Source organism: Mytilus californianus, unplaced genomic scaffold (genome assembly GCF_021869535.1).
Source record: "Mytilus californianus isolate M0D057914Y unplaced genomic scaffold, xbMytCali1.0.p SCAF_7, whole genome shotgun sequence".
In the NCBI taxonomy this organism is placed as follows: domain Eukaryota; kingdom Metazoa; phylum Mollusca; class Bivalvia; order Mytilida; family Mytilidae; genus Mytilus; species Mytilus californianus.
The window spans coordinates 68413538-68557716 of NW_026262723.1; the positions used below are offsets into that span (position 1 = coordinate 68413538).

General features: G+C 32.3%; 2 protein-coding genes and 1 long non-coding RNA gene across 3 annotated transcripts; 1 reads left to right on the plus strand and 2 right to left on the minus strand.

The window, feature by feature from the left end:
- Positions 1 to 26710: 26710 nt before the first annotated feature.
- Positions 26711 to 50161, minus strand: LOC127707885 (uncharacterized). Its single transcript, XR_007985068.1, has 3 exons — positions 49996 to 50161; positions 49410 to 49459; positions 26711 to 27808 (listed from the first exon to the last, which is right to left on the minus strand). It is a non-coding gene; the product is annotated as an uncharacterized LOC127707885 (long non-coding RNA).
- Positions 50162 to 59335: 9174 nt separating this feature from the next.
- On the plus strand, positions 59336 to 90803 carry LOC127709513 (heparan-sulfate 6-O-sulfotransferase 3-B-like). Its single transcript, XM_052215117.1, has 6 exons — positions 59336 to 59355; positions 61128 to 61400; positions 71485 to 72034; positions 81241 to 81295; positions 82912 to 83162; positions 90777 to 90803. The coding sequence occupies exons 1-6, from the start codon at positions 59336 to 59338 to the stop codon at positions 90801 to 90803; spliced, it is 1176 nt and encodes a 391-aa protein (XP_052071077.1).
- A 48675-nt stretch (positions 90804 to 139478) lies between these two features.
- Positions 139479 to 141601, minus strand: LOC127707569 (uncharacterized). The gene has a single exon (XM_052212168.1). It carries the CDS (start codon positions 141553 to 141555, stop codon positions 139849 to 139851), a length of 1707 nt encoding a protein of 568 aa, XP_052068128.1. The 5' UTR covers positions 141556 to 141601; the 3' UTR covers positions 139479 to 139848.
- Between the last annotated feature and the right edge of the window lie 2578 nt (positions 141602 to 144179).

Below are 144179 nucleotides of genomic sequence, written 5' to 3' on the forward strand. Positions count from 1 at the left end.
TTCCATTATACATGAGGGTGTGGATGGGGGTTTATAGAATAGAAAATTATTGACCAAAAAATAAAGAATTCAAAAAATAACCAGACAAATATATAGAAAGAAAATGATGAGGTACTAGAATATATGGAATAAAGAATGATCGACAAAAGGTATAACGATTAGAAAAAATTGCCTAACATGATAGAATACAGAAATAATGAATCCCTATTCAGACCCTCATAATCTGACGATGACATTTAGCTTTAGGACAATTATGGGCATGTGATACAGTTTTAGAACCACAGTGATTTTTTTTTACAAAAGTTCACATATAGCCTATACAAGCTAATTTTTACAAAATCAATTTGTATATGTAATAAAAATTGTATCTTCATGTGCTAAATTTAAAAGACAAATGGGTTTGAATTATTCGACATTAAAAAATTTTACTTATAACATTTCGGTTTCTTGGACATTTTTGTCCTTTGAACAGACAGCCTTAACTTTTTTGTTTCAAAAGATAAAGATATGCGGATTTCGGTAAAGAGATTAGGAATATCTTCGTTATAAAATTTGGCTCTACATTTGTGTAACAATTCTTTGTTAATGTTTAATTTTTGCGAAAAGAAATTGATACAAGAAGAAAAAACGGTATTTTTGTTGTATATTTATCTAGTTAAAAAAAAGTCGGTAATTTCTTCATAAAAGTTGCAACGAATAATCTTCATACAGTATCAAGCAAAATGTCATGTCTAAAATGAGGGGGCCATAACTGATAACACTTTTTCCTTAAAAAAATGAAAAAATAATTATTTGGATAAGAAAATAACCCAGATATTTAGATATATTAGAATAAAAATATTTTTTTATTTTTTTAAAAATCATTTAATATTCATCGGTTAATGATTAAATGAAAAATATAGAAAATTGTTAAGTTGATTTTAAGGAAGGAAAATAATGTTTGTCCCGAGAAAAAAGCCCCCCCCCCCCCCCCCCCTATAAATAATCATTAATTTATCTGAGTGGGGGCTTACATTTGGAGACCGATCGCGAGGCCTGACTGCCATAAACAACAGATAACGAACAGCAAACAGTGGATACACCAATTGATATGTATGAAAGACAACGGCGGACACAAAATGATTGCACTGAATAATTTCAACTACCATTGAGATCGTTTTTTTTTTCAAATCTCCTTATCAAATTAGAAATGCATTTTAAAAAACCTAGGGATATCTTTTACAGTTTGGAATTGGAATTGGAATTAAAAATAGCATTTCCCAAAGAGTTTCAGGTAAAACCCCGAGAATCTCACCTCCTAGAAATTTGAAGTGCCAGGATGTTTGAAAATATGTATGAATTTTATTACATACTTGAAATTGTATAAGGAATATAAAAAGATTCAGTATGTTTACTGTACAAACAAACAACAGACACCAAGTGATGGATACAATTGTGGCTTATATTGTTTAATTCATTTTAACTGAGAGCAAAATTTGATTGATTGATTATTCAGTGGTTGTTTAAACGTCCAGTGGCAAAAATTTCATGCATATTCAGGACGAAAAGTCGTTTCAGAAGTATATTATGAAGTATTTGGTATTACAAATGTTTAAATTTTCTCATTATTTGGTAAATTTCATTTTCTTAGCTATTTCTAATTAATTTGTACGAATCAGATTTTTCTGACAAATTATGTATTTTGCTCTAAATTAACTCATACGATTCTGATAATATAAGGAACATTGTAACTTAAGTAAAAAAAAAGAGATGATGATTGTTTAATCAGTTGTTATGTAAGTTCGCTCGTGTCAGTCGGATCACTGATTTTCGGCAATATCAAGGAAAAACCGGCACGTTCCAAATATTGTTCAACTACTCATTTAATGGTGATTCTTTTTCTTTAAAAATTGGAATTTATGTAATAAAAATCTATCTATCTCTACCATAGTATGAAAACAGAGTACAAGTAACACGTCCTTTCTAGTCCTTAGTGGCATATTATAGTCCTTAGCAGTGTTTAGACGTACAGGCAGAAAACAGTCGAAGGCAACCAATGGGTAGAAAATTCCGCACCGAAGGCGTTTTTCAGCTGGTCTCTAAACAAAAATGAATTTTAGTTCAGTGATAATGGACATCATACTAAACTTCGAAACATACAAATATTTCCTAAATTTCGGAACGTAAACATATGATAATTAATTAGTTAAGGTTACAAATTTAGGCTGATAAAAAGAAGGGGGGGGGGGGGGTCAATGCATTTGAATGGGGACATATGGTTAAAACCACCCCTTTTATCCTGGGTTGAGAACCCTTTTTTAAAAATGGCTGGAATCGCCACTCTTTAAAACGTAGCAATTTATAAATTATTTATATTAAGTAGAATTATAAAATCGATGAGTTTTATAATTTGACAACACTCATTGATATTGGAAATACTATACTACAATTAATTTATTTAATACATGGAGTGTTTAGTAAAACTGTCGACCAATCAACACAGAAAGCGAGATATCTAAAATTTGTATACCCTTGTAGATTTTAATTATCATACATCAATTTTAAATGCAATTCCAAATAAAATGGCTTTGAGAACCGTGTATTAAACGCTTATCGTTCATTCGTCAATGAATCATTCACCGTGCGTGTATCGTGCGTGTATCGTGTGTTCATCATTCATCGTGCATCGTGCGTGTATCGTGCGTTCATCAGTCATCATTCATTTTTCGTTAATCCTCCGTGTAACGCTCATCGCTCATCGTGCGTGTATCGTGTATCGTGCATTCACCGTGCGTGTATCGTGCATTCACCGTGCGTGTATCGTGCGTGCGTGTATCGTGCGTGTGGTCAGTTTGAATTTTAGAAGGTCTGTAGTTGAATATTTTTCTATATTTGAATTCTTCAATTAGTTATTCTATAATCAAATACGACTAAGAAGTTGCTGATTTCATTCGGAATAAAAATCTTTTATCTTATTATATTCGCTTGTTGAGCATGTAGCAACATCTTTCATGACATAGTGTATTTTGAGATGACCCACAGGTAAGTTTACCTGTAATTATCATCGTCAATTTAAAAGTTATTGTGAACTATAGAACAATAGACTGGTGAATATGGTTTATGTCGATGGTTGCTGTCTGCCATAATTATGTTTTTATTTTTTTGTTATTCGCTTAAATCGGGCCGTTGATTTTCTCTTCAGAATTGGTTCATATTTTTTACCCCCTATTCTTTCAAAGCTAACAATACGGTCTTCGACTATACTATCCCTGACTTTCAATAGTTTAGGTTTGAGCGATCCTGGTGAAGGTTAATATAGAAAAGTGTTTCGGACGCAAAAAATTTATTTAGTGTTTTTTTCATTTTCCAACCAACTAAAATATACCTAGCTTACCACACAGTATGGGTTTGCTTATTGTTGAAAGACGTTCGGTGACCTGTGGTTGTTTACTGAACCTTATTCATTGGTCTTTGGTGTTTAGCTGTCTCATTAGCAATTATAAACTACCTTCTTATTTGTAGGTACATTACGCTGCAAATATTTCTAAACAATACTTCACCGTCTCGACATTCAAATGAGGAGATCCTCGCTTTCATAAGTTGGATTATGTCTTTTTCTCTTCGGCTTGATATATATTTGCACACAGTACCAGATGTCTATTGGGGCAAGCCAGCACTAATTTTTCTTTATACGTACATGTCTTCGGCTGTGAAAATGTGTCGAGGTAATTAGATAATCAATAGTCTTATTGAATTCAAATTATGCAACAATAAATACCTGTCAAATGAACTTTGTATAAATAAGTATCTAGTGGACATGCCAACTTTAAGGTTCTTCAGCCAAATCAAATTAACATAATATGAGTGATTGTAATATAAAAAGTGAGATTTGATGTCCCCAGTCTTCATACTATGACAGGTCTATTGGGAACGCCAAGGATTGAATGGGGGTGGGGGTGAGAATATGGTCATCCATTGTCGTCGTCCGACCTACACCTTTTCTAAAGTGGGCGTCCGTTTGGTTTTGCGGCATGTATTTACATGTAAAAACGCAGCCACGTCCGGTCAGAATGGAGACGTCAAAACCGATGCCTTGTGTAGTATACCCTTACTTTTCAGTGGCAGTCTAAATTTACTACCCTTCAGCACTGTCGATCCCTCTTACCGGACCAACCAATTTTATGTATTGTTAATCTGTTTTCGACCTTAACATGCCTGGAATATTTGCGACTGGACTTTTTGCAAACAAGTAAAAGAAGTAATCAATCTATTTGGTCTTTGGGAACGAGCAGAGGGCATTTCTTAGTGTAATTTTCCTTCTTTAATCATATTTGTCAAATAATTAAACTCAACTTGAAAAAAATGTTGAAATCAAAGTAATTAGTATCATTAATTGAACGAAATGGTGTGATATTTACAAAGTTACAGAGCATTGTATTATAAAAAATGTTCTTAACTCAACATCTTGAATGTTCGAAAATCTTTTGTCAATATTTTGCAACACAAGCATTTTCTAACGATATTCCGAGGGCTAAAGAAAACTTAATTAATTTGTTGTCTTGTTTGTTTTAAGTGATTTGACAATGGAAGTCAAAATATGTCATATATTCCTGAAAAAATAACATTTGTTTCTAGGTGGACTACCACAAAGTTCTCTGTAAAGCTTCATTTAAATCAATCATAAAATTTGTTTGGACTGCAATTGGATGGACAGGTGTGAACAGCGACGGACAGGCATAGTGGTGTGGCTCCTTTATAACCTTTGTTCTGTAAAACATGGTGTTCCGTTCCGTTAAGTACAATTAGCTGGGGGCAATTTGTACTTTGCGGAACGCAACAGAACAAAGCGAACCTACTTTACCCGATTTCTTGTTTGCTCTACTTTGCTGTTTGTGTATGTGTGTTTGTTTTTATTTGACAGTAACAGTAAAAGTATTTCAAATATTTCTGGAAAAAAATGGTTCCTAAGTGTACCTCTACACAGTTCTCTGTAATTCTACATTAGAATCAATTAGACGGTTTGTGGGGACTGCTATTGACAGACAGGTTGGCAGAGAGACGGACAGGCAGGTGTGTCCCTTTATATCCTGAACCTATGTTAGATTAAAAACATGCTTTTCCCTTCCGTTCCATTAAAGGTCATTAGCAAGGGCCATATGACCTTTGCAAAAAAGAGCGGAACAAAGCAAACTTATTTTATTTGTTGTCTTTTTTGTTTTACTTTGCCTAATTAGCGGAACAAAGCAAACTTATTTTATTTGTTGTCTTTTTTGTTTTACTTTGCCTAATGTGTGTGTTTTTGTTATATTCTATTAGACAGTTGCAATAAAAGTATTTCATATACTCCTGGAAAGGAATGTTTCTGGTTTGAAGTCTATTGGGTACGGAAGCCGGTTAGTGTCAATGTTAAGTGCTTTTATCCATGTTTCGATTCTATCTATAGAAGTCTGTTATAGATTCTTCATTTTTTCTTCATACATATTTAAATCTATTGTTTCAAGTGGCAATTTCTTTGTCTTGTTAGTAGGCTCATTTAGTTTTGTTGGTTAACAACTGAATGGGTATTCTTCTCTTATCCATTTTATTTTATCTTTATTTCTTCTCGTATCCTTGATATATCTACGTAAATCTTAAGATTGTTTAAATATTGTTGGTCGCCTTTTTGTAATGTCATCACTACGTGCTCGGGTGGACAATTTGCAGTTTTCAGTAATGCACCTACTATACCGCGTAACTGTAGTTTGTAGATTGCTATTTGAGTATGAAAGTTCATTAATTACATCAGTTTGCTAGCTTTTAACCATATATATTCAGAGATATCATTCAATTTTCATCAGCGTAAATTTAGAAGCCATTTATTAAGGGGAGATAAGTATATGTACTAGAATTAACCTTCAGATGATGATGAATTTCTAACCAACGGCTAACAAAATGAATACCTACAAGATTCCATACTCTTAAACACAGTGTAGCAGGGTTAGCTGTCCTCAAACATATTTTTTTACAGTACATTGTATACTTTTATGAAACTTTGACCTTGTTACCAGATTTTATAGTTTATATAAAATGTAGTATTTTGCTAAAATTCTTATAATACATTTCATTGATGAGCGTCAGTGCAAAAAGTTCATAAAGTTAAGAGTACCAATTCCTACACAAGCGAAACAGTTCTGTAAGTTAAATATATTATCTGGGACATAATTTTCATTGTGACTGTAATTTAATGATTTGTTACTTTATAGTATGTGGTTTTGTTATTTATCTAGTGAGTACCTTTATTTTGATACGTTTGGTGGATTTTTTGCTCGACATATTGTGTAAAAAACTGTGTTGTTGGAGACCATATGTTGTCTTATAGATCATAGATGTCTTTTGCATGGTTGTTTTTCTTGTTTGCTTGCTGTCTCAGTAACTATCCCAACATCTCCTTTTATTCATATTTCTAAAATATAGCTGTTTTGTCCGGTTTTTCAATTTACTAAAAAAAAAAAAGGCCTTTTTGTCTGTTTTTTGTTTGTTTCGTTCTTTTATATCGAGTTGGGTAAAAATCATTGAATTTTACTTATATTTATATTTTAAGTTGTTCTAGGTTGTCCAAATTCAAGGAATGATTTATATCCCCTCCTTTCTTGGAAATGAGCAAGGTTTGATTTATATTGTGTGTCAGAACGTATCATTCATAATTTGCTTGTGTAGGCTTGGTTGTAAAACAGCAAATTTGCATCACCGTGTTTCAAGAAGTTGTTTCATAGAATCGTACCATTAAACACTCCAACTTCCAACAATGTGTTACTTGTTGTTCAATCACTGTACTGGTTTTGCTCAACTTCAAATAATACTCCCGGTTTTCTGTGGGGTTTGTGTTGCTCAGTCTAGTTGTCTGTGCATTGTTTTTTTTTTACTTGTTTCTCGTCGTTTATTGTTTTTGTTTTTTGCCATTACGTTGTCACTTTTTCTTCGACTTATGAGTTTTGAATGTCTCCTTGGTATCATCTGCAATTATTTTCTATCAGAAACTCGTTGTCTGTTTGATTTGATACCAACAATTTCATCGATATTTACATCACTAGACAGCTGTTCAAACGTTATTGGTTTATATGGTAATGTCGATATGCCAAGATCAACATCTAGCTCCATGTTTACAGAACTTCAGCAGACTATGTTTTCAGATGAACGTAGGGTCATGTGATTTTCGTATTTATATATTTTATCAAATTATATACGTTTGTTATTAAGAACTCTTGTTATATTGAATTTTTACAACCACAGAATATTTAATTTATACTGGAAATTTCATATTTATTACTAGTATGCGTTCACGATTTTTAGTCGCAAAGTGTTTACATTGGCAACACAGCTACTTTAGTAAAGCAATCTTTATTTGCATTAAGTAAGATGCATATAAACTGTTAACCGGTTAAGATGCATATTAACCGTATACCGGTTAAGATGCATATAAACTGTATACCGGTTAAGATGAATAAAAATATTAATATCTGTAAAGATGTATATATCTAGTTTATATATCTAGTTTATATATATCTTTACACATGTACAGTTTACATGGTACTTTACAGATGTATTTATTACATACATCTTACCAGATTTATAGCAAGTTTATATGCATCTCAACAGATTTACAGTTTATATGGATCTCAACACATGTACAGTACGTTTACATGGATCTCAACAGATGTACAGTTTATATGGATTTTAACAGAGGTACAGTTTATATGGATCTTAAGGTTCATCATAACAAACGGACAAATATGGCTGTATTTACATGCCAAAAACTACTCTTAGTACAGACTTACCTGTCCAGTTGGAAAAGTTTCTTTTGGATTTTGATGGACATTTTTTTTCCTTCATGCAGAAGGTGTAAAAATTAACTAAGTTGTGATACAACTTTGAGATGCTCCCTCTCAGGTAAAAACTGTATTGTATTGTATTGATTGTCCTTGATTGACATGGACAACACGTCAACAGGTATCTACAAAACTATAGGTGAGTTAAAGGGTTTAACTGAGTGGACAGTATCAAAGTAATTCAGGTGTTTGTTTATTTTTGCACCCTCTGCAGAAAGGAAAAAAAATGCCCATCAAAAACCAAAAAAGATTATATCTTTCTGAAACACAAAATGCATTTAACTTTTATATATCTAGTGGATGCCAGGCCTTAAAACTTTTCCAACTGGACAGGTAAGTCTGTACTCAGAGTAGTTTTTGACGTGTAAATACAGCCATATTTGTCCATTTGTTATGATGAACCTTAACAGATGTACATCAAGATTACTTGTACCAAAGTTGCTGTGTATGGTTTACCTGTTTAAGAGATGATGATGGGTGTCTAAAGACGGTGTTCTAAGATTGGGAAAATGAATATCAGTAATATCCCAATTTTATGACTGAAACTAGAAGGGCTATACATAGTCATGGATTTTGTTTTTTATTGTTTTGTTTGTTGTTTTTGTTGTTGCTTTCTTTTGAGTGAGTTAGTTGCTGGTACTTTGTGCAAATTGCGGTGTTGTTTAATACTTCTTGTGAATTTTAGAATATATATATAAGATAACAAAAAATGAACTTACCCCGTTTTGAGGAATTTCCAAACAGAAGTCTTTTGGTCTTTTCTATTTGATATTTCCTGCTAAGGTTATGTTAACTTTATGTTCTAACGCTTCACTGATTACACGTGAACTGGTTTAAACTACCTTAACTATATGCTAGAAGCCATATGTTGTTATTTTGTTGAATTGCAATGAAATAGAAAGGAAACAAAGTTAGCACCCTTTATTTCACCGCGATGAATATTTTTTAAGAAGACAAACTAAGACCAAATATAAAGCTAACTGAACTAGAAAAGTAATAGGATATTCAACAATCAAAGTGCCAACGGAAACAAAATAAAATGGATTCTTTATTTCAAAAAAAAATTGCCAAATATAACATGTTAAAATTCTACAAATTATCTACGTTTTAGTGTAATAAAACGTCTACTAAGTAAGTTTTATAGAACTTCGTACTCATACCTAATGAAGGCAACTGAAGGTATGCTTATCAATTTTTCCAGACAATGGTTGACGCTGGTGTCCTCCCCGATGGACGGTGGCACCCACAGCCCTGAAGGAGTAGAACTGCTGTCTTGTCGTAGCCATTAGGATTTTCTTTTATTACTAAGTAATTATAAAGTAATTAGAGAATCCAATGGGAATGGTGACGGGAAGTGAGCGAGTAAGTGGAAGATATTTACAGTGTGCGGGAGAAATGGAGACAGAGAGTGAACGAGATGAGCGAGAGAAAAAGTAACTGAGCAGAAGAGATAGAGAGTGAGAGAAAAAGTGAGTGAGCAGAAGAGATAGAGAGGGAGTGAAACAGAGAGAGAGGGTGAAGAGCGAGTGAGTGAGCAGAAGAGATAGAGATGGTGGTGAGTGCAAGAGATAGAGAATGGATGAATGAAACAGTGAGCGAGAGGGGGTGGAAGTGACAGAGTGAGAGAGCAGGGGAATGGAAGAGAGAGAGTGAGCAGAAGAGACAGAGAGTGAGCGAGGAAAACACTGAGAGAGAGAGAAAAGTGAGTGGAACAGATAGAGTGAGGGGAAGAGACAGCGATTGAGTGAGATAGAGAATGGATGAATGAAACAGTGAGCGAGAGGGGGTGGAAGAGACAGAGTGAGAGAGCAGGGGAATGGAAGAGAGAGAGTGAGCAGAAGAGACAGAGAGTGAGCGAGGAAAACACTGAGAGAGAGAGAAAAGTGAGTGGAACAGATAGAGTGAGAGGAAGAGACAGCGATTGAGTGAGTGGAAGAGACAGAGTGAATGATAGAAACAGTGAGTGAGAGCGAAAGAGAAAGTGAGTGAGTGGAAGAGAGAGAGATAGAGAGTGAGTGAAACAGACAGTGAGCACACTAGAGAGTAATTGTAGGAGACTGTTAATGAATGAGAAAGAGAGAGAGAGTTAATGAGAGAATTACTAAGTGAACGAGAGATATATATTAAAGATGCATATATGGTTCTCAGCCAGCATATTTAATATACAGCTTTACAGATGTACCGTATGTCTGAAACTTAAAAGGTATACTGTTTAAATGCATCTTACTGAAGTTACACCAAGAACGCTTGTACTAAAGTAGCTGTGTACGAAAGTAGATTCAGCAACATGGTATTTTGAAGTGTAATAACTCACCAAAGAGACCAGTCTCAATATTTATTATATCGTGTTCATTAGAATCACCAGTGGCGCTCAAATCAAAATAGTTAGAAGTCAAAATTGAAACGAAATTGAAGAGCGTTGAAACCGAAAATTCCAGAAAAGTTGTTCCAAATACGGCTACGGCAATCTTGTAGGGCGTAGACAAACAGTAGTATTTTGAATAAATTCAACAGTTTTTACGGACAATGAACATTACAATGATATTTCATGTCCATACAATGTCAATACCATCGGGGAAGAAACGTCCATCAACAGTGGTAACATCCCTGTAAACAAAGAATAAAAATTGTAACGGACCAATCACGACAAAAATTAAAGCTTCATTAAGCAGATATGCAAATCATAAAAAAAAAATATAATCAAATAATAAGGATAAAAACTATTCTTACAGTGAAACAAACATATGCCATTCGGAATGGATGTGTAATGATAGATGAGACGAGTACCACAATAGTGAATATCTAGTAGAAATACCAACACGTTTGGTAGCTCGAATTAAAGTCAAACATTAATTTAAAGACAAGTAAAATATATAATTTAAATAAATCAACTTATTAACATAATACCATGGACAAGGAATCAATGAAAAAGCTTTATTTACATGAAGTGATGCGTTAAGTACATGTACATGTGAACAAGCAATTTCATTGAAAATGCATTGTACCTTGAACTTGAATTCTTGCTAGAAAGTTTATTCAAATCGCTATGTTATAACTTTTGTGTTATATGTATCATATTGTAAAACTTTCGAAGGAATGACTTCAACTTTATCATTCGGAACCCTTGATGCAATATCTTCATTGTTAGCAGTAACCCTCTATCTAGGAAATTATGATAGGAAACGCAAATGTTGGAATATCGTATCAACTGGGAGATATATACTCCGTATGCAGGCGCTGCTGGAATGTTGCTCCATAGAAATGGAAAATTCACAATAATTGGAAATATGAAGTAATCTCTTTTGTTTTTAAGTTTAGTCTCAATCGACCCTCATTGTCAATTTCTAGATGTAAGTCAAGATATAAGGCAGACTTAACTGTATCTATTATCCTTTTTTGCAAATTCATTGGGATGTATGCAGTCAATATAGTCACCAAATTTGAATTATTCAGTGAAAGAACATCATCTTTATAGCTGAAAGAAGGTAACAAATTGACAAGCAGAGGGACAAAGTTGATTCCAATAGGAATGATGAAAAACATGTCCTAAAAATGTAACAAATATGTTGTCAAATAAAAATTCCAGCATTTTGGAGATATCAGTTTCAGTTCAATTTTCTACTTCAGTGACCTACAATTTATACACGGTCAGTACATTGTATATTGGACCTAGTTCGTATATATACCATATTATGTCTCTGGGGACAGTGTAATCATTAAATTCTACCGACTATCTGATACTTTCAATAGTGAATTACTATTACTTAAAAAAAACTTTGAACATTTAACGGGCGCCGTTTTATATTGGGCAATTGAACGGACGATAACTCTTGTTAACACCGTGTATTATAAATGGTCAACGCATTACGTCGCGTAACCATATTGAGTTCTCTGAAATCTGTAGAAGGTTTCCTGTGGCGTTTGTATTTATGCACCCAGAGGAATAAAATAAACCATTTTCCTGTTTGAAAAAGAATTGTATAGGAAAAGAATTATTGTATAAATAAAAAAACGGTGCTTGTACGTGAAGACCAAATTGATCACTGAGAAATGAAAAAAACTGACATATCTTATTAATTGTTACTGATGTTTGAGATTATATTTATACAAACACACCACCTGTAAGATATTCTTAAAAATGCTATTGTCGTAAAAGGTCTAAATAATCATTATTTCTGTTTATAGATCGAATAATTTTAGTGATCCAGAGACAACCAGCACGCTGACCATCAGACATTTTCCTGCATTGGTCATTAATTTTCGTGTGAAACTGTAGTGCCATGTCAATTTCATCATATCAAATATGATTATATATAAATTTTTAGTTTTCGATTCAGAAGTACATTCAATTATCGAAATAGAAAATAGAATATGTTTATATTTAATTTCCTATATATCACTGGTTTCTTATTCTTTCAAAGCACAGACATAAAGTTAAAAAGCACAACTAAATTCCGCCTACAAAGTTGGTAGAAATTAGCCACGTTGCAGTCAAGCCTTTTAATTCCTGTATTATTCTAACAAAAATAAAGTGTTTGTCAAGAACAATTAGCTAATTACGGTTAAAAAGTGATTTTGTGATCTGACACATTAGGATTTCTCGTCAACATTTTCTATTGATAATGACGATTTTTTCAGTTGGCAGACGATTTTTTCAGTTTGAATGAAGCTATTTGTCAAATCAGATAATATCTTAAAATAATGCAATAGTCATGTTTAATTTTGATTTGTTTTTGATGTGCAAGACTTTATTCTGGGAGAGAAATATAAAAGAAAATTATATTAATCGAAGATTTTATTTTCCGATTGCTAAATTTGAAATGCATTAACACTTTATGTTTTCTGCCAATTTGTATATCGGGGTTTTAACTCACTTTAATCTTATTCTTGTGTCTGTGTTTACAGTCGACGTCTTGTCAAGAAATCTTTGACAATTTCATTCATCTTTTGCAAAAAAAAATGTACTTTTGTGTAAGTACCATTGTAATTTTTTGGAAGTTTTTTTTTACTTTACATAGGTTTTGATTTCAGATTTATGGAGGAGTGTAAAAACGTGTTTTGCACAGATTTATTTGTGCTATTCTTAAATAGATCGAAGTAACAGTGCTGAGTTAAACAAATAAATCTGTGCAAAACTCGTTTCGTCAAATGTACGTTATTATTCCAATGTTTTAAATGTTTAAAATAATCTGAAAACATAGCTTTTTTGCTAATAATCGTCTTTTAAATAAAGCTACTAAAAGAGTTTTCACACATCAAGATCAACACAAATCGTCCAGTCCAAAATAAGTTGTATTATCAGATTATCAGCTTATCCATATCTGCATAAAATATCTTTGAAGGTACACACGTGATGCTACGGCGATTATCAACAACTCATAGCTCATTGTTCGTGATTGTTTAAAAAGCTGTCAGGTGATGAATGAAAATAACAGTTTATAAAGTTCGTGCGTCCACAGCGCTTTTCTAGATTTATCTTCATCAGGAACGCTCAAGCCCAAATATTTTAAAGCAAAGGATGTATAAATATGTAGAAATGTTTGGAGCCTGTAAATGTTCGCTTTCTCATAAATTCGTATTTGGTAGATACTTTTCTCATAGGCAATCTTATCACATGTTTGCTTTTTCCCTTGTAAAATCAAATAAGTATAACGACTGAAATTCGTTCAACAGGTCAAATTGTACAATCAACGGAATATTTAATCAACGGTTTTTAATATTTAAGTAGTAAGTATACCCCCAATGATGCTGTTTCAGGTGACATGGGTTGGAAGCCTCCATATGTTAAACAATGGTCTAACATTTTAAGACACTGGGCAAGATGTACAAAAATGGATAAAGACAGGATAACTGATTATAAAGTATTTATATGGTCAATTAGAAAAAGCAGTTATAAAATTAAAAATTGGAGTTATAAAGTTATAGATATGTTGAAATTTTACAATATGGACAGATTTTGTAATGTAGATGATTATATACTGGATAAAAATATAATTTATCAGTTAGAAGTTAATATTTTTGATAATTATAAAACTGAATGGAGTACAAGGCTTGATTCTTATGGTCAAGGAAATAAGTTGAGAACTTATAAATTGTTTAAATTTTCATACTCTACTGAACAATATTTGTTGCAAAATATACCTATTCGATATCGCAGTGCATATGCGAAATTTAGATGTGGAGTAGCACCTTTAAAAATTGAAACTGGTCGTTACAAAAGATTCGATTTAGATAAAAGATTATGTTTCAATTGTGATGATATAGAAGATGAAAAACATGTACTGTTAACTTGTCCATTATATGAAGATTTAAGGCAGTCTTTATTTATTGATATAATTCAACATAATAATATGTTTTTAACTTTGTCAGATGATGAAAAATTTATATTTTTGTTCAAAAATGAAAATGTTTGTAGTTCTGTTGCCAAAACCTGCCATAATATTTTATTGCGACGAAATAGTATCTTATACTGTTAAAAAATCATTGTTATTTTTTTATGTACATGTAACAGGTTTTATCCTTGAATGTGCATGGTGATATTGCACTTTTATGTTTTGTGTAAATAACAAAATTATGTTTTAATTCTGTTGTTTTATAATTGTATATAACAGTCTCTCATAGTTCTTTTAAGAATGGCACATGCATTCTAAATTTTTATATTGTGTACTTGATATTATAATGTGTTTATACTTGTATGTATGTGATGAGACTTTAATAAACTATTGAATCTTGAATCTACATTAAGTACATCTTAGAACATAGCAAACTATATAAATGATGTTTGTTTTGCAAGGTTTCAGCCTCGAAGACAACAACAAAATACCAGAATTTTAGCTGTATAAAAAACGCATAGAAACTGTACTACGCTAATTGATTGCTAGACCAGACTTTCTAACCTCAGATTTTTATAATGATATAAAGAATGTCCTTATTCTTCAATAGATTGATCAATGGTAATGCATGTTCGATTTAAGAATTAGGAAATAAAAAGATAAAACGATTTGAACATGGTAAAAGTTTAAAGAAAATAAGAAAATGGTTGATCACATAGCTGTTAAATATTTTTTTTTATTTTGTTGATACAATGAGCATTCTACGAAAAATCTGTAATTAATAAACAATTACTACATGAGTTCTAACGGGCAGAAAACGAATAATTTGAGCGGAGACGTAAAGGGTCAAACTCTTTTGTAAAATCTATCAGATTGGTGTTGAGTTGCATTTAAAGTTATGTATAGCGTTAACTATGGGAAACTAATTTGAGGATACCAAGGAGGCAATCACAAACCGATAGTCGAAGGAAAAGAGACAACACTGTGAAAAGTAAACAAATCTAACAAACAAACAACAGGCCACATAACAATACACGGAAAACAATAGACTGCAACATGTATCCACCAAAAACCGGGTTGAACTCTGGTGCTTCGGTAGAGTAAACAGTTTGTTTTTCACTAGAGGCAATCATCATGTCGCTCAGGGTAAGTTACAGTTTTAGGTACATGTAAAAATCCGTTGATATGTCGCATTCGTTGATGTCTTATATATGAAACGGATGCAGGATTGTGTTTTTCCAATACAAATAGAACATATCCGTGGTCAACTGTAACACAGATATTCCAAAACTGTCAACTAAGTCATTGGCTTGTGAAAAGATGACTTCAACTTTACGATTCAAATTCCTTGGTTAAAAGCTTCATGCTAAGCAGCAAAATACTATCCAAAAAACCGGCATAGGGAAACGCAAGCATGGAATATCGTATTTCCTGTGAGCTTTCAAATTATACTCCATATACATGTACTGCTGGAATGTTGGTACACAAAAGAAGAAATTGAAATTAATTTTGATTATTAAGTTTTGTTCTCAAATGATCCTTACTGTCAATTTTTAAATGTAGTTCAATAGGGTCATGGTATGATGTAGACCTAAATGTATCTGAGGTGTCCTATATTTCAAATTCAAAAGGATAGGTAAGATTAACATTAGCCATAAAGCGTTGAATAATTTAGTGAGAGAAATTTTGTAAATAGCTGAATAAAGATAATAGCTTCTTTTCTTCCTTGTGTTGTTTTTTAAGCAACTGCATGAAGACTGCCTCATACAAATGAAGGAACAAGTCGTTGAAAATAGAAGGGCTGTTGGTTCCCATAGGAGTATCCAAGTAAAAGAATGAAATGTGCCTTCATGCAGCATTTTTTGTTTTTGTTGAATCGGCAAACTTATAAACGATAAGGGGTATATCAAAGTTTTTATAACAAAAGGTAAGCTGTGTTAATTAAACTTTCGTCAGAGGTTCAAATATTAACAAAGCAAAATATTTGAATAAGAATGAAACCAAAATGAGCATAAAACTGTAACAATATTCAGTTTTACCTAAATACTGCATGTGTTAAATTATTTATTTGTTTGTTCACATTTATTTTCGTTCAATTTCAAATTATATAAAAATTGTACTTTTTAAGCTGTAGATAAAAAAAAGTATAAAAGTTTATTCATGCAAAATTTATCATAAAAACGAAATACAAGAGACAATGTTCCAAGTATCAGAAAACTTTCTTCTCTCTCTTTTTTTTTTTTTTTTGCAGTAAAATAATTTTCAAAAATATGTAGTGTATGAACAAATATGCACCTCAAGCCTTCTCATGATATGACCTCGATAATCGCTATCGAATTAATTGATCACCCACTATTCAATCACGGTTATAAGCTACCTAAACTGCTTTCCGAACTACATTGTATAATATTATAAATAAATGGATGATAATCAGGTCCATGCGTTACAAATGTTCATATACCCTTTTCCTAACGTCCGTCTACAGATTTAGACCAATAAAAGTTATAATTATGCAATACAATTAGTGATGTATGTAAATCAGAACATACATTGCCTTCTGAAGCACCTGATAGTACTTCAGTAGTTATTGGTGTATTAAGGTATTGCTGAAAGATTTGGTATTATGTGTTCGATTTTTGTCTCTGTTTTCTTGCGACTTTCCTTGTTTGCCCCTTCATTTGTCTCGCTGCTACTTTTCTGATTGCGTAGAGTGCTTTTGTGTCATTTTCTAGATTCTGGTCTTTCATTTTTTCCATTAATTTCTTATTATGCATTTCATTTAAAAATCTAGGAATATCTTTTTCCGCCCTTATTTGTTTTTTAAATGCTGGTATCTTTAAAACAAGCCACGGACCTATACTAATTTGGATGCAGTATTCATTATCTTTCGGAAAAGATTTCATTTATAGAAGTGTTGTTTTTTTTTTTTTAATTTCAGGTGCGAAAGTCTTTCCTCAATTAATAATTAAAACAGGAACATTACGAGACCTCCAGATGAAACGGGAACACTGCTAGAGACATCAAAGATAAACATTACTAAAGCCCTTTAAGATAAAATGAGAACATTACTAAAACCTTCAGGAGAAACCAGGAATATTACTAGAACATTCAAGAGAAAACGGAGAAATTACTAGAACATTCAAAATAATACGGGAATACAAGATAAAGAGACCTTAAAATTAAAACGGACAATTTATGGAGACATCCAAGACAAAACGAAAACATTACTACAATCCTTCAAATTAAAACAGAAACTTTACTGGAGACATCCAAGAGAAAACGAGAACATTACTGTAGACCTTCAAATTAAAACGGGAACAATACTGGAGACATCCAAGAGAAAACGAGAACATTACTATATACCTTCAAATTAAAACGGGAACAATACTGGAGACATCCAAGAGAAAACGAGAACATTACTGTAGACCTTCAAATTAAAACGGGAACAATACTGGAGACATCCAAGAGAAAACGAGAACATTACTGTAGACCTTCAAATTAAAACGGGAACAATACTGGAGACATCCAAGAGAAAACGAGAACATTACTATATACCTTCAAATTAAAACGGGAACAATACTGGAGACATCCAAGAGAAAACGAGAACATTACTGTAGACCTTCAAATTAAAACGGGAACAATACTGGAGACATCCAAGAGAAAACGAGAACATTACTGTAGACCTTCAAATTAAAACGGGAACAATACTGGAGACATCCAAGAGAAAACGAGAACATTACTGTAGACCTTCAAATTAAAACGGGAACAATACTGGAGACATCCAAGAGAAAACGAGAACATTACTGTAGACCTTCAAATTAAAACGGGAACAATACTGGAGACATCCAAGAGAAAACGAGAACATTACTGTAGACCTTCAAATTAAAACGGGAACAATACTGGAGACATCCAAGAGAAAACGAGAACATTACTATATACCTTCAAATTAAAACGGGAACAATACTGGAGACATCCAAACGAAATAGAGAATATTACTGTAGACCTTCAAATTAAAACGGGCAATTTATGGAGACATCCAAGACAAAACGAAAACATTACTACAATCCTTCAAATTAAAACGGGAACAATACTGGAGACATCCAAGAAAAAGCCAGAACATTACTGTAGATCTTCAAATTCAAACAGAAACATAACTGGAGACATCCAAGAGAAAGCGAGAACATTACTATATGTATAGAAACACTTATTTCGCCCAGTTAGAAAGAACATACAAGAAAGTAGTACACATTTAAAACAAAATAGTTTCTACGCATAGCTGTAACTTTGTCAATAAGTAAAATATTTGGGTAATTCTGGTATCAAATGAAATATACTTTGTAATCAAAAGGAAGATTCATTGACTTACAGTCCTTGAATTAGAACATAATTAACTTAGAAACTAGGTCATTCAAATTTTAACCCCAAAAAAATCAGTAAAAAATAAACTATTTCAGAAAATAAAGGGGAGTTGGTAAATATTCCACCATTCAAAAAAAAAAAAGAAAACCGGCTTAAAATAATTGTTCTATAAATGGAATTGGTCTATATCGCTTTGTAATATTATATTGCTATCTTCACGGTTAAGAAATGACGTTTCGTTACTAGCACGTAGTCTTCCACACGCTGTAAGTGGTGCCTTTATAATATTTATTTTTCAAGTTATATTATTGTTTAATATAAAGATACTTTACTAGTTTTAGCTACTGGGCCACGCAAATTATTGTTTGTCTATTCTGACTTTTTATAAGTTTTTCAAATGCAGGTAAAACGACTTAAAATATATTACATATGTTAAGTGCTAAAAACAGTTTTCGTGTTATTTGGGGTTTATTTTAAATGCACTTTTGATGACATTTAGTATACTAGTATACTACAACTAAATTTCATCACAGTTATTTGTAACAACTCGTTTTGACATATTGGGAATTGACGAATGAACGTCATTTTATGAACGTAAGGACTTGAGATCACTGTAGAACCCTTGTTAAAAGGTTCTTTTGAATAAAAAAAATACATGAAATTAAGGTAGGATGGCATATTTGCCCTGTTGCTCGGATCAGAAGTACCTTTTTGTACTACCCAACATCCGGGAACCAGTGCCCTCTAATATGCAATTAAAGGTATATTGATTTATTCAGCACCAGTCAGGATGAGGTATAGTTTTGACATGAAATGACTATCACTTTATTCAAACTTAATACAAAATAGCTACGAATGTCCGAAGCTGAAGAATTTAACATAGAAAGCAAGGGAGCTATGAATTAGTGGTGTTATTCCTATAGACATTCAAATTTAAACGGGAACATTACTAGGAGCCTGTAAGATCAAACGGCACACATTACTATATTTGTAGAAGCCTCCAAGATAAAAAGGAACATACTAGTAATAAGGAGCATCTATGACAATACAAAACAGTACTAAAACATTCAAGACAACAAGGGAATAGTACTTGCAGACATCAAAATTATACGTAAATTTCTCGAGTACTTCATTATAAAACGGATATACTAGTAATACCAGTAGCATCCAAGATAAAATCAAAAAATAGGATCGTTTCCATTCTATAGATTTATGATATTGTTGTGAATGCGTATTCCTAAAAGAATAGCGGTTTACACACATTAATGTTATACCAAGCCTTTATCGCGAAATGTGATGGAACTAAAATAAAAGTTGGTTTAATCCTGGCATAAATGATTCTGACTGTTCGTCGAGAGCCTTTATCATTTCATCAAACTTATTTTTTTCTGGCATACACCGTCGGTACTCGATGAAGCTTATTTTTGTTTGTTTACACAAATCTTTAATCTAATGCAGATTGATTACGATTCAAAGTAATTTATAAAGTATATACTTCTAACTTATAATAATAGTGCAATTCAATTAGCATTATTAATTCATTACTTCCAGTGTACGGTGCTAACATCGAAACGATTAATATGTGTACGTGAACCGATTAAACGGTTGATTGGTGTCCTCTAACTGTTGTTGTCGTTTGCTTAACGTTCAGTGGCAAATATCTCATATTCGTGCCGATAATATCCTTTGAGAACCAATAAAAAGATTGGTTGTTGTTCCTTGCACCATAAATAATTCACTTTTAACATCGTTATGCACTTTCTGAACATTGTCTTTCGAATTAGAATATTCGTAACATAATATTATAGGTTTATAGTGTGTTTAGAAAAAGTCCAGGCACGCCTGATACCAAAAGTTTGCAAAGCCATTAAAAAATTGATAGCATAAAAAAAACCAAAGAGTTTCATTGAAGAGCAGTTAAACTGCCCAAAGTCAATATTCAACTTTAATTCACGCAGTCCTAAGTGGACAAATATCTTCACAACAAGACGGGTCTCAATAAACCCATATGTCCAGTGTACATAATTTCGAACTATGAAATGAAAATTTCAGTGACAAATAAATTTTATACGTTCTCGAGTTTCCTATTTCTTTATTTCCTACATTTTTTTCTATTTTATTTTCTATATTTCCGTTTCCAGCATTTCTTAATGAAGCCAATGGTTTTATTTTAATTCAATTCGTATGTCCTATTCTTGATTAACTAGGACGTTTACGGTTTGTTTCCTTGATAAACATAATTATACTGTAGAAACTTACCCTAGGGAACTTACTTTAAATAGATCTAAAAAAAAAACAGAAATAATTGACCTTGTTTGATTTTGATATTTCAGTAACACAAGGGAAATTCTTTTAAACAATTACGACAAGTAAAGAGACGATTTTTTTTTTAATTTCCTATTGTTAATTTTCTGGACGGTGATGTTCATTTGGTCCCATTTTACGGTATTTCCCAACTCGTTCGCTATGCCGATGTCAGCAGTGGCGTTAATTTTAGATTTCAACGAACGCAGTCTATGTATTCCTGGAAAATTATAAAGTCGGGAATTTTGTCACAATAATTTACTTTAACTAAATTCTTTCAAAAATACAATGTTTGGTTTGTAAGTGTGGTTGGCCTGTATAGAATTTTTATTATTTATTGAAAACGGAGTATCACATCCTAATTTTAACGATGATGTTGTTTAAATAGCCGTTAAATTTATACTCGATCCATGTAAATTCAATGATCCTTAAATTCTTTAAGTATTCTTTTTCTTAAATGTTATCAATTTAGTACCGCAGAAAGGTCTTTGAATTATGTTTTTATCGATATTAACATTGATTTTGTTTTTGATAAATTAAAACATAACTAATATATTGTTGTTGTGCTATTTACCAAACTGTTGAGTTAAGCCATTTCCAACTGACTTTTACAGATTGTTTATTTGTTGTGCTGTTGCACTATTGCTGTTACCGCCACAATGTGCCTGTTTCAAGTCGGGATTCTGTAATTCAGTTGTTGTCGAGGGTTGTTTTTTTTTTTGTTAATTGTTTTGTCATAAATCAAGCTGTTCGTTTTCTCGTTTGAATTGTTTCATATTTTTATTAAGTCGGAGCCCTTAATAACTTACATTACTGTATGGTTTTGCTCATTGTTGAAGGTCGTATGGTGGCTTATAGTTCCTTACATCCACGTCAATTTAGAGTCTGGCAGATAGCTGTCTTATTGCCAATAATACTGCTTCTCTTTATTTTGATATAACTTTCAAATGAATCGAAAGTTTATAATTATCACGCGAAAATATTGAAAAAAATCAATATTGAAATGCGATACATATAGATGACAACTTCGATACAAAATTGACATGTTAAAGTGTATTTTGTTACCTTGGACAAACTTAACCCAAAAAATGTTAGATATGAAGTTCAACTTAAAAATGCAAGATTTGTTGTTTTTGGATTTGAATATATACCTCATTTTTTCGTTTTATTTTTTATTTTACTTTGTATTTTTTTGGGGGGAGTGGGAGAAGGGGGGTAAAATTTGGCTGACATCTATTAAAATTACAGTTTTGAGTCATCAATAAGTAGTTGGTTACATGTTCATGTGGTTAGAAAATAAAAGCTGTACTCTAATATTCAGAAATGTTTGAATAATTATTTTTTCTCTGATGTGAAATTAATTCATAGGAAATTGGCTTTACTTCTTTAATTGGTGTTTTATGGTCTTTGACATTTTATGGATATCTCAAAAGATTTAATAGAACTGCAAATATGATTAAAAGAAACAGCGAAATGGAAAATGAGAGAAGGGATGTTAGGTGCGATAGCGTATCTCTACTTGTCCTCCAGGGTTGGCAAAAAAACGAATTTTATGAGTATTGACCAACCCAGTTGGAAATACTGGGTAAACCCGGTTTTTGCTGGTTAATACTGCCGGGCATGACTGGGTAATATGAAGTACTGGTTTATATCTTTAAGAGGATTCTGTGATCAATTACAAATGCAATACATAAAAGATACATATAAAGTGCCTAAAAAATCAACCTAGCAATATTAGAGTAGATTAATTTCCTCCCTGACCGGGGATGGAACCTGTGCTTTTCCCTCTAACTTCTAGAGCAACACAACATAGCATTGCGCAGACGCCTTATTCTCTCCTCTAACTATAAATGATAAAAATCAGCTTTCGTTTCGGGAAGTGTTACCTTCTCGTAGGTATTGAACAAGGACGACTAATCACAATACACGGAGTATTTTTAAGTGTACAGGAATTATCATCTACTCATCTAAGTGGTATAATTACAGGATGCTATTTTAGCATACAATCGATATGAATTATATATTTAGATATGTCTGCCTATGTGTAGTAACAACTGCAAATTATACCTTGTCCATTGGATATCCTATGATTATATTTTTATATAACTTCCAAAAGAATGAAAATGCATTATTATCACGCAAAAAAAAAATTATAATCATATAAATACATATCAAAATGCGATAATGTTCTGATGAGAATTTCGATACATTACTAAAAATTAACATGTTAGGTTAATAGATATTTTTCCTAAAACGTACAATAGATATAGGAAGATGTGGTATGAGTGCCAATGAGACAACTCTCCATCCAAGTAACAATTTATAAAAGTAAACCATTATAGGTCAAGGTACGGCCTTCAACACGAAGCATTGGCTCACACCGAACAGCAAGCTATAAAGGGCCCCAAAAAATTACTAGTGTAAAACCATTCAAACGGAAAAACCAATGGTCTAATCTATATAAAAACGAGAAACGAGAAACACGTATGAACTACATAAACAGACGACAACTACTGTAATCAGATATCTGACTTAGGACAGGTGCAAACATTTGCAGCGGGATTAAACGTTTTAATGGTACCAAACCTTCTCCCTTTTCTGAAACAATAGTATAACATCACAACATAGAAAAACACACTATAAAATATCAGTTGGAAGGCTTAACTCAATCAAAAAGCGTAAATTAACACACAATGAACGAATAAATTTGACCTGAGACACCTGAATGCAAATACACAGTTAATAAAAAATTACAAGGGATAAATAATTAAAGTCAAAAGTAAATAAACAGGTTTAAACAAAGTTAAAGTATGATATCACTGTGAAATGTCAAACAATTTTTAGAAAATCATAACTTTTGAAGAAACCTGCGTCATATTATACACAGGTAAATGAAAATAATTTTGTTGTTAAGTATACTTCTTCTTCTGTGTGTATAAATCTATTAATTTTCTATTTTGTCCTAATTGATCAAACTTTTAACTTGGAGCCAAAGTATTCTATTTTGTTCATTTTATTTATAACTAAAATTTAGAGTAAACAATGTAAGGGAAATGACTAATCAACAGTTTGTATTGTAGTGTTGAAACAATTTTAGCATATTTACATAGACATCACTAATTAATAAGTAATAATTATTCAGATTATAACACGGACTTGTTTATATTGCAATAATTAGCCTTTTCATCTCTTTAAGTGTGGGTGAAATGTCCCCTCGGGGTGTATATTTAGCAAAAAGATTGAATAGCAATAAAATATTCCAATTCATTGTACACTAAAATGATATTTTTCCCTTCTTTAGATTGATTCAAACTGAGATTTAAGATAACTATAACTGTAGTCTCAGATTCAAACAAAGCTGCGATATAAACAAGGTATCCAAAAAATTTACAAAACATAACGGTATTCTGCCTATAAGAATTATTGAAGAAAAAGGAAAATTACTGTCAATGTTATCTGTTTAAAATGTATATATATTTGGCTATAATAATATTAAACTATGTAACAGTATTTTTTTATCATTTTGTGTAAAATATAAGCTTAAAAATGATAAATCCCAGTATTAACCATTCTATCAGAGAGTATTGCGCAGCCTGGGAAACTCCTGGAAAACCCGAGCCCGGGAAATACTTTGCCAACCCTGTTGTCCTCCTTTCATTTAATGTTAAACATTTCGATGAATTCAGTCAGGCAGGTACATGTACATACAAGGCCTATACAATATTTTAATTGGAATACACTTACAAACGGACAGTAGAAATGATAAAGAATTGTAAATCAAATGTAGTTCTTATTTTTCTTTCTGTTTGGAAAATATATGTTACTGTCATTTCGTACATGTACGAATTTTATTCCTAGAAACCTTATTTACGTTATTTACTTTATAATGAAGGACATTACATTTTTATATTTTATGGTGACGTTGCAGGACTTTTTCGTAACCAAATCTTATGGAAAGCAACTCCAGACACGATATTGGGAATGATGTCGTTTTTTGAAAGGTCTCAGTTGTTGCAGTTCCTGAAAATTTAAGATTTCAATTAAGAATCTGCCAAATCTCGTTATGGCAGAAATATTCCGTTCCGTTGATTATAGTGCTAGTGTTTCAACCCTTTTTTTCCTAGATTTTTTTCGCAAACACATTTTAGAATGCGTAAACCTTTTTTTCTTCGTTTTTTTTAAGGAAATTTGTATGTACCTCAACAGGTATTTTGTTTTATTTTCAGTGTTTGTTTATTTTTTAATTTTTGTACTTAAGGATGTACACCTCTGAGGAGCCAAAAATTTCTAGAATTAAACTTTTTATCTTAACATGCTTTTTGGGTTTATATGACTGCAAAAAAATAATTGATGAAGAAAAAAATCATATGGTGGTGCACTTCTTTTTTTTTTGCTACGGCCATTTGAAAGTGCCCAATTTCTGATGATTTTCCCATTTTTCATCAATTTTTACCCGTTTTGGGGCTTTTATCATGAATAAAATCACAGTTTCACAATTAATTTTTTTTTCATACTTTCAATAAAGATGAAGTGGACCAATCTGAATAAATTTAACTGTAAAAAAACTATAGGTAGGTGTTAATATAAGAAAGTCTTATAAATTTTTGTTGCATTTTTCGTGTCAAATTTACCATGCTGTCAATTATGTAAATTTTGGATTTTTCTCTTTTTTTTTGAACTAAAAGCATTTTATTTCAACTTCATTGTTATAAATGATTGAACAAATACATATCTAAGAAATTTGAAAAGAAAAAAATGATATGGGATGTACATGTTTCTGGTAAAATCATTTCTTGTATTTTGAAAATTTTATTACTCAAAACTACTTATCGTAAATACACAATTTTTTCATAGAGTTAAGTTTGATTAAGATATTTTTTTGAATTCATTGATATTTTCCACTTGTATCACATGTGGAAATAATTCCAGAACGAGATTTCAACGAGACTGAAACGTCAGAAGAATACATCCTTAAGTTATGTGCTCATCAGTAAAACCCTGATAAAGGAGTATAAACTTGGTTTGACATGTTTCTATGAAAATAAATTCCTAACGTACCTTCCTCAATTCAATTTTCTATTGGATGTATTTCACCGAAACATGCCAACTCTTATATGCAGCTAGACTAGTCTAAGAGAGTTGAAGGAAAACATAGCAATCGTATCGATTGCCGGATATGCAGCAAAGAATTATTCTTTAGATTTTATGGCACTAGGGCAAATTCAACCTATTCCGATATAAATATTTACTACAAATACATCGAGAAACCCGAAGCAAAGATTATCATTTTCAGTGAAAAGGCTTGTAACTAAACCAATTCTCTCGAAAAATTATGAAAATAAGACAATATGAAATTGTATGTATATTTCAGATCAGATATTTTGTTTTTTAAATTTACGATTGTGGTTTCGAAAAAACTTTAATTTAATCAGTGTTGTTATCGACATAATTATTAACAAACGATAGACTATGTCACGTATATAAATCATACATGTAGAAGAGTTACTATTCTATTGCTCCTACTTCACCAGTTTCACACATCTTATCCTAGTAAGATACCTTTGGAAACATTTCCACTTCTTCATAGCATGCTATTTTAACATCTTTATCACACAAAACGCATGAGATTGAAAGACGATGAGTAAATAAAAATGATTTAAGACTTAGTGTTTTAATTATACAACCTTTAAAACATTCTAATAGACACTTGATAAGAACCAATATTAATAATAATTACAGATGAAATAAACAAACAACAAACTAAATAATATTTGCATTTTACAGATTTTAAAAAACAATCAGAGTGTATAGTTCAATCGTTAAAATGATGTAAAAACAACAACATTTTAACAATAGAACTATACACTCTGATTAGTTTTAAAATCTGTAAGGTAATAAGGTAACTAAGGTAAAATGAACAAAAAGCACATTATAGTTATTGTTTGCAAACATTTACTTATATCGCTTAAAAGATATTTAACATGTGATACAAAGCACGTGATCATTTTGCTTTTTATCCAAGACTGATCTCAGGTCAATCGTGTCTTTCATAGACTATTTTCTGGTACTGGTACGTACCTGCCGTATTTTAAATACCAATATTAATTTTGTTTAATCATGTCCTTTAATTGGTAATTTTTGTTTCTTCCCGGTTATTTTGATCTCATATAATTACAAATTATATACTAAAGGTTTAATGTTCAGTCTTCTTGTGTTTCAGAAGAAGTCACCGTTTAAGGGAACACCGTTCTTTCTTATCAATGATGACGTTTATGATAAATCAAAAACTAATGCTCCTTCCTAGTCAGTTGACATATTCTTAATGAATTGCAAAATATGGATAGTAATGCTAATAGTAAAGCAAAATCAGTGAATTATATAATAAAATGTATAACAATGGTTTGATGACAATAAATATGTGACAACACCGTATATATCCTCAATTTGTAAGCATGTCACAATAACGACAGCATTCAGCGTCGTTTGAAGATGAACAACAACGACAAAATACGTTTAAAAAAGACGTGTATCCTTGTGCCGAGTTTTCGGTTTGTTGTCCCGAGTTTTCGGTTTGTTCTGATTCAGTTTCGCTAGTGCAAGATAAACAACAGAGTGGATCATTGTCATTTTTACAGCATACACAGCTGTTGGCTTCTTCTGACACAGGTTCCAAAATATTTTGACTTCGTTTACCTTGGTGCATTCTATATCGCCAATTTAACCCTTCCCATCCACGCTTTAATTGTTCCAAAGTACCTGGATACATAACTCTGCGACTAATTAAACCTATACCCTCCCACGCTCGTTTTGTTGGACGCACACTGGCTTTCATCCAAGGCATATCCCATGCTTCCCAGCCTCTTTTGACTGGTAAAATATTTGAGTTCACGTTACTTCTAGTGTTCTGTGAGGTGAGTAGTGCATCCAAGTAACTTGTAGCCTCATTTCGAAAGGACTCGACCAAGGTCACTGAAATATAAATTCAAAGAATATTTGAATTCATTTACAAAATTCAAATCGAATAAACAGTCTTTTTTTTTAAACTACAGTGTGATGAACGGTTCCTTATATTTGTTATAACATCTTCCTACACATTAGTCAGTCAATGAATATTTGTAACTTAAATCAAATCAAACCAATTTTAATGTAATTAAACATTTACAGCATATAAAATACCAAACTCCATAAAATTTGAAAGACTCGAATTCCGGAACGTTCGATTTATATTAACCGCAAATTCGGGTCTGCTAAATTTTACGGAGTTTGATATTTTATACTCTCCGGAAGTGAAGAATCTTGGGAAATCAGGAACCATTTTGAAATCGAAGTAGATCATTGCACACCTCAAATGGAATCGTAACTTATTTTATCATTACTTTGGGATATTTCTGGAAATATTTTGCACCAACAAACACACAAAAGGTAAAACTGTGTATCAATGCAAACATTTCTAGCAGTCAATAAAGATTTCATGGCAAAATTGGGTCTCAAAGTTCCGCCGTAAATTCTCTCTCCAAGTCCAGACGGAAAAAATGGCTTCAGCGTTATGATGTCGTAGGAAGGCGTCACAGAAAAAAAAGCCTTTCAAGACGTCATAATTGTTTGGACTAGGGGAATGCATTAGATGTTCATCTCAAAACCTGTAAAGTGATCGAATATGAATCTTATTTTATTCTGAATTGCAAGGTTAACAAGAATATTAGACAAAATCTATGTAATGATATATAATTAGATGCCATCTAATTGTATATCATCGGATAGATTTTGTCTGATATCTAATTGTATATCATTAAATAGATTTTGTCTGATATTCTGGTTAACCTTACAATTCAGAATAAAATGAGATTCATATTCGACAACTTTACAGGTTTTGCACAGTCTTTATTCTCGAGGAACTTTAATATAACGACAATTTTCAATTTCAAGACATTGGTCACTTATACGAAGTTTTGTAAAAATATTCCTGATAGAAATATCATTTAACAATATGTAAAAATTTTCTTTAAGTGAAGGTTTTAATTTTTTATACAGAAATTCTGATTTAAAAGCTTAACATCTGTAATATTCTTACAGTTGGCCACTTTGTCTTCAAGGTTATTGTCTGGTAAGACATTCTTAGCATATATGAATACAAGAATATACACCTTGTAAATCGAGGGATTTCGAAAGTTCAAAGGCCTTTCTCAATAATGGGTTAAATGATCCATATTTAGTCTAGCAAGATATAAATAGATTGGGTTGTAATTTAGTTTTTGGTATAATTGATGTGCTTCGATGCAAAGTTTGACAAAAACATGTAAAATTTGCAATTTGGTATAAAAATACCTTCAACAGCAACATGTAGCGCTGATAAACTTTTTGGTTTTATGGAAATATGTAAAATATGAAACACTATTTTAAGTATATGATATAGACTCTTTTATTTTCAATTTCTAGTAGTATTTCATAACTTTTGAGACATTCACTTTGTGAATGAAACAATTCATGAAATATTGGTGCTACTTAAAAAGATCACCTTTTTGTGAATAATATAAAGCTTAATATTAGCCGAAGGGCGAGCACTCGTTGGAAAAATTTCTAAAATTCATAATCTTAAGAACTTCGAAATATAAAGACATTTGAAAAACTGTATACATCTTGTATCGTGCCGATTTTAGATTATGACTCCTAAGTCTGGGGGTATAAAGACTATGCATGTGTTAATTTGGTGCAAAACATAGCCAACCGTTATTTCTTTGGTGTTCATAAATCTGCACCGGAAGTTGTTAAACATGGCGATGTTGGAGGGCTGCCATGTAAAGAAAGACACTGGTACAATATAATCAGACCTTGGAATAAGCTCATCGGAATGGACGATATACGCTTATGTAAACACGTTTTCAACTGGGACTTTGAACGTTGTTTGAACAATTGGTTATCAGATGTGAAACACATTTTGATACAAATTGACATGGAGGAATATTTCCACCAAACCCAGATTTGTGATCTTTCACTTGTAAAAGACAGACTTCATATGTTGTGTTCCACTGAATGAGAAAAATTCTATTACAAACTTTCCAAAATTGCGAACATATAAAACATTTAAATCAGAACATAAATGTGAAACCTATGTTGGATTGAACCTCACTCGTGCTGAACGTTCTATACTGGCACAATTTAGATGCGGCATACTTCCTTTGAGGACTGGAACAGGACGGTTCGTTTGAGAAGCAGAAGCTGGTCGTATTTACAAAATGGGTGACTCAAACTGTGTTGAAATTGAACGCCACTTTCTAATGGACTGTACTTTTTACCGAGATTTTAAAAATTTAACTTATACCGAATCTTTAACACTTTTTTGAAATTCTCTCTAAAGATGAAAATTTTCAATTTGCTTATCTGCAAATATCCTAGAAAAACTGCTATTTTTTTTAACAATGCGTTTAAGTAAAGATTTTTTTATATAAGAACGACCAAACTTAAATTCTTATTTTGTCCGCCGTTTTCTTTTTATATGTATAAATGTTTAAAGTGACCTATAGGTGCAAAGGGCAGGGTTTTGATACATGTAATAACAACCGTTTATTGATATATAATTGTTTAATATTGTAAAACACATGTCATCATAAAAACAAACGATTTGGTATTGGTATTATATTACAAGAAAAACATTGACTGTATGCTTTTAATATTCGTGTCTAAGTCTGTTATGAAACATTTCGTATAGAGAAGAACATGAGATCTGGAACTATCTAACCTAAATTAATAGTGGTAATGCGATAAAAAACATATAATAGGGAAAATAAATAACCTCCATCTATTTTATACCTCAGATTATTACCTTTCTGCGTCTGTTGTGTTTTATGTACTATTATTTGTCTGTTGGTCTTTTTCTTTTTTAGCCATGGCGTTCTCAGTTTATTTTTCGACTTATGAGTTTGAATGTGCATTTGGTATCTTTCGCCTCTCTTTTGGGAATGGGAACAAAATAAACGTTTTATACAAATTTCTGTGGACACGAAATGGTTCTTGAAAAACCTTCAATGGGTAGCCTCCCAAATTGTTGTGAGGTCATGGAAGTACTATATTGTAGTCAAATATACTAGTAGTACTACCATGATGAAGCCAAATATATAAAACTTTTCAGATATTCAAAACCAAAGAGGGCCGAAAAAGAAGTATTTCAACTTTGACTGAAGGAATGGGAACCATATTGTTTGTACAGCAACATACGTGTAATTTATAAATACATATTTATCGCCAAATATAAAATTCAAATATTACTAATTGTCAAGCACTGGTTTCTGAAGGGCGGAATGTAATATCAGGCCCTGACAGTCCACCAGCATTAGTAATATCAACCTGGTAAAGTAAAATGAACGGTAGGCGTTAGCAGGAATAACTTAACTATTAATTGATTTCCTTCTTTAGTCGGAATACTGTTTTGCATTTACATTAATATAGTATCATCGTATATGAAACAGAATGCAAGTCTGCACATAAAGAATGCATAAAAGATCCATAAGATGTACAGTATTTGCTTTTCTTTGGAAGCCATAATATTAACCATCATTGTCAGGTATTGGCAATAATTGTGTATAAGTTCAAGACCATTTGAATTCTTTGAACAAAGATGTAGGTAGACAATTCTCAACTTTATTTCGGGGGGTTGAAATTTCCCAATAATGCTTATAACAGACCTTCTTTAAAGGAGAAATTTATGTAAAAGAAAAGACAATATATGCGTTGACCTTCTCTTGTCCATACAGACACACTAGACTATAATCATGCCAGTTGTCAGAATATATATTCATGACAAATTCTTAGTTTTGAATAAATACTGACTAATGAACCGACTAATGAGATCATCTGTCATTTGAAATCAACTAATTATACGTCATCAAAACAGTTGACCAAAATATATCTGACCGCCACATGAAAATTCACAGATTTACTGAATGGTGTTAAAAATATGTCTACGATTCTTAAATGATTTTTCATAATTATTTTATCCAAAGTTATCTAATTTATTCATTCGTTGCATATTCTTCAGCTCCTATGATTATCTTTAAACCTAGAGACGCCTCTACAGTCTGAAGAGGGATAAATAATAAAACACAAAAGATCACGATAAGGATCTGTAAATATCCGACGGGAAAAATAAATAAATGTAATCTGAAGAAAATTGTTTGTCGTTGATAATTGGAGATATTATATTCATCGATAACAAAGTGGTGGTGAACTTTAGATTCGGGAAAATATTATATCAGATTTTATTTTCTTCATTACAATCCTGGAGTTTTTATTTTCTCGTTACAAGCCTCATTCAAACACCAAAATATGTAATTGAAAATATAATCTGGTATAAGAGATCAAGAAAACGCAAAACTCTAAGGAACGAATGTTTTAAAGCAAGACAATGAGGAGACGTTTCTTATAAATTCTGTATCTAAGTCGTTAAATGGGAGGCGAAAGATATCAAACGGATATTCAAACTCATAAATCGAAAACAAACTGACAATGCCATGGCAAACAACGAAAAACGATGAAAAGGAAAACAGTGCAAAAACACAACATAGAAAACTAAAGAATGAGCGACACGAACCCGACCAAAAACAGGGGGTGACCTCAGGTGCTTCGGAAGGGTAAGCAGATCCTGCTCCACGTGGGGCACCCGTTAAAATATGAATATGAAGCAAACAGTCTGTGCAGAATACGTCGATACTTTTGCTACAGGACCAGAATCAAAGTCAGACACTACAAATAATCCAAGATAACTACAATCTATATATAATGCAAAATCTTCATGAAAGAATTCGCCGTTTCAGAAACTATTGCATTCTAGGCAATATTTCCAAATGCGTTCACAAAAACGTTTTGATTGGCTTACAACGTCCAAAACATTGGGAATTCTACCGATGGCGTGACGTTATTTTCTTTACAATGAAATTACCAACAATTCCTTAGATTTCAAAAACGTTCCATCAACTGGCAGACTTTTTTTTGCACGAACGAAATAAGGAGATGTGATATAATAGCAAATGAGACAACTATCCTTTAAACCATAGCACAGAATTGTGAACAACATGTATATTTCAACGGTCATTACATGTGAACTGTTAACCATTTCATATTCTATTTTCGTATTTTGTATTTTGCCTCTTTGTATGATTTAGAAAAGTTTTGAATCAATTTAGTAGAGACGTCCAGAGATCTTCCATTTTTTATATACATGTACAGATCTGCACATGAGGTGAGACTTTAATTTAGTATTTGTATTTGTCTTGTCTTGTCTTATGCTGAAACATAAGCCATCTGAATTTATTTCACTATACTAAAAGATGCAAAAACAAACTATTTTTAACAGTACTTTAATTAAATGAAATGAATATCTCTTAATTATCGAAAAAAATTCTTTGAAGAGAATAGGGGGCTGCTATCAAATATTATACAGCTCATTGTTTTACATGATTCAACAAACTTTAAAATTTGTCATCTAAAATTATTTGGATTTTATAGCTTTAACTATAACATTTCATTTATTTCACATTAAAATTATGTTTCGTTATGTTAGTTTTATCAGTTTAATGGGATTCATTTTATAATGTTAAAATATCAAATGACAAAGTATACCATTTACATGTTGAATTTGCTTTCTTGGAGAAATTAAGTAGATTTTTTTTATTTGTTTAAATACCCTTTAGCTTCAGACGTAGTTTTTCCTTTTGGCTATGTAAATTCGTCGCATAGTTTTGTATATACATTTATATATTTGTAGCTTTAGGAAAATAGGTTTCCTTTAATGTATTAAAAAACAATAAAACTGAAACTGAAAAAGGATAAAACAAAAATAATTCTGTTTTTTATATACACGTTGTTGTTTACTAAAAAACAAATATGATTTACCGAAAAGAATGACATAAGTTTCGTGAAACAAAACTGCTTCTTTGAAAGAGTTTAAAATTCAATATATATAATTAAACTAGTCCGCCGTTCAATCTAAAATCTCCACTTCGAAGCGTTAAGCGAACACAACAGATGTCCGGTTAATATATATTACTTGAAAAAAACAAACTGAAAAATCCCTCTTGCTAAAGCCACTGCTGTGAAAAATTATTAACAAAAATACCGAACTCCAAGGTAAGTTCAAAAAGAGCGGAAGTCAATAAAACCTTACAAAGTCAAACGCTCGAATATGAAGTTCAATGTTAAAATATCCAAATCAAGAAAGTTTTTGAAATGTTATATACATTTTGTATCTAATAGTAACACTGTTTGTTAATCAGCATATTAGTTGCAAATGTATAAGGAAAAGTACAGGTGTAACGAGGGGAAACTCGGTAGCCGTGTGGTCTAAATAGTGCATCTACTGTATCACAAGCCTGTCAAAACTGAGATTGTAAGTTCGAACCCCGAACGTAGCAATGAGTTCGACTCCAAATATAGCTTATAGTCCTGATAGTTGAGTTAAACACCAACAATTAATCAATCAGATGTAATGGGATACTGCATGAGTGAATAATCCAAATAAATGAATTGATTTCACAAAAGGCCAGGACAGCAAAATCAAATTAAACCAGAAACAGTAAGGACACTTCAAGTAATTAGACTGTTGATTTGCCACGTGTGCACCCTCTATCAAACAAAACTCGAAACTTTCCGCCTTAGTGACCATCATAATGCATGAACTGTAGTGGGCCTCTGGTTTAAATAAAAAAAAATATTTAAAAAAAACAAGTTAACTAAGTACTGTCAACATGTTCAAATAAGAGGCGGAAGATACCAAGGGGACATTCAGAACTCATAAACCTAAAAGAAATGTCAAGGCGTGAAAACAAACGAACAGATATACGAGTCCACAAAACACTATAAGAAATTTATTATCAAGTTTCAATCTTTGAAATTTTCGGAGTTATTGACTCAATCATTTAAATTTCCCCTTCAGAGCCCATAAACAGTGCCAGTTGGCCTCTGGTTTAAATAGTAAACACTTGAGGATAACAGTTTATATAACACATTATCCATGGATTTATCACTCTTAGTATTGGAGACTAAGCCTGCATTAGGTTATTGTATCATGCAATATATCAATTGTATTTTTCTGAAAAGTGTAAATATAGATATAAAAAATCACCACACAAATCTTTGTATCCATCAGATAACAAACACTTGACCAATTTCTGTAAATAAAAAATATTGAAACCACAGCTAAGGATACTGATCCAACATCGTGCCAAATATAAAGTTATAATCCTTTATTGCTGCTAAGATAGTACGAGTTAAGAAGCAGGAAGTAAAAAAGAACAGAGCAATACCAATAAAATGTCCAAATATCGTTTTGGACACTAATTAACAAATGAAACACGGAAGACGTTGTCCAAATGTGCGAGTAAATTGGATGACAGTTAAACCTTGTAAATAATTTAGAAACATGAATAAAAGTTATAAAAACTTGTGTAATTACTGTCTAGTAAGTCTTTTGGTGTTTTTGTAAATTACATGGTCATGTTGTTAAAATACACATTGAGACATGATTTTGTGCTATTAAGGTTTCACTTTTGTTGATTAATTATTAAATTCAACATGTACTATTCAAAAATTTAGAAGATGAGAAAAGAAAATGTTCGTGGAAATTACGAGAATTATAACAATTATGCTTAAAAATTTACCATGCATAACTCAACGTATTGCACAATTGAAATGAAAGATTTTCATGCTGATAACATACATCTACGTATGAATAAATGCTTTTTTGTGCAAATGATAAAAGTGATAATATAAGCTCATCATGTATTACACAATCAAAGTCATGGGATTCTTTTTGATACTGAAAACACAAAAGTGTCTGGTCATAACAAATATTTCACTTTAATTTTCTCTTTCTATTTTTTTTTCTGTTCATTGAGTAGAAATTCAAAATGTCCCCTAGGCAATTTTAAAATTATCTGTGCCTTTATCATTATCTCTGTACCGATGTTATGCTTGGCTTTATGAGAATAAAGATATATATAACAAGTAGCATCCACGGTTTCATCACTTCGAGATTGCAATAATACTATGGTTGTAATTTCTTTATGTTGTATTTAAGATATCTCTGAACTATAATCCTGACAAGGTGATTTGTCTAAATATGGGGGAAAAATCGAAACCACAAATCAACTTATTTCGGTAGTAAATCAATTGTCTTTCAGACACGTGTAAATTCGTATTGGACAACGTTTGAAGACGATTCAAAGCAAAAGTGATAGAAACATGTTCAACTTTGCAATTTTGTGTAATAATTGTCTTCAACAACAAAGTGTAGTGTTTTTGAAGGGGAAAACACAATATAAAAATAAGGAGATGAGGTATGATTGCCATTAAGACAACTATCCACCAAAGTACAAATAAAGTGGATGTAAGCAATTATATGCAACCGTACAGCCTTCAACAATGAGAAAACCCATACCGTATATTCGGCTTTAAAAGGCTCCGACATGAAAAATATGAAACAATTCAATTTAGAAAACTAACGGCCTAATTTATAACAAAACAATTAACGAAAAACAAATATGACAGACATGAACCAACGACAACCACTGAACTACAGGCTCCTGACTTGGGACAGGCACGTAAAGAATGAGGCGGGGGTAAACATGTTTGTGAGTGCTCAACCCTCCCCTAACCTGGGACAGTGGTGTAACAGAACAATATAAGAACAAACTAAAAAAATCAGTTGAAAAAGGCTTAACTCATTAGATAGATATAAAGCAGAAAATTAAAAATAAACACAGTCAGGACGTGACGGGGTATTTATCCATCCCTCATCCTTAACAACAAAAAGAACACTAGGTACAGATCTGAGAGTACTCGCAGTTACTGACAGCTAGCTGACGTCCGAAATTAATTTACACATAACTTTAATAAATTTTAGATGTTGTTAAAATGTTAAGAGGTGTTAGTAATTTGAAACAAATGGTACGAAGCAATTAATCATATTTTTAATTTTGATCATTCAATGAACTTTATTTCGAACATAAACAGCCATTCTCATAAATGAGTTAATTGGTTTGTTAAGTGGAAAAAATTAATATGTCGAGAATTCAGAAATGCCTTTAAAATTTCCACTCTAGAAGATTAAACTCAATAAAGAAAAACAAACAAAATTGATAGTTTCGTGATATCGATACCAATGCATTATAACTGGTAAACTGTAATCAAAAATTCATAAAGAGTTGCAGAACAAATTGAAGCAATTATCATATTTCCGCCATGGTAGGCGTTGTCGGATTCATGAAAACCTTGGTTTTAATTTGTATCACATCGTCTAATATTCCTTTTGACAGTCAAATATATGTCAAGGAAAAACTAAATAGCGAAGAAGACATCAAGGCGAGTGTAAACTTTACTTACACGTCAACAATAAACAACCAAACAAAGGAAAAGGAGTAAAAGACTGTCATGAGCAGAACAACGGATGCAACTATTCGGGCATGAAATGGTTACCCATTCCCACTTTCATCTTGTTATATAGTTTTCTATGTTGTATGTTTCTCATAATTTTTTATCTAATATCTAATTCTGACTTGCTTATTTCGGTTATTGTCATGTCTATTGTTTGTTCATATCAACTATATATTTCCATCTTTATCGTACTTTTCGGATTTATATGTACCAGTGATTTTTAATTTGGTAATGAATTAGGAATAGGAAAAGGGCAGGAATCTGCATGATGTTCAGTAGTTGTCGTTTGTTGATGTGGTTCATGAGTGTTTCTCGTTTCTCGTTTTTTATATAGATTAGACCGTTGGTTTTCCCGTTTGAATGGTTTTACACTAGTAATTTTGGGGCCCTTTATAGCTTGCTGTTCTGTGTGAGCCAATGCTCCGTGTTGAAGACCGTACTTTGACCTATAATGGTTTACTTTTATAAATTTTGACTTGGATGGAGAGTTGTCTCATTGGCACATGTATCTTTTTACTATTCCACTGTAGTACTAGTTTGATGCCGTATAACAAATGAAAATAACACTTTTGTTAATTTTGTTTGTCATAAGCTCCTGTCTGGATTTACATTCATTTTGAACATTCAAACCTAAACATTTGAAAGCCAGGGTTATATAACTACTTTTATACGTAAGGACCTATATAATAGAAAAAGAAAATAGAATATAAAATAACTATTTAGAGAAAAAAAAACGCAAACTATAAATCATTTCCCATGTTCCGACGACAAGTTGTTGTAAGAACATGGTACCTTGTTTATATTTCTAAAAATAACCCGGTTTGGGAATTTACGCAAATATGAGTCACGCATTATGTGCATAAATAAACAATGAACATGTATTGTTATAAATATATTTAAGTTTTTTTTTTTGCATCTTCTTCTTTTATAAAAAATAATAAAAATGTATTTATTTCAATTACCTAAAATCTTTAATTTTGCATACTATGCAGAAAATAATATAGATCCGCAGATAATCATGTAACAATCTCAAACCCATATCATATAAAGGACCGGCTTAGTGCCGGCACATAACACAGGATATGGGGTATCTATCCATGACACAAAATTAGTACATGCTCAGCAAAAACACACAAAAGCAAAGGAACAGCGCTTTTATTGCTGTTCTTCATCTGCACTTTATGACTGAAAGGGACATATAAAGAAAGACAAAGTATGACATCAAATGATTAAAACAAAGACAGTAATTTTTAACATTCGTAACGGATGACCGTAGAGGAGAAATTTATCAAATGTATAATTTTAATGAGTCAAATGACTCTATTTAGAACATAACCATATATTCTCATGATTTGTGAATTGGTTTGTTGAGTGGAAAAATATTAATACATAGAGAATTCAGAAATGCCTAAAAAAGAAAAAAACAAACAAAATTTATACATTTTCGTGATATCGATGCCAATGCAATATAAAAACTGTAATAAAAAATTTAAAAAAAAGTTCAGAACACAATGAAGCGATTGTCATATTTCGCCGTGGTAGCGTTGTCTGATTCATGAAAATCTTGATTTTAATTTGTCTCGCATCGCCTAACATACCACTTGACAATCAAGAATATGTGAAGGAAAAACTAAATTACTAATGAGATACAAAACCGAGCGTAAAGTTTATACTTTATCACCAAATAACCAAAAAAAGGAAAATGACGAAAAGACAAACAACAGTCCACAGAGGTAAACTAACATAGGACTCAACAAATAAGCATACTATTAAAACAGACTTGCATTTTAGACTAACTAGTCTTTTCTTTTCGTATTTTTATTACTGCACGAATTTTGATTGTCTTTCACCGATTGTACCTAAAAAAGTTAAGAGATACAAAATCAATTCTCAGTTTTATATTCTGAACTGAATTCATCGAAGTATTTTGAAGAAGGAGTGTTTAAGTAAAGTACGTTGTAGTGTTTAGACTGATAATCGAAATCTTATCGTTCTCAAAACTGAAAATACAATGCATGTAGGATATGTTTACCCTTTCACAACACCTGATAACACTATCGACTCTTGTGGGAATAGAAATAACTTAAATATTTAATTTCTAAGTGTTCTCATAAATTACATCAATGTCATTGTGTCTTCTATCTGTTTCATTATTTTCTGCTTAATGATTGGTTTTAATTCACAAACAAGAATGCGTCCATAGTACACGGATGCCCCACTCGCACTATCATTTTCTATGTTCAGTGAAGCGTAAAATTGGGGGTAAACACTCTAATTTGGCATTAAAATGAGAAAGATTATATCATAGGAAACATGTGTACCAAGTTTCAAGTTGATGGGACTTCAACTTCATCAAAAACTATCTTGACCAAAATCTTTAACCTGAAGCGGGACAGACGGACGAACGGACGAACGGACGGACGAACGGACGGACGAACCAACGGACGCACAGACCAGAAAACATAACACCCCTACTACTATCGTAGGTGGGGCATAAAAACTTTTAATGTAAAAGGAACACGGATGGCACCAATTTATTACAGCTACAATATTCCTGACTTGTTTGAGACCCGGTAAAAAAGTTAGAAGAATCGATGTCAATTTAATACGACTATAATCTGAATTGTAATAGTCATGAGCAGTACGGTTACTCTTTCCCTCACACATTGTTGTCAATATAATGGAATTCTGTACGACTGTCATACAAGTGAGAGGTTTAGCTAGGTATAAAACCAGGTTTAATCCACCATTTTCTACATAAGGAAATGCCTGTTCCAAGTCAGGAATATGACAGTTGTTTTCCATTCGTTTGATGTATTTGAGCTTTTGATTTTGCCATTCGTAGAGGGACTTTCCGTTTTGAATTTTCCTTGGAGTTCGGTATTTTTGTTACTTTTCCCCACATTCATCTAATATGAATAGTTTACTAAATTGTTTTTTTTTTCTGATAATTTGTTGTTGAATGCTAACTGCTTCTTTCGGTTACTGTCCTGTCTATTATTTGTTCATATCAACTATTCACATTTTCATTATAAAACTTTCAGATTTGGTCGTGCTTTTAAGATTTATATGCACCGGAGATTTTTTTAATTGGGAATGAATTAGGGTTAGAAAAATTACATAGTTCTACCGTAATCCTTATTATATTGATGCTGTATAACAAATGAAAATAAAAATTTATAAAGTTAGTGTGTCCTAAGCTCTTTTCTGGATTAAGGATGTTCGCTCCTCTTGTTTATGACTTTTTGTCAGATATTCGAAATCCTCTGGATTTATCCATGAAGTGCCTATAAAAATATTGCCCAATAACCCCTACTTTTCATTTTATAATTTTATTACATATAGTTGAAAAAAGCCATATTTGAAAATCTTATAAAATTCTTGTTATTTTTTTTTATAGTTTTTGAAAGACAAAAGATGCCAATGTTAAATGTATGAAAAATCTACAGAGAATCAGTTCCCGCCAAATTTTCAATGGCTATAATCTCGAAAAAAAGGACACGGACCCTTCAATTTTTCTTCGCTTTTAGTTCCATTAAATATATGCTATCAATTTATAACAGCCTTTAAAAAAGCTTGTTATTTTTTAAAACAGAGTAGAGAACATCCTTAAGCTTCATTAGTAACACTCAAACCTCAACATTTGAAAGACAGGGATGTATAACTACTTGTATACATGAGGATCTATATGGATGAACAGGACTTTATGACATGAAATGATATCAACAATGATTTAACATTTATACATTCGTAACGGATCACCGTAGAAAAGCAATTAATCAAATTTATAAGTTTGAGTTCAATAACTTTATTTCGAACATAACCAGTCATTCTCATGATTGCTTAATTGGTTTGTTACGTGGCACAAATTAATACATCGAGAATCCAGAAATGCCGAAAACAATTTCCACTCTAGAAGTTAAAATTTAAAAAACAAAAAAACAAACAAAAATTATACAGTTTCATGATATCGATTCTAATGCATTATAACTTGTAGACACTGATATGAAAGTTCAAAAAAAAACTCCGGATCAAATTGAAGCAATTGTCATATTTTCGCCGTGGTTGTCTCATTCATAAAAACCTTGGTTTGAATTTGTATTGCATCGCCTAACGTTCCACTTGACAGTCGAATATATGTCAAGGAAAAACTAAATAACTAAGAAAATACCAATGCGGTTTTGAAATTTACACGTCAACACCATACAACAAACAACAAACCAAAGGAAAATGTAAAATAGCAAAAATACCGAACTCCAAGGAAAATTCAAAATGGAATGTCCTTTATCAAATGGCAAATTCAAAAAGCCCAAACACATCAAACGAATGGAAACAACTGCCATATTCCTGACTCGGTACAGGCATTTCCTTATGTAGAAAATGGTGGAATAAACCTGGTTCTACAGCTAGCTAAACCTCTCACTTGTATGACAGTCGCATAGAATTCTATTATATTGACAACAATAAGTGAGCAATACAAAAAGACATGATAGGTAAAATTGTCAAAAATTGGGGCACAGCAGTCAACATTGTGTTATAATCCTAATCACTATAAAACAAATAACTATTTCAAGAAAGAAAAAAGGACGATAAGACAAACAACAGTTCACAGATATAAACTATCGTAGGAAATCAACATATAAGAATGTTACTCAAACAGAGTTGCATTTGAGACTTACTAGTGAAACCTTACTTCTTTTTACTACATACTGATTTTAGTTGTTTTCGCAAAAAATTGAAAACAACACGTATACTAATTTCATGCGTCCGAAGCGCTTTTCTGGATTTACCTTCATCAGGAACGCTCAAAGCCAAACATTTGAAATCCGAGGATGTATAAGTACCGAAACAGTTGAAGAGCTATATGACAAAAATACCTAAAAAAAATATAGCCAAATTCATCTAAGGTCAACTTTGCCTGAGGGAGTTGAAACCTTAGTTTCTTTAGAATTTCGAAATTTCTGAACGGACAATTTTAGAAAGGTATGTTATAAATCATGTCAGTACCGAAGTACTGACTACTGAGCTGATGATACCCTCGGGGACTGATAGTCCACCAGCAGAGGTATCGACCCAGTGCTGTAAAAAATTGAAATTGTCCCCCCCCCCTAAAAAAACAACCAATTAACAGATACGAAATCAATTCTCGGTTTTATATACTGAACTGAATGTATCGGTGTATTAGAATTACTGACCTATTTTTACTTTTGAAAGTAAACGTCTAATATCCGACGATGACGTCAAAACTTAAATCAACACAGCGAGAAGGTACTGTGTATTTTTTTAGAATCTACTTGTACGTCAAACTTAAGCGTCCTGAAATCCCAATTGTGTACACGTCATAGCACTGCCATATCGAGATGAAGTGTTTAGGTAAACGTTGTAGTGTTTAAAGTGATAATCGAACATAGTCGTACTCAAAACTCAAAATACAATGCATCTGGGATATGTTTATCCTTCTGCAACATCTGATAATACTATCGATTCTTGTGGGAGTATGAATTGCTTAAAATTTCAATTTTCAGTGCTCTCATAAATTATACCAATATCGTTGTATCTTCTATCTGTTTCATTACTTTCTGATTTATGTTTTGTGTTCATTCAGATAAATTTTAAATGGGATAAGAACAGAGATGATACCGACTTATTACAGCTATAACATTCCTGACTTGTTTGAGACCCTGGTAAAACAATAAGGAGAAACGATGTTGTAGTTCAATGCTGAATTGCTTATTTTGGTCAATGTCCTGTCTAGTATTTTTTCATATCAACTATTCATATTGATGTACAGGTGATTTTTAATTTGGTTATGCATTGGAGTTATATAAAGAACATCGACTAGTGCACTGTAGTACTAGTGTGATACCGTAAAAGCAATCAAAATAACACACTATGAATGGTATGCCTCCAAAGCACTTTTATGGATTTACCTCCATTTGGAACTCTCAAAGCCAAGTGTTGCCCATTGCCCATATAAAAGCGATGATACAAAGTAAGATACCAAGGAGATAAGAAATAAGTCTAAGGAGGACAGGAAACACTCAAACAAAATACGAAATGACAAACGGTAGTATAAAAAGCATTTATAATAAAAACATTAAGCAATACGTAATTTTAAGAGGTGATCCGAGCTCTTAGTGCACTATATTAGCAAAGAAAAAGTACTTAGTGTATCGTTAAGTGGTTATACTAAAATTGAAAGTATAAAAATAAATAGGTCTAAACAAACTGTATGAATTTGTATTGATGACTAAATACATGATGACGTCATAAGTGTACGACGTAAGATACAACAATATCGTGTTACGATAACGTATTCTTCTGTGCGTGATTTCCAACATAGTGTATTTTATTTTTTTATTACAAAAACCTCAGTGTTTCCAAAATTCAAAATTTTGTAAACATCAAAACAGAAATTGACCGTATCATTGATATTTTATGTCAACACAGGGTGTGACTACTGGGCTTGATATACTCTTGGGAACAAAACGTCCACCAGCAGTGGCATCGACACAGTGGTTGTAAAAAGTCATCAAAGATACCAGACTTATATTTTTTTACGCGAGACCTTTCGTCTAAGTAAGATAAGTACAATACAATTGCTACCACATAATCGCATAATGTTATTACAACCTTGGATCGATGCCTTTCCTGTTGGACTATTAGTCCCCGATGGTATCTTTAGCCCAGCAGTTCAGTACTTAGGTACTGGCACTAAAATACGGATAGCGTTTTGCCGAAACTCGCTGTTATTAAATTTCGGGAAATCATTTAAGATTTAGGAACGTATCTGCCTCATGTATAGCTCTGATTCCTTGTTGAGGTTTGGGTATATTTTTGATCCTTTTCGTTTTCATCAATACTCACTAACATCTGTATGATATTTTTGATTTATTTTTAAATTATGGCATCGAAAAGATGAAAAGATATTAATTGTTGAATTGCGCTTCTGGTGTATGGTTTAATTATATTTCTACAACTTGAACGATACTTCTGCCGGTGGACAGTTAGTCCCCGAGGGTATAACCAGTCGAGTAGCCCATTGCTTCGATTCTGGAATGAAAATAAGGATATTGTTATATTCCTTGTCTGTCTTTGGCTATACGTTTGGCTCTTTTCGATTACATCTGCTCCTCAATGTTTGTATTTGGTTTTGATTTTTCAAACATTTTAACCTTGAGCACCGATTATAAAATCACTTTTCGAAATGTGCATCTGGTGTAGTAAAATTAATACCGTTTAATGTTAACACTAGCGGGGCTGAATCTATCTACTTTTAATGAACAATTGACCTAACCCTACGGGTTAAATGGGGTTTTATTTATTCAATTTGTATATTTCTATAAGGTTATATTAACTGTTGTTTTATTTCATTTCTTTTTATTCTCCGTTTTCTTATTGTCATTGTGATGTCTTTTTTTTTCTCTCTCCTGCTTTTGTTTGATTACCTCCTTATTCTCTTCTCACGTTTTAAACAGATTTACCTTAAATGATTGGTTGCTGTTGAAAATCATTTAAGACAAAATCATCATGAAGTTCAACGTGAATTAGAGGGAGCAGTAGTTTACCAATGTTCAAAACTCACAAATCCATTTTGAAAACATGAACATAGAAAAAAGACCGAGGAATTTGCATGAACTCAAAACTGAGCAACATCCAGTGCGCAAATGGAATACATGTGACCTGTTATGCATGCAAGACGCACTATGCGAATTCAGACTCGCCCAAAAATAGTATGATAGGAAATAGGTTTTCCCAAAAAATAAGATTATTTTTATATTGTAGCAAAATTGTAATGACTTAATGGAAGACCTTTGAGCAGATCTTTATTTTTTCACAATCTACATCTGACCGACACTGCTGGTTGAAAGTACATAATCCCAACGGCTTTGACAGCCAGAACACGGTTGCGTATGAACATTTGCGTTATTGTCGTTTGAATAATGGTTTGACTTCGAAATATCCAAATTGTTTTTTTTTTTCGAAAACAGAAAGTAATGCCTCTCAAACTACTCTGTGTCTTTGTTAACGTCATGTGTGAACCCTTTTATACAGGGGGACATTCTGCCTGAATTCTTGTCTGTCTGAATTCTTGTCTGTCTGTCTGTCTAACTTACTGTAGATGTAGGTTACTGTGGGTATAATATCCTCGGGGACAAATTATCCTCCAGTCGTGACATCGACCAATGGTATTAAAAATAATACAATACACCTTATCGCTATTTGTCCGCCATTACTAGACATCACAAAGATTTCCGTAAAATGTTTACGTCACAATAGGAAATGTCTGACGCCACAAACGAAAAGTGATTGTTGTATGATGTCAATAGTTAAAGTGTCGCAAATTCTCAGGTCAAGTATCGGAGATTCTAAAATGGCGATAAGGTATATACTCATGAGAATGAAAGAACCCAAGAACTCATTAAGAATATTGTTGTTTTAATATTTTCCAGCTTACAATAAATTCAGTGCCCTTTTAGCACGAAAAAATTGATTCGTGAACTCTGACTTGACAAGACTGCGTCTAACCAGGAACAGTCTTACAGGAGAAATTCAAATGAAATGTTAGGTACTTGTATATGTTATAAGGTTTAAATGACAGAATGGATAAGTCTAAAAGGAAAGCAACATAAAAATGCCAACGTGCTGTACGCGAAGAGTATGAATGAAAACGTACAGTTCCTAAGCTTGGGTAAATATATTTCAACACGCAGTTTGTGGTGTTATATTGACAAATGGGAATACAATTTTGTTTATCAATACCAAATTCTGTCTGTAACACACTGGTTTAATTTCGGAATTTTATCGAGAATATCGAAAAGAATGTTCATTTGTGACCGATGGCTAACATAACTTAATCGTCTAATTCGTGTTGAAATTTCAGTCTTTACTAGTTGCATATTAAATATTATTTTAGTAGGCAGAAAATACTAAAGATTTTTACTACGATATGTTGCACAATTATAGAGCATTGCAAATAGCGCTCTTAAATGGCAACTGAAAAGGACTTTCAACCTCAGTTGAGAACTTATTTGTATATCGTTATAAATCACCAAATCACTACGTCTGAATTTTTAGCTTTAATTACTCATAAGAAAAACGATCAGTATAATTTCAATCAGACTTCCAACCTAAAATTATAACCTTTGGTATGTACTTTGTGGAATTTGCGAATACAATGACTGTGACAAATGGCTAATATTGTGTCTAATATGTATTTATGAATGTGATTAACTTATGGTCAACGTACAAAGACATTATGCAAATAACAAATGGACAACCTAACGGACACATCGTCTCAATGACTACTAATATGTGTGTGGTTGGTAGAATAAATTTAAGAGAATGATTATATACTTCATCTCATAGTAGGTTTTACGTGATTTATACAAATGTCAGCATTGAAAAGACATTAATCTACATGTTGTGACCGTCATTTCATATTTATTAAGTACAAAGTAGATGATACTGACTCCATATGCAAGGGTGAAGAAGCTTTATTCTACCACATTAGCAACATTATTGCACAAAATGTATTCCTTTGTTGGCAATACAATGTTTTATCGCTTAACAGCATCATATTCAATTGAGAGCTTATACCGATAAAAGATTCCATACTCGGTTTTGCAATACATTGATCTTATTCAATTTATACAGTTTAGGGATTGAATTTGAGAAACCTGTATAATCTTCCTTTTTGCTGAGTTAATAAATGTGTGTCTTTCTATTTTAAGCATTTCTTCAGATAGTTTGATATATACTTCTCGTATGATATAAGCTCCTTTTGTGACGTTAAAATAGAAGCATGACTCAAAGTAACTAAATTCTTCTTATCAAAACAAAGCAAAAAAAAAAAAATTGGTGAATAACTGCAGAAAAAAACATGTATTACTAGAAAGACAAAGCCATTTACATTAAAACCTTAATAACATTAATATATAAAATGATTGGAAGTGATTCAATTTGTATTAAATCTACGAGTGAAGTTTCAACTCGGTACAATCAAATGTTTAACAGTCCTATTTAGTTAGTACTATATTTCTATTTATAATCTTTTTGACACAGTAAAAACATTCATTTATGTACATGGTTCCTTATGTACGTATTTGTTTAATACGGCCCTCTATACTTTCAGACATGTCTTTCCGTACTGGGTATGAGTCATCATGTACTTTGTTACAACCTTAGATAAAGCCGACGAGGAAAGGCATTACTCGACTAACGAAAGCTATATTTTATATAGCCTAGTTGGTCGAGTGGTCTAGGGCGCTGGACACAGTGCAGGCGGTGTTGCCACGATGTAACAGATGCAGGAGTTTGAATCCCACTGAGGGAAGAACAAAAATTTGCTAACACAAATTTGCAGAACTTACATTGCTGGGCTAAATATCTGAGACGAAGTAAATATATATAGACCATGTGATTTCAAAAAAAATAATATGACCCTCGTGATAAATTGACAAAGGTGTTAATCACAGTCATCGTTACTTCATTTTCATACCAGTATTATAAAATTTAGAGTTTTCTCTGAACTGGCTGGTTCTCGGGAAAACTATTTAAACCCCGTCACATCTTCATGTGCCTCTTCCACAAATAACGGACAGGTACCAGTCTACAAAATCAGGTAACTCGTTACTGGTTGTCTTCAAGTTTTGTCTTTTAGGGAAAAAAAGTGTTTACAAAATTACCGAACTCCAAGGTAATTTCAAATATGGGGAAAGTCCATTAAACCTGAGAAAATGAAACGTTAATTTATACCAATTTTGTGTTACATTTCCATCAATAGTATGTGATTTTATTCACCGCTTTTATATACTCGGGTCGATTAAGAGATTAAAATGTTACACAAGTTTATGTCTATTGTTGATTTTTTGAAGGTTTTTTTCATTATAAATTTCATTCTGAAACCAATTTCCTTGTATTTCTGACTTTGAGTTGCCTGATTTTGTGTTCAACAGGCATACAGTATTGATAAAAATGTTCAAGTGTCCAGTGTTTATGAACTTGCTAATTAGCTTAAATGCTATGGCAAATTTATCAAGAAGTTACAAATATCACTGTAAAAATACTAATATTTCTGTATTTCCTGTATATCTCCATTTTATTCATAATGCTCTCTTACTATGCTTACGGTTGGTCGTAAGCAGCTATTCAAAAGATTTAACGTTAATTTACAAATGTCTTTTCATCTTTAAAATTATTACGGTTTCATAACTCATTGCTTTGATGTGTTCTTATAAAAGATCGAGAGGTAATCATCTAAAAAGCAAAGTCATTTATTGAAATCAGCCTTCTATATTACTATATTTATCTTAAATCGAGTTCAATTAAATGTCAGCTATTTTTTTATTTTATTCAAAAGTTTGAAATCAAAATATTTTTCATAAAATCAGAGAATATAGTACAGTTTCCTTAGGAAAGGAAAATATCTTCAATTGATTTCTATTTATAGAATTCATTTTTTTTTCTGTAATGACCAGCAAAAATATTAACATGTACTGTCGCATTCTTAATTTCAGTGTTTAAGTTAGTACATTTTTTACAATGGCTTCAAGATTTAGCGACACGCAAAAGTTGATTTGAAGGCACAAGAGTTTTGATATTGTCTTATGATTTGTGTATAATGACACAACTAAGGATAATTGTGGCCCTTTTATCGTTGCAAGGATATATGGTTTTAAGACAGTCTCATACTTGAAGAAATTAGAAACAATTTTTTGTTTATATCATATTACTGTCAACATTAACTTTCCATGTCCGCATATATATACATGTGAACAAAGTTAAATTTGAAATTTGAGACTTTTCTTAAATGTCGATGATGCTTCTACGATAAGCGCTAACGAGATGATTGATGTATGGCATTATCATACTTTGTTTTATGAAACATTCCGATTTTTGTCTTTAAATTCGGTGTTTTCTTTAGCAACATTAGGATGATTTTTAGACACATAGTATTAATAAGGACGGGTCGCAAATAAATACCACTTTACCACTCGACTTTAGACTATTATTTATTAAAAGACCATACAAATTAACTAAAAATAATATAAGAATCTTCAGAAAAGGATTACAAAATGGGCTTGCATCATTCATAGTCCTATGACAGTTTTTCTTTTATATAGAGAGATAAATAAATCATACTTACTTGTATGGAATAGGTAAAGGCAAACCAAGAAAAACATTGCACCCTTTCTTCTGAAAACGGAAACAAAAACTTCAATTTATCTAATGAATTTCTATTAAAGTTGGCAAATGCACTTTAAATTAACTTTCAATGGCGTCCTTAAATTATTGTTTTCGGGCGATAATGGAACAGTCTACGATTATTTTTATCTGACGATGTTATGATGTTACATATCAAATAACAAAAGATTATATATGAAATAAACATCCATTAAAGATATCATTTCAAAAATCCATATGTAATTCCTTAGACAGTTTTATAAATAAATGTTTATGGCCAAAGATACTCGTACTTATGCTCACTTACAAAATCCCTTTGAAAGCAGTTAATATTCAGTGTGTGAAAATCTTTAAGTATATTTGTAAAACAAGTTAAAATTGGTAAAAATAATTTAATAAATAACTGAATATTACATTATGATTTATATAAATATTAAATTGAGTTTATTAACAATGACTTGCTGATCTCTTATAAAAAAAAATACTTTATAGTAGTAAAAAAATTTAAAAAAAAACAATATTTCAAACTTGAAAAATTTAGTATTTACCTGCTAAAAACGTAAGTCCACATCTTCATTAGCTGGATGTTTTTATAATGAATGCTTGGTTCATTACTATCCTCATGTGTGGGGGATACCTGCAATTAGGTTGTCATTCCTGTCTGTAACGTCAAAAGATTCTCGCGCGATATTTAGTAGTCCTCTGTTCTCTGATATTTTTCTATCTGATATTGCGTTCCTGATATAAATGAATAATTTAATAATATTGGAGGAGTGACAAACGCGCTCACACATAATAAATCTAAAAATACACTGAATTTCTACTAGTTCTTCCTTTCGCTTCACCAGCTTTTTTCTATAATTTGATAAATGCGAAAGAAATGTAGGCAATTAATGGAATATTTAGTTTCGTATTAAATCAGTTAATATTTCATATTGAATAATGCTTTGTTTTATATCATTTTATTTCTAAAAGATGGAAAAGTTATCGATACCATACCTAGCCTTTTTGTGAACATATTTTAAGTTAATGTTTGCCTACGATTGTTGTCGTGACAATTGTTTTCCCATAGCCTGAATTATGTGTTTGCTTATAACACCTTATTGAAAGATTTTACCTTTATTAGAATTCGAAACGCAAATATTAAAGGTCGACATTGAAAAAATGTTTCAGAATTACTCTTGGAAAATGATAGTAAAACTCATTTCATAAATAAAGAATTCAATTAATGGCTAAACAATGAGATGAAGGCGATAAAAACACTGTTTAATATGATTTATTTGATTTTTATATCTTAATTTCCTTGTGGTACCTTCTATTGTAATTACTTTATTACAGGTTTTAATTCACTTTTCGTTCTTAGTTTTCCTTAGAACATATGTTTCTTGTTTTTTGTACGTTAACTGACATAGTAAAATTATGAGTGAATAAAAGAAATTAATAAAACTCGTCATATTTATTTTCTCCATTCAAATTATATATCTATTACAGTATTGGTTTACACATGATTTTTTAGAGTTAATTAAAGGTGTGTCTTTTCCTTTATAATCTTTCATATATACAAAATAACTATACATTGTCTCAAAATTAAAGATTGCAAACCACAGTTGATTTCTCCATAGGCGACAAAGGTAGCCTTTTTGAGATACTGACTTTAGAAAGTCGATTTTTAGAACGAAAACTTGCTAGAATTAAAGAAAAATTATTTGGACAGTATTTTTAAGTCAAAGAAATATAGATTCCCGTTGCTTTTTTGACGCAATTTGTACTTATCTCCCTTGCCTATCAATTCTGCAATTAAAAATACTTGTCTCGTCACAGCGTAAAAAGACTTCTCAGGTCTTCAGAGCTAAGCAAAATATATTAGTTTGCCTTTGGTATAATGCAGAGTGCACGAAGTATCTTGTGATAAAAAAAATATCGGCTGCACACGACAACCAATCAGGATTAGCCATACTCTTTATTCTGAATACCATATCTTCATAAAATGGCAGCGCCATAAAATATAATGGTTTATTGTAACCTATAAAACTATTTGTACAAGGCTTAGAAACAGGTATAATGCGAGGCTTTGTTTCGAGCCGAGTACTAGGCAAAAAACATTCTCTTCATACATGTCTTGATACTGCAACTCTTACAGCTGTTCAATTTTTCCCTTTCTTTGATTCAAACTGTTGCTGTTACGTAGGTCTATTAAGTAGCCATGGTTTCTATTTCTAGGCTTCTTGAATCGGTTGCTGAAATAGTCACAAAATCATATTCGATTGTTCTCCTTCTGCACCCAGTGTTATTTAGTTAGAATTGACTTATTTACTAATTTCTGTTCACAAATTGATAAGTTGAAACACCTTTTTTTGGCAATTTATATTTGCCGTCACTAGGTATCGAACCCCTTGCTCAAAGTCTGTGAAGTTTGACAAATACCGTACACAATCTAGGATGTAGATTAAACAATATCCCATCCTATACATACCTAATGGAAAGAGTATGTTTTGATTTTTTATTTATAAATTTTTCATTGCGTAATCATCTGTTATGCAATCTCATTTTCACTATGAATGTGTAATGCACTTACAACGTCTAAATTAATGTCATAATCGGCACAATAAAGCATTTTCATCCCAATTGCTTTGTAGTGGTAGTGATACAGTTTGTCCTACGTAGCAGATGTTTCTTTGAAAATGAAACTAACATTGGAATCGAAGTCGGTAACTGGAAAATGGACTATTGGTTGAAATTAAAATGTCAGATTTATATTCATCAATATAATCATTGTGTGTTATATAAAGATTCCATTTTTTTATCATTTCAGGTAAAATAGTGCTTTGTATTTCATACATTGAATCAGAGCGGTTTATTTTTTACAAAAGATGATTTATACCTTCCTTAAACAAAATATGTGTATTAACGTTGGCCATTCTGTCTATGAAACAAAGTTTAACTAATTCCTTCAATCTGTCTTTGCGTTTAGAATAAGAACTACCAGTGTATATGGTAGATAAGTCAAATATTTTATACTATTTCAAGAGCAAAGAAACCGAGATGCCCACTTTGGATTGTTCCTGTATCCACATTTGATTCACGCCATCCGTAGAGTAGGTTGTTTCTCTGAAACTGACATCATCAAGATGCTAAATTGTTTTATTGACAACATATTTGATACGTTTGGATGACGTGTTTTTCAACAGACAATCAACATTCCTATGTGAACCAACTGTCCTCCTCTTCTTGCAGACTTGTTCAGTTAGACTTCATACAGGAAATTATCAAGAAAATGAAAAGAAGCTAGATAAAGGCAACAGTAGTATACCGCTGTTCGAAACTCATAAATCGATAGAGATAAAAACAAATCCGGGTTACAAACTAAAACTGAGGGAAACGCATCAAATATAAGAGGAGAACAACGACACAACAAAAACACAACATTAAAATGTAACACACACAGAAACGAACTATAATATAACAATGGCCATTTTCCTGACTTGGTACAGGACATTTTAAGAAAAAAATGGTGGGTTGAACCTGGTTTTGTGGCATGCCAAACCTCCCGCTTTTATGTCAATGTTAAATATAACATTAAAATGACAACATTACATGACATGACTACAATACAAATAAATGGGAGAACATATAGGACAAAGAAACACACGAATAATAGCTAACAAAAGGTACTAGGTTTAGAATTTAATACGCGAGACGTGCGTCTCGTCCACACAAGACTTACCAGTGACGCTCAGATGAAAAAAGTTTGAAAGCCAAAACAAGTACAAAGCTGAAGAGCACCGAGGACCAAAACTTCCAAAAAGATGCGCCTAACACGGCCAGGTTTTTCTTCCTGGGACAAGAACATCCTTATTATTTAGAATAATATATACTTTTGCAAACTTAAAATTTCATAAAATAGCATTTTCCTTTAACTTCACGTTCCGTTATATAGATGATCTAATCACTGTTAACATTTCACAGCTTGGTAAAATATTAAACGGATCCATAGAACTTGAAATATTGAATGCCTAAGATTCAGTTTCGCGTGCTTCATATCTTGACTGTCATCTAGAAATTGACAATGAGTATCGGTTTAAAAAATAAGTTTACATCAAAAGAGATGATTTCAGCTATCATATTGTGAACTTTTCTTACACGGAAGCTATTGACCTTAGGGTTCTTAGTGATAACCCCCCGTTTTTTGTGGGGTTCGTGTTTCTCTGTATTTAATATTGTGTGTAGCGTTTTGTAGACTGTTGTTTGTCTTTTCGTCGTTTTCCGTTTTTTGCCATGGAATTGTCGGTATTTTGTCGACTTTTTATTGTTCCACTGGTGTTCTGTTTCTTTTTTTTAAAGATCCTAGTAAAAGTAACATTTGCCTCTTGGCTCATGGTATCTATTTTGACAAAGCAACTCTCACCCATTGTATCTAATTTATGTAATACACCACAACATATGCCTAAATATGACACTTGTTGACAATGATAACATGGTTATGTGTCTTTGGGGATGATTGTGACACAATATTCTTTTGATATAACTTTTGTAATGTTAATATATTTTGTCGACTCAAGCGCTATTTGTTTACGGTCCCGAAAACGAATTAAAATTTCCATGTTTTCATTTCATTTTGGTTGAACATTTAACAGATTTGGCTAATTTTGACGACATAAAAAAACACTGATTAGTATATTTTCAAACAAAAATACCTATGTCCTATCTAGTCATTTTTAAAACTGTGCTAGAAATAGGGGCCATATTGGGGCCTTATCGAACATACTCCATTAAAATTCAACTATTTAAAATATGGAAAATAATATGTTAAAGTACAGGGGATTTTTGCTAAATCTGAAATATTCTTGATTATATTGCGATGTTTGAATTTGAATTTCAAAGAAACCATCCCTATAATATTATATCATTTAAATTGGCATTTGTTAATTGCATGTTAGTTTTCAATTTATCCTCTTGCATCTTTCATTTTAACGATGATACGATATCCTGAACAAAGACCAATATATTTAAGCTTATATCGGTATATCTTTCAGATCAAATTTTATAACTGAAACTAATTCCCTAATTTCATTAATTTTGCTATAACAAATGCTTGATAATCGTATTTGTATTTGACCACATGAAGCATTTAAAGTCTATGGTTCAGCAGGAATTCTATAATAGCATGTCTAGCAGTAATATTAGAAAAGATAGAGCATTGGTAGTCACCAACCTCTTAATTGAACTATTTCATTAAAATTTGTAATCTTTTTTTTTCATTCATTCATTGAAGTCTTATTCTTTTTCTTTTGTTATCCATGTTGAATCACGAAATGTGAACATGTTTGTGTGTACAAGATGTTTTATTTACCCGAATGAGTTATATATAATATATATAATTATGTGTAAATATTTTATATTTTATATTTTAAAACAACTGATGAATTTTTCTAAGAAAAGTACATATTTTCTTATATACCTGTATATTACAATATAGAAAAGTGCATATTTTCTTATATACCTGTATGTTACAATATGAAAGTAAACCAATCAATTTTTGTCTTGAAGGATAGTTTAAGTAGTAAGACGGTTTGAAATCTTGCCTTTAAAGTGACATCATAGGGCGTGAACAAACAAACAGATAATGGTATTAATTGTCAGTATCTTGTTTACAAACTTAAGATGAAATATCCTACCTTTCATTCAAATCTCCATCATTCTCCCTTTTCAGTTGGGAATTTAAGATTTGCACATCTAAATTTGGTCATATATAATCTATCAGCATTACCTAATCTTAAAAAATAGTGTTCTTATTGAAACATAGTTTTAAAATTAATGTATCATAAAATTATCCTCTTGAGGAGTTTTTAATTGCAGAAGACCAGTGTTGTATATGTTGATCAAGAGGTTTATGTTTGACAAGAGATTTCAATAATTCTCTTATAATATGTATCTGATCATTCCATCTATAGGTAGGAGGACTACATTCGGCAAGAATTGATTTAATGAATACAACCAATTTAAAATGTGAAAGTTTACTTTGGTGAAGTTGTACCATTAGTCTAAATAAAACGTTAGGTATTTTATTTTCATTTGAAAGAGCATCATTGCAAACCTGCAAGTGAATCCTTTCTAATATCTGTTTATTTTCAAATCTTCACTAGAGTAAATCATTACAGGTAATATAAGAGAATCAAATAATTTTATCTGTATATCAACTGGAATTGCAATTTTTCTATTTTTTCTGTATGAAGCTAACAATGCTTTATTTGTCGTAACTACAATCCCGTTCCCTTTTCCCCGAATGTGACCTACCGAATTAGACTTATCACCGGGTATGTACTTACATGAGCAACACGACGGTTGCCACATGTGGAGCAGGATCTGCTTACCTATCCGGAGCACCCGAGTCCCCACCCCCCTCCTTTTTTTGGTGGGGTTCGTGTTGCTCAGTCTTTAATTTTCTATGTTGTGTTTTTGGGTACTGTTGTTTGTCTGTTGGTCTTTTTCTTGTTTAGCCATGGCGTTGTCAGTTTATTTTCGACTTTTGAGTTTGAATTACCCTTTTAGGGTATTCCCTTCTCTTTTCCAGCATTTTTTTTTTCTAACTGAACAAAAAGTGCCATTATAGTTAAACAGAATACACAAATAAGATTATGAATCTAAGACATCTATTTTTTCACCATCAATTTTAAAATCTTAATTAACCAAATATTTCTTTTTACTAAAACTACCAATTTTGTCTTATTTGTATGAACTGTAAGTTTCAACATATTGCAATATTGTTCAAAAACTGACAATGCATGCTGTAGCTCAGCTTTTGAATCTGATAATATAAGCGTGTCATCTGCATGTGATATTATAAAAATGTTCACATAACAAATTAACATTTCTTCGCATTTTGCAGTATTATTTCCAAAAGATCATTAACATTAGTAACTTATACAGGTTCTCCGGGTCATTCAAAAAGAGAGAGAAAAAAGAGGGAGATCAATTCTTCTCCTGTTTTACCCCAATACTCAGCTGAAAAAGCAGAATAATAAAACAATTGTGTATATCCCAATACAATGAAAATAACGCTGTATGACGTTCGTGCGTCCAACAAGCTTTTCTGGATAAACCTTCATCAGGGACGCTAAAACGTTTAGAACTAATTACATTAAAGATGTTCATATTCAAGTCAAAGTCCTTAATTCTAGAGTGTACCTATATATGGAATGACAGTGCGTTATTCTCTATGTAAAATAATCAACAGATAATTAATAAATAAACTTCACATGAATTTTTTTAAATCAAGCATTGCAATGCACTAGGTTATACAACGTACTCACAGAAAGGAAATGCCTGTACCAAGTGAGGAATATGATAGTTGTTTTCCATTCGTTTGATGTGTTTGAGCTTTTGATTTTGCCATTTGTTAAGGGACTTTCCGTTTTGAATTTTCCTTAGAGTTCGGTATTTTTGTTATTTTACTTTTCACTACCCAATAGACTCAATTCCCCAACCCCAGTTGAACGTTATGAAAATATGAATTTAAACTGCAAAGTGAAATAAAAAGCCCATTGGTATTGTAATAGGGCATCTCCTCTAGGTAAAGTACAGTAAATTCAGATTTATATATTTTGCCAAGTCGCAAAATATTTGTTAATTCCTTATATTTCTTTCCTCAAGATTTTATTATTGACTTCTATTATCGTCTTCCCCTTTAAACGGGATGACATTGATATAATCCTGACATAATATGAGAAATCTGTTAAATGCGTTGCATAATTAATTCAATGTCAACTGTACAGACTTATATAATGTTTGCAAAAAGATTTAGATCGTGAGACTATCGAGACGCTTAAATGTAAAAAAATCAATACTGTTAGTTTGTGAACAAATTATTAAACAACTCTTACAGCAGAAATGCACGTCGACCCCCTCCCCCTCTTCCCATGTCCCCTATTTTTTGCATGACCGCTCAATGTTTAAATCCAATACACTGAATCTGTTTATATGGCTTTCATACAAAAGAGAGGCAAAAGATACCAAAGGAATATTCAAACTCATAAGTCGAAAACATATTGACAATGCCATGGCAAAATACGAAAAAACGACAAAAAGACTTTGTACGGCTAGAACAGTTTAAAACAGTTCTGCTGACAGTTCTACGGTTAGAACTGATTTAGTCAGTTCTGCCGACAGTTCTACGGTTAGAACTGATTTGGACAGTTCTACCTAGAACAGTTTTAGACAGTTCTACCCTAGTACTGATCCTGACAGTTCTACCTAGTACTGATTTGGTCAGTTCTACCTAGAACTGATTCTGACAGTTTTACTTAGAACAGTTCTAGGGTAAAACTGTTCTAGGTAGAACTGTTCTAGGACAGTTTAGAACAGTTCTATGACAGATTATTCTGACAGTTCTAATGAGAGGTTAGAAGTGATTTCCACTGTAGATGGCAATCTTTGTGTGTGTAGATTTGATACAAACAATCTGTCTGGTATGCCTTTACCTGGTATTGAATGTGCATTCAACGAAGGAATCAAGTGTTGAAAGCCTATATTAAAACACGCCATTGTTAGTGTTGAAACACAAAACTTAGTAACTGGATCATTCGTATCAATCTCAAAATCGTCTGACATTTTCCTCAAAACACACTTTAAAGGATAATTGATTCTTGAATATACTTCAACCCATTTTCTTTCAGGGGCATGATTTTGTCGAGACATCGTTTGAATATATTCTGGTCTCTTAGTATTTGTCCTGTATTGCTTTACATTTTCCTGGTGGTACAAACAAAGATAAAACTCTTTTCCGAAATCAACTCGTATTTGATCAAATAAACAATACTTCAAGCATGTTGATTTGTATACATTATCATATATCAAGAGATTGTTCTTGAATTGCATAAGAGCAAATGCGGTAATTTTCCCTCTAAATCCATTGCTTGCCAAAACCTCTGTGACTCCAAATTCTGTAAGTTTTTCATTTTGATCCATGTGTAACTTATGTCCGCCGAACTCTGCATAATATGCAGATGGGTTGGTATTTCTTTCAACGGCAGCTCTACGCTGTGCTACATAAAATGGAGAAATCTCGAGTAATGAAGTTCTCACACTTCTTTCACCAAGACTTTAACCGTTCGATCTCAGAAAACAAGTCACGAGTTTTCGTCCATAAGTTGGCCCGGTAATTTGTACAGCTGACGTAGTTATGTTTTTTATTTCCGACTTCGACAATCTCCCGTAATCATATTTGTGGATATTTTTGTCTAGACAGAATTTGTATATGCTTCACTGACTTGAACCTATAAAAATAAAAGAACGTACACAAGTATTCAATATGAAATTCATAATTATATATCTTATACAAGAGCAGACACGCTAAAATTTCTCGCCTGTCTGGTAATTGAAACTGTCCATTTTATCACTAGAGTGTGAAAATGAGATCAAGGACAGGTGACATCTGTCTGGCTGACATGTACACCTTACAATGTATTCATAGTTTACATCTTGTTTACAATGAAACTTAGGTCAAGGACATTCGACATATGACGGGGAGAAACCTTGCAACATGGGATATTTAACCTTTGAGTTATACAGTTTTCTCCAACTTGTTCACGCCACCAACGACTTGTTACGTTGATAAATATATACATGTCTCGCCTTGTCTTTTCGAGGGAAAGATAATTGCGTATTTTGCTCTTGTGAAGACCGCCATGTTGTGAATAGTCTTGTTATATAATATTTACATGGTACATGATATTGTACGGAGGCAATGTTCACAACAATTAAAGTACAATTGTTCATTCTTTGTCTTAACTTTAAATATCGTTTTCACTTCTTGTCTTCCCTACTAACGCATTAAAACATATAAATCAAAGATTGCGTTACTACGAAAGTGAAATTATTTCAGGTATAAAAATGTATGTTTCTGGGCTGACGTTAGTCAAAAAGTTAGTTATATTCATAGAAATAAACTCATTCATTAAACAATTGGTTGCTTTGGCAGTCAGACTTTTCTGGGTAAATGTAAATGAAACTAACCCATTATATATTCTAAGACACATCTTAAAACGCAAATTCAGATGGGAACTTTCTTACACAAAGGTTTTTATTAGTAATAAAAAAGTTTGCATCTCCACGTCACATATGCATGTACGTACAGTTCTATAAAGAAATCGTTTTGTGTCCAATATATATATATATATATATATATTTAAATAAATTGAATACAAACCTTTTGTTAATATATTTAAACTGGTCTTTAATGTACTGGACACTTCTGCACAAGTATATCCTTGCTGCTTGATCATATTTCGAATGGAATCTTCATGATCTTCTAATGCAGACATCTTGAACTGTTAAGTATTTAAATCCCGCGGAAAATCAGGCAAGCGCTATTGGGATACAGATTTAACGTTTTAGGCTTTTTTTTTTTTACATTTTTAATCAAAAATAATAAAATTCATACTTTCAAAAAGCGAAATGATCAAATCTGTACGTTCAGTTTAGTATTTTTAAAGTTTGCTTAAACATCTAAACTTTTAAATTTTAAAACGAAGTTTATAATTTTAAAATTTTGAATATTTGGTGAAATTTTCAAAATTTAAAAAAACAATAAAAAATTTAGAAGTCTGATATTTTGAAAGTTTGATCAAAAATCCAAAAATGTAAAATTGGAAAACTTTTTAAAATTTTGAATTGATAAGTGTTACACGGAATGTGAAGGGATGGGTAGTACAGAATTTTAGTTATAAGTTTATCTCTGAGAAGTTCGAGGCATATAAATATTGAAAATATGCCGCACAGCCCTATGTTTTGAACTTTGAAAAAATGAGTTGTGCATATAAACTTTCCATTCTAGGATATAATATTTTACGAAACTTCATAGTGAAAGATGCACAGTTTTAGTCGTAAAAGGAGTTCCTATGGAAAATTGAATTGTCCATATTTAAAGACAAAGAAGTGCAACCTACAACGTCGACAATTATTGTAATTTTAGCAAAATAGCCAATACACATGATAAAATTACGCGCGTAATATATGGTGGTATATCTATATTCAATTTTATGACAGTATGCTTGTAAGATTTAGGTATTAGATACACCTTGAGAGCGTTACAATGTAGCCCGAATGGGTGTATTTAATTTACACTAAGATAATTATTGACAATACATAATGATAGTTTTCAATAACTTAGGAGGGTGGTCTTTCAGCTATTTGATTACATGGTTATGAAAAGCATGATAAATGGGGCGATATCTTTTTGCGCCAAAAGTGAACTCATCTTCGCCACAACCCGATAAATGCAGGGTATCCCAGTTCATTTTAACGACATCTTGGTGCAAATATCAGATACAATTTATAATTTGTCAATGCGAAAAATAGACAATAGGCCATGCACAAATACAAGAGAATAAATCTGTACGTATTTAACGATATATCATAAATATAATGAATTGATTATAAATTTAAGCTATTACAATGTACGCCATCTGGTGCACACACATGGAAGGTTGGTAAAGGTTAGTAAATGTAATAATGATAAGATGAATTCAACCTGCATGTACTATACATGTTTTTTCTCCTGTTTAACATTCTACTTTGTCTACATTTTCATAGTTTTTAAATACGGAAAATTAATTACTGTTCGGACAACTTATACAAAAGCATTAGTTGGAAAGCGAAAGTATCATTTAGATTTTAAAAAAAGAGATGTACTTGTGTTTCTCCATATTCAAAAAACAGGAGGTTCTCATTTTGGAGGCAACTTAGTAACTAACCTGAATATTACTCCGCCATGCATATGTCCTAATACCGGTCCTAAAGTTGGTGCATGCAGCTGCATAACATCAAATAAAAAAAAATGGTTATTTAGTCGATATTCTACAGGATGGCCATGTGGTGTACATGCTGATTGGACCGAGTTACAAAACTGTGTCGGAAAGGAAATGGACAGACTAGAAGGTTTACATCGAAAGAGGAGGTTTGTGCCAGCTAAACATTGAGAACTAAACAAAATGGGTGAAACAGACATGTTTGTACGGTACAAAAAGTAGGGGGAGCGCTCACACAATGTTTAATCACATTACACACAGCTGTATGTTCCTGTTTCGTATTGATAAAATTGCACAGTCTTAAAACAGTTAAAAACTATATACGATCCAGATACTGTTTTTATGAAAAAATTGTCGATGAAAGTAAATTACATTTATAAAACCCAGAAAATAGAAATTTATCATTTCATTATTCATAAATGTTTGTTTGAATTTCTTTTATATTATGTAATTGGTAGAATAGTAACGAATCTCGAATATAAATTTTCTATACATTTTCAGTTAACAAGTTTTTATTTGCACACTGTACAAATATGTCAATATAAATCACCAAAATATAAACCATTAAACAAAATGTGTACAATTAACATGTAATTGGATTAACTTGTTAAGTGTGAAACGGGTATGGGTTTACTGATAACGGAAAGGCACGTGTATGCCTAATGAACCATATAATTCTGATATATTAAGTCAATCTGTATAGCTGGGTATTTATTATCTTAAATACTGTATATGATTTGTTTTACGTGTATATTATTAAGCTGTATCTAATCAATACGTAACATATGTTAGTTCTAGGTTCAACAAACTGTCATAAAATTAAAAAAAAAAACGAGTTGCTTTCTTTAAAAAAAAAAGATAAGCAATACGTGAACCCAAGACCGCTGACTGGTCACCAAACAAATGTTGCTGAATTTTTGTTTGCTTTTGAATTGAAATAATTGACTGTGAATAGAATAAGATGATGATGATGTTAAAACACCTTTATTAAACATATGCAATTGTGTGTAGATTCTTGCACAAGTCAGTTGAAAGCAATGTTGGATAGTTGTGAATAGAAAAATGTATATATATATACAGCTACTATTTGAATATACATTTTAAGGCTCGAATATTTTATTTATTACTTGGGAGTGTACATCATTTTTTCATAACCCTTTTGCAAATCCAAGTTTCTACAAACCGGATGTCTAATGCAAATTGCACAAACCAATCGCAATATAAATTTAAGCACTCGGTTTGCTTTATAATCTGGATGCATTTATTTTATCTATCGTATCTTCATATTTTGTTTCCTGGATGCTTTCAATTATTCTCAAATCGTTATTGAAGCTGTCTGTACTCATACTAGATGTTGTATAGATATATTTAAAGTCCAATTTCCATGTGAAGTGAAACCCTGTGGCATGCAACTTATAAGAAGGTTCGTATATTTTTCTTGAGAGTAACGCACCAACTTCATTGATACCTCTCATACAGAGACTTATTTTGGTCTCATAAAACATCTCAAATTTCAAGGATTTCCTGATTTCACTTACATCAATCCAAATATTCTACAGGAAAACATGGTTTTGAAGAATATCTTGTTTTCAGACGTTTTATGAATACCTGAACATACTCTCAAAAGAACCAATTTATATAAAAAGATATGTAGATATAAAAAGTTACCAGGATTAAAATGTTACACATACGCCAGACGAGAGTTAAGTCTACAAAAAATCATCAGTGACGCTCAAATATAAAAAGTAAAAAAGGCCAAATAAAGTACGAAGTTGAAAGGAATTCAGGACCCAAAATTTCGAAACAAAGATTTTGCCGAATACATCTAAAGTAATCTATTCCTCGGGTAGAAAATCCTTAGTATTTCGAAAATGTCAAAGTTTATAATAGGACAGTGACTCAAAAAAGAAAAAAAAAAGAAAAACAGCTAGAGGTCAGAATACCGTAAGTAATGATGACCGTGCGTGAAAGTCACATGTCAAGGTCTTACTGCCATGTCCTGAATTTAGATTAGAAAAGCGAAAATTCGCATTCACGAGTGAAATTAATATTTATGCATGCACGTGGTATTTTTGCGCAAGAAATTGTAAACAGAAAGCATACGCACTAATACTCTGGATAAGAATACACATTTGCGTCATCACATATATTAATCTAATAGTTGAATTCGGATGTCACACTACCTACCTCAAGTGTTTTGACTCCGGATTCATTGCCATTTAATCCGGAATTTGTGTGAACGCAAACCGATAGTGTGCGTGTGTACAGGGTGATGTATAATGTGAATGAACCAAGACGTGTAGGATAGCTGGTCAACACAATGAATACAATTTTCAAAAATCGTACCATAGTGCAAATATTTAGATGCTATCAGGTTGAACTATTAAAACAAACAAACAAATATAATGAAATTTTATAATTAACATACATTCCTGTTAATGAATTTTTTCCGAAAATTAAGAATACAATATCAATAAACACTAACGTCAAGTATTTACGGATGGACATTTTATCTATCAAATCAATCTCCTCTTAAAGTCTAACATTCCAATATATGAATATATTGCTATACAAAATATAAGCAGACTTATAAATTCATACTAAAACAGTATAAAATAATTTACATAGTAATTAAATTTTGTTATGATTATTGTAAAATATTAATTACGTTTTTTAGCTCACCTGGTCCTAAGGGCCAAGTGAGCTTTTCTCATTACTTGTCGTCCGTCGTTGTCGTCGTTAACTTCTTACATTTTGAACTTCTAGAGACCCACTGAATGGAATGAAACCAAACATGGCATAGATGTTTCTTATGAGGTGCTGATCAAGTGTTGTTACTTTATAGCCGATCCATCATCCAAGATGGCCGCCAGCGGGGGACTTCGTTTAACATTGGACCCTATGGACAATACATACAAATGTCTTCTTCTAGAGAACCACTGAATGGAATGACACCAAGCATGGCATGAATGTTTCTAATGAGGTGCTGACAAAGTGTTGTTACTTTGTAGCCAATCAATCATCCAAGATGGCTGCCAGCGAGGAACTTAGTTTAACAAAGGACACTATGTGAAATACATACAAAATTCTTCTTTTGAGGAACCACTGAACGGAATGAAACCAAACTTTGCATGAATATTCCTTATGAGGTGCTGACCAAGTGTTGTTACTTTGTAGCTGATTCATCATTCAAGATGGCCGCCAGCGGGGGACTTCGTTTAACATAGGACCTATGGACAATACATACAAATGTCTTCTTTTAGAGAACCACTAAATAGAATGAAATAAAACATGGTATGAATGTTCCTTATGAGGTGTTGACCAAGTCTTGTAACTTTGTAGGCGATCAATCATCCAAGATGGCCGCCAGCGGGGAATTTACTTTAACAAAGGACCCTATGTGAAATACATACAAAAGTCTTCTTTTGAAGAACCACTAAATGGATTGAAACCAAACATGGTATAAATGTTCCTTATGAGGTGTTGACCAAGTGTTGTTACTTTGTAGCAAATCCATCAACCAAGATGCCTGCCAATGGGGGACTTAGTTTAACAAAGGACCCTATTGGAAATATATACACATATTTTTTTTCTAGAAAACCGCTTAATGGATTGAAACCAAACATGGTATGAATGTTTTTTTTAGGTGCTGACCAAGTGTTGTTACTTTGTAGCTGATTTTTCATTGTCCTTATAAAGTCATTTTCTACAATTTCAATGAATTCATTGGTAATTTCTGTAAACTTTACAAAAGTCTTCTGCTTTTGATTATATTACGGGGACAATATTAAACCAAATTTGGCCTCAATCATTATAAGGGTACCTGTTATGATTTTAATCTATTTTTACATGATTTCCTAAACCAAAGTAGAATCAGGTGAGCGACACAGGCTCTCAACTTGAGAGCATCTAGTTGTGAGATGCAAGGATTTAAAATCCTTGTGAATTGAAACCATGCAAGTTTTTTTTTTCATTCACGACCGTTTAAAATTTAGATATTTAGCTAACTTTGGGTATGCATCCCTGCTCATTGGTGCTCATACGTTGCATGTGCTTTTTATAAATGTAATGACTGTTCAAACCTGTGAGACATATTGCACGTATATATGACAATTTTAATTATATTCTATTAAGAATAAATTCAGTCTCAGTTTAAACTTAATATTGGATATTCTCTTGGTCTGGTAGTATCTATTAATGAAATTATATATTTTTGACAGAAAAATCCTTTTATTTAATTATCTTTCTGCTTTCCGACCACTGTGTTTCCGACCTAAGATCAATATTTATAACAAACATATCGTTTTCTTAATTTTCTTCATGCTTTCCGACATTTTCCCATGCAATGATTGAAATACAAAATATCAAATGATAAACGTTCAAAAATAATCAGTTTATTCTGGGACATTATATATCAATAAACTATTCCAAGGTTTATTGTCACAATGCACAACAGCACGCTGTATTAAATACTACACACACAACGCGTACAGGGACCGTCTCAAAGCATGGAATATATAATTGCGTTATCATTATACTTGATATTTAATAAACATTCGCATTATTAAAACACGTATGTTTTGTCAAAAGGCAAATAGGTTCTAACATATAAATGATTTTTTGACTGCAACCTAGTCTTTATTGTTTTACTTTCCAATCTACAAATAAACTTTGATTGTTGAAATATACAATGCGGCTTTGCCACGTGGTAGCCTATCCATAGAGGGACCGTATCAAAGACATAGATAACTTCCTGTTTAAATGATTGAAAATTTTCGAAATGTTCCGAGAATCTTGGATTCCGAGGATATCGAATGGCCCATAAACACTTCCAAAACTCACCAATATATAGGTTTGAACCCCTCAGGGGGTTCACGCAATTAATAAACTAAAGAAACTTATTTTAAAAGTCTATTATTATCTAACATAGGCTTTCGTACCACAAATATCTCACAACATTTACTTAATTCTTTCATAGATACAAAGATTTGGTTTGTAAGTTTGGCTGTACCTTATTACAAACGGGATAGCACTTTCTTCTTACCGAGCCGGTCAGTTAAGATACGATCCGGGAAAACTTATCGACCCTTTGAATAAACTTATTCTAAAAGGTTACAAATTCAACACTGTAATTAGATCTTTGAATATTGTTTTTATAGATTTAAATATTAATTTGTATCATCAATAAGTTAAAACCCAACTAAATATTACTGTTGTTGTACTTATATGTACATTACAATCTATCGATACCTATATTTTGGCATTGCACAAGGTCATAATTTTTTCTGACTGTTTATGAAACTAAATCCATTGGATGTTGGATATGTACTGATTGATATTTTAGTCTTAGATTCATGATTCTTTTTATTAGTTGTTATAGTGTTTGAGATACATTTCAGTAACTTCGAGTACTCTCAGATCTGTACTTTGTGGCTTTTGTGTCTTTTTTAGTTTTTTGTGCTTTGTATCGATCTGATGAGATAAGCCCTGTTTGACAACTGATTTTGTTCTTTTGTTTTACTATAACATCACTGTTTCAGGTAAGGAAAGGGGGGGTGGGGGTTGGCGCGAGCAAACATGTTTAATCCCGCCACATTATGTATATGCCTATCCAAAATCAGAACCCTGTAGTTCAGTGGTTGTTGTTTGTTGCTTTATATCATTTTTTTTTCGTTTGATGTTTTTTACATAAATCAGGCCGTGGTTTTTCTCGTTTGAATTTTTTACATTTGACATTTCGGGGCCTTTTATAGCTGACTATGTTGTATGGGTTTTGCTCATTTTTGAAGGCCGTACGGTGATCTATAGTTGTTAATTTCTATGTCATTTGGTCTCTAGTAAAGATCAAGCATACCACATCTTTTTATTTTTCTATTTGCAGCATGCAACGTAAATGTAATAAGCTTATTTTTAATGTTTTTGTATGGTTGAACACTGTTTCCCTAATCTCCCTGAAGTTGGAACGAATTGACAAAATAACTTTGGACGAATTGATTGGTTCGAATTTGAGTTTGTCGACATTACACATATTCACCTTTGCAGATTTCTTTTCAACCTTTTCTAGAATAACAAGCTCGTCAAACTTTTTTGAACTGTACACAAACCTACTTAAAATCTACAAACTGACAGGTCTGGTGCGCGTTGACTCCATTTTCAGACCTTTACACAAAAGACCTCTTAAAACCGGTGATCGGATGTCGGTGCGGAAAGATTCCGACACGTTTCTAAAATACTCGTAAACTTCGTTGGTAAATTAACCTATCTTTGTGAAGCCATAACCAGGAGCAAGTAATCCAGTGTTTGTTCTGTTCTGTACAGGTATGATCCTCCGTTATATATCAGAGCACTCCCACTTAGGATATAGGATTTGTTTTTGTTTGTCTTTGACTGCTTTAGGTCATAACTGTTTTTCATTTATTGTTATAGTATAATTTAGGCCTTTTTTTATATCTTGGTATACGGTGATCTATAGTTGTTAATTTCCATGTCATTTGGTCTCTAGTAAAGATCAAGCATACCACATCTTTTTATTTTTCTATTTGCAGCATGCAACGTAAATGTAATAAGCTTATTTTTAATGTTTTTGTATGGTTGAACACTGTTTCCCTAATCTCCCTGAAGTTGAAGATGCCACCGGATTCGCATCACTTGCAATCGCAATCTGACTTATCTTTCATATGATGAGGACATAATCTTTCAATCTTGATACAATTTGAATTGTTTCAAATTGTATCATCTCGGCACCTTTAATAAATTAATTTACGGATATGCGATTTCGCATTGTTGAAGGTCGTATGAGTAACATCCTTGACCTTTGGTCTTAAGATATAGTTGTGTCATTGTCCACATCTCCTTATTTATATCATACTGCTATCAAAACACATACACTTACATAAATGATACATTATAAAAATTTAGAGTACCACTAGATGCCGATTGGTAAAATGTCTAAAAGACACCATTAAACCTGATATATAGTTTGCACCTGACGACGGTTATTCCAGAAAATTGTCTTGGAAATAGGCGTAATACGTTCAACAAGTGTGCACATGCTAAGATGTCTCGCCTGCTCTACTGATAATGATTTATCTTATGTTGAAAGTTTTAAAAGATAAAGGTTCTACTACACGTATCACACAAACCAAACATTATCAATGATCCATGCAAATGAGGTGATGGTCAAATAAACCCTGCCAGACAGACATGACTACTGATCTGAGAAGCGGACGTGACAACTTAATTTTGACAAATGAACCATGAAAATTGGTAAAGGTCAAATGAATCCTGTCTGTCGAAAATGTACACTTTGCATGCATTTCATATAACAAATAAAGTTGCCTTATTGCTTACAGTTTCCATTAAACAGACCAAATAACAAAAACCCTATTGCTGAACGATGGACAATGAATGAGGTTAAGGTCAGGTCAACCCTGCCAGATTGACAACGTACAATTTAAAATAATATCTTACACTAGATATATTGCTTTTAGTATCTTATATATGGAATTACAACGAAAACTTATCCTTAATCACTGATCCATGGAATAAGTTCAAGGTCAGATGAACCCTGTCTGTCCCTTGCAGGGATCACATATACCGGTTACAGTTTCCTAAAAACGTCAGAACATAAGGAATATGTTTATAAGGTATGAAACATCATGGTATTTTACCTACTAAAATACAAAGCTTAATATGAAAATATAATCTACTATCGCCGCCGGATTCACATCACTGGGAATCGCAATCTGACTTTTCTTATCAAATTAATTGTATCAGTGTTGTACAAGACGCAAGCATACAGTGTGGTCACTATAATATACATCAGTAGTTGTCAGTTATATTACATATTTGAGACGAATTCATTACATCTTGTATTCTGTGAACGTTATGTGAATGAAAGAATAAAAACCATTTTTAGATTGTGACGTCCCCTTGTCACCTCAAAAGCTAACCAAACCTTTAAACAGACTTACTTAGTATTCAGAAGGGATATAGTTACGATACTGTTGTCAGGTCATTAAAGATGGGTTTTTTAATTAGCATTGATTCACTCATAGGGTCTTTGCATCGGAAATAAACACATGTATTCTAAAACCAGTTGTTGGCATGATACCGGTTATGCTCTTCTCATATTTTATGATGGTATGATACTAAACCCCTGCGGAAGGGATTGTGCTTGATTTTCATATGATGAAGACATAATCTTTCTATCAGTTTAATTGAGGTCTGGAGCTGGCATGTCAGTAACTGCTAGTAGTCCTTTGTTAATTTATGTATCATTGTCATTTTGCTTAGTTTCTTCTGTTACCTATTCTGACATCGGACTCGGACTTCTTTTAAACTGAGTTTATTATGCGTATTGCTGTGTGTTTGTTTATTCTACATTGGCTAGAGGTAAAGGGAAGGGTTGAGATCTCACAAAACATGTTTAACCCTGTCGGATTTTTGCGCCTGTCCCAAGTCAGGAGCCTCTGACGTTTGTTAGTCTTGTATGTTTTTTTTTTATTTTGATTCATTTATATGTTTCGGAGTTAAGTGTAACGTCCATTTTCGCTGAACTAGTACACATTTTTTTTAGGAGCCAGCTGTAGCCCGCCTATGGGTGCGGGATTTTCTCGCTGTGTTGAAGACCAATTAGTGGCCTGGGCTGTTTTCTGCTCTTTGGTCGGGTTGTTGTCTCTTTGACACAATCCCCGTTTCCATTCTCAATTTTATCTCAGTTTTGACTATCTGGATGTAAAATTACATCTAATTACAAAAATCGTGTTGGCTTCCTTAGCAATTAACTCAAAAACAAAATGTTGTCTGGTCATCTGCAGGTTCAAACAATTCGATTCTTGATCAAACTGACCTCCGTATAAAATCACAGAAAATATCGCTAGGGATTTTGTAAAATCCCTTATTACAAGTTGAAACATAATATCTGAGATGTATTTTTTTTAATATAGACAGACTATTATTTTCAAATATATTCATTTAATAGACACATTAGTCTGGTTCACACATTTTTGTAAAGTGTGTATGAATAAAAGTACAGAGATAAACACAACTATTTACATAATAACACCCCCAGGCAAAGTTGAATAAGATAAATTTGGTTTTTCTTATTAGGTCACTTTTAGTCATAGAGCTCCTAACCTTCCTATGTGTTTATACATCCCTGATTTTCATATGTTGGGCTTGAGCGTTTGTGAAGAAAGCTTGTCAAGAAAAGCTCTTCGGAAGCACCAAATTGCTATTTTGTTTTATTTGAATGTTGATAGGCCAAGGATCAAATGAGATAAGATTGTCATGAGGCTGAGCACGTATACGATAAAACAAACCCCGCTTAAATGATCAGTCCAGGTAGCAAAAATAAATAAAGTAAATAAAAATAATAAAAATAAATTAAATAAAATAAAATTTTACCACGATATTTTGATTACATGTACTTGAATGTGCTCAGTATTTCAAAATTAGGAATAAGCATTTTTTCAAATGTCTTGATTATAAATCTCCGTGACTATTTATGATGTGTCAAAGAGTGATTGATTGTTGCTTGCTTATAACGTCCAGTAGCAAATATTGCATTCACATTAAGGACGAGCTAATATATAACTTTTGATTTAAATTTTTCGCACACATTTTAATTTTCTTTACGAAAAAAAATACTTGCTTTTGTAATACTTCAGTTTGTAGACCAATAATGCTATTTTTCATTATTAATATCATATTTTTTTATAAGGTCTCTTAAAGCTTATGTTATTTTAAGACGGGGACGACCGTTTGATTTTCTCGGAGGGATCAGGAAGATTGTTTGCGGACGGAATTTTCATTTCGCCTGTTGAAAGTTCTATTTTTTTTTTTTTTTTTTTTGGCGCAAATTTCCTTAGCGAAAATTTATTTTCAGCTATGTTCACATTTTTTTCCCATATTTTGTTATGCAAACTATTTGCTTTCATTACGTCTTGGGCAAGGCTAATTTTCATATTCGTATCAGGCCGGAATATATTTTAATAACATCGTTATAATCTCAATCACAATTTTGTCTACCTTATTCAAGAGGTTAATGATTGGGAGAGTATCTTTTCTTTTTTGAGGCCTATTATTGTCTGTTCTGTAAACCCCATCCACAATCTCTTTCAACATTCGAAAAACAAAATGCATACAAAAAATTCTGAACTTACAATATTCGCAATGCTTATCAAATAACAATAGTATTTAACCTAGATAAAGAATCATAATTTTTTTCAGATTACATTACATAACTATTTTACGAGACCCAGTTAAAAGATATATCAGCGAATGGAAAGAAGTTCAACGAAAGGAGATGACATGGCCTTCTTTGCTGTTCTGCGATGGACGGAAGGCATCTTCAAAAGAGGTCCCGTCTTGTTATACTGGACAAAAATGGAAGAAATTAATCTTTGAAAATTTCATTGGTTGTAAATCGAACCTAGCAATTAATCGACAAACCCGGATGTTAGCTAACCTAAGTTTAGTTAACTGTTATAATTCGACTGGGATGACTTCTAAAGAAAGACAAACAAAAATATTGAAAAGTGCTTTAGAAAATTTAAAGAACATGGCATTTTTTGGATTAACGGAATATCAACTAGAAACACAACTTCTTTTTGAAATGACATTTGATATAAGATTTAAACATTTATTTGAGCAACACACTAACACGTATGCAGAAAATGCTATTTACAGTTTGACTGAAGCACAAATTAGTAAAATTAAACAGCTAAATGATTTAGACATTAAGTTGTATGAATTCGCAAAGAAATTTTTTTTTGAACGATTAATTATATATAAATCATAAAAAGGAAATGATTTTAATAAAATATTGTCAGATTAACTTATTTGTTCTAGAAACGATCTTAACAATAAATTATTATAAAAAGATGTGGTATGATTGCCTCAAGAGACCAAATGACACAGAAATTAACAACTATAGGTCACCGTACGGCCTTCAACAATGAACTTGCTCATATTAATTCATTTTTTTGTCTTTAAGTCAATTTTCAGACACTGCATATTGGCGTACCACAAACAAACAACTTGTAACGTCCCATTTTATGGAAAGCCTCAGCTGTCATATATTAGAGATTTACAAAACGTTATGCTGAAGCTTAAAATGTAAAGTTAAGACAGCGTGATGTTGAATTGATTCACCAAAATGCTAACTCTAAATTACAATATGCTAAGTTGAATTGCGCAATGTTGACTTGCAATGACAAGTGCTTTAGTCGTGATAGTATAATGATAAGTCACGATGTTGTGATGATATGCCAAACACGCGTAACGTTGGGTTTAAAGTACATGATGTAAAGTTGACGTTGCATGATGTTAGCTTGCAGATTGATACTGCTTAGTCATCCATATCGACAGCTATGATAACAAATAAAATGAATAGCTAAAATGTATGGTGCTGACTTGTTATTAATAAATGTTGAGCTGAGATAGTACGATGTTATATCATTGTGATATTACGATTGGTCTATCATGCAATCTGTTGATTTACAACACCATGATGCACAGTTGAAAGTACATGATGTTAAGTTAAGATAACACGATGCTACACCACTATATTGAAACGAAAGGTTTACCATACAATTTGTTGACTTAAAACAACACGATGCAACGTGTTAAGCTAAGATGCTCACTGGAAACTACAGGACGTACAGTTGATATTTTGTAATGCTAAACTACGATAGCACGATGTTATATCCTTATAATGTCACGATAGGCTTACCACACGATATGCTCGTTTAAAACTACACGACGTACAGTTGAATGTACGTAATGTTGAGCTATGATAGCAATATCTTATATCATAATAATATCACGATAGGCTTGCCATACAATATGCTCATTCAAAACTACACGACGTACAGTTGAAAGTACGTGTTGTTCAGCTACGATAGCACGATGTTATATCATTATAATGTCACGATAGGCTTATTATACAATTTGCTCATCTAAAATTACACCACGTACAGCTGAAAGTTCGTGGTGTTAAGCTAAGATAGCACTTTGTTATATCATTAGAATGTCACGATAGGCTTACCACACGATATGCTCATTTAAAACTACATGATTTTCAGTTGAAACTAGGTGATGTTATGCTAAGATAGCATGTTGTTATATCATTTGAATGTCACGATAGGCTTATCATACAATATGCTCATTTAAAACTACACAACGTACAGTTGAAAGTATGTGATGTTGAGCTATAATAGCACGATGTTATATCATAATAATATCACGATAGGCTTGCCATACAATATGCTCATTCAAAACTACACGACGTACAGTTGAAAGTACGTGTCGTTGAGCTAAGATAGCACGATGTTATATCATTATGACGTCACGAGAGGCTTATCATACAATGTGTTGACTTGAAACTACACGATGTAAATTTGAAGTAGTTTGGTCTTGACTTGAAACAGTAAAATGTTAAGTTATAAAAACAGAACTTAAAGTCAAAATAAAACAATGATAGGATGACATATACTTGTGCAGAATTGAAGATTTTTGGTGTTGACTTCGAATATAGTACAAATATTAGATCGTTTTATGTTAAATTGAAAGACAATAATGATGCGTAAAACATTACAGAATTATGTGAATTGAAACTGCAATTCTATGGAAAAGAATGAGGGACAAATCCCCAGGATTTTTTCTTCTTCATTTTCAAGTTCGGAGGCAAAATGATATACAAAGAAAGTTTTCCACAAATTCATAAAGCAAAAGCATTACCCATCGCTATATATTACACTTGAATATAGTTTTGCCGTATATTTTACATGTTTTGTTTGGATTTTTTTTTTATGATTAAAAACCAGACTTTTTTTTATGAACAATATTTAAGAAAATATTTATCTATGTTGTGTGTTAATATATACAACATAATATTGTGCTTATAAGACTCATGACTGTGAGGGTCAAATTTTACTCATATAAAATCACATCTATGTAAGAGTTAACGGAGAATTTGTATTTACCTCTCCCGTTTTCCACGAAATAAAACATAAGAATCTGGAGTCTTAATCTTAAAAAACAAAGATCAACTGATATGACAAATAATACTGTAAAGCGTAGGACTGAGAGGGTCAGAGCTATATGAGAACGTGACACCCACCCCCGGCCTTGTTTAGAGGTATCTGAAAATTTGAATTTTCTTTTCCACGAAATAAAACAAAAAGAATTAATAGGTGATTGAATCCTACTGCATGGGGCCAACCCAAACATAAAGTATGGTAGATTCTGTTACTTTTCGCTCATACATGGTCTATATGAAACCTAATGAAATTTGACCTAGAGCCTCCAGTCTAAATCGTCAACTTTCAAAAAAAATACATCATTTACAGCAGTGCCAACCATTTTTCCAGGACCAAGTAAGATAGTACCCAGGTGTGTGTATATATCCACTCGGAGAATATTTTATTTTTTTTAAATTGTAAAGTCATTAATGGACAATGACCCCTAAAACTTATAATAAGAAGCCAATTAATGATTTCCGTCACTTATTTTCTTGTCCATAGTGATTTTCTTGGTTCTTTACAGCTTCTCTCTATCTATATGTGTTTTCAAAGAAAAAGAAAAAAATCAAAAATCTGTAAAAATTGTTAAAGTCCATGAATTATTTTGGTATCAACAGTTTCTCTCTCTCTTATGGATTTCATGGGTGTGGTCTAAATTAAAATCGGTTTATCATTTGCCAAAATGTAGTTTATTCTTTTTTGAAAAACATAATAAAAAGTTTGGGCCACAGTATATTTTGCACGCTACAGGTTATGCAGTATTGTCAGATTTTGTATAAACTATACATGGAAAACTCAATGTTAGAAAATAAAAATAAAAATTGGGATCACGAGACTCGTTTTCTGTCTACAAAACAAAATAGATAAAGTCCCTACACATTCCATCATTAGAGACGAAATATGCCAAAGGGATTTCTAACTCATAAGTCGAAAACAGACTCACAATGCCATGGCAAAAAATAAAAAAAAATATGCAAAAACGTTCTTTTATTCAACAACAAATAGTCGTTTTAATCAGATAAATCTCACAATTTTCTTCATCAAGATGAAAAGTACTACATATGAATAACATTCCTCTCTCAAAATGTGTATATTTTTTTCGATCTAGACCGATTGTGTTGAGTTATATGAGAATCTAAGGGAGCTACCATGTGATTTTTAGGGGGGGGTGCTAGGACGAAAAATTTTGTCCTGCCTTTTTTTTAGTTGTAATCTCTGTCCTGCCTTTTTATTTTTCACTCTATTCGGTCCTGCTTTTTTTTATTAGTTTATTCTGACTTTTTAGCTCACCGGGGCCCTTCGGGCCCCATGTGAGCTTATGCCATCACTTGGCGTCCGTCGTCGTCCGTCGTCTGTCGTCGTCGGTCGTCGTAAACTATTTCAAAAATCTTCTCCTCTGAATCTACTGGGCCAAATACCTTCAAACTTTAACTAAATGTTCCTTAGGGTATCTAGTTTATATATTGTATCCGAAGTTTTGATCCATCGACAAACATGGCCGCCATGGCTAAAAATAGAACATAGGGGTCAAATGCAGTTTTTGGCTTATATCTCAAAAACTAAAGCTTTTAGAGCAAATGTGACATGGGGAAAAATTGTTTAATTGGTAAAGATCTATCGGCCCTGAAATTATCAGACGAATCGAACAACCCATTGTTGGGTTGCTGCCACCGAATTGGTAGTTTTAACAAAATTTTGCAGTTTTTTGTTATTATTTTGAATATCATTATAGATATATATAAACTGTAAGCAGCAATAATGTTCAGCAAAGTAAGATCTACAAAAAAGTTAATATGACCAAAATAGTCAATTGACCCCTTAAGGAGTTATTGCCCTTTAAAGACAATTTTACACAATTTGTTCATCAAGTTTGCTAACATTTAAAAATCTTCTCTTCTGAAATACAGGTGAGCGATTCAGGCACTTGAGAGCCTCTTGTTTTTACATAAATTGTCATCCTGCCTTTTTTTTGCCAAGTTGCTCATCCTGCCTTTATTTTACACAAAATTCCTGTCCTGCCTTTTTTCAAATTTCATTCTAGCCCCCAATAAAAATCACATGGTAGCTCCCTAAGATGGCGGAAGACACTCGATCTACCCCAAGGGCAATATGTCTAATGAGGAAGAAATTTACAATTTCGGTCACGTCGAGTTACTTGTAGATCTCCTTTTGTTGAAAAGGGTTTCTGTTTTCATTTATCTATCTATTATACTGTTCAGGGGGAGGGGAGAATCGAAAAAAAAAATACACAAAAATGGATAAAAGAAGGCGAAAGATACAAAAGGGATAGTAAAAATCTTAACCAAACTGACAATGTCATGACAAAAACTCATGAGCCGAAATAAACGAGAGAAAAAAGATAAAAAACCAAACAACAGTATATTAAGCGCAACATATAGAAAACCAAAAACTGAGCATCACGAAACCCTCAAAAAAGGGGTGATCTCAGGTGCTCCAGAAGGGTAAGCAGATCCTGTTTCATATGTGGCAACCGTCACTTGGCGATTTTGCAAATAAAGAAGGAATGTGTTATAATTTTCGAGGAAATCCCAAAAAAAACATGAACTACAGGGTGTCAAATCGATGAACGTGCTTAAGATAGGCTCCTTTTCATAAAAAAGAATTGATGAAAATGTATTTGTATTTAGTGTACAGTGGCAAATATTACATGTCTATAAGGACTAGAATATGTAAGTGTAATATGAATATGAATAAATCTTGGCTCTGTACAAGACATATTTTGCTTGCTTAGCCGAATTTTTAACAAACTAGTTGACAAACCGACTCTGACAATCTATGGAAATCCAAATAGCATCGGTTTTGATTAAGTCCAGATTTTTTGGTTTTATTTCGGGGAAAAGGGGTGCGTTTTACGTACAGTGGCAAATATTACATGCATATCAGGACGAGAACATGTAAGTGTGATATGAATATGAATAAACCCTTCTTTGTTACAAGACATACTTTACTTGCCTAGCCGAATTTTCAACGAACTAGTCGACACAATGTCTCTGACATTCTATGGAAATCGTAATCGCATCGCTTTTGATTAAGTCCAGATTCTTTTGTTTTATTTCATGGAAAAGAAAATTCAAATTTTCAGATACCTCTAACAAGACCGGGGGTCACATTCTCAGTCCTGCGCTATAATCGTATTATTTGTCATATCAGTTGATCTTTGTTTTTTTAAGATTAAGACTCCAGATTCTTATGTTTTATATCGTGGAAAACGGGAGTGGTAAATACAAATTCTCCGCTAACTCTTACATAGATGTGATTTTATATGAGTAAAATTTGACCCTCACAATCATGAGTCTTATAAGCACAATATTATGTTGTATATATTAACACACAACATAGATAAATATTTTCTTAAATATTGTTCATAAAAAAAGTCTGGTTTTTAATCATAAAAAAAAAAAAATCCAAACAAAACATGTAAAATATACGGCAAAACTATATTCAAGTGTAATATATAGCGATGGGTAATTCTTTTGCTTTATCAATTTATGGAAAACTTTCTTTGTATATCATTTTGCCGCCGAACTTGCAAATGAAGAAGAAAAAATCCTGGGGATTTGTCCCTCATTCTTTTCCATAGAATTGCAGTTTCAATTCACATAATTCTGTAATGTTTTACGCATCATTATTGTCTTTCAATTTAACATAAAACGATCTAATATTTGTACTATATTCGAAGTCAACACCAAAAATCTTCAATTCTGCACAAGTATATGTCATCCTATCATTGTTTTATTTTGACTTTAAGTTCTGTTTTTATAACTTAACATTTTACTGTTTCAAGTCAAGACCAAACTACTTCAAATTTACATCGTGTAGTTTCAAGTCAACACATTGTATGATAAGCCTCTCGTGACGTCATAATGATATAACATCGTGCTATCTTAGCTCAACAACACGTACTTTCAACTGTACGTCGTGTAGTTTTGAATGAGCATATTGTATGGCAAGCCTATCGTGATATTATTATGATATAACATCGTGCTATCATAGCTCAACATTACATACTTTCAACTGTACGTTGTGTAGTTTTAAATGAGCATATTGTAGGGTAAGCCTATCGTGACATTCAAATGATATAACAACATGCTATCTTAGCATAACATCACCTAGTTTCAACTGAAAATCATGTAGTTTTAAATGAGCATATCGTGTGGTAAGCCTATCGTGACATTCTAATGATATAACAAAGTGCTATCTTAGCTTAACACCACGTACTTTCAGCTGTACGTGGAGTAATTTTAGATGAGCAAATTGTATAATAAGCCTATCGTGACATTATAATGATATAAAATCGTGCTATCGTAGCTGAACAACACGTACTTTCAACTGTACGTCGTGTAGTTTTGAATGAGCATATTGTATGGCAAGCCTATTGTGATATTATTATGATATAAGATATTGCTATCATAGCTCAACATTACGTACATTCAACTGTACGTCGTGTAGTTTTAAACGAGCATATCGTGTGGTAAGCCTATCGTGACATTCTAATGATATAACAACGTGCTATCTAAGCTTAACATCACGTACTTTCAACTGTACGTTGTGTAGTTTTAAATGAGCAAATTGTATAATAAGCCTATTGTGACATTATAAGGATATAACATCGTGCTATCGTAGCTTAGCATTACAAAATTTCAACTGTACGTCCTGTAGTTTCCAGTGAGCATCTTAGCTTAACACGTTGCATCGTGTTGTTTTAAGTCAACAAATTATATGGTAAACCTTTCGTTTCAATATAGTGGTGTAGCATCGTGTTATCTTAACTTAACATCATGTACTTTCAACTGTGCATCATGGTGTTGTAAATCAACAGATTGCATGATAGACCAATCGTAATATCACAATGATATAACATCGTACTATCTCAGCTCAACATTTATAAATAACAAGTCAGCACCATACATTTTAGCTATTCATTTTATTTGTTATCATAGCTGTCGATATGGATGACTGAGCAGTATCAATCTGCAAGCTAACATCATGCAACGTCAACTTTACATCATGTACTTTAAACCCAACGTTACGCGTGTTTGGCATATCATCACAACATCGTGACTTATCATTATACTATCACGACTAAAGCACTTGTCATTGCAAGTCAACATTGCGCAATTCAACTTAGCATATTGTAATTTAGAGTTAGCATTTTGGTGAATCAATTCAACATCACGCTGTCTTAACTTTACATTTTAAGCTTCAGCATAACGTTTTGTAAATCTCTAATATATGACAGCTGAGGCTTTCCATACCATTTCATTGGCCGAAAGATTCAAATACAACAACAATCGTAGTGTGCACGTGAACCGACAATGGAATGTACTATGTTTTACTACGAACGTAAAAAGAATTAAAATAAATGTTGGTAAATGATTTGTCTGATTTTCAAATAGTGGGGTCGAAAGATTATCCTTGTGATATTTTTTTATTTAGTAATGTTCTTTATGAAACAACGCAATAATCATGTACCAGATTATGAAAAATATAAGGATAAATACATGTACCACTTTTCTTCTTTATAGTTCAGCACTCCAACATACTGATGATAACGTGCCGGGCACTGATTTCACTATGCCGCGCGTGCGTGGGATATATAATTTCTATATTTACAGTTAAATATATACAAATAAAAGTTCAAAGTTATTTTCTTTTTCTTCTGTTTTGTACTATACATTTTGGTTAAAACTATATACATCGTAATATTAATTTAAATGTGTAGGTGTTTGTTGAGAACAGATATTGGGATCTGTTCTCGGAAACAGTCTAGTGTAGTACATTTTACTGCAGCTACAGGTAGAAGGTTCCATTGTAATATTGTTCTAGGATAAAATGAGTACTTGTATGAGTCTTTAGATGTTTGTATTGGTCTGTAGGAATGATTGTGTGGATTTTGTCTTGAATGTTCTTGTGTCAGATTGGACGAGCAAGTTTGTTGGATAAATAGCTACAAGATGGTGTATTATTTTATAGAAAAAGATGATGCGTGATCTTATTCGCCTTTTTTTAGGGTTGTCCAGTTTAGAGTTTGTAGCATTTCATTGACGGAGCTGGTGTTAGGGTATCTGTTGCAAGTGTACCTAGCTGCCCTGCGCTGGACCATTTCGAGTTGGTGTGTTTGAGATTTGGTATGAGGGTCCCAGACGCAGCTACTGTATTCAAGCTCAGGTCTGACCAGTGATGTATATGCTCTTTCTTTTACTGTTTTGGAATTGACCTTTAGATTTCTCTTGATAAAGTTTAGCTTTTGTGTGGCTGAAGCTGTAATATTATTAATATGTTTGTTCCATTTTAAGTCTGTTTGTATTGTTACACCAAGATATTTTGTGGATTTTTCTTTTTGCAGTATATGATGGTGGAATGTGTAATCAAAATTTATTGGGGGTTTCTTTGTTGTTATCTGAAGGATTGAGCACTTGTCTGGATGGAATGACATGAGCCAGTCCTTCTCCCATTTTGCTGCTAATGTTAGATCTTCTTGCAGTTTTTGAGTGTCTTCTTTGTTTCTTATTGTTTTATAAATTATGCTGTCATCTGCAAATAATCGTAAGGTGCTGTGTTTCATATATTCATGGAAGTCATTTATGTACACAAAGAACAGGATAGGACCCAAAACTGTGCATTGGGGAACGCCAGATGTTACATTTATTTTGTCAGACTGTACACCATCAATAATGGCTGTTTGTGTACGGGATGTAAGGAAATCTTCTATCCATTTTAAGGTGTTGTATTCAATGCCATAATATTTTAGTTTAGAGAGAAGTCTTTTGTGAGGAACTTTGTCAAATGCTTTGGCAAAGTCCATCACAATTATGTCGGTTTGGATGATATTGTCGTTGTTTTTTGCAAGTTCTTGTATGAATGATACCAACTGAGTTTCACATGATCTTGATGATCGAAATCCATGTTGAAGGTCGTATAAGATGTTATTATTTTCTAGATGATCCATCATACTACTGGCTATAATATGTTCCATGATTTTACAGAGTATGCAGGTGAGTGAAATAGGTCTGTAATTTATTGCGTTGTGTTTATCTCCTTTTTTGAATACGGGACAAACATTTGCGTGTTTCCAATCGTCTGGGATTTTTCCTGTGTCTAGTGATTTCTGAAATATGTATGTTATTGCGGTTGAGATGTCATTACTTAGCTCTTTTAGTACTTTTCCGCAGATTTGGTCTGGGCCAGTTGCTTTATTTGGGTTAATCTTGTTCAATAATTTTATGACACCGTTTTTTGAAATAGTGATGTTTTTCATATTTGGATATGATGATTCCCCTTATCCGGTATGGGCTCACTTGATGTTTCTTCGGAGAATGCCTTTTGAAACTGACTGCTTAAGATGTTAGCTTTTTCTGATGTGATGTATGTTAGTTTGCCATCTTTTCTTAGTGAAGAGATACCTGTGTTGTCATTTTTCATGCTTTTAATGTATGTATAGAAGTTCTTTGGTTGTTTTTGTCTGATGTTGTTATCTGGTTCTTCTACTGGTAGGTCAAATATCATTTTTTCAATGTAGTTCCAGTAGGCATTACGCATTTCTCGTTGTAATGTTCTTTTCAGGTTTTTATATTTTTTCATTTGTTCTGGACCATTTTTGCTCTTTTTATGTAGTCTTTTAACTTTATTTTTCATAATTTTTAATATGTTATCAACCCAGGGTAGTTTTTTCTTGTTTGTGATTGTCTTCTGGGGAATGTTTTTCTTGACTGATGTAAGTAGTCTGTCAGTGAATGTTTCCAGAGGTCATTAGTGGATGAACTATGGTAATGACCTTTAATATCTTGTGTTAGTTTATTCACGTCTTCCTTGATGTTTTCTCAGTTAGCTTTTTTATACTGGTTTGTTTTTCGGGTTATTTTCTTATTTCGTTTCAAAGATAGTGCACATTCTGCATAGACGATATCGTGGTCTGCATTTCCGATAGGGGGCATAGTTTCCACTTTGTTTACTATGCTTGGTATGTTTGTTAGTATGAGATCAAGTGTTCTGTCTCCCCTTGTGGGTTTTTTTACAATCTGCTCAAGTGAATGTTCGTTAATGATGTTTAGAAGTTGTTCATGAAGTTTGATATCTGGTTTGCTGGGAATGGTGCATGGGATATCCCAGTTTATATGACCAAGGTTAAAGTCGCCACCAAGATTGATAGTTGATTTTGCATTTTGGTTGATACGATCTAGTGAGGTTTTCAGTTGTTCTATGGATGTGCCATTATCAGATGGGGGTCGATAGTAACTTCCAACAATTAACTTTCTGGCATTTGTCATGTTTATTTGTACCCATATGGATTCAGAGTCTGTTTGTAGATCTCTGATTTCTTCGGAAAGAAGGTTTGTTGTTATTGCAACAAGTACACCCCCATAGCTAAGATTGTTAGTGCTTGGAGGTCGATCTTTCCTATATACAGTATAGTCTATCACTGGAAAGAATTCAGATGATAATATGTCTTTATTGAGCCAGGTTTCAGTACCTATGATGATGTCAGGTTTAGTTGATATCAAGATTTCTTGTAATTCTTGTTGTTTATTTTTAATAGATTGGAAATTGATGTTCAATATTTTTAGAGGTGTTTCTTTTTTACAACAAGTTCTCTTGAATACCTGTTTTTTAGGTGTTGAAGATGCTGCAGGTTGTAAGTTTAAATTTCCAACTGATTGGTCTTCTAGGGGATCAAATGAATTAGATGTTTCAAGTGATGATAAGTCGAATATTGATGATGAAAAGTTTGGCATTCCGCATTGTATGCAATGCCAGGATAAATTTAATGAGTCCAAGCATTTGAAGTTTAGGGATGGCATGCCTTGGCAGTTTGCATGGTACCAGATGTTACATGTATCACAACAGATAGCTTTTTGGCTCCAGGTAACTGCTTTTTCACATGTACCACAGGGCCATTTAGGTGTTCTAGGACCTGGGTTTAGCTCTGTGTCGCCTGAAAGGGCTAATATCATAAGAAATAGATATTGGTTTGATGTTTTCACACTTTTTGATTTAAGATGTTGTACAATTTCTCTAAGGCTTGAGAAGTTTACTGATTTTATCGAATGTAGGTTAACAATGGTGTTAATTATATTGGTTGCCTGGTCATTTGTCTGAACTGGCTGATTACATAGCTTAAGGAGTATCAAGCCAGTCAGCATTGTATAGAATGTTAGTTTACATGCAAAGGCCATGGTCTTGTTAATATGTTTTCTTATCAGTATAAGGTGGTCAGACAATTTAGATAAGTTAATATTAGATATATATTATTACCTTTAAGGTATTATGACATGTTAATCTTCGTACCCTGGGCTTCACAGGGTCGCCGGTAGTGAAGGAATAGATAGCCTGTTAGTCAGAAAATAGTAAAAAGTTTTTATACGGATAAATTTATTAAATACATGAGCCACTTTTAAATTTCTTTCACACTGACGGGATACAATTATATCCTAGGTTAATGTCCTGATAATGTCGTAGCATAGATATAATAGCCATTGGCTATTGTATCTATGGTCGTGGTTACATGTAATAAAAATCTCATAATAATAATAATTCATGATGGGTTGCACATTTCTCTTTTGTTTTCATTCTATAAAACGAACATACAGTAGCTAAGCGTTTGGTCATTCATAAATAACGTATCACAAACGAAACAAATTGTCCCATTCATTCACCGAAAGATAGAAACAAAACAATGACAATTAAAAACCAATTGTTCAGAGAACAATTGAAGGTCTTTCCACCCGAAAAGATCTATTTTGATACAAAAATATTAAAATTCGGTTTAAAATGTTATTTCCAGCGTCAAATGATAGCTTATTGTACGCCGGTTTAAAAAAAAAATGGTTTCTAGACATTTTTTTTTTAAAAAGGAAGATAATTTGTTACTTCCGGTTTGAAAAATGTCACTTCCGGTATTATTTGATAGTTTACCCGACACTGATTCCAAAAATATATGGTTCTATATACTTTTACATTACACAAGTACAAAAAATAGCTACTTCCGGTTTACACAAGGTCACTTCCGGTTGGCTTTTCCAAGGTCATATGGCTTGCAACTTAATGCATAAAGTCCCATGGCTTTATCATGTATACATATGAAGTAAAAGCAAAGGTCAAAATCTAGAACGTCAAATTTACCAATGACCTTGAGCTCAATTTGAAGGTCATAAATCAAGGACCTAAAATCATAAGACACTAGGTCTTTATTATATATGGTGAATGAGTTATATCACCATACGCGTAATTTTAAATCTAAGAGGTGAGAAAACTCCAATTTAATGTTAATGTTACCCATTTGTCTAGTTTTATCAGTTTAATCATGGAAGTAATATTTAGAGTTATTTTAATCACAAAGTAGGGTGCATTAGTGTTCCTAGTTGTCCTCCATATTATATTTTACCTTTGCACCGGAAAGAGTACAGTTAATAAGAAAAACAATGGCGTACCTTTTCAACCAAAATGTATGTGTTACGACATGTCGCTTCTAACAATTTAGTAAAAATATGTTGTCGATATCTTATATGGTTTTTGAAAAGAAGTGAAATTAAGCCAAATCTGAATTTAGAATATGACCTTGACCTCTGATCTTGACTTAATTTTCTTTTCTTTTTTTTGGATCAAGGACCTCAAATCAATAGACCTTAGGTCTCTATCACTTATGGTTTACCAGTTAGAAATGCATATCACTTAAATGAAATACATAAGGGGGAATAACACTCATATGGAGTCCCCGGATAGCTTCGGTCAAAATAAAACGTAACATCCTGAGGATATAATGAGCATTTTGGAAAAATAAATTTGTCGCTTTCTTTTACGAAGGAGATCTCATAACAAGAAAAACAGTGTTCGGGGAGATAACTCTTACACAGAAAAGTGTTCGGTTAAACAGGGTCAGTTTCAAAAGCGTATAGACTGTATGATATTATATACAAAAAAACTAAGCGACGTCTAATGAAACAAAAATACAGCGCAAGAAAATAATTTGGCGGAAGAAAAAAAAAATAATCAGAACAAAACCAATAGGTCTTTCCACGGGAAAGTGGAAAGACCTAATTATCGTATTTTGCAAGTGAATGAACAAAATTGACGTACTATGGAATGTACTATCATGGTTAATACGAAAATAAAATGAATTGAAGGCATGTCTGTGTAAAAATGGGTTGAAATGTAACACTGGAGGAGATTTTGCTTCTGCATGTGTGGAATTAAAAAATAAATAAATACTTATGAGAAATGTCGTAGTTTATAGGGAACAATTTAAAAGGACTGTTTTGATTTTAATTGAATGGTTATTTGTCTTTTTATTTTACACTAAGATGAACCTACCGGAAGAATAGAGCACAATATATACACAATTGATTATGAATGAATTCTCTTTTAATGTCTCTAAGGAGTTATTACCTAGTAAAATAAAATTTCTGTTATATGCCGTGGTTAAAATGTACAAGTCACAATGTTATCAAAACAAAGAATTCAAAGAAAATTCATTAGCGGATTCAGATGTAGAATACTGGTAGTACATGTAGAAAGTAAAATTGAGAATGGAAATGGGGAATATGTCAAAGAGACAACAACCCGACCAAAGAGCAGAAAACAGCCGAAGGCCACCAATGGGTCTTCAATGCAGCGAGAAAATCCCGCACCCGGAGGTGGTCCTCAGCTGACCCCTAAATAAAATTGTGTGCTAGTTCAGTAAAAATGGACGTCACACTAAACTCCAAAACATATAAATGAACTAAAATAAAAAAAAATGGATATTTTATTCTCCAAAAACTAAATATAAATTTACTGAGAAACATAAAATTGTAGGTAAACAAATATAGTATGCTCATTTAAAATGAAGTACACAATTACACATGTATAATAAACTGTAAAAATACATGTACAAGGAGGGACTCACCTTTTTATTAATACATTTACTGAATAAACACACTTTCTTTAAACTGATTGTTTTTCATTACCAAACAGTGAGTTAATTGACATAATACTTGTTCTTCGATGTAAATATTTACAATATACAATTTACGTTTGTTTTTTAACCGAGAACAGCAAAACAAATAATTATAAATTCATCACCTATATCGCCGGAGTTACATAAAGTAACACTGCGGCCAATGTTTTTTCATCTCCATTTTTCTCTTAACAAAGCATTGTTACCTGCTTTGAATTTAGCTAGAATTTTGGGTGTTTTTTTTCAAAATCAAGTAAACCTGGGAATGTTATACTAAAATGTATTATGTCCCAGAGTAAACTGAATCAGAAAAAAAATCACACTTTCCCAAGGCAAATCCATAAAACCCCAACCTTCCGTGTTTTTAAAAGTTACTGGATTATGCAATGCAATGATGTAAATTTAAGGTGGGACAAGTAAATATGTTATGTCCCAGATTTAAGTTATCATTTATAACTAGTCATTGAGATTCCATTTTAATATTTCTATGTAGTTTCGTATTTATAAAAAAAAAAAGGTTTACTATACGTGTGATACGGTGCTTTCGATCCGCAATTTGCTTTTTGTCCGCTTTTGCTTTTTGTCCGATAATTTTGCTTTTGGTCCGACACTTTTGCTTTTTGTCTGTACGAGCAAAACGGACCGAAAGCAACGGACAAAAAGCAAAAGTGTCGGACAAAAAGCAAAATTATCGAACAAAAAGCAAAAGCGGACAAAAAGCAAATTGCGGACCGAAAGCATCGTATCATCATGACGTGAGCCTAGTTTAACGGTCGAGGAGGAAGGCTGTGGTATACTGACGATAGAATATGAATAGTGAACAGTTTATTTCACAAACCTATATATTACTGTAAAATCGTGCAATAGCTTTATTATGTAATTTGGTTATTTGTGTAGTTAATTGTGGTCTCATTTACGTTTATCAAACAGCATCGAGCCTGGCATTTCATTCATATTTACTAATTTGGTTTCATTGCAAACACATACTGATGTATATATATCTTACAGATAGAAAAGGTACACGGGGTTAGTCCAGAACTACATGAGAGGAGACAGTTGGATTCAATACTTCGCATTGAAAACAATTAAGGACCTTAGAACTATTGCACTAAATTATAATATTATAATAGATAAATTTTACATGCAGATGTATATAATTTAGAATTGCCATGTGATAATCAAGTACACAATCCTGTACGTGATCAGTCCATTCAACTTTCGATCGTTTATGGTACGTGCGTGTTTTTTTTTTTCTTCACAGGTGTACTTAGGAGGGGATTCAAAGTTTATTTGAAGTCGAAGGTTTGAATTGACCAATGACAACGATCGTTCCTTAACGAGTTGATCTAATAAAGTTTGTTTGACTGATTATGTCGCACAACCTTACGCTAAGCTTGGCCGCAGTTGCAGTCGTTCTATAGTTAGTGTGACAAGTCTTACTAGTAGTCGTATAGAAAGTAGACAAACATAACAACTGGACTGATAATTGACTATAATTTACTTTTGTTAGTTAATCTTGTTTTTACAATTTATTGCCTTGTTTGGTTTAATTATTGAATCAACACCTGATTGCCGTATAGAAAAATTACAAACAATACACCTGAACATCTTGCAGTACTTATATAAAAATAAGGAGATGTGGTATGATTGTCATTGAGACAACTATCCACCAGAGTTACAAATTAAGTGGATGTAAGCAATTATGGGCAACCGTACAGCCTTCAACAATGAGAAAAACCCATACCGTATAGTCGACGATTAAAGGCCCCGACATGAAAATTATGAAACAATTCAATTGAAAAAACTACTGGCCTAATTTATAACAAAAAAATTTACGAAAAACAAATATGGCAGACATAAACCAACGACAACCACTTAACTACAGGCTCCTGACTTGGGACAGGCACATTAGAATGTAGACTCTTTGTAGCAGAGCAGACATAGCGTGAGATTGCTTCTTTTCACACTTGATGACCTGGAGTTTTAACTCGTCTATTTTTTTTATTTATCCATCACATAAAAGCTGGTGACCAAATTTTTGGTTTCGGTGTATCAACTTCCTCATATGAACTTGCAGGTGTAACATTTGAAGATTGGATATTGTTGGTGAAAACGGTGCAGATTGTTGTTGTATTTGGAAAGCAATTTTATGGCGTGGCGAGAAACAGTTATACATGTTTTGTCCTACTTGTTGCATGTGTTGAAATTCTGTGTTAAATCCAGTTGGCATCTGTTGGTTCAAAAACGGAAAACCACAAACTACATTGATAATAGGTCGGAAAATTAAATGGAAAGTGATTAGGACTATAGCTAGCTATAAAACCAGGTTTAATCCACCATTTTCTACATAAGGAAATGCCTGTTCCAAGTCAGGAATATGACAATTGTTCTCCATTCGTTTGATGTGTTTGAGCTTTTGATTTTGCCATTTGATAATGGACTTTATGATTTGAATTTTCCTTGGAGTTCGGTATTTTTGTTATTTTACTTTTTTCTATAAACATAATCAGAACAGTGCATATTCTGCCTAACTGCCTGTCTGCGAAGTGACGGTACACATTTTTTTACAAGGCGGCGAGTCAGTATTGCTGGAATCAGAATCATATTCCCTTTTTGATTTTAGTATTGACCTCCTTAAATTTCTTCGGAAGTTCTAACTTATCGTTTTGCGAAACGGTAAGCGTCATTACATATCTTCACAGAACACTGGATTGGGAGTATTTTCTTTGGTTTATCTTCCTAAGCCTATCCTTTACAACTTTTGTGAATGAGTTACCAGATTTTGCCTCGTAAGCAGAAGCACGTACAAGCTCACCCTCCAAATCAGCAACTTCTTTTTTGATGTTTTTGATGCGATTATGAAGCTTCTTTTTATCATCTCTATATTCCTTGTGTTTATCTTTTTGGCCACATGATCTATAATCGGTGCATTTGTCATTCTGACCTACAGAGTTTCCTTTGTTAGTATCTACTTTATGGCCACGAACATGACAATTTGTGCACCTAAAGGTACAATGTTTTAAATGCAAGTTAAAACTGAAAGGTGAAATTACTCGGCAAGTCAAAAGCAAATGTGTTCAAATTAAATTCTCTCTTGTATATGCATTACATTTTAAGATCGGGATTTCTTTTCCTTCAGAAGTTTGTTTGAACATGCATAATGATTATCACTATGTTTGAACGGTGTCGGACAATATATATTTATTTGAAAATTGGCTATCACTACACGAAATCTCGGATTTAAAGAGGTATGCAAATGTTATGTAAATGTATTCAGAGACCGACATTTACAAATATTTACAAACCGCTGCATATAGTATATCTTGTCTTTACATGTAGTAAATACTAACATTTCTTGTGCTTTATCCTCCTATGGGCGGTTATGAGAGACCGCGGTTTATAAAATAAATTAACACCTAATCAAACCTTTTCAAAGTTTAGAATTTACATATATTTATGACCATCTCAAAACTTTCGCAAATTCATGTATTTTGTATACCACTGCAAATGGAAATCTTTGTCATGTATTTTTCTATAATGTAGATTTATCCGCAAATGTGTTTGTTTATCTAGGTAGCAAAGCATCATTATTCAAATAACTGAATAGGGGTTATAAAGTGTAAGGTGCATCTACATTTGCCTTGTATGTAAATCAATTCAAAACGAGAACTTTATAGAAGGTGTAAAGCATCATTTCCTTTTGTCTGCCGAGATTATATTTTAATAATTTCGTGTTAATAAAAAAAAATCGATTCTATAAAATCGGTTCTTGATCTCTTCTCTGTACTGCGTGAATTTCTTTGTCCATCAAAATCTTCTATTCTCGGGATGTTTCCGATACACAATTAATCAGTTAATTATGATGGTTAATATGCATATCCTAAAACAATATTTTCCTTTGAGTATTTCTTTGAAACTTCTGGAAACGCACGAGTCATAATTCATTATAGAAAAAGAGATATTTCCTACAATATGTATTATGTGTTACTAATAGAAATAATACACATATACACATTTTTAGCCTAAACAATACTAATTATGCGGCCTCAGTATAAAATTTTAATTCGGAAGCTTTCCGAAGGTAATCGAGCGGTTTATCACGTTTTTATAAAAAGTCCAAGTTTCGGAAATAGTCTAGAAATATTTTTTCATCGGTAGATTGGTTGCCACATAATATTTGACACAAAACACATCTTGAGCGCTTGTTTTTTCTAAAGAATCGTCTATTTTGCACACAGAAATGGTAAATCTATTGACTAATATTTGTAATATTTGTTTTCCTTATCCGTTAAGTCAAGTCACGAGATGTTGAACTCCTTGTGCTTCATGAAGCTTCCTCTGCAAAAACTTTCTTGTGTATGCGAAAGAAAGTTAAAAAATTACACACAAAGGATCACTGAGTCACGTGTCATAATTGCCACACAAATTACCAATGAAATCAAACAAAATCGATAGATAATATTATTACATCGACGGGATGTCGCCCTTCCTCCGATCAACGGGGTTTATCAGCAGTTAAGTGTAACAATTATCACCTTTTACAGAAAGATCTAGTCCGAAAAGATCAATAGAAGACCACAGCTAGTATCAACATGGAAGTAATATTTAAAAGGAATAACAACGACTAATTAGCATGTATAAACAGCCTGCAGAGCTCTGTACTAAAGTCATATGATTTTATCCAATTATAGTCTCAGCGGCAATACCCCTTTGGTTACTATCTGTGATACCGCGGTTGTAAAATGGCATCAGGAATTTCTTATCAGTCACGTGATTTTATCGAGTCCGGTAATTATAATGCACCTGTGTGAAATCCGAGTATTATTTATAAGAAGGTGGCGCTGTATCATATAAAACCTCTACCTTCAGAAAGAAGTCGTATGATGTAAAAAACTTAAAAAACGGACGAGAATTGTTCAACCTACAACAGTTTAGCATTGAAAATTGTATTTAAATTAGCATATTTTTGCTTTTTACCGTTTGTTTTAAACTGTTCTAAAAGTATTTTCCGGTTAAAAGCGGATCCCGAGTAAAACAGTTAAATACCGATGAATCGATCAGGTTTCACATGATGTTGAACAAAATTATGTAGACAGATGTAGACATAGAATATTTTACTGTTGAAATGTGCCAAGTTTATCGAGATTTATAAAAATATTTACTTTCAAGTAATTGATTACGTTATTGAAACTGGACAATTAAAATCGGGATCATAAGTTCGTAAACATGTTAAATTTATATCTATTTTAAAAAAGTGTTTACAATTGAATACTAATATTAATGTAGCACGTTACAGCAAAAAGAAAATCAACCATACAAAACGAGCTTGACGCTATCTGTCTAACCGCAAATTTATTTTATATGAATTTGTTTATGTACAAATTAAAGAATAGAAACGTTTAAAATTGTGAATATGTGATTTGCCTGGTATACACGAAAGACTTGGATTATTCGTATTTAATAAAAGGGGGTCGACACATATTTTTTTGTACATTCATCTTCTTAACTTTCAGAAATGGCTTCTTAATTAACTGGTTTTAAGTATTAAAATTGAAAATGATCCACCCTTTTTCTTAAATTCAATATGTGATAACTGTCGGCCTAAACTATTAAGATCGAAAAAGACATAAATAGGAAAAATAGGCTAAAATCAACATTGAATGACTGACTCTATTCGGTAGCGTACAGCAGCGGAATGTAACGAGTGAACTATTCGGGTTACTTCGTACGTACATACGACAACAACTGGTCTATTCGTAATTTTCCGGGAACACGAAAATGACCGAAAAGTGTCAGTGATTTGATCTATCACATGCCGAGAGTCAATTACCATGCCATATATTAAACCAATTAACGAGTTATCGAAAGATGGGCGGTAACGCAGATGAAACCTTTGAAGTGACGACGTTGTTATTCCTTTCAATATTACTTCCATGGTAGCAATATCCATCAATATAACAAGGCACAAATAATTATCATTTCTTTATGATTTATAAATTGTCTTACAACAATGCTCCCATTGTCATTTGATTGTGTTGTTTTACGCAAAACTAAAATAAGTTATCGAACTATCATGCAGTCATTCGATGTCTCATTTACCGCCTATTTTATCCTATTCAGTAAATGTTTACAGCTTTCATTTGTACTTTGACAGGAATCGTTGTTTTTTTTTTAATCATGATCAAACAAGTAAATTTTGTTTGCAATAATTGCATATAACATATACGTTGCACACATTTCAATTGAAATGACACTGAAACAAGATCAAAGGTAAAATTATAAGTCACAAAATTGATATGACGAAGTAAATTTGTTTGAACATAATTCTTGAAAATTTGTAAACGACAAATACATATTACACTAATGTTGATAGGGGCTCGTATCATGGAAACCCTATCTTTAAAAAATATAAGGCAATTTTACCCTGTACAACAAGACTAGACGTATCCCGCTAACATGTTTAACACCGCCACATTCTGTATGTATGTGCCTGTCCCAAGTCTGGAGCCTGTAATTCAGTTGTTGTCGTTTGTTGCTGTGTTACATATTTGTTTTTCGTTCATTTTTTTGTACATTCATTAGGCCGTTAGTTTTTTCGTTTGAATTGTTTTACATTTGTCATTTCGGGGTCTTTTATAGCTGACTATGCGGTATGGACTTTGCTCATTGTTGAAGGCCGTACAGTGACCTATATTTGTAAATGTCTTTGTCATTTGGTCTCTTGTGAAGAGTTGTCTCATTGGCAATCATACCACATCTTCTTTGTTATATTATAGTTTTAGCGGAAATTTATATGATTCGTGTTTTAATAATGGAATATCTTGCACTTCTTTCTTATATTTTACGCATAGTTTTTTTAAAATAACTACAGGTATCATTTGTCCTTTAACACCCGAGTCTAAAACATGTATTATTGTACTTGCTTCCCACACAGGCGGAAAATAAGGAAAGAGGGGCATATATAAACCACCGTTATTGTTAAATCGCATTGATAAGAGTTAAAAACTCTAAATAAGTTGAAATATTAAAGAATATTTTCCAAGTAAAAAATGAAACATAAAAAGGTGACAAGCACCTGTGTCTATATATATTTAATCACATTTCTGATTTTTACAATCTTTAACTCGCATTATGCTTATCGTTGAAGTTGTTAATAGACCTTTTCAACAACTCACGACACCGACTATTGACACCTACAGTTTACAGGAGAAATAGAGGGGTCGTATCAAAGATAAAAATCATTCAGGTAGAACATGCATGTAACATAAACGTAGTACTACATATTCGATTTAAACGGTATAATTATTTTTAAAAAAAGAACGGATATTGTGTGCAAATAGCTATTCTGGATTTTCTGTGTTTTCCCCTTTCTTTCATATAATACTTATCATATGTAAAAAAAAATATTTATAAACCATTTCTCTTTCAATTCTATAAATCTTTAAAAAAAAAATCGGCAATCTATTCACATCCGAATCTATTGCTTCTTCGTTAATATGATTATTGATATCTAGTTGTACGAGCTTTCCATGGAAGACTGCTTCGCTTGCCAATAGCCGTTAACTCGTTTTTGGAATGTTATTTTATGACTCTACATTTTATCCTCCCCATAGTAACAAAGTTACGGATAGGACATTGCAACGGGACTATCTGTCTGTCCGTAACGCGTCCAAAACACACTTGTGGACATTGCAGAGGTTGCGTCTCAGCAGATCTTCACTATACTTGTTGTACATATTGAATATAATTGACTGTAACAGTTATAAGTTCCCGAATGAATCAGACCTTGTCACTTTGTTTTTGATAGGTTTTCTCCGTTCCCGGGCATACTCATCACGGGAAACACGTCTAGTATGTTGTAAGAAGCTAGAACTGCTTACCCTGTCGGAGCACTTGCGTTGATCCCAGTTTTACAGAGTCAGTGTTTTCTCATATAACTTTGGTCTTCTATGAGAAAATTGCACTTTTCTCTTGTCCCCCCGATTTTTTTAATTTATTTTCCCTTTTGTTGATCTACGCTTCGGTTTTCTTCTCTTATTTAGTTTTACTATGCGTCCCAACGGTCCTTTTTTTTTTATTTCACCTCTGACCAAACAGAGAGATGTTTTGGATCCGTTTATATAATAAGTAAAACCCCCGCCGCATAAGTTTTGCCCCTTTTCAAACCCTGGAATATGTTGGTCAATTGTATATTCTTTTCTCGTTAAAATTTTTAGTTTACAATATTATGCTGCGGCCTTGGATTTTATCTCTTTGTTTTGTCGGAGCCGTTCAGATCTCGCTGCTTGGTACTGAATACGAAGATCACGCGGTAACTCTAAATGTCAGTTTTATGTGTTGCATTGTGTGATTTTAAGCTTTATTCGTGACGTGTCCATTGTCCGTGCCTGCCCTTTCTCATTATTGTCAAAGTCTGTTTTGTGTTATTTGAATTGCAAAAATATAACCAAAATATGACATTCGCCTTATCTAAATGTTCTTTACAAATTGTCACTGAATACACATTTAAGTTGAACATATAGCATGAGTGAAATAAAAAACACCTACTAAGTATAAATACATTGTGAAGGCATCCGAGTAAAAAAATAACGGACTTTGTATAGACATGTGTCGCCCTTGCCAATAGACATAAAATAATTGTCTGTTTACATATTTACAACTTTTTTTTTTCATTTTGCTACCTTAAAGTAGCTAGATTCTCATCTTCTAAAAATATAGAATAGAATTTTAAAGATTTCCCTTTTATTCATTCATGATCATGAGGGTCTGGATGGGGTCCCTCAACTCTGTATACTTTTTTTAAGCATTTTTCTCTATTCTTCTTTTATTTTCCCCATTACTCTCTATTCTTTATTATAATTTAGCACCCCAGTATTCTCAATTCTTTATTTTTTGGGCCTATTTTTCTCTTTTTTTTGCCCATGATTCTGTAGTATTGGCCTATTTATGTCTATTCTGTAAACCCCATCTAGACCCTTCTTCATACTCAATTTAAAATAAAATTAAAGGATTTAAATCAGTAGATCGTTTATAACCAAAACAAGAAAAATATCGTTGTGTTAAATACAAATAGGCTAACATTTTTTCCTTTCAATTCAGTTACTGATTACAATTATATCTAACCATTACTACTTTGAGACGACCACTTACATCTTACCTGTCGTAGTCGTTGTCAACTGTAGGTGTAGATAATTGTTGAAATGGTCTAATATCAATTACTTTGGTCCCTGACGGATAAAAGTATTGGTCAAATTGGCTATCATACGACATCTGTTATTTTACGTACAACTCCTCCGTTCACGATGTTGTAATACCTATGCAGGTTGAGCTTCAATTTAAAGGTATATTCTATTGAAGTTTTAGTTCTCTGGGTACCAAACGTGACCTTAATAAACTTGTTAATTATGCAAGTTGCAAATCTGGCAGACTCTATCAATGCAAATGCCTATATATTCAAATGACTATTCAAAATGTGAGGTTAGTTCATAAATTGTTAATCATTGTAAAAAATGCCTCAAAAAATAAAAAAATCACAGGTGGCTCAAATGTAAAAAGAAATTTTAAAGTGAATTGATTTTAGCACGAGACACATACTCATTTCATGATTGTATCTACCGAGTATCGGTATTGATATCGAGTTTGTGAACATATTAAGTTCTAATCGATGCACATAAGTTATGGACTAGTACTGCACCTATATTAACTAGCATTGGGGGTCACAGGTCATAGTCCAGGTACTAGTAACAGTGATTTTTTTATTGTTTTTTTTTTTGGGGGGGGGGAGGGGGGTATGTGAAATCCCGCTTTCCTGTGATGCATCTACTTGCTAAGTTTGGTGAACTTATGTTCTAGGTTTGTTAGGACAACAGTTATGCGCTGGAAAAGAACTGCAGTCGCTATTTTCATTAACTACTAGAACACACCCGCGAAATCGCGGGCATTTAGAGCTTGGTTGAAAGTATGAAAACTGTTGTAGGGTGAATTTTTGTAAAAGATTTTATGACTGGAGAATTTCAGGAAAGGTATCAAACGTCAAAGGTACTTGGTGGCAGGGCAATTTATTTTAGCCCTCCCCCTTTTTTTTCCAAATCCGTTATATTTTTTTTATTTTCTTTTTATTTTCCATATACTGTGAACACACATATATTATAATCTCTATATAATAGAAGAAGAAGAAGGAATATTTTATTTTCCAATTATGGGCCCCAAAGGGCATAAACATTACAACATCAATAATTTTTATTACAATACAAACAATGAGATAAAAAAAAGGATTAATGATAACTATTTTAGTTCTTAAAGAATATGTAGATAAAGAATCTATAATATTTTTCTTATAAATATCTAATGCATTTTAATGCAAGTGTAGTTGATATAGATAACAAACGGACAAACAGCCCAAAAAGAGAGAAAAAAAATAATAGATATCCATATATGTATAGTACACAATAAGTTGGATCAAATAAACATATATATAATAAGTAGCCAAAAAGAAAGTAAAAGTTAAGCATGTAATATATGACCGCCGTTGATGGTAAATTTGGAATTGATAGTAAATAGCAGATACAATGTACACTTTATTTATAGTATATGTATGTTCATAGTATATAGATAAAGCGGGGGGGGAATATGTCCTGTCCCCCAAGCACCTATGAAAGAGGGTAGTAATGCACTTTGACGTCAGGCGTCAAACAGTCATTTCGGCTACCGTTAGCGTCAAATTTGTTAAAATTTTACCGTGATTCGTCAAAATATCCTTATTGTGATTCGTCAGAGGTCTCAAATAATTATCGTTACCGTCATTTTTGGAAAAAAAATAACGTGATTCGTCAAAATCAGTCGATGTTTTTATCGTCTAAAACATTTAATTGTCATACACCAAAAATTACCGTTAACGTCATTTGGCAAGAACTTTTACCGTTATTCGTCACGAAGGTACCCCCATTACGACCCTCATAAAAACTATGCGTAATTTCTTGAGGGAAAACAGTACCATAGGCGACAATACTAACATTTTCTACATTTACCACTTTTTATAATAAAAACCTAGATAAAACAGTTATGTGTGGAGTGAGTACTTTATTATTCTGTTTTAAAAATTGATGCCAAATAGTATCATGAGCAACTTCCAACGGAGCTTGTTTATGGTATCCATGCCCACCGTCATTTTACACCAAATTTATCAAATTTTGGAAGTCTTTTTGAATAATTCTCTAGAAAACATTTCAATAGGTTTCAAAATTTATATTGTAAATATACACACTGAAGTTATTCATAGATAAATAAAAAAATATATATTGAACCCTTACATCCAATCACAGCGCTCCTAGGTTGACTTCCATCACTAAACTGGACCCCTGTTGTGTTCACTTATCGCTACACTGATGCGAAGCAATAGATGGAACGGCGGACCAAGTTTACTTCCATCACCTGCCTTGGGTACACAAAACTAATTTATGACAGTGCTTCGTTTTTATCAACCTAGTATCATTAACCATTTATACAAACAATTAAGTGTGAACGTTTACAACACAAAGACAAAAGTACAGAAATGAAAAATGCTACCCAAGACGTCAGAGTAGAGAGGAGACATGCAACAACGCCAACGGATGAATACCATGAACGAAATGGTCATCAACAAAAGTAAAAAATAACCTAAGACTAGAACTATGTTAAATGAAAGTCATAAAATGAACTACCGGTACCCAAATATAAGTCTTTTTCATTGTAAATAATGATAATCAAACTTAATATATACGTAAATTTTTTTGTTTATCGTGACTTTTTTGTCATGTGATTTCCTGTCCGTTATTTTTTGTCCTTTATTCTTAAAATGCACTAGTAAACTTAACTCTGTGATTCATAAAATTACGAATAGATTTCAATTTCATTTCTAATTATAAGTATAACTTATGATAACTAGTTGACAATGTTTTCAACTATACAGAAGACTTTAAGAGAGAAAATCATATATTTCAAATCTATCTTTTCCTATGAATTACGGCGGTTCTTTCTTTTAACAGTCATAGGATGGAAGAGGGTCTGGAAAGCCTGCGGGGAGGGAGGTGGGTGTATGTTCTTCAATTCTGTATTATTTCTTAATTTTATTTACAACATTTTTTCTCAAAAAAAAATCTTTTAAAATCTGGTCACCTTTTCTCAAATAAAGCAGTATCCACGTTTTTTCAACAACAAAAACTATAGTTTTCGCCAAAATTCCTTCAAAGAACTCATCGAAGATATTCATATTAGCAATTTGTTACCTTCGTAGAATAAATTATTTGAACTTCATTCATTTTTGTTTCAGTTATGGTGTTTTACCAAATTCTCTTAATTCCAACAAAAATCATAGATTTTCCAAAAAAAACTATTGGATAAATCCTCTCCATCTAAAGTCTTCTACTTAATTCATATGCACAGTTTAAAATCAGTCTTATTTAAATTTTGCCCTTTTCTCTCAAAGTATTGCGTATTTGTGAATCTTTTCCCCCGCAAAATAAAAGATGTTTCAAAAAATACACGACGAACAGTTTTTATGTCTTGACTAATGCATTATTCTCTATGTAAAATAATAAAGGCAGATGAGTTTTAATCGGTTTTTCACTTTCTGTACTGTTGACGTCATATTCTCCTTGAAAATAGACATATCACTTAATTTGAATTATACATGCACGAATGAAACATACTAACCTTTTAGATTTTTGAAACAAAACTAAAATCGGGTAAGTCTTGATAGAAACTTATTAGAAGCAAGAATCTGATCTTGTTGCCACGTTGTCGTGAAATTGAAACAAAGCCAGGAATTATAACAGTTACCTTCCTTACATTGCTCCTGCCAAGTGAAATTCAAAATGATAACAAAACGTAATTTCAGAGCAGAAATTGAAAAGGTCGGTTGTAACTTTTGTGGTGCCATTACTGCTGTGAATACTCAGCATGACACAAGATTGTTTATTTTTGGTAAACAGGTCTCAAAATCATTATTTCGGTAAAGTTTTGTCTTTCAGAAAATAAAGAATAGAGGGAATCTGAACATTGACCGATCTTTAAAGAACAATTTGTGTGAATTAGCTTTAGTTTGGTAGATTTTTTAATCTGCAAAGAACGAAATAGTAAGGTTTTTTTTTAAGTTTTTCATACACGCCAAGTTTTTGTACAAATTTTACGAGAAGTTAAGAAAAATTACTAGCATTTGAATTCCCATCGGACTCATTGAGAATATGTGCGGCACAACAACCCTCCTATTTTTCCAGTAACCAAGTGATGAAGCATTATTGTATATATATAACAAGACCGATATCGGGTCTGGACCTGCGTAGCTGCATGCAATTGATTGAGGTAAAATGTATACTGACTCCTTTCATGAACGCCAAGAGCACTTTGACAAAAATTTTCCCGGTTAAATTTCGAACTATCGGTAAACAGGAAGTGGCTACACGGCAGCTGTAAAAAAAAATTTTCACTTTAAAACTCAACATTTTCAAGCTTCAGACCAAATATAGAATTATTCCTTCCATAGAAGTCAACAAAAGTTTGGCGAAATTTTCCTTATACAATGACTGCAGCTACAACTCAAGCTGTAAACCAAATATAAAATCATTCTCTTCAATAGAGACCAAGAAAGTTTTGGCAAAAGTTTTCTATCCAAGGTCTTTCAGACGGACGGACGGAAATGATCGGTTAAAATAAGAAGATGTGGTTTGATTTTTACACAATGAAAAAACTATCCACCAGAGATCAAATGACGTAAAAGTTATTAACCATATATATTGCCACCGTACGGTTTTCACCAGTGAGCAAAATCCATACAGCGGCATAATGGGTAAAAAAATCAAACGAAATAACTGTTCTCTTTAAGAAAATTATTGTAAAGTTTGAAAAAATACACTGTAGTAAATGATGTAAAAATAAAGAATTAACTGAAATAACCTCTTAATTTTATTTTACTTAAATTTGTTATTCATGGCATATGTAAATATGGTAAGTTCATATATGTACTTACTTAACAGTTCATATTATCTTGGTCAGTAATGAGCATTTAGATATTTTTTAAACAATTTTAAAACTTGGGATGTGTATCATGCAAGATTTATAGATGTGAGTATTAACCAGAAAGACGAGCCCCTTATACATCATATAATACGAATAAACCATACTACAAAGCTCTTAACAACTACAGGTACCAATCGGCATTCAACGGTAAGCAAAACCCATACCGTATGATAAGCAACAAAATTCACCGGGATAACAAAATGTGAACAATTCAAAAGAGAAAACTAAAAACCTGACATTAAACGAAAGACAATTATGACATCTGACAACCAATGACAACCATTAGACTACAGGCTTCTGGCTCAGTATGGAATGTGGTGGGCTTACACATTGTTCTAAGATTAGCTTTGTTAACTAATTTTGTCTGAAATCTGAGTTCATTCAAAACTTATTTTTAAGTTGCAAGAGTTCGTACTGTGAATTTCCATCAAAACATTATGTCATTTTAGGGATGGAAATTAAAAGATGAAATGGAATAAATTCAGATCATTGGGTGTGAAAAAAATTCCGATAAATATACATCAGATTCTGAAGAAGCACTACTACTGTTTCAATTTTTATCACTTATTGTTAAAGTTTATTATCAATCATCAAGTTATTTTCCATCCCAACTGCACGAAGTTCTACACATTAACAAATATTAAAACATTTTTTTTTATTTTATATTTATAAATTGATAGGGAACCTATTGCGTCAGTTTAAAGGATTGCTACTTTTTCAAATGATGATTCATGCCTTAATTTCATTCTTTGAAGAATATCAAAATATTGCTGTGTGTCTTCTTTTTTAACGAATCTATACTACTAAAATAACGAGGTCCAATTTGTTAGTCGGCATGACGTAAAAACGACGAATCAAAGAATTCAACTTTATATATAAATAATATAGGACAATGGTGTTGATTAAAAATTACACCATTCCAGGCCCTTTTGTTTTCCACATAATTAATATTACCAGTTATTGACACGTTCCGGGTCGAATCCGATACCGATACCAATAGTACATGTTACCTGTTACCTAATCTGTACGTTCCGCCTCTGTCAGGCGCACCACCAAACGGTGAACTTGGGATTTGCTATATACACGGGTCATAACCACACCTGAACATCGTCATTATACAGGGATTGACACTACTAAATTCAATCATTGACCAAAAAAATAAAGAAAGATTTTGAAAGCAGAGAAAACTGTGCACCTTATAATCAGCATGACTTTATCAAATAACAAATGACGTAAAAGTTATTTACCATATATATTGCCACCGTACGGTTTTCACCAGTGAGCAAAATCCATACCGCATAATGGGCAAAAAAAAATCAAACGAAATAACTGTTCTCTTTAAGAAAATTCTTGTAAAGTTTGAAAAAATACACTGTAGTAAATGATGTAAAAATAAAAAATTAACTGAAATAACCTGTTAATGTTATTTTACTTAAATTTGTTATTCATGGCATATGTAAATATGGTAATTTCATATATGTACTTACTTAACAGTTCATATTATCTTGGTCAGTAATGAGCATTTAGATATTTTTAAACAATTTTAAAACTTGGGATGTGTATCATGCACGATTTATAGATGTGAGTATTAACCAGAAAGACAAGCCCCTTAGACATCATATAATACGAATAAACCATACTACAAAGCTCTTAACAACTACAGGTACCAATCGGCATTCAACGGTAAGCAAAACCCATACCGTATGACAAGCTGCAAAAGGCACCGGGATTACAAAATGTGAACAATTCAGAAAACTAAAAACCTGACATTAAACGAAAAACAATTAAGACATCTGACAACCAATGACAACCATTAGACTACAGGCTTCTGGCTCAGGATGGAATGTGGTGGGCTTACACATTGTTCTAAGATTAGCTTTGTTAACTAATTTTGTCTGAAATCTGAGTTCATTCAAAACTTATTTTTAAAGCTGCAAGAGTTCGTACCGTGAATTTCCATCAAAACATTATGTCATTTTAGGGATGAAAATTAAAAGATGAAATGGAATAAATTCAGATCATTGGGTGTGAAAAAATTCAGATAAATATACATCAGATTCTGAAGAAGCACTACTACTGTTTCAATTTTTATCACTTATTGTTAAAGTTTATTATCAATCATCAAGTTATTTTCCATCCCAACTGCACGAAGTTCTACACATTAACAAATATTAAAACATTTTTTTTTATTTTATATTTATAAATTGATAGGGAACCTATTGCGTCAGTTTAAAGGATTGCTACTTTTTCAAATGATAATTCAGGCCTTAATTTCATTCTTTGAAGAATATCAAAATATTGCTGTGTGTCTTCTTTTTTAACGAATCTATACTACTAAAATAACGAGGTCCAATTTGTTAGTCGGCATGACGTAAAAACGACGAATCAAAGAATTCAACTTTATATATAAATAATATAGGACAATGGTGTTGATTAAAAATTACACCATTCCAGGCCCTTTTGTTTTCCACATAATTAATATTACCAGTTATTGACACGTTCCGGGTCGAATCCGATACCGATACCAATAGTACATGTTACCTGTTACCTAATCTGTACGTTCCGCCTCTGTCAGGCGCACCACCAAACGGTGAACTTGGGATTTGCTCTATACACGGGTCATAATCACACCTGAACTTCGTCATTATACAGGGATTGACACTACTAAATTCAATCATTGACCAAAAAAATATAGAAAGATTTTGAAAGCAGAGAAAACTGTGCACCTTATAATCAGCATGACTTTATCAAATAACAATACGAATACTAAAAATCTAGGCTGAAAATAAGGCGTAGGTACTTTGATTCAGTCACGGACCCGTTGAAGTATTTATTTTACTAAACCACTGGTTCGTAGTCTCTAGTCAATTCGTCAGCGAAGATGTTGTTTATGCAGCAGTCAAATATATTTTAAAAATAAACACGGTATTTTATATAAATTGTTATTATCTCTTAAATTAATAATAGACTAAGTTGACCTTAAATGGTTTTTCTTCTGTGTTTTATATCTTATGACTTTCAAATTTGGTTTACTTTTATGATTTCTAATTATGAATGTCAATCGAATGCAAACAAAAAGTTGGTATACTTTAGATTCTATGAACAACCTATTCAAAATACAATACTTCATTACATAAATACTATAACTATGCAATGTGTTAATAACATATCATGTCTTACTCTATGTATGTCGCCATTTCAAATCATTTGCATATTTTCAGGCTGCTGATACAACTTCCTGTCCTCACTCTCAAATTCTCACTCAATTCGAGTGAGAATGCAAGAAACCTTTAACAATATGTTTAATAATCCGTTGTTGTAAGACATTACTGTTCTTAAATCATACATAGCTATCCCAAAACATTTAATTGAAACGTAAACATTGGTAAATTGAAGCGAGAGGTGACCACATGATGATTCACATGACATTGCGGCTGACAAGTAAATCAGTCAAAGTACTGAAGTACTGTCTACTCGGATGACCTCAAGCTATGTTGGTTGAGGAAGTCTGGAATAAATGATAGGGATTTTAATCTTGTTGTAATACTGACTGTACTGTTGTGATAATTTATTCATATGCATCAAATGGCTATCATTATAATCTGGATTGCTGCTTTTTATCATATCAATATATGTATAACAGTGGTGTAGCAGATCATCTGTATAACCTGATAGGCAAATGTTCATTCATTGAATGCCCACATTCTATTCCAATGATAGTGTATTGTATGAGGATAGCAGGCACCCTCCTGCATAATTCCTATTTTTCTAATGAGCTGGAGTTGTACAGGCAACCATATTTCTATACTTTATCAGGTAAATGTTTTAGTCTTTTGCATATTTTTGTACTCAATATACATGATATAAATTTGTGTTCTATGCAAGTTATTTGGAAACAATGGTTTGTTTAAATGGGTTGATCTACTATGTATGTTCATTTTAAGGATTTTTATCACCCGGTCTTTTAGACATTTACGTATTATGGTCCAATATCCAAAAATATAAAGTCACGTTAGATTCAGCATATCAAAGAACCCAAAGAATTCAATTTTTAATGAAATCAAACAAAGTTTAATTTTGGACCCTTTGGACCTCAGTGTGGACCAATTTGATAACAGGTCCCAAAAATGAAAAAAATTATATACACTGTTAGATTCGGCATATCAAAGAACCCGAATAATTCATTTTTTGATGAAATAAAATAAAGTTCAATTTGGACCCTTTGGACCTCAATGTGGACCAATTAAAAGATGGGGCCCAAAACCCTAAATCTAAATATATTGTTAGATTCAGTATATTAAAGAACACCAAGAATTCAAAACTTTGAATTAAACACCGGTATAATTGATCAATAAATAAGCAATTTATTCAATGTATTAGAAAAGATTGTTTTTGGCCCCTTTTCTCCTAAACAGTAAGGGACATAACGCCCAAAATAAATCAAAAACTTCCTCTTTTAGTATAGGACCTTGTGGTACATTTTCTCTAGAGATCCATAAACTTATACTTAAATTATTGTCTGGAAACCAAATGTCTAGCTTCGGAAGACAACGACAATGTCATACCATTATACGACAACAACTTTTTGCAGTCGTAAAAAAAACTATAAAATAATTTCAAAAGGTCTCTGAACCATGAAAATAACGTCAAGGACAATGGACATATGACAGAGGGAAACTTCGTAACATACAGTATTTGTATACTGTATGAAGCAACAAATCTTTCTACTTACGGATGAAATATGTTGAAAAGAAACACAAAACCCTCTTTTTGGGCAGCAATAAACTCAGTAAATAGATATGAAAATTTAATTCTTAAAGATTCAACATTTTTGGAAAATAATGGAACACAGATGGATCTTTTCTACAAAATAACACATTTAATCCCTGTGTAACAGTTCACATTTTGACAGAATACATCAATATATCTGCAAATAACATTAGCACAAAATCTAGGACCTCAAGTTGTATTGTCTAACTTCATGTTACTTCTTTTATAAAAATAAGGAGATGTGGTATGATTGCCAATGAGACAACTATCCACCAAAGTTAAAAATGAAGTGGAGGTAAGCAATTATAGGCAACCGTACGGCCTGCAACAATCTTTTGTTCATTACTTGACATCTCTCATTACATCCTGGTAGTTTTAAACCATTGATTCACTAGTTTATACATTTTCCTGAAAGAAACAGCACACATATAATTTTATAAGTAAATGTTGCTGTATTTAAAAAATTGAAGGTGCTTTTATGGGTCACACTGACTATTTATTTTATAGTGGACACAAGTAAATTTATTTACAACTTTTATACAGCTTGCAATATTGTGTAAACACCTGTCCATTTTTGAGTAATCTGAGACTATCTTACCCTCCGGATGTCTGCTGGAGATTTTTGTCATGGGTTGCTGTCTCATTGATAAATACCCACATCTCTTTTTATTCATACATATGAAAAATTTTGTATTACATGTAGTAAGTGTTACTGAACCTGCATTTTTTTTCAAAACATGATTACATATTTATGTTTATAGATATAATAAACCTATTATGAAATTTTTACTCTATATATAGTAACAATGTTGAAATTTCAAATGATTAAACTAATGAACCATTGGCTGTAGTCCAAATATAAAATTCAATAAAAAAAATCCCATAAACTAAGGCACAAATGTACATATACATAAATTTTGAAAATTTCTGTCAAAAGTGTAGACGGATATAATATCCCATTTAGTTTTTTTCAAAATTACCTCAGGAAAGAGTTTCTGGTGTTTTTTTTTTCTCATTTTCAGGTACAAGTTTAGTTGGAATGTCAGTCCTTATTAATAGTGCAATGCCTCAAAAATTAGAGAACCGATCCTAATGTTCTAATATGGGACCAGGGCCCTTGCACTTCAAATACTGGTAGACCATTTCTGAAAGACAATTCAACAATAAACATTGATTTCAAACATTCAGATAACATTAATAAAAAGTTAGGGCTATTATATCTATGGGTCATTTAATATTCTTTAATCCAAGTAAATTTTAGATCTAAAGAAGGTAAATAATAACATCTACAGTAACAATTTTCAGACCTGCCAACTTTCAAGATTCATGGGGGATCCCCCATGAGAGGTGTTGACCTGAATTTTTGATAAATATTTACTTAGTCATAAAAAGTTATATTAATATAGGAATCGAATTCACGTACATTTTTTCAATAGACAAGCAACTTAGATAAATAAAGCATCCCCTTTTCTGGAGATAGAACACTTCACTACAACAATGCTGTTTTAGAAATTTATCCCTATATTTCTATTGGAGAAAAACCATGAATTATTTAACTGTGTATTAAATATCCCCAATTCTGAAGCTAAGAATTGCTTATAGATTGAGTTCAAACCATGCAAACAATTTAAGCATAGCACTACAAGGATAACTTTAATAACAATTATTTTATATCAAAAATACCTGAAAAATAGTGGAGATACAACACTATAAAAAATGTTTTCTCTGAACTAACTAGATGAATAAGCTATTATAATCAAACGGGAAGGTGGAGATATACTAGTGTAGTTCTGACAAAAATTTCTGGAGTGTAGAAATCTCGTATCATAGTTGTACATTGTATAGGGAAATAGACCATTGCACTTGGATATCAAATATATAGCTATCTCCATTTTTATCAAAAGTGGACATACAACACTATAAGATTCACTCAACGACATGATCATCATATGAAAATAATTTTAATAAGGGCATTGCTCTCTATAGCATAGACCTTTTAACTGGAATAAAAGATTCTTATTATAATGTCCATATATATACTGAGATGTCCAGTTGCAAATATTTCATAAATATTCAGTTAATAAATTTTAAATAAATCTAATAGATAGGCATGTAAAGTTGTTTAACAAAGATATATACAAACGGCCAGAAATTAAACTGGCACAGGAAAATGTTTACAAGTTATGCATGTTGGGTAGGGGCACAAATTTTGCCTTGCAATGGGCAAACTACAGACCCCTTTATAAGTTGTTAAATGGATATTTTAACTTGCAGAGATACCTTTTCCAAACACAAGGCATTTATCGTCCCAACTTCCACTTGAGATGGATGTACATGCCCCTTTTTTTAATGTCCTTTTTCTTCTTTTCTTTTTGGGGGGAGGTCCTTCCATGACAGAGAAACTATGACCAATTTCTAAACACCAGGGTATTATCGTTATGGACATGTTTTGATGTTCACTGCCTCTAAAATGCAATTTTGTACGATCTTTTGAGACCCACTGGCAAAGGAGTTTCTGTTCCCCTCGAGTTTCACACCATAAAAACACAAATAAAACAACTTGTACAAAATCTATATTCGAACAAAATACTTTTATAAATATTAAATTACTTTTATCTTCAATATCGACAACAAACGAGCAACAGGTTTATTGTTTACTTAAACAGCTTGCTAAGTAAAGTTACTTTTATCAATTTATGTAGCTAGAGTTGCGAGTTTGACACAAAAAAAAGAGGGATTAGCGGCCACTTCAAAAGCCTGCCCATCTGTGGGCGATTAAGCGTCGTCCTTAAAATTTATACCAAACGATTCGGGTGAGTTTTGACAATATATGTCTCTGGTTTTGATTATCTTACCTTCGATTTTGGTAACCTGAAATTACATCAGTCACCTGTATTATGGCTTTCTTTGATGCAGTACCATCAAGCGGTGAAGATGAACAGATAAGCGTAACTGTGCAGGCTCGAGATCGGCAATTTCAAAAAGTAAAATTAGCCCGTACCGGACGGTATTGTCAAACTTGTCAGATAACAGCCAGGTACCAGTCTATATAAACTTTGACTGCTGATGCTGATACTTCATCAAGTGAGAAATTCATCCGCGTACCTTATGGGAACAAAACCGATTTCGACTATTTTCAAATCAAGAATAACTCGCACACCGTACACACTAAAAATGTGCATGAATCAGAAACCAACAATCTTTTTCGATCAATTTTACTTAAGTGAGCTGCAACTTTAGTTTAGTATTACAACATTATTTCTAAACTTGAAATGTTACAGTACTAAAGCAGTGGCAACCGGTGGATGGTGCTATCCGGGACTACTGCACAATCAAACGGGCGTCAAAGTTACGGAGAAACCTACTACTCTACTGACAGTTTGAATCGGATGTGGATTAAAAAAATCAATGAGCTATTAGAGTTCATATAACCATAGTCCCTCTTCTCTTGTAGTAGTATTCAAACAGTGGACTTCTCCACGCTATACGCAAATATTCATTGTTCAACGCTTAAGGATAGATGAGTAAAACTGCGTTTCCTGAACCTGAATAGCAGCGTATATACAGACAATGTTCTTCTATTGACAAACGATTGAACTACACCTGATAATCATAGCAATGGTTGCAGAGAAACTTGTCAATGTAAACATTACTTTGAATAAGCTGTGCACGACCATCCCTTTGATTTGAAACAACTGTGTAATATTTAACTATGACAGTGTCATTAGCAGTGTTCAAGGATCACCGCATATCAAACTTTGTTTCAATGGGATAGTTGATTGGATAATGGTGGCAGTTTGTCACGCCTTCATCTAATAACGTCCTATCAACGCCTGTCAACGTAAAAGTGCAAATCAGTACAAATCATTCAACGTGTTATTTACTACATGCTATTTTTATATTTTTTTTTGAATAACAAAATGAAGGACAACTTAGAAAACATGTTTTATTGAACTTGTTAACTTTGCATGTAAAAGAGCCATTCCCGGAAATTGGGAGAGACGTTTTTAAGTTGTAGTTCTTTGTTCACGAACTGCTAGACTTTTATAGCGACAAAACGCATATTTACGAAAATAGAAACTGAATTCTAGTGTTGGAGTTTGAAAGTAATTGGTGTCATTCGCTTTAAAATTATATGTCTCTCTTGCTTAAATGTCGGTAATTTTTATCTCTCTACATAAGGAAATGCCTGTACCAAGTCAGGATTATGACAGTTGTTTTCCATTCGTTTGATGTGTTTGAGCTTTGCCCCCCCCCCCCCCCCCCCCCCCCCCTAGCTTTCGATTTTGCCATTTGTTAAGAGACTTTCCGTTTTGAATTATCTTTCGGTATTTTTCTTAATGACAAAACATGATCGGTATGTTTTTCATTCATTTTCGTGAATAGTAATGTTTATCGTTTTACTGATAATACAGGTTTAATAAAAGTTTAAATTCCGTATTTATTGTCGAGTCCCCCTTTTTCTCTGCATTCTGAACTTTGACCGTGTCTGTCGCGTGAACGTATTGTGATGTCACTTGCCTACGTCACTTTTAGAATTTTCTAGCGTTTGAACGGGAAGCTTGCTCAACTTGCTTAACGTATGTTCATATACACTGTTACAGTACAAACTTTTTCATTTGAGACTCGTGAGCTGAAAATTTCAAGTTTTCTTTTTTAAACTAAATTTTAAGTCAAAACTTATTATTTCAAGATATGACTTTTAAAAAGTTTAGATGGAGTAAAATATCGAATGGCCGAAATGTCGAATATAGGAATTTGTATTTTTCTTTTTTTTTTTTTTTTAATATGATCTTCGATTTTGACTATTATTGTCTTATTGTTAATAAAAAAATATGCGATATTGTTAGTAATTTTTAGGAATAATTTCGTTTCTTTTTTTAAAGTGTTGGCCATGGTATCGTAAATACAGAAGGCTAAGCCGTCTTTTTTTTAATCTTCAATGTACGTTGTAAACAAAAATATAATAGTGCAGAAACTCTAGAATCAATCAAAGTTTACCTTTAAAGTTCAATTTGTACCAAGCATTTAACAAAATACTTAAACAATGCAAAACGCTCCAGAAACATTGTACTGTTTACGTAAACTGTAACTTTTATCAAGCTTTGCGACGGGAAAGGTTGTCTCTTTATAAATAAATAAATAAATAAATAAATAAATAAATAAATAATCTTTATTTCAAGAGGATAATCCCATTAGTTAAAACTAATCTTCCTGAGAGTCCTCAAAATAATAATAACATATTTATAAGTACATACAATATTATAATGATATATTATACACAATATACAATTGTATCTAGATAATAATGAAAAAGCATATTAATTTGCACAATTGATGAAAAATTTGTAACATTTTGTTTTAAAAGATACAAGTGTATTACTCATTTTTATTTCATTTGGTAAACTGTTCCATATTTGAGAACCTGAATATGCAAATGTTTTCTTTAAAAAGTTTGTTTTTGGTTTCGGAAGATTTAATAGTTTTTCATCAGCCGAACGTAAATTATAATTCTGATTACCAATAAAATGAAAGTTTTCTTGTAAATAGTTAGGAACCATATCATTTAATGATTTAAATACAAGTATTGCCTTTTGATATTGAATGCGTTTTTCCACATTTAACATTTTTATAATGTATTCTTGATCATGTGCATTCGGAACTTCGCCGTCATGGATGGATAGATGGATGGCTGTTTAACGTGACAAATCAAATGCATAATCAGGAAAAGAACATCATAATGTGATATGAGTTTAAATATAAAAAAATAAGGAGATGTGGTAATGAGACAACTATCAACCCAAGTTCAAATGAAGTGGATGTAAGCAATTATAGCCAACCGTACTGTCTGTTTTGTTCTAGACCGACACGCTGAGTAGGATTTTTAACATGCTATTTCATAAGGTAACAGTCCACAGGAAGTCATGTCACCCTACCAGAACACAGTATTCTGACTAGGAGCCAACCAGACTTTGCTCTTACTCCTGTATGCAACATGCATAGCGGAGAAGCAACAAATACCGATTTTCAAGTCTGACCCGGTAAGGATTTGAACCGACGACCTCCCACAGTCGAGTCGATAAGGCTACCACGAGACCACCGAGGCGGTTCGGTCATGTGGAATGGAGTTGGTAAAACATCTCAGTCTTTGTATTTTCTAATGTAGCTTAGTTGTTTTCTTTAAAATTGATATTGAAATTTCTATTTTTAAAGTCTAATGTTTAGGTACATATCTTGTGGCTTCATTACTTGTACAACACAATTACATATCTTATGGCTTCATTACTTGTACAACACAATTACATATCTTGTGGCTTCATTACTTGTACAACACAATTACAAAATTAACATATATTATATATACTACTATGGGAGTGTTTAACGATCTTGACTGGCGACAAAGCCTTCATTTAGTCACGTTTAAAAGTAAAATACCGACGTCCATATACAAAACGTCAATTTTACGATGGCGTGACAAACTGTCTCCGCTTTCCTGTTGGATAAAGTTTAACGCGCTGATGTTTGAGCAACAGTTGTGACATTGTAATAGTGTTTATGACATTGTAGTTAGTTTGTGACATTGTTGTTTAACATAAAAGTTGTGACATTTATTTTAACATTAAAGTTCGATATCGTTGTAGAGTGTCAATTCGGAGTAATGTTGATTTCGACAAGTTGCTTTGTAACCACGGTCACAATATAAAGTTCTAACTTAGATGGATTTGGATGAAATGACCTCGGATGTATGTAGAAAGGGGCAGGAACTCTTATTTTGCGCTTAATGGTGGTTGCTTTAAGCAAAAAAGTCTATTATTCCATTTAAAATGTTTAAAACTGCTAGTAGTCCTTTGTTCATTTATGTATCATTGTCATTTTGCTTAGTTTCTTTTGTTACCTATTTTGACATCGGACTAGGACTTCTTTTAAACTGAGTTTTACTGTGCGTATTGCTATGTGTTTCTTTATTCTGCATTGGCTAGAGGTATAGGGGGAGGCTTGCGCCGCATTTTTGCACCTGTCCCAAGTCAGGAGCCTCTGGCCTTTGTTAGTCTAGTATGTTTTTTTAATTTTAGTTCATTTATATGTTTTGGAGTTTACTGTGACGTCCATTTTCACTGAACTAGCACACAATTTTAGTTAGGGGCCAGCTGAGGACACCTCCGGGTGCGGGATTTTCTCGCTGCATTGAAGACCTATTGGTGGCCTTCGGCTGTTGTCTGCTCTTTGGTCGGGTTGTTGTCTCTTTGACATATTCCCCATTTCCATTCTCAATTTTAAATATATTGTGTTACCTTCCGTTCTGTATTGTTGTTAGTTCAGAACCAATTTAAAGTCAAACGACATAACTACGTATAATTGTTTTCAGCATTCAAAGCATCTACTAGATTAAATATGTGACATAATATATTGGGACTTCATTCTAGGCTTTTACCTCAGCTTTTAGGGGAAAGAAGCACTCGTGGAGTACGTATCAGTCAAGTATTGCTGAAAATAGCAAATTAACGATAACGTTGATCAAGTGATGTTCCATTGTGAACTGGTAACAGTCCTGAAAAAAATGTAAATAAAAAAATCTTTATTATGCGTCCAGAGTGCTTTTCTGGATTTAACTTCATTAGGAACGTTCAAAGCAGTATATTTGAAAGCCAAGGATGTATGAAAACCGAAACAGTTGAACAGTTATATAACCAAAAAGGACATAAAAATAATAGCCAAACCCATCTCCGGTCAACTTTGCTTTAGAGAGTCGAAACCTAAGTTTCCTTATAATTTTAAAATTTGTTAACGGACAATTTTACAAAGGTTTGTTATAAATCATGTCAGTACTGAAGTACTGACTACTGATCTGATGATACTCTCGGGGACTGATAGTCCACCAGCAGCGGTATCGATCCAGTGCTGTAAAAAATGAAAACAAAACGTTCTTTTGCTTAAACTATAGTTAGTTAATGTTTATTGTAATATAGTTTTATTGGTACTGTTTTGCTGACCAATGTGATTCAATCTGTTTACTTATAACTGTTCATTGAATCTCTTGATAGAGGAAATAAAGGTATGAAAGAATGACCAAATTCATTTTCGCACTATCGTAATTCATTTCTGAGACTTTATAATTGCCAGATTATAATGATATATTGTAATTTCTATCGATTCCAAAGGATACTAACGATATTAATGGCGATGTTTACATCAGAATTTGGCTAGAGTGTTAAATTTGATTAGATTAAAGTATATATAACCCGGGAGATTCGGACAACCGGACATGAGAAATAAACAAACTTTTTTATTAACACAAAATATTTACAAGTGCTAAAGGGACAATTTGTTTAATTAATCTCTGTCTAGTCTTCTACATTTCTTCATATGGTGTTCTGTCATTTGTCAAATTATATATCAATGAGGGCTTGCATCTCGTATATTCCAGTGAACTTGAGATTAGGGGTACTACCGAAACAGGAAGGTCTGCTTCATATCTTGAGATTTTCCTCGATATTGACATAGATAGCGATTTCAAACAAGAATCTATGACAACTGTCAAATTTTCAAATTACCGTTTCTCAGCAGTAATATACCATTTTCATCATCGTATAGCGTATACATGATATCTCACTTAATATATTACGGTCGTGCATGTTCACACTATACGAACTTCATTAGGAGCGTTGTGCTTCTTACACAAAAGACTGCCCAACAAGAGTTATGAGAGAAAACGCCTGTAAACGACGATACATACGTTTTGAGGTCACAAATTGGTTCACTGATATGATGTGTCTGTGTCTTAACTCACTATAGCGACATAGTTTCGTGGTCTTAGATATAAATATACCAGAATTAGGGAATAACAGTACGCTATTTGAAGAGTTGACACCATCAATAGGGGTTGTGTTCTATACCCGATTGTGACATTTTGACTGAATATGGATTCGTATGGCGGTTGATGCATGTATAGCAGGAGCGCTTAACATATCGACACACCTGCTCTCGTTCTTTTTGAAGTCCATGCGATTCCTCATTTTTTTTTTTTTTTTTTTTTTTTCTTAACCTTGATTTGTATCTTCTTAAAGGATTTATGAAATTTGAGCATCCGTAAACTACTGTTGTTTCTTATTTGTTATATTGTATAAATACTCTTTCATTTTGATCTATATTATTCCTTCTACCCTGTTAGATAAGAAGCCTTGCTTTGTGGTCTTAAATCAAAACAATATATTACAAGGTTTGATTCCAAAGAATTGAATTTTAAAATCTTCATGTTAAACAATTTCTTTCAACAGTAAAGAGTGCCAAACATTCACAAACTGATATCTAAGACTTAATTCAATAAGTGGTACTTACCATAATCAATGCGTCAGTATCACAAAAAACGAGGTAGAACAACTGAGGCATGACCACAATGAGCTCGAGAGAGGTGTAGGACACTTAGAATCTCACGTTTATTGTATAGAAACAGAGAAATTGGAAGGGCTCAGAATAGATATAGACAAAAAACTTGCTTCACTCAAAGAAAGTCAGGTGCTGCTTGAAAAACATGAAAGGAAATTCAGCATCCTTATCTATGGAATCGAGCAAAAACAAAAGTTTTTTGTTAAAGATCTTGACATAGAAAAATTTAAAGCTGACATTTTCCCATTGCAAATGCACATATGATTCCGTTGAAAGCTCCAGTTGTTGGTACAAAACGCCCTGACGCAATTCTTGTAAGATTCATGCATTATAGTGACAAGCAATGTGTTATAACTAATGCCTACAAAGTTGCAAACAGAACTAGAGGCTCTAAAGAGCCTGTGTCGCTCACCTTGGTCTATGTGCATATTAAACAAAGGACACAGATGGATTCATGACAAAAATGTGTTTTGGTGATGGTGATGTGTTTGTAGATCTTACTTTACTGAACATTCTTGCTGCTTACAATTATCTCTATCTATAACGAACTTGGCCCAGTAGTTACAGTGGAAAATATTTTGTAAAAATTTACAAAAATTTACAAAATTTATGAAAATTGTAAAAAATGGACTATAAAGGGCAATAACTCCTTAAGGAGTCAATTGAAAATTTTGGTAATGTTGACTTATTTGTAGATCTTACTTTGCTGTACATTATTGCTGTTTACAGTTTATCTCTATCTATAATAATATTCAAGATAATAACCAAAAGCTGCAAAATTTTTACTTAAAATTACCAATTCAGGGCAGCAACCCAACAACGTGTTGCCTGATTGGTCTGAAAATTTCAGGGCCGATAGATCTTGACCTAATGAACAATTTTATCATGGTCAGATTTGCTCTAAATGCTTTGGTTTCAGAGATATGAGCCAAAAACTGCATTTTACCCTATGTACTATTTTTTAGCCATGTCGGCCATCTTGGTTCACGGGCGGGGTCATCGGACACATTTTTAAAACTAGATACCCTAATGATGATTGTGGACAAGTTTGGTTAAATTTGTCTTAGTAGTTTCAGAGGAGAAGATTTTTGTAAAAGATAACAAAAATTTACGAAAAATGGTTAAAAATTGACTATAAAGGGCAATAACTCCTTAAGGGGTCAACTGACCATTTTGGTCAACTTGACTTATTTGTAGATCTTACTTTGCTGAACATTATTGCTGTTTACAATTTATCTCTATCTATAATAATATTCAAGATAATAACCAAAAACGGCAAAATTTCCTTAAAATTACCAATTCAGGGGCAGCAACCCAACAACGGGTTGTCTGATTCATCTGAAAATTTCAGGGCAGATAGATCTTGACCAGATAAACAATTTTACCCCTATGTCAGATTTGCTCTAAATGCTTTGGTTTCAGAGATATAAGCCTAAATCTACATTTTACCCCTATGTTCTATTGTTAGCCATGGCGGCCATCTTGGTTGGTTGGCCGGGTCACCGGACACATTTTTTAAACTAGATACCAAGATAATGATTATGGCCAAGTTTGGTCAAATTTGGCCCAGTAGTTTCAGAGGAGAAGATTTTTGTAAAAGTTAACGACGACGGACGACGACGGACGACGAACGACGACGGACGACGACGACGACGGACGACGGACGCCAAGTGATGAGAAAAGCTCACTTGGCCCTTTGGGCCAGGTGAGCTAAAAATGAGAATTTTTGACGATCTACCAGTCATTTTGAAAGAGGCATGTAATGATCTTGCCGAGATAGCGTATAACATCAGGACAAACGAGAAACTACAAACTAGAATAAGAGCAAGAGGTGTACATTTGGTTCTAGAAACCCGTCTAAATGCACGTGATGTCTGGAACGTCCGTAAAGACATCAGTTGTGTCTGATCATTTCGTGTACATGTACATTGTAGGACAAGCGGTACACAAATTGTAGCTATATATCTCGTTTCTGTTGTATATTTACATGTTAGGTCAAAATATTTATGTTCATAAACACAATTATATTAATATATTTATAATACTTGAATATTTTTTAGGGTTTGACATTCCAGTGTGTGTAGATGTCTTAATGTTGTTGTTTCTTTTTTGTGTTGTGTGTGTGTTTTTTGCTGATTTTTGTTTATTTATACAACTGTTTTTCTTTTAATGCTTTCAAGCATATATTCTGCCTTTTTTGTTTACTTATTGGTACAAGTAGAAATGTTTTTCACACTCCACAAAAATAGCCCAGATAAGATACTAGTTTAAACTATCTATATGTAATATATATATATTCAAAATTTAACAATAATGACCTACATTTTTCCACACTAAAATGACTGGTTCGAAGGGTCACATGTACTAACACTTTAGATAACAGATCCCAGAAACTGTAAAATCTTAAATACAAAATTCACAAATACAAGCCTTTATATAATGTAACCTTATGCAACAGGCCCCTTTTTACAGTCATCTGGTCCCAAATAATACCATGGAAAAAGGTAAGCTTATTACAAAAAAGATTTGAATGAATAATTGATGCTCTCTTAACAAAGATTTCTTAAGAATTCATTGTAGGAAAAAAATAAAAGAAATGCAATCTTATAGCTCTAACATGCTTTGTGAACTACTTTTCTGCTAGCGCTTAGCTTATATTTATATGTTATTCTTGTTGTTGTTGTTTTGCTTGAAGCTTGATATGTGCATGGCAAGAGCTTTTTTAAATTAGTTGTTTTTTATTCTCAGTAATGTACATGACTTCTTATGCTCTTGATGTAAATACTAATAAGTGTGTATTTATTTGCTTTTGAAGGAAAAAAAACACCTGCAGAATGTCTGAAATGTTACATTACATGAACAATATAAAACAAATCTTAGGATGAAAGGCAAAACGCAAACATTTGACCCTGTTGTAAGTAAAAACTATATATACACATAATTCTCATTTTCACAAAATGAAACAATACATTATTTCTTTGGGTTTGACTCTTTTGAATTGAAACAAAACAAAAACTTACTTTAATCAACTAAAAAGTCGACATTTGATTGAATTAATATAAATCAAAGGTTTTGATATACTTACAGGTATTTGCTTGATATTATATAAGGGAGACCATTTTTATTAGATAGAGTAATCTCCCATTGTACACAATATTTCTGTATTAAAAAATTTGAACATAAGTGAATGTTACTCTTCATCAAAATGATAATTTGTTTTTAATTATTATTAGCCTTTTCTTGTTTACATTATGATCTCAGAGTTTCTGTCTTTTTTTTTCTATTATTTTTTCTGTCTCTTTTCAATTTTGGCACAGTATTACTTATTGTACAGCAGTTATGATGCATTCAGAATACAGCTTGAAACTAATGCAGACAAGGTAGAGGAGGTCAGAAATTTCAGAGTAACATTAACACTTGCTTATTCAATACGTTATGGGACAATAAGGTCTAAATACATTTATCAAATCTCAAGTTATTGTTCTGCTATAAAAGTAAATATTGTTAATAGATGAGTAATAATGGTATGAAAATTGTTTCATACAACTGTCAAGGTTTAAATTCAAAGGAGAAGAGGAGAGATGTTTTCGATTATCTTAAATCAAAAAATTGCCACATATATTGTTTACAAGATACACATTTTCAGAAAAAGAAGAAATATCAATAAAAAATCTATGGGGAGGAGATTGTATTTTCAATTCTTTTACAACAAACCAAAGAGGGGTAGCAATATTCTTTTATCAAAAACTTTGATTACAAGATACATAGAGTAATAAAAAGATGACCAAGGGAATTTGTTAGGAATTGATATGGAAACTGAAGGAACAAGAATACCTTTGATAAGCTTATATGGTCCAAATAAAGATTCACCTGAATTTAATGCTAGAGTTAGTGACACAATAGAAAACTTAATCAACCAATCAGTCATTATACCGGCAACTAAAGATTATAATTTAGTCCAAAACCAAAATCTTAATACACATAATTACCGAAATGTAAACAAAGAGAAAGTTTTAGATATAATAGAAATTATGATTTAAGATATCCCTATAGGAAAATGTACCCTGAATTAAAAACAATTATCTGGAGAAAAACTAATCCCATTAAATAAGTAAAATTAGATTTCTTTTTAATATCACAAGGCCTTAATCAACATGTACATGATGTACAAATTCTAAACAGTTACAGATCTGATCACTCCCCAATAATATTACACTTAAAGATGAATAATTTCATAATTGGTAAAGGTCTATGGAAATTTAACAATTCACTTCTTCATGACATTAAATATTAAATTGTTGTTAAAGAGACTATAAATGAAGTAAAAGAACAATATGCATCAATAGTATATAACAGAGAAACTTGAGAACAGATAAATGACTTAGAAATTCAATTTACTACAAATGATCAACTCTGTTTAGAAACTTTATTAATAGAAATTAGGGGGAAATCAATTTCATATGCTCCTTTTAGGAAGAAACAAAAAGATAAAAAAGAAAGAATACTATCAGAAGATATTAAAAAATTAGAAGAACAAATCTTGACAGAAGAAATCTTTACTAAAATTGAAAAAAAGAAAACAGATCTAAAAGTATTAAGGCAAGAAAAAATGAGGGGGTCCTACATCAGATCTAAAATGCAATGGATAGATCTAGAAGAAGGGGGAAAACCTTCAAACTTTTTTTTCTGAATTTAGAAACTAAACATTTTATAAATAAACTATTCCAAAATTAGTCAATGAAAAAGGGGACACTATCAGTGAGCAGGATAAAATATTAAAGGACGCAAACAATTACTACAAAAGACTATATACCAAAACAGAAAGCCTGAATAATGTTAACCTTAATAGTGAAATTCCTGATTATTGATATTAAAAAACTAAATAATACCATAAAAGAATCTTTGGAGGGTGAAATTACTTATAGTGAATTAACAACTGCTTTGAGAAGAATGAAATATGAAAAAAGGCGTGGGTCAGATGATTTTACAAATGAATTTTTCAAGTTTTTCTGGATAGATATAGGAAATTTTTTTATTTCGCTATATAATTAATGGTTACGAAAAGGGAGAATTGTCTATTACTCAAAGACAAGGTATTATAACCTGTATACCAAAGGGAGATAAACCAAGACAGTTCATGAAAAACTGGCGACCAATAAGCTAACTTAATACTACATATAAATTAGCATCGAGCTGCATAGCAGAGCGTATAAAATTAGTTCTACCTCAAATTATAAACAGTGATCAGACAGCTTTCATTCCTGGTAGGTTTATAGGCGAACGAACTTACTCGTCTTATATATATGACATTTTATTTCATACAGAACTAAATGATTTACCAGGACTGCTCCTTATCATAGATTTTGAAAAAGCTTTTGACTCTGTATCATGGAATTTCATTGAAAACGTTTCAATTTTGGTCCCTCTATAAAACACTGGTTAAAGACCTTTTACACAAACATAAGTTCTGCAGTTTTTCAAAATTGTTTTTTATCTGAATTCTTTGAAATTCAAAGAGGTAGTAGACAAGGGGATCCTTTATCACCTTACATCTTTCTTTTATGTGCAGAAATACTTGGAATATTAATATGAAAAAAATAAAGAAATAAAAGGAATTAAAATAGATGATATTGAATATTTGATCTCTCAATATGCAGATGACACTTCAATTATACTTGACGGTACACCAAAATCTCTGGATGCATCTCTCCGCTTATTTCATAAATATGCTGAAATGTCTGGTCTCCATATGACCTTGGACAAGACAAAGGTGGTGTGGATAGGTAAGAAAAAATATAGTCAAGACACAATGTGTGTAAAGTGGGGATTGGAATGGGGTTCCAGTAGGTTTACACTACTAGGTATAAACTTTTCGGTCAACTTGCAAGAAATGGAATTTTTTAATTATTATCCAAAAAAAAAAGAAATTGAAAATATGATTAAAATTTGGTCTAAACAAACACTATCTTCATTGGGAAAAAATAACAATAATCAAGACACAAATTATTCCAAAATTATATCATCTGCTTTTAACATTACAAGCACCATGCCATACCACTCTTAAACAACTTATTAGTACAATATATTCATTTATTTGGGAAAACAAGCCTGACAAGATTAAAAGAGAAATATTTTAAAGTCTGGATCATAAATTTGGAGAGCTGAAAATGCTAGATATTGAAGAATATATTAAAAGGCTAAAACTAACATGGGTCCGACGGTTGTTATAAAACAATTCAAAACTCAAAAAGCTAGTAGAAAGCACAGAAAATATCAATATTGAAAACCTAGTATGTATTTTTAGGGCCATCAAATAGATGTAAAAAACCCTTTCGGAAAGAACTTTTTAAAGCATGACAGAATTGCAGAATAAACTTGTACCAAAAAATGAAGAAGAATATATAACAGACTCATTTTGGAATAATGAAAATATTAAAATAGGAAACACATCTGTTTTCTATAAAGACTGGGCTGATAAAGGTATCTTGTTGATACACGTCCTGCTAAATAATGAGGGTAAATAATGTCTTTTGAGCAATGCCAAAATATTTACGAAATTGAATCTAACTTTCTTGTTTTATAATGGGGTTATATCAGCAATAAAATCATATCAAAAATCTCTTAAACAAAATATCTCTCTAGACAGTCTTTATAAAATTAATGGACCAATTCTTCCAAATAAAATAAGAACATTTTTTTATTTAATAAAGGCCCAGAAGACATGTATAATGTTTTATTCGAAAAAATAATACAAGGCTTAACTGTGAAGATAAATGGCCTCTAAAATTAAATAAAAATTTGGATTGGGAAAAGTGCAAAATATGTCTTTTTACACCACAAAAAGCTCAAAACTTCATTGGTTCCAATACAGAATAATACACAAAATCATAGTCACAAATGAATTTTTATTCAAAATTAAGATAAAACAAACAGATAAATGTACTTTCTGTTATGAAGCTATTGAAGATATTGAGCACATATTAGTACTAGCTATAGGTACTTCTTATACCTAAATTAGTCTCACTTTACATTTCTTTACCTTATCCACATCACCATCTATGTTATAATTTAATATTGGTATATGTTGGTTTTGTTATGTATGGTTGTTGTTTTGTCTAAGTTTATATCTACATTTATGTTCCTCATAGTTGCTTATACAAATATAATCTAAAAGAAAACATTCCTTGTGAGCTGTAATGAATGTTGTAAGTAAGACATATTTTTTTTTTTTTTTTTTTTTTTTGCTGTTGCCAAAATCCCAAATTTCTGTGATTTTTATTTTTATTTTTTTTTTTTCTTCTTCTTCTTTTACAACAATACGGATCATTCTATATTGATATATGTATTAATGGGATATATTACAATTAAGAAATGTATATATTTCAGAAATAAGTTAACTAATAAGTACTAACCAAATTATTATATACTACTAATGGTTAACGAGGCCGGGATAAGGTACCAGTATTTTTTGTATCCAACTAACAAATGTCAAAATTATCAATAAAGTATCATACACATTAAACAAAAAATAATAATAATCAATGCGTAAAGATTGCGTGACTTCCACAGGTGGTATACCATATTAATTTAAAGTGGTCTTTATTCTGTTTATTCATGAAAAATTTGTATTGTCATTAATAGGCATTTGATAGCACAATTTGTTTAATGTATATGATAGTTATGTTACCTGTCAGAGTTTAATTTCCCTCAAAATGAAATCAAATCTAGTTTTTGTGACCAACTCTTAAGGAAAACCAACAAGCTCCCTGTAAATCATTTTAGAGGCGTATATGATTTCAAACACCATAATAACTTGAAGAATTTGAGATTCACCCTTTCAACTATGTCATTATTTCTAATACTCTTTACTTCACAACCAGGTTTCACAATTTTATCAAATAGTCTAACTAACAGGAAAGGGAAAGGTAATGTTCACGACCGTGTCTTAATTTCAACATTGTTTTACTATACTTGCTTGTTCTAGTTAGAACTATTCTCAAGTAGTTAAATTCATCCACAATGTCCAGTTTTTTTATTATTAAAAAAATGAAGATTATATAACAATCGTCTCCTCTAAAAATGCTATCGACACTCATTATCTTCGAAATAGAGAATTATAGTGACTTATTACCGGGATTGTACTAACATGAGCAACACGACGGGTGCCACGTATGGCACAGTATCTGCATGTGGCACAGTATCTGCTTACCCTTCCGGATGCATGTGAGATCATCCGTGGTTTTAGTTGGGATTCGTGTTGCTCAGTCATTAGTTTTCTATATTGTGTTTTGTATACCATTGTTTGTCTTTTTGTCTTTTCGTTTGTTGCTATAGCGTTGTCAGGTCATTTCCGACTTTGGGTTTGAATGTCCCTTTGGTATCTTCGTCTCTCTTTTTAAGCCTCAATAGTTTTGTGTAATCTGAAAAAAAATATGAAGGGTTCTAGATGTCAGTCGCGGATTCGTCCATTAAAAAAATATCATGAGATACATTGATAAATGTCAAGCTCTGATTTTGGACCCTCAATATAGCATTTTCGAAAAAATGATAAAAACCGGTGATACATTTTCGCCTTCTCGTTACCACATAAAGAAAAAATTCCAAAAATTAAGTTATTATATGAAACATATGACTCGGTACCTTGATATATATTTACAACTATTTGTTCATACAACAATTCATTCAAAAACAGTTAAAATGTTTGTTTGTCATATTAAGATTCACTTTGACGATAATAAATTAGTTCTTTGGAAACTAATTCTTTGGTATATATACCACTAGTAAACCAATTTTGATCTGAAACGGTTATTTTGATCGTAACAACATCTGAAAAGTCTAAACAGTCATGTACATTCTTTCAGTCAATTTTTGGCCATGCGGTAAATTCATCACTGTTCAGACAATTCGCTTGCAGTCAATTTAGTATACTGTTGATGTGTACAGGTTAATAACAATTACTAAAAAAATCTGAACATAGACTGAACAGATCTTTTTTGACTGCAAGCGAGTTTTCTGAACAGTACTGAATTGACCGCAGTGGGTTGATGAAAATTGACTGAAAAACTAAAAATTACTTAATTATATATTGTTAAGCATTTTAATTGCTGTTAGATCAAAATGACCGTTTCAGAATAGTTGAAACATTAGTTTCTTATTACTTTTATAGTTCAAGAATTTTGGAAAGGTTTGTTGTAAATCATGTCAGTACTACTGAGCTGTTGACAGATGATGTTTAAAAGCAGATTTCACAAATAAGGGTTTGGTTGCCATTGATATTCGCAATATTTTCCACCAATAACCAAATAACAATATACCAAAAACAGCACTTGCAATTTGCCTATACCAAAATAATGGCATCCGTGATTTTTAACCACAAAAAGGTATAAGAGACCTTTACCATATGGTATGTAAAATCCAAACCTCCCTATTGCTCTTTTTTAATAAACCCATATAAATATAGTCATAGTGGCCATGTTATCTCTTGTGACCTTTGCATCTTAAACAATAAGCATTTTTTGTTAGACATAGGCCCGAACTATCGTACTCCCAGGATCGTAACGGATGCAGTTGAGTAGCAGGCCAGAAATTTGGGAAAGTGGCAGCCAGGTGAACATTTAGTGAACAATTTATCAGAATGGCTCAAAGCTGTTCATTCATGTATAAATTCAGGTGCACACGCTTTTCAACCCTCGAAAGATCCTAAGGTTGTAATTACATTATACTCTCTTTACAAATATGTTGTTGTTTCATTTCAGCAGAAAAATTATAAAAAATATATTGGTTTTATATACAAAAATCTTTTTTTAGACTGCAAAACAAAAGAACTTAGAAATCACAGCAATTCTGGGAATCCAACCGACATTATTCACGAAAGAGAATTAGAAATCACAAAACAGCCCTTCACTCCTTGGTATTAACATAAAAAAGAACGTTGAAAATATCCCTCACAGAAGCTTTACTGTCACGAACTGGTTGACGGGTCTGTGTCTGAACTCTAATGAAACATTTATCATGGTATTAGATTGTAATATATTAGAATTTTCGTCTTGTATGCAAATATATATTGTGTTATTCCCTATCGTGACTTTTGGATTGAGTTTGAATTCGCATGACGGATGGTACATGCAAAGCAGGAGACGCTTACCCTGTCAACGCACCCAGTTTTGTCGTTTGCAGTTCATGCTATTCCCTCAGGTTTATTTTATGTTGGTTATTATATATGAAAAAAAGTCAGCAGACATCAAAAGCAGAGTCAAAAATCATAAGTCAAATAGAGACTGACAAAACGAAAAACGAGGGATAAACAAACAACATTCTTCAAAACACTACATAATGACACTAAAAACTGATCAACAAAACCCGACCAAAACCTTGGGCGCTTCGGAAGGGTAGGCAGGTCCCACTGTGTTGCTAGTGGTAATTACAAATTATGTGATGTCAAAATGAAGAAAAAGAGGGCAGGGAAAACAGATTTACGAGTTTTGAACATTGGTATACTACTGTTTCCTCTGACATATAAGACTAAAACTAATGTTCTTTTTTTTTAAGTCAAGGAGTTAATGAATAGATGACATCATGTCCCCGGATGAAACTCGTCGTTCCCCTGTCTTCATGGGATCAAACAAAACAAAGTTTTTTACTATAATGAAGTAAAAATATTTCGCATGCAGATAACAGCAATACGTCTTATTAACTTAATACTTCCACTTTTTGACCTACCGAATTAGACTTATCGCCGGGTTTGTACTTACATGAGCAACACGACGGGTGCCACATGTGGAGCAGGATCTGCTTACCCTTCCAGAGCACCTGAGATCACCCCCAGTTTTTAGCGGGGTTCGTGTTTCTCAGTCTTTAGTTTTCTACGTTGTGTTTTGTGTACTATTGTTTGTCCGTTTGTCTTTTTCTTTTTTAGCCATGGCATTTTCAGTATATTTTCGACTTGTGAGTTTGAATGTCCCGTTGGTATCTTTCGCCTCTCTTTTGCATAAAATGCAAGATGACGGTTACTGTTTACTAACTTTTTACAAGTGTAACAAATGTGTTTGGAATTTAAATAGTTTAGCCTTAAAATTATATTTTTACGCCCATGTACACCTACATATATATGTTGTTGTTGTTGTATTTTCTATTATTTTTTATCGTTTATTGATAATTTATTTCTTAACGATTATTTAATATCTATTAAAATATCCTTACATTACTTTTTAATCTTGTTGCATGCATTAATTACATTCTAGAAATTGTGACCCATTTCTCTGCTGGCTATGTTTACATATTTTCTACGAGTTTATAATTATACTACTCTATCAATCATTCATGGTCGTATTTTGCATGACAACATTAAATTTATCTTTATTAAAACACATATGAGACATCAAGTAATAAAAATGTTTTGCAATTAAACAATTCTAAGTTCCCCTCTTGCACAAATTAGACATATCTTTGACAGAATTTGTCCACTCCGAAATATAATCTGCTATTAGAATTAAAGGATGTTTCCTAATCTTGTCTTTTACTTTTTATCAGATAATCGGAATCCTCTAGTTTTATGCACATAGTGCCAATAAAGAAAATTTCCTCCCAACACATACTTTTCTTTTCATAATTTTATTGCATATAAATCTTATGAAATCCTTGTTATTTTTCATAGTTTTTGAAAGAAAGTAAACAAAGTGATGCCCCCGCACTCCACTCTGAAGTAACTGTATAATAACAAAGTTAATGTAGGACTTTCTTTGAGATATTATTGTGTCAGGGAGACACAAATGATGCCCTTGCAGATGCAAAGTGTTATTTTAAAATACACAAAGTTGAGCATGAGAGCACATAGGTCTATGGTTCACTGTAGGAGGAGTAATCCGGAAACGCTTTGCACCTCTTATGCAAGTAAATACTCCAAAAAATGACAAAGTTCAACTGTCTCCCAAAAGAGCAAATATTAATAAAAATCAAAAGCCTGACCACATGCACACCTTCAATATATGTACAAACAGCCAGCAAAGTGAAAACTTCCTAGCATTTAAACTGTAGGAGAAGTTACCTGGAATAACTACATACCCATAATGGGACGGACGGACGGAGTACAGGGGTTAAACAATATGCCCCCAAATTTTAGGTGCGGGGGCATAAAAAGGTGCCAATGTTAAATGTATGAAAAGTCTGGAGAGAATCATTTCCCGTCAAACGTTAAAGTTGAACCCTTTCTTTGCATCCGTTGTTGACAAGAAGTGAAATTGATGATCACGATTTCCATATTTGATTTCGGAATAATGTTATAATAATCAACGAAACAAAAATATAAACAAAAGCTTCAAGTGAGAAGTTTAGCTAGCTATAAAACAGGTTTAATCCACCATTTTCTACATAAGGAAATGCCTGTTTCAAGTCAGGAATATGACAGTTGTTTTCCATTCGTTTGATGTGTTTGAGCTTTTGATTTTGCTATTTGATAAAGAACATTCCGTTTTGAACTTTCCTTGGAGTTCGGTATTTTTGTTATTTTACTTTTTTCAAATGTGATTTACACAGCCAATCTAAATATGAAAACAAGGAGCTATTACATTGTTACAAATCTGAACTTTTACGAATTACTAGTAAACAAACTATTTTCCATTGTATGAAGAATTTTTTTATTCCTAAGACATTTTTCATTACAGTTTGAAGTATACTCTGCTATATTGGTTTCATTACAGGCTGGAGTTCAAACTGTATCAACACTCTTGATAAAGCTAAGGAATCAAAATTGTGACCGCCGTCTATGATCTCAAATTTTATGTTTAACATTATAACTTTTTTTTTAAATAATTTCTATCAACACTAAAACATGATTGATGATAAATATTTTTTTTTTGTAGTATCAATATCAATATTTTGAAAAAAAACAGGATTTATTCATTAGTTGTTATTGGCTTCTTTGTACTTTGGTACTTTGTGTCCTTAGTCTTTTTGTTATTTGTTGTGCTTTGTTTCGATCTAATGAGTCAAGCCCTTTAAAGCAAATATTTACAATGTGTTCTTTTGCGTTGCTGTTACACTACTCTCCCAGTTTAAGGAAGGTTTCAGTGCAAAGACATATCTTAAACACGGAACATTCTTTATGTGCCTTTCCAAAGTCATGCGCATGTAAATCAGTGAATGACGTTGGGAGTTGTCTGCCTTATTTGTTTTCTTTTTGTTTGTTTTTTTACAAAAATCACGTGTTTTGGTTTTCTCTTTCGAATTATTTCACATTTTGTCATGCCGGGGCCTTTTATTATATACCTTTATAAACGATATATGTTTTGCTCATTGTTGAAGGCGAACAGAAGGCTAGAAATTGCTTACATCAACGTCATGATGTCTCTGATGGATAGTAAGTTATACTTTTTATATCTTAAAAACAAGGGACCTTACCTTTCATTTTTTTTCTGATCTTTATTATAAATTCATAAAAATCTTTTATGATTTTTATTTTGAAACCGATGAGCGAACATCCTTATCTAGGTAAAAGCTAAGCGGGTCCTTCCTTTGCAATAATACTCAGTTTGACAAACCAATACTGTTGCAGCCTTTTACTTGAAAAAGTTTTAACGTATTAATCTTAAAATTTCCACCCGATTACTCTCATAGAGCATAAGATAAGCAGTTACATGTTTGCACTAATTTTCAATCTTGTATGAGCTGTACACCACAATATGGCTATTGACTTCCCTTTTTAAACAGTGATGATTTTTCAACTCTATACAAGACATTAAACAGAAAGATTTACTAGTTAAATATTTTAATGAAATGCTTGAAATGGAAGCCAATACTATAACGTATTAGTAGATACAATTTTATTTTGACCACTTTAAAGGCAAGTATTCATGCAGAGAAACCATTTAATGGGATATAGTATGTAAATGATTAGATATTTTAAACAAACAAAACATAAGTTGCAAACTCTTTTGACCAAAGACGACTTTCAACGATTTTTATGTCTGTGTTGAGGTTCTATTTGGTTTTGATGCATTTTACTGTTTATTTACTTTGCTTCCAAAACTTATGGGCTCCAGGATGCCTGTTGATGGTTATTTCTCCAAAAGAATCATGTAACGCTGAAATTGATCATACACTATTATGTTAATATCACTAAAAGATACCAGCAAAATCGCAGGCATGTCAATTGGGTTTATGTGTTTATTTTTCAAAATTCACAAGGTAAACTCATAAATGAGAGGCGAAAGATACCAAAGGGATATTCAAACGCATAAGTCGAAAATAATAATGCCATGCTAAAAAAGAAACAGACAAACAGACAAACAACAGTACACAAAACACAACATAGAAGACTAAAGACTGAGCAACATGAGCTCCTCCAAAAACTTGGGGTGATCTCAGGTGATCCGGAATATAAGCAGATCCTGCTCCACATGTGGCATCCGTCGTGTTGCTCATGTTAATACAAACCCGGTAATAAGTCTAATTCGGTAGGTCCCATTCGAGGAAAAGAGGACGGGATTGTAGTTACGACAATTGAAACATATCCGTTGTCAACTGTGAAAAAGATATTCCATAACGGCCAACCAACTCGTTATGGCGTCCGTAAAATTTACGAAGGAATGTTTTTAATTTCACCACTTGGAACTCTTGGTTTAAAAGCTTTCTTGTAAACAGCAACTCTCTATCAAGGAAATCATGATAGGAAATACAAGCCCTAGAATATAGTATCAACTGGAAGATAAATACTCCGTATGCAGACGCTGCTGGAATGTTGCAACATAGAAATGGAAAGTTCACAATTGGGAAGCTGAAATCATCTCTTTTGTCGTAAAGTTTTGTTGTCAACTGACCCTCATTGTCAATTTCTAGATGTAAGTCAAAATATGAGGCAGACTTAGCTGTGTCTGGTTGTATCCTTTACTAGTATCTCAAGTTCGATGCGATAGATGCGTTCAACATAGTCACCAAATTTAGAATTATTTAGTGAGAGAACATCATCTATATAGCGGAAAGTGAAGTTAAAGGATACTGCTAACTTCTTTTCTTTCTTCCTAAGAAGTTCCTGTATGAAGTAAGCATCATATGAATAACGAAACAAGTCGACAAGAAGAGGAGCACAGCTGATTCCCATGGGAATGCCGATTTTTTATTGAAAAACACGTAACAAATATGTTGTCAATCAAGAAATCAAGCATATTGATAATGTCAGTTTCAGAGAATTTTTTGTTTGAATCAGAATTAATTTTTACAAAGTACGATTTATCCCTCCCTCAGACAAGATACTTGTATCTACGTCGATCATTCTTTTTTTATGAAACAAAGCAGGACCAACTCTTTCAATTTGTGTTTTAGTTTAGAATGGGAAATACTTGTGTAAAGTGTAGAAAAGTCAAATGTTTTAATACTACTGCAAGATGAAAGAGTCTTAGATTGTATGTACTCTAAAAGATCTTTGGAATTATTTAGTATCCACATCTGATTCACGCCGCCTTTAAAATATGTAGTTTCACAATTACTTTGAAGCCCGGCTTTGATTGCTGATAGTATTGATGTTAATAATTTAGAAAGAGGTTTCGTGGAGCACTTCTAATATCCAGCAATATAGCGTTGTTTGTTAGGACACTTATGCAGTTTAGGTATCCAATACAGTGTAGGTAAAGTACATGTACAAAATGTAGCAACACTCATGTTATTCTATTTTGTAAAGTTCAATTTTTATATTCAACTTGTCACAAAATCAATTTTGTCAGCCTTAGGCCTTCAATAATACTTTCATTTCAGAAAATGTTTGGTTTGCTTGTTTGCTAAATAAATTTATTTACATAGGTTGTAGATGTTTAATTCAGATATAATCATTATAGCTTGTATTATTCGGGTGTCTTTTGACTCTCTTGTTTGCATTTAATATAAATAGTTCAATTTTTTTTTTATTTTTTCTTTCTTTTTTTTGGAGGGATTAGAAGGTTTATCAGATGGTGTTGGTTTCAATTTGGTACACTCTATGAATCTATTCCCAAATTCTGTCAACTCAGAGTGATATAAAGCTTAAAAAATTCGTTGCCACATGTACATCGTTGTAGTCCGTATGAAGAACTCGTGTATGACTAATTTGTGATATACAGTCGTTAACCTATTGACGTTTTCCGTATTCTCTTTGTTCAATGCTTAAACCTTACAATTGCAAAATTGTATTATTAATCAATTTTTTTTTGGCTCTTTGTCTTTGTGTTTCGATATGTCCATATTCTCCTGTTTACTGTCACGTCACAGATTTCAATTGGCGCGATATTACTAAAGACATTTTATTCAGGGATAGAATTATCATAAAATGGTCGAAGTCTTTTTTAAGTTTTTTTCACAAATTTAGAGATTTACCATCAAAAAATATTTGCGCTTGCAGGAATTTGACAGAACTGGTATTACGCACCCTCCTTTTTACGGTAATATTATTGATAAAGCTTGCAAGTTTAGAAATCGTGTTCCAAACCGTTCTCTTCTTTTAGCTTAACTTAAATTAATTGAAAAAGGGGATTATTATCCTACTTTTGTTCATTCATTGCGTCTTTGTTTTGGGAATTTAACGTCAATTGGTCAGTTTTTAGTGTAAAGCGAGACTTAACGGTTTTTATTCTTCTTGTTTTAAATTTGGTACTGTTTGTCTGAGCATTTCGCAATATCGTGCTTTCGTGTACTGTATATGACGTTCCTGTATAAGATATTCAATAAAATACTACAGATATTAAAGTTTAGGACGGCATTATCAGCAGATTATAAGTACTTTGAGCTTACCTTCAGTAAATACAAGCTTTCTATGATACGATATTATATTGTTTATTAATTTGTTTCTAATTGTGTTTTCTACTATACCGTTATTTTAGAGTTCAGTTCATTTTCCTGTACATTTTTTTTTTAATTGGTTTTTTGTTGTGTACTTTTTGTTCATTTACTGACCGAGGTTTATAGGGAAGTGGTAAAATCTTGCAAAACAAAATAAACGTTGCCTATTAATTGGTAATTGTGCCTTTCCAAGTTAGGAACTTGGTTAGATGTCAATTTCTGTTTGTAACATTGATTAGGCTTCTTAATCGGTTTAGGAGATTTGAACATCTGAAAACTATCACATCTTGTGGTTTTGTTTTTGTTGTCATTTTGGGGGAATTTAGTGCTGATAGAAAATCTTTTATAGTCTCTGTTATGTGTATTCACTGCTTTTCTATGCTTTGATTTGGAGCCTTCCATTGCTGGAGACCGTAGGTTTACCTCTAAATGAATTTAGGTTTTTGAGTCATTTGATTGATGTCCCATTAACGTATTACCAATTTTTTTTTCATATTTCTAGAATCGAAAATAATTACGAGGACAAATGAAATTAAGTAAAATATGTTTCAACAGCATTCTTGAGTTTGATCTTTGAAAATCGAATGATACCATGTCTTCCACATGACAATAGTTCATAAAAAGAAATTCATTTTGTGATAAAGGATCATAAAGATGGCCATTCCGTTTAGTTTGTCCCCTTTGAAAGTATAATTTTCTATTGATACTTTTCCTGTCCATGATGGTGATATTCCGGTTTAGACCTTGATATTAAAACTTACTGCGATAATCTTCGTACCAAAATTTATTGCAAACTGGACAACTGTTCCTTTTCATTGTTACTTTCCTACCTTTGATGGTTATTTTCCGTTGACTTCTCCTCCTTATGACCCAAAAATTTGTCTGTTGTCTCAATATACGTGCGTTTACAGAGTCGTCTCGGATTTTAACGTAGAAAACAATCCAAACGAGAAACTAACGGGCTGACCGATGTACAAAACAATAAACGAGGAACAAATATATAAATCACAGGCTCTCGACCTGGGACAAGCACAAACAAAATGGCGAGGTTAAACAAGCCTGCTGTCCTTCCCCTCAATCTAGGACAGTAGTGCCCCATCACAGCACACGAACTGTAACTATAAACATCTGTATTCAGTATAAGTATTTTGACCTAGCGTTTGGTAATTGAAAAAGTTCTTCGGTACTTTTTTGCATTGCTTTAATTTTATCCTTTCATATTTTTCTCTAGAACATTTAGTCATAACCTTTTTAACACTTGGATCGTTTAAAGGAAGACCTATAGTAAAGAACGTACGTTAACCTCTGTATATAAAAATAGGGAATTGTGATATGATTGCCAGTGAGACAACTATCAACTATCAAAGTTCAAATGAGGTGGATGTACGCAATTATATGCCCATTTGTCGTTTCGGTGTTATTGCTCTTTAAAGAAATCTTTAGCAACTCGATGATTACGTAATTATGGTAAATGTTTTACGACAGTTTTATGGATATATCATATTTTATTTTTTATATTGGTATCTGCCGTCCAAAAACAGCTTGTTTAGGGTGTTCCCTTTTGGATTTTACGTTGATCCACCAGTGTTAGGGATATTTATGCATGACCGTAAGTTATACCCCAATAAAAGCACGCACTCTTATAAATTGAGGTTAAGTTTTCTATAATTTAATAAATGTTTTGAAATATAGAAATGAGAGCTAAGATCAGACACAAGCAGCCGTGTCATTTTTAATCTCAATCTTCGTGGAATTTACCCATAATAAAGTCATTATCCCAATAAAAGACAAGTTGATTAAATAGTGATTTATATAATTTTTCTGACATTGAATCAACGTCTGCACTGTAGATACAGTACTTGACTCCCACGACAATCAAAGACACAAAGACAATGAATGGCTTTGAGCAATAGGCTAATGGTATTATTCTACCTGAAAAGCAGTTGTGTAAATGTTATTACTGGTTTGTATAGCGCATTGCGAAATTTTGACAATTGATTGGATTTCAGTTTAATTGTTAGTAAAGTCAGACACACTGCCCAAAGTAATGACGCTAATCCGTGGTTTATGCAAGCCATTTATAAGTACATCTTTTATTAAGGGAACATATGTTTACTCCTACGTTTAAAACCTGTATGTTACCACATCTCATTCTATTCGTATGAAAATGATCTATGAGAAGTTTGTACTTACCAACATGTTCATTTTATGCAAATCCTATTTATTCGTTTGACATACATGTTTTATATATTCAATTCATTCATCGTTTGTGGCAGGTGGAGGGAGAGATAGACATAGTCGTGATCACATCGCCTAGTTAAATAACTGCTGGTTTGTCTACGGCGCCAGAAACAGTGTCCGCGGCATAGATGTGTCTCAACAGCTTCAGTTCAATCCCGCAGAGGAGTTGAAAAAATAAAAAAAAGTTTTTTTTGTGGTTTTTTATTTGTTTTTATTTCCGCTTATTATTTAACTGACTAGTTTAAAATAAAAGACATTTTGATAACATTTTTGCTGATGTATGTTGGATTTTAATGGGAAATGAAAACTTATTTTGGAATGCCCCTCGAATATTGCCAGCCAATCAAAAGTACGTATTCTTATGAAACATACATGAAATGTTATTATTGTCAAAGAAATAATAATCTAAGAAAAATAAACAAAAAAGGATCATTCTATGTCATTTTCACAGAGTGATATGGGTATCACATTAAAGAAACAATAAAGTGCCAAATTTTATGATAAACGTTGATAATCTTGTCGAAAATTGGAGAGAAAACCAAAGAATATTCAAAAGCAATAAACTCTGTAATGATTGGATAAATGGGATTGAGACTGGAATCCAGAAGACTAAACAAAATATATTATAATATTTTCTTTTATAAATTGTTTGCTATTATTTGCTATCTCTTCTAGATGATGAAATAACACTTAATAAATTTCGTGCGTCCCAAGCGCTTTTTCCGGATTTAATTCATCAGGAAAACTTAAACAAAAAAAACATTTTTAAAAAGAAGGATGTATACGGTGAATCGTTGAAAGCTATAATTGACCAAAAGGGACTGGTAAAGAATATCCAAAATCATCTCAGGTCAACTTTGTCTGAGTGGAAACCTTAGTTTTCTTAAATTATTTCTTGCTCTATCATCGTGAAATTTTAGAAAAAGTATTTCATAAATCATATCAGTACCGAAGTACTGACTACTGAGCTGATAATACCCTCTAGGACTTACAGTTTACCACCAGGGGTATCGAACCAGTGTTAGCTATAGTAAATACAAATTTCACTTAATTAATTTCGTGCGTCTGAAGTGGTTTTCGGGATCTTTCTTGATTTACCTTTATAAGGAACGCTCAAATATTTTTAGGTAGTGACATTTGTAAATAAAGTTGGGGTTTTTTTTCTTAGCATTAGACTCGGTGTTTGTTCTTAGAAAAAGGATAGAATTTTAAAATCAAATAATACAAATCATCCCATCAGCTACTTATACTATCACTTGAAAAGTCACATAGAAGAAACACCGTGTATAAAGGTCTAGCAGAATATGCTTGTCAATTGTGACATCCTTCGAAAAAGGTAAAAATGGTCATCCAGAACCGAGCCAGGAAAGCAATTATATAAATAAAAGAGCAGATAACTTATTTCAACAATCACAATTAAAATGTAAATGGGATAAAACCATTGTGTATCTACATAACCTAATAGACGTCAGAATATCTACCAATTGCTAAAAAGTAACAAATAAGACTTGCAATGCATTATGCTGAGGCTTATTTCTGACAAATAAAAGTTTATACATGTGTAAATGTGAGCCAAAATTTGTTCCTGTGATAAAAGTTCCAGTGGAACAAATATCACATGAAATATATTCCGGGAGAACTTTTTTCACAGACAATTTCTATTTAATTTGTTCCATCTCTATAAAATAAGTTCCACACTTTACATGGTGAAATAAGTTCTGGGTTTATGAAATTTGTTCCTTACATTGTGAAATAGGTTCCTATTCTATGAAATTTGTTCCTTACCTGGTGAAATAAGTTCCTGGTTTGTGAGATTTGTTCCTTACCTGGTGAAATAAGTTCCACTGGTTATACAACTTATCTTTAATAATGAGCATTGTCATTAGTGAGTTTAAAGTTATCATTCAAGTACATTATAAAACAAGCACTACATTGATAATATATAATAATAAAAAGTGTAAACATCCAATATGGATCCTTTGGAGTATAGGAAAATATTTAATTACATTCTTGAAAAAAAATATCCAGATGAAACAAATGCAGAAAAAAAGAAGAATTCGAAAAATCACACATTTTTTTTTAATCATATTATCTACTTATAACAGATATGCTGTCTTAATATGATATTTCAAAAAATTTTAACTTTGATAACGGGAATTTATCTGACTTTTTTTAAAACAATTTATATCGGAACGAAATTCATGGAGCTGTGATATTTGTTCCGGAACTTATTTCACATTTGGTTAAAAAATTAGTTCCGGAACAATTTTTACAGGGCTGGAACTTATTTTCTGTGATATAAGTTCTGGTGGAACATATTTTCTATGAAATAAGTTCCGGCGGAACAAATGTCACGCCGGAACAAATTTTTTGTTACATAAACACGTTACAAAAACGGATCGAGGACTAAGTATTGAGGATATTTTTATCTGGACATAATATCAATGCATTTTATTAGAATTGAAAGTAGAAACGGTTATTTTTACAGAGTTTATTGTAAAGTCGAATTTAGCTCTCATCTAACATAAAGTCCTTAGGAGTTTAATCAGTTTATAAATGAGTCTAACCATTCAGTTTGTAAGTAAGTCCTTCAAAATTAGTTTCATTACTATAACATATGAATGAAAAACAACAGTCTCCCGATAGCCTGAATCGCTTACCTAGTAAAAATATGGAATTTGATATTCATTTTTACCTTTATTGCAACCAGTTATGTTTGCTTATTTGTAAATCAAGTGGCGTTTTCTAAATCTGGTATTGATGAACGTTTTTATTGTTTACAGTTTATATCTATCTATTAAAGTTTTCAAGATAATTTACATTATAAAAAATGTATAAAAGTCGTTTAGGAGTGACAAATGGCTATGTTGACTTACCTGAGATATTATTTTGCTGATTTTTTTTTTTCTTTTGACTTTTTAAAATATCTCTATATCTACTATATATTTTGACAAAAATGCAAAAAATGGGTAAATAGATATAAGAAGATGTGGTATGAGTGCCAATGAGACAACTAAATTCCTTATTTATGTGAATTAACTTCCATAAAGAGTTGATAGATTATTTCGACCATCTTTGATGTGTTTTGTAGATATTATTGGGCCTAACATTTTGCTTTTACAATTTCTCTCTTTCTATAAGAGTGTCTGCAAAAAACGCAAAAGTCACTAAAATACGCCTTTCAAAGGCAATAATTCCTGTAAATTGTCAATTGACAATTTCGTCTATGTTGACTTATTCGTAGATCTTATTTTGCTGAACATTTTTTATATTAAAAGATACTCTCTACTACCATAGTTTCCGCAAAAAATACAAAAAGGGTAAACATTATCATTCCTATATGGGTTGCGAACCTATTAGTAGATTTAATTTTTCTAGATGTCTTTAATGTTTGGATTTCTCTCTATCTATCATAGATTTCAAGATATAAACCAATATTGTATGGATAAAGCTTAATATATAAATACTTTAAGTAATAAATCTATTCAAAAGGTAAGGCAATTTGATGACAAATGATGGTTATTTAATAGGAGAGAAACCGGGAAGTGTATCAAGGTGAAAGATGACACTGTGTAGAGACGAGTCATCAGTTGACTAGTTATATTGTGTGGATTGATTGGAAGCAAATAAGGGAACAATAAAGTTGGATGTAGTTTTGAATAAAATCTAAATTACTGATTTAGATTTAGATTTGATATGATTTGATTTAGACACGAATTGTGCAGTAGAAATCTAAATCGAGATAAGTATCACTGTCTACGTTCAACCTGAAAATAAGTCAAAATTTTATGATAACCTAGATATCTTACGCGAACTTAATGCTTAGTCGTAATCTCCTTTTGATGCAGTAAACAATCCTGGGTCCATATCCAACGTAAGCCAAATTCTAAATAACTTTCCAACTAGTAATCAGAGGTATGTTATTGAAACTACACCCTGCTGAATTAATCATCCAGAAGAGTGTATAGATTTAATTCCATACAAATTTTGTAAAAATGGAGAACATATCAAAGGACAATTAAATTGATCTTAAATCGAATATAAACAGACAACACGATGACCAACGGAACAGCAGTCTACAAAACACTACATAGAACCGATTAAAAAATTAGAGTAACTGAGTTGCTGGGAAAGGTTCAACAGGCTCTGTTCCAGTAATGACACTCAGAACTTATATTTGGAAGAGACTGTGACAGTATTCCTACACATTATAACAGCTCAGAAAACTCTTTCGAGATGGTTCTAACATTTTTAGCCTTCATTAAATACCACATTTTCTACCATATGTTGCATAGTTCAAAAAGATGCACGAAATGAATACTATTATCAAGACGAGCATCCTACTTAGTGGTTTTACAACAACGCAAACAAAAATAAATGATAACAGACGGGAAATGCGGTCAATCTTTTTTCCTTAAATATCTGTAGCAAGGTGTATAAGAAATAGCAAATATAGTCAAGCACCCAGACTGAATTAGAACAAAGCAACCACTTGCTTGGCTTCGTGAGTTTAAACTCGCTGAAGAAATGTCTTGACGGTTACTTCATTTTAACTTATCTTATTCCTTTGCGTTTTTCGAGTCTGCGTAATTGCTTTTTGCACAATTGGAAAATTAATTTTGTATTTTTTTTAAATTTATGTTTTAAAAAAAACAAACAAATTCAGAGATAAACTTTCAGTGAACGCAACATCTCCAAAGTATGAGTAGGGATGGAACATAATGTATACAGTTGTTGTGTTTTCATATGTATGTATGTATGCAGGACTAATGTTTTGTAAATTTAAGGGGAGGGGTAAACATTTCGTATTTGTTTACATATCCCAAATGTTGAGAAACATCTTTTTGTACTATGTTTTCATAAGATTGATGTACGGGTATAATATACAGTAATTATTCCAAATTTATTTCCGGTTTAATCGTTCTTCGTCAACATCAGTTTTTGGAATGGCTACAAAATTTCATAGAGTAAGAGATTACAAATCTAAGTATTAACGAAATTGAATTTCAACGTAATGAATAACATCTTGGATTAATTTCGGCTGTCAAAATTATTGGTCAGCCGCAATTTTCAAAAATGGCCACCAAAATACGCAAACATTCAAATTGTTCTGATTTCAACAAATTTGATATTAAGGTAGTGATAGCTAGGTAGAATATGATAAAATGAATTTATTTAATATTTTTTTCTTAAATATATCCGTAGGCTCCAAATTTCTAAATATCTGTTGACCACAACCTGCTTCCCAAATAATGTACTGTCTTTTCTTTCTGTGATCAAGTTAATGGTTATCATGCTGGTATGTGCACTGTTTTATTTTTTATGTGTTTCCGTTTTACTACATATGGTCTCGGTAAGACGATTGGGTACGTTTTGTGCTTGTACAACTGGTTTAACCCCACCAAATTGTGTGGTAAGGATAGTCCCTATTGTACAAGGGGTCGTAGGTTCTATCCCCGGTGTAATGAATCTATATAGAGGTAGAAGGCAGAAAAAATCCACCTGCCTTTCAGAGACCCGCGGAGACCCCACGACCGCGTATGAAAATTTCTTCCCGATATAGGAGGCAGAAAAAATTTCCCCAGAGTAAAAACATGTCTCGGATAAGAAAAATGTATCCTGGTCAGGGTGATATGTCTTCCTGTGGATTGTTACTTAGAGAGCTAATACGTTAAAAATTTGATCCAACCTTCCATGTAATGATTGCCGATAAACACATCAGCCATAAGTGTATTTCCAAATCAACTGATCCAGGTTATTTCACACCTGACAGCTGATTGTAAAAGAGAAAAGAAAACGTAAAATACATTCCTTACTTGAATACAGCAAACTTATATCAATAATACTAATAACTGTTAATATATCTTTACACATTCTGGCAATAAATCAATTTGCTGTATGTAATATTAAGTCCGTGGTTGATCGCGTTTGATTTTGTCAGTTTTACGGACTCCACCCTTTTTTTTATACTTCTTTATTGATACTATTCATTCATTGCATTACCAAATTTGGATATGAATAATGTCCGTGACGTTTTCAATGTATGATTTTAAAGTCTTATTAATCAATAATCTTAAAATATTATTTAAAAGTCTTTCTTTATCATTTGACAGGCTTATATAATATGCATTGTATTGTCTTTTGTTCATACTTGTTACAGAAGAGTGTGCATTCATTCGAGTGTTCTAGTCTTTTAAATTATTTTGAATAAATGATTTAATAGATATACTTAAATGGTCCGTACCTTACGTGCAATTTAAAAAAAATTATATGGTCTGGAACTAATAAAAGAGAATAAATGTACAAAACATCATTTTTTTCATTGTTAAGTATTAATTTCATTTAATAAGGAATTTAATGCAGACAGAACTAGGTTTCAATCAAATCGATCTCAAACAGTTCAGCTTTTTCGCCACTATCTCTCAATGTTGTTCCCCCGATGTAAAAATGTCCAGTGGCTGAAAAAGTAATTGAAAATGGTTGCTCTATGCCAATGTCCCTAGTATTGTAGTGTGAAATCAGCTTTCCAGAAATATTGAAGATATGAAGCGATACATCAGGATCATTACAGTCTGTTATGATAATGGTGTCGCTTTCTGTTGCCATTATTCCTCTTGGAACGAAATCTTCTCCTTCCCGGCCATAGTATATATCTATAATGTTTCCATCGTCTCGGTTTAAAACAACCAACCTTCCATCACAATTACTACTTAGTCTGTCCAGAATGAAAACATTTCCATTGGTCGTACTCGCTATTCCCCAGGGGTGTGTAAGCAAACGTTTCCCTTTTTTGTTAAACTCAAATGTTGAAAGTCTGTTTCCCTCCATGTCCATGAGTATGACTACTCGTTGACCAGATGATGGATACATTGGTCCTTTGCTTTTTGCACCGATTGCTAACTTATTGTCCTTAGTCAAATGGATGCACTTCGGTTCAAGTGGATCTACTGAAAAACGAGAATCAATGATATCATTGCTGTCTTCGGGAATGATTTTTAGTGTCTCACCATCAGTTGATAGAATCAAGCCATAACCAGGAATGAAAGTCAAACCATAAACCTTCACATTAACTCTTGATAAGATTTCAAGGTTTTTTACACCGGGTTTTACTCTCTTGAGAACTTGTTCGCCAATATTATTACTGTACCACAATGAATTATCAGGGCCTTCGGTAAGAAACTGAACAACACGTTCTTCGGTGACATACTTCTTTGTTATTTTCATCTTAGGTTCAAGTTCACGGTTTATATTTTCGTGTTGAAGTACACCTACTACATTTGGTTTAAATTCTGATCGTGGAAGAAACATTAGTTCTCCACTGGTAATTGAACAAGATGGTGGTAAACACTTCTCCATCGTTTGCGTGACATCCGTTATCTTAGCAAAGAACTCAGTCATATCAGGTGTATCTTTCATCTCTTGTGCCTTTTGTCTATGAGCATTCAACTTTTTCTTGGTGTCATCTATTTTACTTTGTTCAGTATGAACTGTAATGTAAAATTTTGTATTCTCTTCATCGACTTCAGTAATGAGTTTACTCACATATTCATCGATTTCACTTTTTATAAGTGTAGCTCGGTCAAGAATATTTTCTCGTATGTTTGAAAGTCTTATGTTTTCCACTGTTTTAAAGTCATCTAGATTTTTGAATCTCCGCTCTAATTCCGTGTTGTCTTTTTCTACTTTCCCTTGTCCGCAGTGCAATCGTTCGACTTTAAGTTCATATACATTTTGAAATTCTTCTATATTGTGTTTCTTATGTACTTTCAAAACACAGGTCGGACAAACTGATTGATCGCAAGTGGTACAGAATAAACAAGCTGTTTGTATTGGATGTTTCCTACAGTTTATCCTGCTAAAATCCTTGAATTCTAAAGAATGTTGGGGTCCCAAACTTCTAATATTAACGATCGTGTGGTCGTCAGCTCCTTTTACCTTTGCGTGCAGTTTTACAGAACAGTTTTCACACATTAATAAGTTGCAGTTCAGACATTTGTTTGTAATTTTTCTCTCGTTTTCACAGAATTGGCATGGGACTGGAGCCTGTCCTTTTCCTAATGACATTGAGTAGGCCATTTTGAATACTACTATATTCAGATTAATGAATACTTCCTTGTCAACGCGTGTGTCATCAATTTATGACGACAGTTGCATATGTTTAGCCTTTTAAATCAACTGAGTACATAAGAGTAATAAAAGATTCGAGGGGAGATAACAAGGCTTAAATCTATTGCATTATTGAAATTACAAAGTATATGGGTGCTATATATTACCACGACTATTCAATTTAGAGTATCTGATTTAATCCAAAAGTATCTGATCGATTACATGATTATAAAGATTCCTTTGGCAAATTATTATTATTACTATTATTATTATCCTTATTATTATGATTATTATTATTATTATTATTATTATTATTATCACATTATTTTTATTATTATTATTTTTATTATTATTATTATTATTATGATTATTATTATAATTATTATTAACACATTATTATTATTATTATCATTATTATTATTATTTTTATCATTATTATCATTATTATTATTATTATTATTATTATTCAAAGCAATGAAAAAGTATAACAAATATACTGTTGCCCTTCAAGGCAAATTCAAAAAGGGGAAGTCCATAAAAACTGACTTAAATCTATTGCATTATTGAAATTACAAAGTATATGGGTGCTATATATTACCACGACTATTCAATTTAGAGTATCTGATTTAATCCCAAAGTATCTGATTGATGACATGATTATAAAGATTCCTTTGGCAAATTATTATTATTACTATTATTATCCTTATTATTATTATTATTATTATTATTATTATTATTATTACTTTATTATTATTATTATCACATTATTTTTATTATTATTATTATTATTATTATTATTATTATTATTATTATTATTATTATTCAAGGCAAATTCAAAAAGGGGAAGTCCATAAAAACTGACTTAAATCTATTGCATTATTGAAATTACAAAGTATATGGGTGCTATAAATTACCACGACTATTCAATTTAGAGTATCTGATTTAATCCCAAAGTATCTGATTGATTACATGATTATAAAGATTCCTTTGGCAAATTATTATTATTACTATTATTATCCTTATTATTATTATTATTATTATTATTATTATTATTATTATTATTATTATTATCACATTATTTTTATTATTATTATTATCACATTATTTTTATTATTATTATTATTATTATTATTATTATTATTCAAAGCAATGAAAAAGTATAACAAATATACTGCCCTTCAAGGCAAATTCAAAAAGGGGAAGTCCATAAAAACTGACAAAATCAACGGAACATCTGAAAAATAACTGCCATATTCCTGACTTGGTATAGGCATTTTCCGAAGAAAATGGTGAATGAAAGTGTAGACTTGAATTTTTATTACGCGATTGATATAGCAAAAGAGTGATTATGTCTTGATTAATGTATCTCCATGAGGGTCTCAAGGGTTCTAAATTAGGCTATTTGAAAACATGACAACGGTAATTTTTAAAATTATTTCACGTCAGTTAGTTTGTTTTTTATGCAATGTCCCTTTACAGTATGACTTGTATTCTTATTACCGGCGCCTCAAGCGTTATTTAAATCGCTCTAAATCAAGGCTATTTGAAATCATAAAAACGGTCATTTTTAAAATTATTTCACGCATGTTAGTTGTTGTTTTTTTTTTTGCAATGTCCCTTTACAGTATGACTTACGCTTTGTTCTTAGATGCCGCATGGTATCCTTACTTTTCAAAACGGTTAGTAATGGATAGCTAACCAACAAAATTGAAGATCGCTTACAATTTTAACAATTGTGTCTTCTTTGAAGTCCAAGAACCAAACTTGAAGTTGTACTTCAAACCAATTCACCTCACTGATCAAATCTCGCAGAAAAACACACGCCTTATAACCGATCATTAACGGTTATTCGTATGGCAGATGCAATAGATAAAACAAATCGGAATCTGCTGACGATGGTAAAAGCCATGGTATTGCTATGGCACTCGGAAACGCTGACAGAAATCTGCTGTACACAACGATAGTAAAAATATATAATATTGTAGCTGCCGTACCAATAGCCGTCAAAAGGGTGTGAATATAGTGTTTAAAATTGATAGTCGTCAAAGTTAAACCATTTCCAATTTTTTTAAAGGTCTTTTACACTTCATATTAATGGCTATAAGTTGGAAAATGTGAGATCGTTGTCTATACTGTATATATCTGACTAACAAATGGGAAAGGGAAATAAAACATGAACTTATCTTCAAGGTTTGTGATGACAAATTCATATCTATATATATATACCGACTACTATATATTGTGTAAATTTCCCCCAAACGATCCTCATGGGAAAAGTTGGCTATTGGTATTCTGGGCCCTACAGACTCATCATTGTAGGTACCATAGTATTTGAACCTCTAACGTTTTTAAAAAGAGACATACTTTTATACTTCCATTGATGCATCCTCACACCAACATATATATGGATGTCACTTAGTAACCGAGATTTAACTTGCCTTTCTTATTTTTGGAGGATGTCTTCTTCCCTAAATGGACCATGACGCCAAGTTGTATAATTATAGGTGAACTTGTGTTTGATAACTGAACTAGGATGCATAATGAAAATCTTAATCAATGATACTGAATCCTTGCGTGACCTTCATCTGATGATA

Bases quoted from the DNA above. Each gene is read 5' to 3' on its own strand.
- LOC127709513 (XM_052215117.1), top strand. From the start codon at position 59,336: ATGTATGTTTCTGGGCTGAC. The intron at 81,296-82,911 runs GTGAGTGAAATA...CCTGTTTTTTAG, and splicing joins TGATTTTACAGAGTATGCAG to GTGTTGAAGATGCTGCAGGT. The intron at 83,163-90,776 runs GTAACTGCTTTT...CACCTTTTACAG, and splicing joins AGATAGCTTTTTGGCTCCAG to AAAGATCTAGTCCGAAAAGA.
- LOC127707569 (XM_052212168.1), bottom strand. From the start codon at position 141,555: ATGGCCTACTCAATGTCATTAGGAAAAGGACAGGCTCCAGTCCCATGC.